The 132,825-nt window shown below is 35.5% G+C and overlaps 14 protein-coding genes, 1 long non-coding RNA gene, 2 other non-coding genes and 1 pseudogene across 25 annotated transcripts; 9 read left to right on the top strand and 9 right to left on the bottom strand.

Moving 5' to 3' along the window:
* Positions 1-12,293: 12,293 nt before the first annotated feature.
* Positions 12,294-13,658, bottom strand: LOC110666694 (cyclin-dependent protein kinase inhibitor SMR9). The gene has a single exon (XM_021827278.2). The coding sequence runs from the start codon at positions 13,053-13,055 to the stop codon at positions 12,666-12,668; it is 390 nt and encodes a 129-aa protein (XP_021682970.2). The 5' UTR covers positions 13,056-13,658; the 3' UTR covers positions 12,294-12,665.
* Positions 13,659-14,785: 1,127 nt separating this feature from the next.
* Positions 14,786-18,614, bottom strand: LOC110666695 (uncharacterized). 3 transcript variants are annotated; one of them, XM_021827280.2, is made up of 2 exons: positions 18,243-18,614; positions 14,786-15,766 (listed from the first exon to the last, which is right to left on the bottom strand). In XM_021827280.2, the coding sequence occupies exons 1-2, from the start codon at positions 18,254-18,256 to the stop codon at positions 15,007-15,009; spliced, it is 774 nt and encodes a 257-aa protein (XP_021682972.1). In that variant the 5' UTR covers positions 18,257-18,614; the 3' UTR covers positions 14,786-15,006. The 3 variants fall into 3 exon arrangements, with proteins under 3 accessions (XP_021682972.1, XP_021682971.1, XP_021682973.1); XM_021827279.2 differs by having other exon boundaries at positions 14,786-15,769; positions 18,243-18,613; XM_021827281.2 differs by lacking the exon at positions 18,243-18,614 and having other exon boundaries at positions 14,786-15,516; positions 15,600-15,692.
* Positions 18,615-18,924: 310 nt separating this feature from the next.
* On the top strand, positions 18,925-20,919 carry LOC110666696 (chaperonin-like RbcX protein 2, chloroplastic). The gene is made up of 5 exons (XM_058139322.1): positions 18,925-19,623; positions 19,931-20,022; positions 20,297-20,354; positions 20,531-20,596; positions 20,686-20,919. Exons 1-5 carry the CDS (start codon positions 19,282-19,284, stop codon positions 20,806-20,808), a joined length of 681 nt encoding a protein of 226 aa, XP_057995305.1. The 5' UTR covers positions 18,925-19,281; the 3' UTR covers positions 20,809-20,919.
* A 2,489-nt stretch (positions 20,920-23,408) lies between these two features.
* LOC110666699 (50S ribosomal protein HLP, mitochondrial-like) lies at positions 23,409-25,874 on the bottom strand (annotated as a pseudogene).
* A 1,239-nt stretch (positions 25,875-27,113) lies between these two features.
* On the bottom strand, positions 27,114-32,522 carry LOC110666697 (uncharacterized). 3 transcript variants are annotated; one of them, XM_021827286.2, is made up of 9 exons: positions 32,020-32,520; positions 30,871-31,590; positions 30,108-30,203; positions 29,941-30,024; positions 29,368-29,602; positions 29,117-29,277; positions 28,041-28,319; positions 27,760-27,947; positions 27,114-27,313 (listed from the first exon to the last, which is right to left on the bottom strand). In XM_021827286.2, the coding sequence occupies exons 1-8, from the start codon at positions 32,377-32,379 to the stop codon at positions 27,891-27,893; spliced, it is 1,992 nt and encodes a 663-aa protein (XP_021682978.2). In that variant the 5' UTR covers positions 32,380-32,520; the 3' UTR covers positions 27,114-27,313; positions 27,760-27,890. The 3 variants fall into 3 exon arrangements, with proteins under 3 accessions (XP_021682978.2, XP_021682977.2, XP_057995300.1); XM_021827285.2 differs by lacking the exon at positions 27,760-27,947; XM_058139317.1 differs by lacking the exons at positions 27,760-27,947; positions 29,117-29,277; positions 29,368-29,602 and having other exon boundaries at positions 32,020-32,522.
* A 220-nt stretch (positions 32,523-32,742) lies between these two features.
* LOC110666700 (zinc finger CCCH domain-containing protein 56-like) lies at positions 32,743-36,090 on the top strand. Its single transcript, XM_021827289.2, has one exon. It carries the CDS (start codon positions 33,810-33,812, stop codon positions 35,817-35,819), a length of 2,010 nt encoding a protein of 669 aa, XP_021682981.2. The 5' UTR covers positions 32,743-33,809; the 3' UTR covers positions 35,820-36,090.
* A 1,205-nt stretch (positions 36,091-37,295) lies between these two features.
* Positions 37,296-42,739, bottom strand: LOC110666701 (protein DETOXIFICATION 42). 2 transcript variants are annotated; one of them, XM_058139573.1, is made up of 14 exons: positions 41,891-42,739; positions 41,628-41,760; positions 41,373-41,494; positions 40,686-40,955; positions 40,348-40,541; positions 40,107-40,242; positions 39,872-39,968; positions 39,636-39,736; positions 38,921-39,084; positions 38,569-38,640; positions 38,368-38,484; positions 38,192-38,287; positions 37,690-37,811; positions 37,296-37,572 (listed from the first exon to the last, which is right to left on the bottom strand). In XM_058139573.1, the coding sequence occupies exons 2-14, from the start codon at positions 41,699-41,701 to the stop codon at positions 37,527-37,529; spliced, it is 1,611 nt and encodes a 536-aa protein (XP_057995556.1). In that variant the 5' UTR covers positions 41,702-41,760; positions 41,891-42,739; the 3' UTR covers positions 37,296-37,526. The 2 variants fall into 2 exon arrangements, with proteins under 2 accessions (XP_057995556.1, XP_057995555.1); XM_058139572.1 differs by having other exon boundaries at positions 40,746-40,955; positions 41,891-42,734.
* Positions 42,740-44,045: 1,306 nt separating this feature from the next.
* LOC110666702 (dicarboxylate transporter 1, chloroplastic) lies at positions 44,046-47,604 on the bottom strand. The gene is made up of 3 exons (XM_021827291.2): positions 46,410-47,604; positions 44,922-45,143; positions 44,046-44,708 (listed from the first exon to the last, which is right to left on the bottom strand). Exons 1-3 carry the CDS (start codon positions 47,532-47,534, stop codon positions 44,346-44,348), a joined length of 1,710 nt encoding a protein of 569 aa, XP_021682983.2. The 5' UTR covers positions 47,535-47,604; the 3' UTR covers positions 44,046-44,345.
* Positions 47,605-48,574: 970 nt separating this feature from the next.
* Positions 48,575-48,656, top strand: TRNAS-GCU (transfer RNA serine (anticodon GCU)). The gene has a single exon. It is a non-coding gene; the product is annotated as a tRNA-Ser (tRNA).
* Positions 48,657-49,494: 838 nt separating this feature from the next.
* LOC110666710 (transcription factor MYB46-like) lies at positions 49,495-51,047 on the bottom strand. Its single transcript, XM_021827298.2, has 2 exons — positions 50,602-51,047; positions 49,495-50,420 (listed from the first exon to the last, which is right to left on the bottom strand). Exons 1-2 carry the CDS (start codon positions 50,877-50,879, stop codon positions 49,769-49,771), a joined length of 930 nt encoding a protein of 309 aa, XP_021682990.2. The 5' UTR covers positions 50,880-51,047; the 3' UTR covers positions 49,495-49,768.
* Positions 51,048-55,844: 4,797 nt separating this feature from the next.
* On the bottom strand, positions 55,845-59,325 carry LOC110638991 (nucleolar GTP-binding protein 1). Its single transcript, XM_058139269.1, has 3 exons — positions 59,171-59,325; positions 56,413-58,470; positions 55,845-56,030 (listed from the first exon to the last, which is right to left on the bottom strand). The coding sequence occupies exon 2, from the start codon at positions 58,453-58,455 to the stop codon at positions 56,422-56,424; it is 2,034 nt and encodes a 677-aa protein (XP_057995252.1). The 5' UTR covers positions 58,456-58,470; positions 59,171-59,325; the 3' UTR covers positions 55,845-56,030; positions 56,413-56,421.
* A 442-nt stretch (positions 59,326-59,767) lies between these two features.
* LOC110638999 (uncharacterized) lies at positions 59,768-61,426 on the top strand. The gene is made up of 3 exons (XR_002491825.2): positions 59,768-60,214; positions 60,405-60,458; positions 61,382-61,426. It is a non-coding gene; the product is annotated as an uncharacterized LOC110638999 (long non-coding RNA).
* A 15,710-nt stretch (positions 61,427-77,136) lies between these two features.
* On the top strand, positions 77,137-80,134 carry LOC110639005 (aldehyde dehydrogenase family 3 member F1). Of its 2 annotated transcripts, none has more exons than XM_021789751.2 (10): positions 77,137-77,420; positions 77,604-77,672; positions 77,788-77,884; positions 77,979-78,185; positions 78,294-78,418; positions 78,597-78,701; positions 78,801-78,973; positions 79,193-79,283; positions 79,384-79,533; positions 79,649-80,134. In XM_021789751.2, the coding sequence occupies exons 1-10, from the start codon at positions 77,241-77,243 to the stop codon at positions 79,907-79,909; spliced, it is 1,458 nt and encodes a 485-aa protein (XP_021645443.2). In that variant the 5' UTR covers positions 77,137-77,240; the 3' UTR covers positions 79,910-80,134. The 2 variants fall into 2 exon arrangements, with proteins under 2 accessions (XP_021645443.2, XP_021645452.2); XM_021789760.2 differs by having other exon boundaries at positions 77,154-77,420; positions 78,018-78,185.
* A 783-nt stretch (positions 80,135-80,917) lies between these two features.
* Positions 80,918-91,053, top strand: LOC110639014 (origin of replication complex subunit 1A). Its single transcript, XM_021789773.2, has 16 exons — positions 80,918-81,965; positions 82,055-82,190; positions 82,682-82,834; positions 82,931-83,071; positions 83,166-83,317; positions 83,391-83,490; positions 83,621-83,743; positions 83,830-83,991; positions 84,108-84,165; positions 84,293-84,471; positions 84,639-84,753; positions 85,104-85,174; positions 85,573-85,668; positions 86,102-86,178; positions 90,071-90,154; positions 90,721-91,053. Exons 1-16 carry the CDS (start codon positions 81,100-81,102, stop codon positions 90,782-90,784), a joined length of 2,577 nt encoding a protein of 858 aa, XP_021645465.2. The 5' UTR covers positions 80,918-81,099; the 3' UTR covers positions 90,785-91,053.
* Positions 82,742-82,819, top strand: LOC131175751 (small nucleolar RNA snoR28). Its single transcript, XR_009145941.1, has one exon. It is a non-coding gene; the product is annotated as a small nucleolar RNA snoR28 (small nucleolar RNA).
* A 578-nt stretch (positions 91,054-91,631) lies between the features above and the next one.
* LOC110639036 (polyadenylate-binding protein RBP47B') lies at positions 91,632-96,946 on the bottom strand. The gene is made up of 8 exons (XM_021789810.2): positions 96,742-96,946; positions 95,158-95,641; positions 94,002-94,075; positions 93,795-93,925; positions 93,331-93,415; positions 92,927-93,079; positions 92,170-92,261; positions 91,632-92,080 (listed from the first exon to the last, which is right to left on the bottom strand). Exons 1-8 carry the CDS (start codon positions 96,880-96,882, stop codon positions 91,990-91,992), a joined length of 1,251 nt encoding a protein of 416 aa, XP_021645502.1. The 5' UTR covers positions 96,883-96,946; the 3' UTR covers positions 91,632-91,989.
* Positions 96,947-100,176: 3,230 nt separating this feature from the next.
* LOC110639025 (xanthine dehydrogenase 1) lies at positions 100,177-119,015 on the top strand. 3 transcript variants are annotated; one of them, XM_021789790.2, is made up of 14 exons: positions 100,177-100,565; positions 101,627-101,726; positions 101,832-101,940; positions 103,498-105,003; positions 106,269-106,511; positions 106,955-107,269; positions 107,716-107,955; positions 108,761-109,045; positions 109,155-109,376; positions 115,811-115,972; positions 116,786-116,920; positions 117,340-117,576; positions 117,755-117,928; positions 118,616-119,015. In XM_021789790.2, exons 1-14 carry the CDS (start codon positions 100,424-100,426, stop codon positions 118,856-118,858), a joined length of 4,113 nt encoding a protein of 1,370 aa, XP_021645482.2. In that variant the 5' UTR covers positions 100,177-100,423; the 3' UTR covers positions 118,859-119,015. The 3 variants fall into 3 exon arrangements, with proteins under 3 accessions (XP_021645482.2, XP_057995448.1, XP_021645492.2); XM_058139465.1 differs by having other exon boundaries at positions 100,185-100,565; positions 104,284-105,003; XM_021789800.2 differs by lacking the exon at positions 100,177-100,565 and having other exon boundaries at positions 101,637-101,722.
* Positions 119,016-120,937: 1,922 nt separating this feature from the next.
* Positions 120,938-122,606, top strand: LOC110639044 (extensin-2-like). The gene is made up of 2 exons (XM_021789823.2): positions 120,938-122,166; positions 122,370-122,606. Exon 1 carries the CDS (start codon positions 121,026-121,028, stop codon positions 122,136-122,138), a length of 1,113 nt encoding a protein of 370 aa, XP_021645515.2. The 5' UTR covers positions 120,938-121,025; the 3' UTR covers positions 122,139-122,166; positions 122,370-122,606.
* The last annotated feature ends 10,219 nt before the right edge of the window (positions 122,607-132,825 follow it).

Raw genomic sequence — 132,825 nt, forward strand, 5'->3', positions numbered from 1 at the left:
ACATCGACTTCCTCGGAATGAAGTTCAAGGATGGAAAATACCAACCAGGACCTCACATTGCGTAAGAATTCATCAAGTTTCTCGATAAGGACTTGTGATAAGAAACAAATACAACAGTTCCTTGGTATTATCAATTACATCAGGAAGTTTATCCCGCATGTGGCTGCCCACACCTGTCAGCTGTCAAAGATGCTTAAAAAAGATGCCCCACCATGGAGGGAAGAACAGACGTGTGCAGTCAAAAAATTAAAAGAAGTGGCTTTAAACCCGCCACCACTAAAGATTCCCAGCATTAGACACCGCATCCTTCAGACTGATGCTAGTGACACCCACTGGGGAGCAGTCCTCATCGAAGAGATTCAAGGAGAAAAGCATATCTGCGGACATGCTAGTGGAGAGTTCCCAGAGCCTCAGAAACATTATCATTCAGTCTACAAAGAGATATTAGCTGTCAAAAATGGAATAAAGAAATTCGAATTTCATTTGATTGGCCACCATTTCACTGTGCTCATGGACAGCTCATCCTTCCCAAAGGTTCTAGATTTCAAAAACAAGTCTCTTCCTGAACCACAATTACTGAGGCTTAAGGACTGGTTTGCTAAGTATAAATTCACAGTCCAGCATATCAAAGGGAAGCACAACTTGGTTCCTGACCTCCTATCCAGGCCAAAAACCCTCCACCTGATCCAATCTTCCTCTACACTCCCCTTGATCCTCATGGCATCATCCTCATCCTCTCCACATACTCCTTCTCCAATGCACAATTTCCTGGTTCCTACTCCAGATAGCTTTCCTCTCGGATGCTCACCAAACCAACCTATCACAAAAATGGCTAAGTTCGCGAGGGATCATCTGTTTCACTACCTGAGTGCAAGAAACACCCTAAGGGGATTACTCCCCTCGTCGACTGTCTTTATCCCTGACAACCCTTTCCTCACCTGTTTCAGTATCCACCCTGGCAGAGAACTCATCCTGGAAGAATTATGGCTCCTCTGGTGCATGGTTACTCTCTATTCTACAGGGATAGAATTCCCACTCATGGCCTTGTATCAATATGTTATGAACAACACCAACAGAACTCTCCTGTCTAGATTTCTGGAATGGTTCAAGCCCATTTCAGCATGGCGCTACAGTCTGAAGCGCATCATAGACACCCATGGAATAAAAGACAGGCCCATCGCTACTCAGCCCAACATCAGAACCATGTTCATTTTCACAGGCCTTTCTTTAGAAGGCCCGATGGACTTCTCTGGACCCAGAATACTGAATACGAGTGGAGGACTTACGTGGGATCAATTATTGACAAAGAGGCCATGGGACCCTTGAGAAAACAACTAGCTGAGTATCTCTGTGAAATCAACAGCTATTATTGTCTGGTACCTCCCCATGTGAATTGTACATCACTTGGACCCATCCAGTCTCTCACTGATGAGCCTATTGACTGGACCCATCCCATGTGGCAAGATTCCCAGGATCCGATGGACACAGAGTCACGAGATGCCATTCAAAGCGCTAACCCACCATCTCCTGAACACAGACAGTGGCCAAAGGACTTTTTTGGAATCGACTCTGATGACTCCGACTTTGACACCTTCAATCTGTCCACCACTCCATGATAAAAGTTAAAGTTTGTCAGTCAATAATGCAATGATGTATCTGTCTTTATTTTGCTTTTTAAGAGTTTCGTAGCCAGTTTCTAACCGGTTGCCTGTAATGCTAAGAGCCTCCTCGCCTATATAAGGAGATGCTCTCTTCAGTTGTAATCAGACTTAGTTCCCTTTCAATAATATTCTCTGAAGTTCTCTTCTATGGCTTTCTAAACTCTTCTCCTTCTCTTCGAAAATCTTTGAACGTGTATCATACTCTTATAATCAGAGATACGTATGCTCTACACTTGCCTCTTCAAGAGGATCCTGTGTATCAGAAATATCTTTGTTTTAACATTAAGGTGGGACGGTCCCGTTATCACATGTATAATAAACAAAAGGGCACAGCCAGAGAGTACCTATGGAGAAGGAAGAGGCATAGCATGAGTTCATTATATGTGTGGTAAGGGCTCCTGACTTATCTTGGTATCAGAGCAAGCAGTTATATAGTTATTCTTTGGTTGGCCCCAGACATGATGAAGGAAATTAAAGAAATGAGTGGACTGACCTTGAGTATTTTAGAAAAATCTCATAAATTGCAGAAGGAAATTATGACTGAGCAAAATGCAAAGATGGATATGTTGGTCTACATAACTCATAATGACCTGAAATTTTACCCTGCGTTCTATAAGACATAGATCTACAAGTTTACATAATATATTTATGTGTAATTGTCACGACCCAAAATTCTGAACCGTGACCGGCGCATAATTTAAGTATTCTTAAATCATGCAAGCCTTAGCAGAATATCTTGAATAAATATATTAAATTATTGTTAGCTAATTAAAATAAAATAATAATAAATAATAATTGTATATGGGTTTTCACATACTTCCCCCCTTAAAAAAAATTTGGTCCCCGAATTTGAATAAACAAAATTCTAACCTGAAGAATCAAATAAGTGAGGATATTTGGCTTGCATTTCAGATTCTGCCTCCCATGTGGCCTCACTACTTGAGTGATTATGCCACAAGACTTTGACCAAAGCCACTTCCTTAGACCGGAGTTTCCTAATTTGTCGATCTAAAATCTTTACTGGTTGTTCCTCATATGACATATCATCCCTAAATTGCATGGTTTGAGGTTGTAAAACATGAGATGGATCTGGTACATACTTCCTAAGCATAGAAATATGGAAAACTGGATGTACATGTGCAAAACCAGGTGGAAGGGCTAAACGGTAAGCAACTGCTCCAATTCTGTCCAAAATTTCAAATGGACCAACAAAACGAGGGCTAAGCTTCCCTTTCTTCCCAAACCTCATGATTCTTTTCATAGGGGAAACTCTCAAAAATACATGATCACCAATCATAAATTCTACATCTTTACGCTTAGGATCAGCATAACTTCTCTGTCGACTTTGAGCAGTCAAAAGTCGATCACGAATTAGTCGAACCTTCTCTGAAGTTAATTGTATCAACTCTGGTCCAGTAAGCCTTCTTTCTCCAACTTCATCCCAACAAACCGGTGATCTACACTTTCGACCATATAATGCCTCATATGGAGCCATCTCTATACTTGCCTGATAACTGTTATTATAAGCAAACTCCACTAAAGGCAAATGATGATCCCAACAGCCACCAAACTCCATAACGCATGCACGAAGCATGTCCTCTAATGTCTGTATGGTCCTTTCTGACTGTCCATCCGTCTGAGGGTGAAAAGCAGTACTAAAGTCTACTCGTGTTCCTAAAGCTTCTTGGAATTTCTTCCAAAATCGAGAAGTAAACTGAGTACCACGATCAGAGACAATGGAAACTGGAACTCCATGAAGACTAACAATCTTGTTTATATACAACTGTGCAAGTTTAGCAAAGTTATATGTAGTCTTCACAGGAAGGAAATGAGCAGATTTTGTCAATCTGTCTACTATCACCCATATTGCATTGTAACCACCTCGTGTACTAGGTAAACCCACAACAAAGTCCATGGCAATATGCTTCCATTTCCACTCGGGAATAGGCAATGGCTGAAGTAACCCAGATGGTCTCTGATGTTTTGCCTTAACCTGCTGACAAGTTAAACATTTAGCAACAAAGTCTGCAATATCCCTCTTCATGCCACCCCACCAATAATGCTCCCTTAAATCACGGTAAATCTTAGTTGAACCTGGGTGTACTGTGTAAGCAGAATGGTGTGCCTCCTCCATGATTTCTCTTCTCAACTCATCAACATTGGGGACACAAAGTCTAGTGCCATAACGAAGAACTCCATCATCATTCAACATGAATCCTTGAGCTTGGTCTTGATGAATACTATCTATAATCTCACACATCTGAGAGTCCCTCTTTTGAGCAGCCTTAATTCTATCAATCAAGATAGGCCTAACTTGAAAATGTGCTAAGAATGATCTAGCTATGATTTCAAACTCTATTCCCTAATCTAGCAACTCATGTAATTCACTAATCAGAGGCCTCATCTTGGTAGATATATGGGCTAAACTACCAGAAGACTTCCTGCTTAGAGCATCAGCCACTACATTAGCTTTTCCAGGATGATACTGTATGGTGCAATCATAATCCTTCAGCAATTCTACCCATCTCCTTTGCCTAAGATTAAGATCACGTTGGTCAAATATGTATTTGAGACTTTTGTGGTCAGTGAAGATTTCACAAGTCTCACCATACAGATAGTGCCTCCAGATTTTCAAAGCAAAAATTACTGCAGCCATTTCCAAATCATGAGTTGGATAATTCTGCTCGTGTCTTTTCAACTGACGAGAAGCATATGCAATAACCCGTCCATGCTGCATCAAAACACATCCTAAACCAATCCTAGAAGCATCACAATATACTACATAACCCCCTGATCCAGATGGAAGGGCTAACACTGGTGCTGTAGTTAAACGAGTCTTAAGCTCCTGAAAACTTTTTTTTACAAGCCTCAGACCACTGAAATTTCACATCTTACGTGTCAACTTAGTTAAAGGTGCTGCAATACGAGAGAAGTCTTGAACAAACCGTCTATAATACCCTACTAAACCCAAGAAACTACGAATCTCTGACACAGTTATGGGTCTAGGCCAATGAAGCACTACCTCAACTTTCTTCTTATCAATGCACACCCCATCCTTCGATACTGTATGGCCTAGGAAAGCCACACTATCTAACCAGAACTCACATTTTGAGAACTTGGCATATAGCTTATGTTCTCGTAAGGTATGAAGGACAATTCTCAAATGCTGCTCATGCTCCTCTTTACTCTTTGAGTACACTAGAATATCATCGATGAACACTATAACAAATTGATCTAAGAAAGGCTTGAAAACTCTATTCATGAGATCCATAAAAGCAGCCGGAGCATTGGTAAGACCAAATGACATTACAAGAAATTCATAGTGTCCATACCTAGTCCTAAAGGCCGTCTTGAGTATGTCTTCTTTCTTGACCCTCAATTGATGATACCCAGATCGAAGATCAATCTTGCAAAAATACTTTGCACATTAAAGTTGGTCAAACAGGTCATCTATGCGTGGAATAGGATACTTATTATGCACAATTACCTTATTCAATTGCCTATAATCAATGCACATTCCCAAAGACTCATCCTTTTTCCGTATAAATAACACAGGAGCACCCCATGGAGAAACACTAGGGCGAATAAACCCCTTATCTAGTAGGTCCTGTAGTTGCTCCTTTAACTCTTTAAGTTCTGCGGGTGCCATACGATAAGGTGGCATAGATATGGGCTCAATTTCAGGAACTAAGTCTATACTAAACTCTACCTCTCGCTCCGGGGGTAAACCTGATAAATCTTCTGGAAACACATCAGGAAACTCCTTAACCACTGCAACAATCTCCAAACCTGCACCTTCTACCTGAACATCTCTAACATAAGCTAGATACCCCTTATACCTCTTTCGCAATAATCGTCTAGCACTCACTACGGAGATAAGATTACTAGAGGCTATACTGCGATCTCCCTGAAATTGAAATTCTGCCTCCCCATGAATTTTAAAGAGTACAATTTTATTATGACAATCCAATGAAACGTGATAAGTGGCTAACCAATCCATGCCTAAAATCACATCAAACTCAAACAAATCCAAAGAAACAAGAACTGCAGCTAATTCCCTATCTCCAATGTGAACTATACATCCCCTATACACCATATCAGTGTCTATTGCATTCCCCATAGGTGTTGATACAGATAGAAGATACTCTAACAAAGTAGGTGGTGTACTAAATCTAATGGAAAAGTATGGAGAAATAAAGGAATGGTTGTACCCCAGTCTTAGCCATAGGCGTCTGTTTAGATGTCTGATTAATAGTTTGAAGTGGTACCTCCCTTGTTGGATCAAGGTTTGCACCATTAAGACCCTTGGCCCTAGCTCTCCTCTTACGTTTAACAGACTCAGGCACCTATTCATTTTAATAAACAAGTATTAAATATGAAAATGTGAGCCAAATTAAGACAGGTGAAAAAGTACGAAAGACGCAGATATCTGAAGCAATGATAAACTGAAAAGACGTTAAGGATCCTATGCTCCGCAAGTTTACAGACCTCAACCGAGCTCTGATACCAACTTTGTCACGACCCAAAATTCTGAACCGTGACCGGCGCATAATTTAAGTATTCTTAAATCATGCAAGCCTTAGCAGAATATCTTGAATAAATATATTAAATTATTGTTAGCTAATTAAAATAAAATAATAATAAATAATAATTGTATATGGGTTTTCACAGTAATATAAATGGTTCATTGATATTTTGTTATAAATTATATTCTTAAGTTGTTAAGAATATGTGTGACAATATTTTTAGTACAAAGTATTACAAATTGATTCACAATCAATGATACTTCACAAATGACATGACTTATCCAGAAATATCGTAATCATGTTTGTTCCCAAGGTATTTATATGCGATATAAATAAGATAGAGTGGTAAGTCTCATGCCACATAATAAGCATGATATGTACTTATACATGATAAGTAGGATGAATCAGTGACGCTTATGACAAGCACATGGAGTTTACTCTTGTCAATATATTGTCATATATCATATCAGTGCATATAATTTTTAGACCTGAGATAACACAATTATCTTGTATATAGGTGGTTTGAGTTTGATATTGCTTTCATACTTGTACTGTGTATGGGTATATGGGCATGTGTTGGCTCATACTAGTTATATATGGAGATAGGTGTTGATCAAAATGGAATTCGTTACCCTAAGTAAATAGGGATAAAATCCTATATTCATTTAATTGTTCTCGATGTTTTAAGTTCATGGCCAGGACAGACAGATTTAGTCAGAAAATAGTTCCTGACAAGAAAATCTAATTAATCAATAACTGAAATTAAAAGAGAACATAATGTTCACAGCAAATGGCGTTTGACATTAACCATGACTCCAGCTCGAATTTGGATTTTGTAATTGAGAGATTATAGTGCATGGTAACATATGATTAATGGTTCATTTAAGGTATTCCTTATTACTGATTGGGTGGCCATAGCATCTATGCTAGGTGTCAACTATGGTCTATGAGATGCTTGAAATGATTTAGAGAAATCATTTATGGTAAGAAAGAGTTCTAATGATATTAAGAGTTAATATAATTCCTCATTGCCAATAAGCAATGAGCCCAGTAAGTCACACATCTACATAAGCTAATCACCATTTAAAATGTGATTTAATTGATTAATTAAAGAGTTTAATTAATTAATTAAAGATGTTTGGTTTGCAATAAGATTGCAAAGTTCCTAGTATGACTTGAAACGAAATATAGGTTATTGGATGTATAGTATAAATTAAATTTATATTTAATTTGATTAAATATAAATTTAATTATGAAAAATTAATTAATGGAGATTAATTAATTAATTTATATTTGATATAAATTAATTTGAAGAGAATAAACTATAATTTTGGATTGAGAACTCAAATTAAAGAGCAAGGGCAAATTGATCATTTCACATGATGACATGTGGCACCATGAGATGGTGACACATGGCACCAAATGAGCTTGTCATTTGTCTTCTAATCATGCAAGATGATAAAAGTCAAGATTCAATCTACCTTTGACACTTGGCTTGATAAGATTAAGTAAAAAAAAAAAAAGATTAAATATAGTAGTGACATGTGATAAGAGAGTTAATGAGATTTTAACCTAAGTATAAAAGAAAAAGAAATAAGAAACAAAATCAATTCTTCTTCCTCTCTTCAAAGTGGACGGCGTTTTAGTGAGTCCCTCTCCTCTCTTCTTTTCTCACTTGATTCAAAGAAAAATCCATTGTTTTCTTTGAATTAAAATTGTTAGAAAATGTTTATAGTATCCTGAATGCGCATTAACCTTCACTAAAGCATTAAACCCCATATTCAAGTGGTTGGCAAAGCTTGAGAGGTAAAATTTGGGACTACCATAGTTGCTTTTTAGTGTGCTTGTGATGGACAAGCTAGATGGATAACATTTGGGATCCTAAGAACATCATAAGATTACATCAATTGTGCATCAAAAGGTTAGTACCTAAAAATTTTTCTTTTAATTAGGGTTTAATTGAATTAAATGTTAATTCATAGTCTTTAATGGCAAATGAAATTTTAATGTATGCTAAAATATATTTTTGTATGCAATTAGACATTAAAAATTGATTAGGTTCATAAGACACTTTAAAATTTAATGTTCTAATGTCTAATAATCATGCTTTCACTCATTCACTAACATAAGATAACTCAGCAAGTAATAGTATTATTTTACGTGGTATTATTTTATTATTTTTATTTTTTTAAATATATTATTTTCTTAATTGATATTAAAAATATTTGAATAAATATTAGTGCACTTAATTGTGTGATGAACAACAAAATTATTGATGGGGTTTTAAAAATGGAATAATTTTCATTTATTAGTGCTGCGTAGAGACACCGGTAATTGTAGGTTCTCCGGTTGCAAAGTGCAGTGCAGTGACATGTTAACGGATTTGTAATTGTATGGTTACGGGGGATTTTAATTTTATTAAATAAAATAAAAAAGCGCAGGATATAAAATAAAAATAATATTAAAAATATAATTCCCAGCCCACGTGACCCCCACCTGACTGGCAAAATAAGGGGAACGCGTGGCTCAACAGTGGGCCATAAGGATAACGACAGGAGGATCAAAACACGGGCATCCACAGTAATGCTTAACCATTACTCAATTAGTTATTTTATCTAATTTAAAAAAATTAAATTATTTTTTTAATAAAAATATTATTAAAAAATAATTTAAAAATTATTTTATTATTTTAATAATTAAAATTTATAAAATATAATTTTAAATTATTTTTTAATACCTTTTAATTTATATATTTAATAAAAACTAAATTTTTTAATAATAAATTTAATAATAATTTCAGACAAGTTCTTAATTATTAATATTTAATAATATAAATATTATCTTAAAAATTATTATCAAATAAGATCAATTCAAACGTTAAATTCACCTATAATTCTAATTAAATTTAAAGTCTAACTAAAATTATCCTATCAAATTTAGGATTAAAATTCATCAAAAATTTTATGATAAGAATCCAGTCAAAATTGGGATTTGATGAGATATAGTTGAATTGAAACTAACTATTGAATCAGGGAATTTGTTCAATATATCTATTTTTTTTTTATAAATTAACTCTTAAATATATAAAAATTGAATTAAATTAAAATGATCTTAAAATTAATTTAAAATTAAAACCATCAGTTTTACACCTTTGCAATCCAATTCAGAAGTAGGTGTTGCATTTTATGATAGTAGTAACTACAAAAATATTAAAATAATAAATAGTAATTTTTTTAAATAATATTTAAAATAATAATTTTCTTTTAATTTTGAAAATCAGTGTTCATACGGCCTTTGTGGTCGCCTTAGGCCTGCGGATTCTGGATTGTGTGGCCCATGATCTTTTAAAGTCACCAAACTTAGGAGGCAATTAAGCAGCGGCCAGTACCTAGCTTATATTTTTAAATTTTGGAAAATTTACGATTTGACCCTTAAGTTTTGTCCTAAAATATATTTTAATCTCTAAATTTTAAAAAATAATTATTTAATTCATAAATTTTATACTATATTATACTTTAATCTCTAAATTTTAAGAAATAAATTATTTTATCATTCTAATTTTAATATATAAAATAATTTAATCCCTATAATTTTAATGTTTATAAGAGGTTAAATAATTTAAATTGTTCAATATATTAAAATTAAAAAGCTTAAAGTATAATATAATGTAAATTTTAAAGGTTAAATAATTAATTCTTAAAAATTTAAAGATTAAAGTGTAATACAGTGTAAAATCTATTAATATAACTATATTTGTAATCCTCAAATCAACACAAGGGAGTAATTGAATCTTTTAAATACAAACCCTTTTATATATATATATATATATATATAAAGCATAGGATTCCACTTAAATTACTTTAAACAATTAAACAACACTTTCATTTAAATTAATACACTAAAACCCATTTGGGATTAAAAATAACAATTATGCACATAAAATATATCAAATATTCGGTGACCCATATGAGAATTATAGCTAAAGGAGAATAGCAAAATGGTGTAGATGCAAGCACTTTGACCTAAAAGATAAAGAAGATCTTCTCTCCTTTGTGAAGAGGAGAGGCAACCTCGGATTCTAGAAAAGAAAATAGTAGCATTAATCAAGGTAATATTAAAGTGTGTCATTGGAAATTATAAAAAAGAGAAGTCCATGTCCAACTTTAATTGGGAGAGACATGTCACCTTAGTTAAAAATTATTAACTCATTGCCAATCTCTCTAATTCACACGCACGTATAGCATTAATATAATAAAGTCTTGAGGGCATTGATGATTTAAGATGAGTGAGGCAAAATCTAATTGCTAATAAGAAATATTAGCTGTTTTAATGCCTATTAGTTATTTTATTATTAATTAAATATAAAAATAATGATATTATTTTGTTAATTTTAATTAAAATGTTATTTCAACATCTAAAATTATGATGAGTAAATTTTTATGAAACATTCTTAGAATCTCTAAAAATTAATATAAATACTATATCATCGATTAGTATAAATAAAAAAAATAATATTTTAATTAGTATTAAAACAGTAAATGCCATGTTAAAAATTGTGATTAAATAGGGCCTAAAACAAGATAAATTTTAAAGTATATGATTCCTTTAGGATTGAGTTTTAATGAAATTAGATATGAAAACATCTTAATATGAATTTTTAACACTAAAACGATGTGGAAGAGTACATCTTTAAAATAGTAGAGAAATGAATGAAAAAATCAAGGTGGAGTAGAGATGGTGGAAAAATAATGGAGATGAAAGGGAAACGCGTAGACCATCATATGCCCAACAAAGAAGGGACCAGTGGTACTGTGAAAAAGGCTTCTCGATCTCTGAGAGAAAGGGGACCTTATCATTTAAAGAAAGGACTACTTGTAATCAATGCAAACCCGTCCTTCACATATTCCCTTCTGCAATTATTTATCCCCAAAAACTCCAACATGAATGAGATATTCAAAGCCAAAGCTTTAGCCACTGCCTTCTCTTTTATGTCCTTTAGCTTACTCTCATCATGTGTATCGACCCATTTGATACCTTCCCCTCCCTCCCTAATTCATATCCCTTGTATGGAAAACTAATATAATATAGTATGAACATGTATATGAATGAGTAGATTATACAGAGTAGCAGATGTAAGAAATGATTTCAGTTTGATTATGTGAATGAATGTGTTAGAGAAATTAAAAAGAAGGGTTTTGATGGTATGGTAAAATATCAGCACAGAGAATAAAAATGATGATAGGGAGAAATAATTGAAGCTTCAATTCATACATGCATGAATCAGAAGCACAATAAATGCAGATGCCCAATTCAATATTACTATAACTTATCATGAACAGGATAAAGTTAGAAAGGAAAAGGGAAAATAATCAGAAATTTCTTGAGATTCTACACTGTTACAATGATCATAAAACCCGCACAAGTCTCTTTTCATTGGATTCTCTTAGGGATGCTGGGCTCACCTGAGACACACATAATACGACAATATGAATCCCACCCTAAAAAACATTATAATATATTAAAAAACAACACTATCCTTCAATCACTTTTATGTTCCCATCAAGATATCTAATTTCAGCTATATGTTTTTACTGCTTCCACGCCAAAATTTATTTGCCTATAGTCACAATCCCAAAGAAAATTCTATACCTGCAGCAGGTGGTTAGAACCATGACCCTTGAATTGATCAAAATGTTATTCTTATACTCTGGATTCAAAAAGTAGAATATGTGAAGACCTTTTCTCTAAGTCTCTTTTAGACCCCATGATCTAAGCAGATATATATATACACAAGCTATGGTGGACCCTTAAATTTGCAACTGTAGCCATTAATCGGTGAATAATTTAATTTCTTATATAATAAGTGTTCACATTATGATTATTGGGGGTGCGAGGGGAACCCACGGCAAATAAATTAATAAATATACGAAACAGAAAAAGCAAAGAAATTAACACTTATGTGATATATTTTTAAAATTGAAATTTGTACAAGCACTTGCTTCCAATGGTAAGAAAAGGAGAAGAAGGGTTTGCATTTTGTGCATAAACAGTTAAGTCATGATTTTACTTACTTTTTGAAGTTGACTGAACAAAGAGAGACTGAAAATTGCACGCTAAAATCACACTCACAATTAAACCTTAAATCAAGCCATTACATCTCACTCTTCAAACTCCCAAAGTCAACAATACACACCTAAAAATGAAATAAATATTGAAGGAACAGTAGACATAATTAAGCCTAAATTTAGTTGGACAACCCCAGCTAAACTTAGTGATTAGTATACCCATCAAATTGGAAAACCAGCTAGCTTAATTAGTAAACCAAAAAGAGCAAAGCTAACAAAAGCTCAAACTAGCTCTTATAATATATCTTAATGATCAGATTGAGAAAAACACAAACTATGTAACTCAAGAGAGATTTTATAAGGATCACCTCTTACACTATATTGAAATGATCTTCATATCATATGAACAAACTCTAGACTGAGATATCGCGAAGAGCAAAGAAGAAGAATAGCTCTAAGTCTGGAGGGGCAAAGAAAGCTATCGGTCTCCTTTGCAATGAGCAATTTGAAATCACTCTTTGCTTCTTCGGCGCAGGTGGGCAAGTAACGATCTTTGGTATCCGAAATCTCTGAGCTTTTGGTGTAGAGCATGAACTTGTAGAGATATCAACACCCTCGAAATCTAAGCCATCAATCTTGGAACAAGTATTGAAGCTTGAGGTAGTGGCGGTGGAGGAAGAGATATCCTCCAACATTGATGTTTCTTGGATGTTCTTGGACTTGACCAGCCGCTTCTTGTAATGGGTTCTTCTTGGTCTCCTCGTTGCTTTTGCTTTCGTTGTTTTTGTAGCAGATGGAGCCATTTTGAGAGAGGGAGATGTATAGGAATGTGGCAGAGTGTATCGTTGGAGAATGGATAGTATAGTTAAAGTACAAAAAGAGATAGTACTAAAACTGGCAAGAACAACTCAAAACTTTACTCAGTATAGGTGAGAAACTGCTAAGACAGAAGCCATTAGTACTAGAAAACCCATGGTAGGGGTGCTTTAAAGCAACCTAAATTTGACTGAAAAGTGGTAAAAAAAAAAGGTGAGTGGATGACCAACTCTTTAGAAACAAACCTTTTCAAGATCACAATCACAGCAAACAACCTTTAAAAATAAAACTTGCTAGAAATGGGGATCAAACGACGGATTCGATGGAGACCCAAATGAAAAATTAGAAGAGATTGCCATGTAGCAATACCTTTGACAGTTAAAAGCTATAAATAATTTTATAAAATTTCAGGTTGGGATTTCTGAGCTTCAGGCAAAGCTTACTAGCCCCAAGAAAGAAAGATACTGAGATGAAGACTAACCTCATGACGAAGGATCGGCATGAGAATGCAACCAAAGAGGGATTAGGTAAAAAAAATTGTAGGCTTCAAACCCTAGGGACTAAAGGAGACAACAGAGATTCGCTGGGTGTTATATGCATTGAGTGGTGAAATGTAATTTAGCATATTATTTTTGGTCAGCTGCCCCGCTGCCCACGGTTTTAGTGGAACGCTTTCAAAAGGGCAACATGCTCTGAGATTGGCAGAGTTGGGTCCCATTTTGAATATATATTAGAATTGTTTAATTTTAATTTTTATTAAATAACAGTTGAATTATTTTTAAGAAGAAAAATATTGATTCCATTTCAAATTTGAATTGAAGTGTGATAATGTCTAGCCTACTAACAATCTCAATAACAATTAATATTATTAAAAATATTTGATTTTTATTAGTTAATATGAAAATTAATTTTCTTAAAATATATAATTTTATAATATATTAAAATAATGTATACAGTGATAAATAAAAAATTATTAAATTATATAAACAATATAACTAGTTTTTTTTTAATAATTAATAATATTTCACGTGATTAGTAGTATTAAGAATTAAGCAACTCGTAAGAAAGGATGGAAAGAGAGAATCTGGAGATGAAGGAATCCTAAGATCAAAAAGATTAGAAGGTGGGAATAGCATGGCATGAACAATTGGCAGTTTTAAGAAGAAGGAGAAGAGGACAAAATAAAAGAGAAGGGGTTGGCTTCACCTGGTCAGAAGTATTATTATATTCATTCATGGCTACCGATTCTTATCGTTTCTCTCTTTCCTAACGGATCCAAGCTTGGCACGAAGTGAGCAATACATGTCGCTTTTGCCTGCGAAGGTTATAATTTGGTTTGCATCAAGAAAGCTACTCTCTTGGCTTCATCTTCTCAAGAACAATAATTATTCCCCTGCACTGGTCAGCAACAGCTTGGACTGCACATATGCTTTTGCCTCTTCAGTTTTAGCTTCCCTAATGGTTCAAGAAGTAACTGGCTTCCAGGGCTCAAGCCTTCATTTTAGTCTTTCTATAATGATTCAACACTTGCATATAAATAAAAAAAAAAATTCTGATTTTTCCAAGGCTTTGACGTTTAAACAGAATTTCAGAAACAAGGCTATTAAACCTTAATCTCAGTATAAATATTGTATGCGTATTGCTCCTAGAAAATACAGAAATTTTAAACAAATTTCTCCACCCTCATTCACCGTAACAAAACTAAATCTGTCAAGCATTTGCCAAGTCGCTCATAACATTCAAGGCAATGTCATAAAGAAACAAAGATAAATTTTGACAAGTGATGGCACCATTTTGTCAAAGATATGACTAACTCATAGAACATTGGGATGAAAAACAACAGAAAACCATACTAACTAAGAAAATGTAATGAAGCAAAACTTTAGACATTGAGGCAAGGTTAAACATCACCAGTAGTACAAATGACAGAAGCAAACATCATCGCCCTCTTGTAACGGCTTCTTCCATCTCCTCAACTGATGAAGGAAACAATTCTATATAACGACTCCCAAGGGTCATCCTATCCTTGGCCATTGCTGCCTTTGAATCTTCCGAACTTCCAAATTCCACAAATGCTTCCCCAGTTGGCCTTCCGTCTGAGTTCATTGTAATATGAATTGAATCCTCTGACAGCACAAAATCTTTAAAGAACTCCATTATGTCATCCTTGCCAGCAGAAAATGGCAGTCCTCTCAAACGTAACACCCCTGAATGTTCAGCCAAGTCCTTTCCCTCATCATAAGATTTCGCCCTAGGAGCATTCCGGTGCGGTGAACCACCATGAGCATCTGAAATTTCATTTGCAATTGCCTTGTAATAATCATGCCTCTTACTCCTGAAAACCTCAACATATCGCCTGCCCATGTTCTGCCTATTCTTTTGAAGAGCAAAGTCAACTTGAAGAGGATACCCAAAAACACAAAAAGCTTCACCAGTGAACTTGCCACCCTTGTGGACGAAAAGAACATCAACTATGTCCAGACCATGGAAGAACTCAGCCACATCATTTTCTGTGCAATCAAAGGGAAGACCACGAAGTCGGACAACAGGGAAGGGAGGAGGTTGGGCAACATATCCATAAGATGGTGGATTATACATAAAACTCGAACCAGGGGAAGTTCCATAGAATGAAGGACCCTGATCAACTAACCGCTGACGTTTGGCACCCATTTCACGACCATTACCACCATCAGGATATCTACTTTAGTTCCCAAAACCATTAAAACAACAGAGAAGATAAGTAATTCATCAATGCTTCGCACACATAATTATGCAAAAATAAAGAGCTACTGTATTCAACTACATTAAGAAATGTAGATATTTTGGTTCTTTTTTAATCTTTTATTATTTACAGAAAAAAAAAAACATCATATTACAGGAATTAAAAATGACATCCAAGAGCCTTACATTAACACAAGGACTGATGATTTTGCAGCAAAGATCCAGTATGACCTGGTCTGAGTATACCAAACTAATGAAATAACCTTTTAGAGTGACAACTTGGATTTTCTTTTTCTTTTTAAAAATTAATTTTCTGATGCCATCACAGTGTCATTTCATTAGATCCATTCCAATCCAACATTGTATATAGACTTCTTTTTATACGTGTGTGTCTAATCTATGGTTAATTCATTTGCTTTGTATGCCTTAGGTCCATCCATTTCATTATATTGGAGTCAAAATGTCCTTCAGAAATTTGAAATCTTGTTTTATGCATCTCATAAGAGGTCCCCGCCAGGTGTTTTCTTTCTTATATCAACTTTTATTTGAAAAATAATAAAGAAAAAACTTCTGTGCTCTAATAATCCAATTTTCAAATAAAACATCTTTGCTTGGAAAGAATTTAGCCCTATATGCAGCATGCAGCCATGTAGACACCTACCATATGGAAAGATGTCTAATAGCTGCCCGCCTGGCCAAAAAGTATAGTGTAGCAAACTGCAAAAATAGTTTGCTTACTTTGACTTGACATTATGATGGCAACATGTTCTTTGTGTTGCTTCTTAAAGAGACATAATTCATATCCTGAGTGTCTGTTCTAAAGCCAATGATATGTGATTGCATTCATTATGAACAGTTACCAACAGATTTTTTCCTTTCTTTTATCTATGTTCTACAGTCTCTTTAGCTCTGAAGCAGCAAAGCCATCTTTGAGCCTAATGTCTCTCCTCCTCCAAATCAGATACACCATTTTTCCTTATGAGGCCTGAAACTGCTTTCTCATCTGCCTCTAAGGATCCACAGGATTTCCCACAATTTTGCTCCCAAGAAATCTATTGATTATTAGCCCTAATAGTCCCTTTTATTGATTGTATGGAGCTCCTTCTGACTTTAAATAAAAGCCAGATCCAAACCTCAACCATTTAGCCTTCATTTATGCCTAAAGCTCAAAGCCTCAAAACAAGTTCTCAAATAAGCTAACTGGAGCTTTATTCTTTTCCTATAAAGGATTCAAACAACATTGATCGGTAAAGGTTAGGTCCTTCTTAACCATCAATGCTGACAACTGGTGAGCAAAATTGACAGTGACACACATCTAGGTGTCAACACAGCCAACAGTTGACAATGCTCACCTCACTTTCCTTATTGTGCACAATCATATGAAAGGATGAACATGTACATTAGACTATCTTTTTGCACGGAATTCAATCTGAAAACAAGCATGTGTTGCAAACCAACAGACAAATGAATATTATCTCTCTCTCATCTGTGGATGGTCAAAAACAACCAAAAGCAGGAGTTGCTGACCAGATTGTTACAACCCTTGCCCAGGGTTTGGGATAATTGCAACCTATCCATCCACGAGCCTATCGTTAGGGGTGTTGATAGCATAGGTGGTCTGCTGGTATTCCATCAAGGACTTAATTCAACAGTAGCTTGAACCCAGCTTACAATTTAACAAAGGTGAGGTGATGGAAAGAAAATTTATTTACCACCAACTGGCTTGGGAGTCTTGGGATTTTTAAAAAGAACAAGAAGTTACAAGGTGTGAAGATTTAAAGACCTAATATTACACTCTTCAACCCTCAATTTGGGTTAAAATTATCCAAGAAAAAAAAATCCTTTAAAACTAACACTTCAGAGTGTAAGGAGGTAAGGTAAGGTAAAATAATGAAAATTAAGGTAAAATATTTTAATACTAAGGTAAGGATTGGCAATAACTAATATTTAATTTATACAAAGCTTCCAACACCCAATTTAGTGGGTTGAGCACTGAAAGTTCTGGAGGTTTTAAAATCCTTCAAAAACCTTACCTTCCCTATAAAATCTCCCACCAAAACAAGTCCATATGTCTTAATTACATTAAAAAAAACTTACTCTACCTCCAAAAACTTGCTCCCAAACGAAGTGTAACTCTTCAATGCAAAAATAAGCATTTCTAGGAAATACAGATCAATCTAGCCAAGTAAAAAATAGACCCAGAAAAGATTCAAAAGAAAAGAAACCATTGGATTATTGATGTATCACAGGTCAATAACATTTTTAAGCAAAGAATTAATAGCAGGTAGCTTCATGAGGAAAAACTAAGAATCAAGGGCAGAAAGAAATAAATTGACGAAAACCCAACTGCAAAGCTTAATTTAACAAAGGAGAAAGAATAATATGAGATAGGATCGAAGAGGAGGAAAGCAAGAAAGAAATCAGAGAAATTGTTAAGCAAGAAAGTCTCTTACCCTCTGTAGAACATTCTCTCAACAATTTGTTTTCTTTTCTAACACTTGTTCCTTCTTCCTTGATTTCTCGATTTCTTCCTTCCTTCCTTCCTTTGCCCTTAACTCGCTTCTCAACTCGAAGCTCTTTCTGCGTGTAGTGTAGGGCCTACCGGGCGGACGTAGACGATGAAAATGTGTTAGACAACGACGTCGTTCGCTCCTTCACTCAAAGGATTGGATTTTGAGGGATGGGGTGAACATGGCCCAAGGTACCATCTTTGGGCTAAAATTAAAAAGCCCACATCGGTTCCAGTCCAATTGCCGGCCGGCTGAGGACGGCGGGGTTTGGTGGCTGTGGATGGTAGGCCAAATGTGACTGTTGCAGTCGTGAATGGGTGAATTTGGAGACTTTATTTCCCGCAAGTAGAGTCTACTTAATGCCTGGTCGCCTGCAAGACAGGGATGAATCATTCACGCGTTTGGAAGAGCGTTTGTGTCAAATTCCAATTGCGATTGACTGGGTGGAGCGCGTGGGCATAGAATCAATTGCCATTGCACTGGAAGTAGCGTTTAACCTCTACAGAGCGTAGACAAATTTACTTTTGTTGCAATCTAAACACGATCATCGCACGACCGAAGATCACAAGATTCTACCACGTGGTTGAATAGCCACCAAATTGGAGAAGCTGTCCAGGTACTTTGGTTACACACACACACACACACCAGAAATCAATAAAACGGCAAGCTGACGCTATAAAAATTTTGATTTTGAGTCGCCCTTTTCGCTTGGAGAAATTTCAACCTCATATATTTGTCTGGTTAAGAGTCGTCACACCATAAAAAACCCTTTGTTCTAAAACGCCTCCAGCTATTGAGCTCCCAATTCTCTGTTCATGTGCTGTAGCACAACTTCCATTTTCTTGGACACCTATTTGAACTTTTTCGATATTCTTTGTTGGGTATCTTTCAGTTTCTTGAATTGCACCCTGCGCCAGACATAGACATAATCCTGATCCGGGTATAGGTTGTTTTGTGGGGCTCTTTTAAGCTTGGAAAGAAAATGGTGGGAGCTTTATCCATGGTAGGCTCATCTATGGTGGACTCACACACTAGTCCTTGTTTGTGTTTGGATGCACTGCCTATGAGTAATATGAATCTCAAAAATAGTGGAGAGTTGGTTTGGCAAAGGAATTCAGTGAAGAGAAAGAAACTGTGGAGGCCAGGGTCATTGGAGCTGGGGAGTTCTTTTGTGGAATCATGGCATGATTGGAGGCTCTCATCGAAAGCGATTTCAGGTATTGTTAGTGATAAGAGTTCAAGGAAGCAGAGAAAGGATCGGAGACTTGTGGTTGTCTACGAATTGGGAGGGCAATATGAAGATAGTTTTGAGGATGTGAAAACGGTAAAGATGAGCTGCTAGTATTTTTACTTTTTCCTAAAATTAATTAGTTTCATATATCTCAGGTTTTCCAACAGATAGATGCAACTAAAGTATTTACAACAATACATCAAATTCAATCTATTTCAATTTGCTTGTCAAATGTCTCAGGGTGTTATTACAAATTTGATAAAGGACTATGGCAGTCCAAGCTCTATATTTTGATGAAGATGCTGATAAATATTGTTATGGGGATAACTTGTGAATTCATATCTATCTCTGTTCAAAGATTGTAATTTTTTTATGTTGCTATAATTGTTCCTGCCTGCAGCAAATACTCAACTATTTCACATACAAGGCAACAAGAACTGTTCTTAACCAGCTCTATGAGATGAATCCAACGCAATATAGATGGTTTTATGAGTAAGTCTTCCTCATCTTGGCCAAGATGATTAATTTGCTGCTCATCTTGTCCGTATATTTTGTGCAACTGTCCAATTGTAATTAATGCTTTTGGAAATATATCTTTTGAGTGGGTTGCTTGATAGGATTTAGACACTGTAAAGGTCTATAATTAAGAATTTTGCATCAAATAGCCAGCTTTGGATGCCAAAAATTTAGAAGGGCTCTTAGGTCTAGGTGCATTCCTATTTCTAATGAACTCTGCTTTTTTCTTTTTTCTTTTTTTTTTTAACAGTTTTGTTGCAACAAATAAGCCTGGAGAAGGCAAGCGTTTCATCCGCACCCTTGTGAAGGTAGTTTTAGAAACAATGCCATTTGGAAAATTCTTGCCTCTACCTTGGGATTACACTTATTTATTGGTTTGGTTTGGCACTCACGGTTATAAATGGAATGATACCATATTATAGTGAAATACGTCTTAAAAAAAATGAAAAGAAAATGAGAATGGGTTCATCTTTCCCATTGACAGGAGAAGCAGGACCTTGCTGAAAGAGTGATGGTAACGAGGCTCCACTTGTATGGAAAATGGGTTAAGGTAATGAAATGCTTCATTTTGCTGTAACAGGTGAAGCACAAAAAAGATTGTTATAAAAATAATCCTTCGTTCTTGTTTCTGTGATTTAGAAATGTAATCATGCTGAAATATATCAAGAGATCTCTGATGAGAACTTGGAGTTAATGCGTGAAAGGCTCAAAGAGACTGTGATATGGCCATCAGATGACTCAAACACGGAGAAGATAGGTTGAAGGGGAGCAACTGTGCTTTAAGTTCTCTTTCATTTTCTTTCTACTGTTGTTTCTGGAGTAGATATATACACATTGTATCTTTGGTTTAATGCCAACCGGTTTGGTTCCAAAGACATATTCCTATTATTTTTCACCAGCTAAAAAGAAATGTTGAAAATATAGATATAAATATAACCTACCATACTGAATAGTTGCTGCAGAAAGAGAGAAAATAAGCAAATGTACAGTAATGATGTGCAGATTTCAACGTGTTTGCGGCAAACTCATAACCCATGCAATTTGTTAAAAAAATGAATGCACCAATTATCTATGCTCTACTCCATTTGATATTGAATCACATTGAGTGTGATAACTCGTTTATATATATATATATATTTAAAAAAAAACTGAAGTTAAAATTTTAAATATTTTTTAATCTTATAATATCTCTAAAATATTTCTCTTTATCTCTTTCGCCTTTTAGAGTTTTTATATCGTTAAAACACAATAAATTTGATTTAGTAAAAAAAAAAAAAAATCCTTTTTCATTATCTCTCTATCTTTCAATGACTTCGAAATTATATCATTATGCAGTAAACTGGGTAAGTTTTTCTATTCTTTTATTCATTCCTTTTGTCATCTTTTCCTTTTATTTCATCGACCCTTCTATTCTTAATAGGTGAAAATCTCATACTGATAATCATTAATCAAATCATTGTTGTTTTTCTTCATCATTAACTTTCTTTGTCTCCTGACGTAGGTAAATCATTTTTCCATAGATTTAAGTATTTTACTATGATAGTATTGTCCAGCAAATAATTTTAATGATACAATATATATATATATATATATATATATATATATATATTTATTTATTTGCGTTTTACCTCACTTTTTGTCTACTGCAGAACTTGAAAAATTGAAACAACAGATCTTTTCCACTTTTTCAAATAATCTTCTATCAATTAAAAATATTATATTAAATTTTTATTAATATTTTATTAATTATTTTATGAAAATTTCAATTAATTTACTGTACATCATTATCCCTTAACTTGTTTGGGGCTCGAAATTTGACCACTTTTTTTATTGTCCATCATCTCTCACATATTAAAAAGGATAAAAAACTTCATTGCAACATCTTTTTAGATGGGACGTGGGACTGCCAATCTCCATTATGATTACCGTTGATATATATATATATATATATATATATATATATTAGAAATCTGGTATTCCTGTAGTTCACCTCTTCAAAGAGTTTTAATTTTATTTATTTATTATTTTTTTTTCAAATATATTTTCTTTTTAACAGTATTTTTTTTTTCTTTTAACAGTATATACGTATAATTATATATGCAGTAATATATTAAATTTTTATTATGTAACACTATTATTTATTTTTTATTTTAATTATTTTGAGAATTCATTAAGACAATTGTATTTTATATCATTGTGTAGGAACTGTTAATACTTTTATAGTTTGAGTCAAATCAATTTTTGTACTTGGACGTAGCCTTGCTTTGAAACATTTTAGGTGAGTGATAACTATTATATATATTATTATTTTAATTTCTTTTAAAATTTTTTAATAATTAAATTATTATTAAATAAAATTTTAAATTAATATTTTAATAATTATTTTACATATAATTTTTTAGAGTTTTATTTTATTATTAAATTTTAATTTAATTTTAATTAAATAATTTATTTTGTTAATTATCTATATATTAGAGTAATTAGAATTGTGAGAACAAGTCTTTAATATTTTTTATATTTATTAATATCTAATTGTGAAATTTATAAATGTGTTACGCGAAATTGATTTGAGATTAATTTGATTTTATTGACTCTCTGAAATTTTTAAAATAAATTAGTAGAATTGCACTGTCAATTATTGTTCATTATCTGAAATTTTTTGTTAATTTTGATTGATTTATGGAAATTGATTTTCTGTTTTAAATTTGTACCTGTGCTCAATATCTGTATCTACTATCTGGCCCTATCGTGTGAACTATCATGGTATTAGGTTATATTGTTGAGTTTGCATCATTGCAATTTATGATTTACATTAGTATCATATGCATTGATATCTGTGAAGGAAAATGAATGTATTTGATATTTTATAGCGTACTTACAATCTGACCTTTGGTAATATAAGGTATAATCACTTTGGTGTACTGTACTATAAAATTTATTTAAATAATTTTTATATATTTTATATAATTATTTTAATAATAATTTTATTAGATAAAAAATTTATTACAAAATTAATTAACCATCTACCTATTTCTGTTTTATTTTGTATTACAATATCATTTATTAAGTATTAACTCAAACTATAATTTCTCTGTCTTTTAGTTATTGAATTTTCACTCTTAAAATTATTTTCATAGTATGCCTAAATTCTTGCTTCCTCGGGCTAACATTCAATTCAACTTATTAAATAGTTTCAGTTTTATATGAATTTCATAGACTCCTAATTTATCTAAAAAATTTTATTATTTATTTAGTATTTAATTATTTAAAATTTATATGCACTTTCACTATTATTTTTTTAGATTAATAAATAATTTTTTTTATTATTTTAATTTATAATACTCTGACAAGAGTAACACGTATTACAAAAAATCTTATAATTCACGCACCGGTTAAGACTTGAGTGTTTGAATCCTGGCATTGAGTCAGACATCAAATCTTTTTAATGAAGATCAAAAAGACCGACAAAGTAATACAGTAATCTAAAATAAATTACTCTCAAATTCCATTTTAATGGTCCGGAAAAGACCAGACGCCAATACTTAGCATTAAGCCACCTGCAGCATCTGTAACTAAACGAAATGTCTTTAGCTCTCCAACCAAAGCCTACTTACTGCCTTTTGTTTCTTTCCTTCAGAGTTCTCCCTGAACAAAAAATAGGATATCCCTAGCACAGCAAAGATCACAAATTTCAAAATTTTTCACAGTATAGTCTGCCAGATAAGGATCTTGACGCGCTTTTTCTTTCTTATCTCAAGTAGAACTGGCCAAAACACTCTAGCCCAATTAGCTGACCTTGCTTATCAACCAGTGCAGCAGGGTTATCATCAAACTTCACCTCATTACCATCACAGTGGCTCCACTGCATGGCAGCACGCACAACTGCACCTATACAACCTGTCCTTTCTTCACCTTTTCATTTAGCATAGCTTCCTTTGCCGAAGCTATTACTGTGCCCCCCAATCTTGACCTTTTCCCCCTTTAGAGCTTAAATGCACATAACGTTCTTTGTATCTGAATTGTCCACAACTTTGAGAACTGTCCTCATTTGGATGAAAGTCCTTTCTTGCTGCAAAAGTTAAAACAAATATTAAGGCCATGATTAGAAAAGGATACATAAGAGGCTGTAAGCAGATTTAATGGAACAGCAAAAAAGAAAAGTTTAAGTGGGAGATGTAGCAGACCTAAGATAATCTGAAATGGCTTCAAATCAAAGAAATCGGTGTCTTGTATTTTCATCACTTCAAGAAAAATATGCATAACAAAGCACATCTTCCATCTAGGATAGAAACATTATTTTTCTAGAAAATTTTTTTTCCAATCATTTACAACACAAAATAGCTGATGACACTCCAACTAATTAAATGGTTCTCAGTCAACAGCTTATAAACTACTCCAATGCACAGTCTTAATATTAAAAGAAATCAATCTCAAGTTTCTAGACTTTATATGAGATTGATGGCTTCAAGAAATCAAAGCACGTTGCAAGCAAACCACATTAAACTTTCACATGTTCCAACAATAAGCTTCACAATTAAGATCTACTAACCTGAGCCATGAAATTACTGCATGTCATCTCACGTGATAAGTCCAAGAAGCTAGAAAAGTTGTTGCCAAGACCCCGCAACAATGAAGACCCCAGTCATGTTTTCCAATAAATCAAATGACACTCAGTGAGTCAACTATAAAAAATTAACAGTTAAACACAATAACCTATACTTAATGTCATGACCGATAATTTTCCAACGAGAACTTAAAACCCGAATATTAGATTTATGGGTCCCATCACCAATATATTGTCTTAATTTGCGCCATAATGTCTATCTTTAACATATCTATTTCACCATAAGGAAAAGCTTTCATTTTCCTTCCTAAGTTCCTTAGCTTTATGATTAGAAACATGATGCAAAACAACTAGTTGAGAATGACCAAACAAGAAAATTAATTATGCTGAGTACTGAATAGCATCCACAATATCTTGGCCGTCGTTTGTGTAATATTGAACATAACCTTTCTAATTTTTCGTTTGCTAATACCAAATTATGAGGGCTACGACTATATTGTAGCATTTCAAGTGCTTTGATAAGTAGTTTAACCCTCCTCTTGAATATCTCAAACAAAAGGGGAAATTGAAATATTCCAATTGTTGCTTGTAACATTTTGAAAAGTCCAACACTTTTTTTTTTCTCTCTTCTTTCCAAAAACTAGATTGAAAAATAATTAGTTATGGACTTTCAAGTGTACCTGTAAAGTAAAATAGAGAAGTCCTTAAATCCCCATTTGAATCTCCAATACATGAGAAGGACCATCAAACTCCCAAACTTTATTATGCCAGAATACCCTAGAAAACTAAGAACAGAACAGAGACATCTCTTCAGAGTATTTAGTGGTTAGTAATTAAGCAAATAAGATCGATCACCAATTTCATTAGCACACAACTGAATCTAGAATGCAGCCCGATAACATGGGATTATCTTTATACGTTATAAAATGGAAAAGAAAACCATAAATTTAGGATGAGAAGAGGATAACTCAAACCTCTATGAGGAAGATGGAAGAAATCACAGCCGTTGATCGGATTCCGCGACTCGATTGCTGAAGTAGTCCGGTTGGGTCTCCACTAAGGCTGCCTGGAACAGAGGGAAAAGAGCCTCCTCAGTCCTCACTGCAACTCTCATCTTCTTCTCCTTGTTCTACTTTTTCCCTCTGCAGATGTTTTCATTATCCAAACTATTCTCTCTCTGGCACGGCGAGTCGCGCCTTGAAATATACGCGGTCGTTTTAATGAGCTCGGAGAAAAGGCTTAAAAACGATGTCGTAGAACCATTCGTGTTGGGTTCGCCTTTAGCCGAAGGATAAAGGGAGAGTAAGGACGGGAAAGGGTGAAGAGGGTTATAATAAAAAAAAAATTTTATGTTTGTACATAAGTGAATTAATGAAAAAGTAAGGAAATGTATTATATATTTTTCATGTTTGGAAAGAAGTGAAAAAAGGATAAATAATTATTAGAAGTACAAAAATACTCTTTTTTATTAGATAATTTATTAAATGATAAACTCATTATAATAAATCTTAAATTTACAAATTATAATGATGCACTATAAATAAATCATAAAATTAATATATCAAAATAATAATGCGCAAATCTAACAAAGATTGAATAAAAAATAAATTATTTGAAAAAAAATGATAATTGAAGCAAACAATTGAAAGAACAAATAAAAAAATAATAATTGAAGTATAATAATTGTAGTAAACTATTTAAAAACAAATGATTGAAAACGGAAAAACTATATATGACCACTTGAGAGAGAAGACATTTATTTATAGTGGTACATTGTTTATTTTTAATGGGTATAATTAAATTTTTAATAAAAAATTAAAGATACAATAGAAAAATAAAAAATAAAATAATTTTCAGCCCTCACCTCCCCTGTTTACACTCCAATTTGAAGTGTAAGAAAAATTGAAATTTGAGAGGTAAGGAAAAATAAGTCTTACCCTTACTTACTCTTATTTTTTACTAACTCACATATTTTCAAACAAATTATAATAGTTACTTACCCCTCCTTACCCTTATTTACCCTTTCTTCACCGCCCTTGCCTCACCCCACCCAAACAGAGCGTTACGATTCATGGAGAGCGAGCAATTAACTAATTTAGTTAGGACGGAAATATAACCAATAAAACCTCCAAAATTAATTACTTTTTAGTAAATTTTTTGAAATAATAATTATTATTAATACATAAAAAATGAGAGTACTACTATTATTATTTGAAAATTAATTATATAATACATAATTAAAAAATATATAGAAGCTCTATTGAACCATTTTGCATGTTACGCTTTGGCTAAAGAAGATGGTGATGTCTTCATCATCCCGCAGGACCTGTGCCCGTCCTCTTAAAGGACATCAAGTAACTAAACTCGCTCCCAAATCAACCTTTGGACCTGTGTGGCACTGTGCCTTGCTATAGTATCAACATTCTGATGAGCTTCTTGCTAGCCTCTCAAGCAAGATATAAAATTAAAGCAGATGCTGATGAAACATCGACTAATTCTACAATTTAGATAGATTGTACAATTTTACACAGGCACTGTGCAAGTCACGTGGTTGAATATATATGCATGTATTGTGTATTACAACAAGGATTCACTGGGTACATACAAAAATCAACACCTATAATGTATGTATCATGCAATGAGATTTTGAGGGTAACCTTTCCAAACTGCCCTAACAGGAAAAACTGAAGCAACGCGTTGTACCTGCAGAAGAAAAAAGAGGTTAATCTGCAATATTTGTCTCCAAAAGTGCTCAATGGGGAGAAAAAGATAGGTAAGTATATGAACCAGTCTTTTGGTGTTAACATATCCTAGGAAAGGAAAAGGCGAACGGTTTGGCATGTGAATACAAATGCTGCAGTTAAAATTTAACTTGATCTATTTGATGTGGTTCCAAACGGAAGTTGATGATGGCTATAAACAATCCTTTGGTAAGAACGAAAAAAATATAATCATTGGTACTCTTCAAGTGAAAAGTTTTTCTTTTTCCAACCACAATTTGATGGAGTAACTCTCAACTCAACCAAGTCTTAATCCCAAACTCATTTGGACAAATTTGATGAGGTAAAAAATGATTTTTTTTTTCAAAACTTGTTTTCACTGCTACAAAAGTATTGTCAGAACAGTTCTCTAAATAAATGATTACTAACCTTGGTTAAAGTTTCAAATGCTTCAAGCTTCTGGAGAAAACCTGAACACATCTTACAAAATGCTCAAGACCAAAAACTACACTGCATTATCTCACATCTTAGAGCTAGACTCAACAAATGAATCAAAATGATCATGTAAGGCCATCACCAAAAATCACAGCCTGACCAAGCACTGTTCTAACACGAAGCTGCAAGAAATGAAGCATAGAATGTGGTTCAAAATTAAACATTTAGGATAAGTAAAAGGGAAATCCACAGTCCACATTAGATAAATGTAGGACCTTCACATCCAAGCAGGGATCATTGACCATATTCCTTATTTCAGGTACTATGCCCAGACTCCGTAGTTTAATAAGCCGACGAAATGCACCAGGACTTGATGGAAATGTGAGGTTTACAATGGCCCAGACAGCAGCTGTACGCAGTCGGCTGTCATTACTCTGTAGGAACTTGATTATAAAAGATTGATTTTCATTGTCCACTTGTGGAAGAAGTTGTTGCATAACTGCTTCCTTATGAAACTCATTTCCACTGGCCACATTGCCAAGCACATACATTCCCTACATGAGAACAATTTGGGTAATTTGCAATAAGCTATAAATGGTAAACTTCCAAAACCTGACTAAATCCCAATCTCTGATACAGTTTTACCAATCATAATAAAACAAAGGCAACAGTTGTGCACCATGCTACCTGTACAATTCAAATCCTTACACAGGCATAAAATTGGAAACAATCAAAACAAATGATTGCCAGTTGGCATAAAAAAATGTCTAGCTACTATCAGAAAGGAGATCAACCATTGTATCACCAATTTATTTAGGTTTACTTGCTTAATAAACAATTTCTCTACTTGCCTATCAACATCCAACTACTTAAAGAATGCATAATTCATTTGTTTCCCTATATGATTGATAATTGAAAATGATTCAACTAATTGCTTGGATTTCACAATTATTAATTATAAATGCACATCTAATTATAAATTTCCAATGTACAAGTTGCATGCGATAGATTGTCTGCCTCTCCTTGGATGCAAAATCCCCAAGTGCCTCAAAATATAAGACAACTATGACAATTATGCTTGAAGCATGGTTTATATCATTCAGTTTTTTTCTTTTATACACTCAGGATTAACTTCATTTCACTAACAACAGGCACTACCCTTGCAGTAATGTGAAGCAATAAGTGAAGCAATTTCCATGTAAGATATATAATAAAAATATTACCACACTATGACAATATTTCTCTATCAGAAATTAACATCAATATGGCACCGATATCCATATATAGCTGTTACTAATTGTGATTTATGATTTCAGTTTTCCAAACACTCTAAGCTAATACAACTTCTAACCTGTATGCCAATTTCAGCTTTTGAAGTGCTCTCTAATTGCTTTCTAACAGCATCTAATATAATACCATTCTCAGTGAAGACATACTCAACCGAGCTTATACACCCATCAATAAGATTCCGAACAAGGGCCAGAGCTTGCTCTTGAACAAAAGGATTGTGGTCTGCAAAGGAATTAACACAGGGTTTATCTCCAAAAATAAAGTATCACCATACTTGAGAGAACTAACAGTTGCAGACACTATAAGCATTACCACAGATAAGGCTTGCTAACAAAGAAGCAGTAAGCTCCATAAAAATTCCTTCTTTACATCTATCATCCGCCAGAAACACCATGTTTTTCAAAGCCCATAATGCATTTAACCTGACAGTTGACTCCATTGATTTTGATAACTGAATGAGCTGTTTTAAAGCTCCACATTGCACAAAAGTGGATTTTCCTGTCGTAAAATCAACTAGTATGTTGCTAATAGCACCAAGAGCTGCAACCTGGAAAACAGCAGATTGCATGCGATTTTCCATATAATTTTATATTTATCAACTTAATTAGAATTTTATAGGCAGATACTAATTGAAACATGGTGAATAACAATAACCGTGCAAAAATGAAATAAAATTGAATGCATTGTTTTGATGACTAATATTTGATTGGAAGCTCAATGCAGGTATATGATAATAGGCTGTTAAATGGGCCCCAATTGAACAACAAAAATTTTTTTAAGCATTTCAGAATGACTTCTGCTCCTTGTAAAATGATTTTAAAATTTTGGGAGAACATAGTGCGCATCAATTCAGGATTTCAGATTGACAAGTTAGCAAACACAAACCTGTACAGACACCAAAGAGTCATTTAGAAGCTGGACCAAAGGAATAACAAGCACTTCATTCATAAAATATCCTGCACATAAGTTCTGAATGACATTTTATTAATGAGAAATAGGTCTACTAAATTCTAATTTTAAAAATCATAAACTCAAGTGTTCATAGTGCAAACCTTGATTGACCGTGTGACACTTCTTATGCAAATACAAGCTGCAGTGCGTACACCAGCACTATCATGAGTTAGGGCATTGGTCACCATGTTCCAAACCTATACATTTATAAGAGAATACACCAGAAGTTGTGAGTTGGTAGACATTAAAATTTTTAACTGCAATGCTCAAGTAATCTCTGGTTTTGATAATTTACTCCATTAGTCATGCCATATTTACATCCAAGCTTTCACAAAACAGAATTAGATGTGCTTCATGGCTTTGATGAGAAGAATATCAGACCATAGAATGCAAACATTATCAATTATCATCATATTTGCATACAAGATTTATTGTTTTTCTCCCCTTTTAGCATAACAAATTTATTGTCCTGCAAAGCCTCTAAATCCATACAAAAATGCAAACAAACCAAAAAAAAAAAAAAGATAAATTCTCTAATATTGGCCAAAATAGGATGCTAAGTTGCTGAAAGGTGAAGTTGTGACTCAACAAAGATTTATGATAGTCCATCAACGAACCATATCAATTCAACTTAATTAATAATTCCCTGCCTAGTTTATGTTGCTCATTCCCATCTGTTACGTTTCCTCCAAATTAGCCTGTTCTTCTGTGTCAATTTCATTGTGAAGGAAAATAACTTCCAATTTTTAAAGAAATGATCCATTTCATCATAACCAATGGGAAATGGCACAAACCAAATACAAAGAATAGGCAGGCTAAAAACAATGAATTGTACAAATCAATAAATTCTATGGAATGCCAAACCTCCAGTGACAGGAATCTATATCTGCAGCTCTCCAACTTTGAGCATATATCAGCCAATGCCAGCAATATACCTTGGAGCCGCTTAGGATGTAATCGACTGTTTTGTAAGTGATTTGAAAATTTCTCAAGGGCATTTGCCTCAAAAGCTAATTTCTGTAGATCCTCCTTTTCCATAATCAAACTGGAAAAAACAAAGGGAGCTTCATCCCCAACTTCACCAGGATCATCAAGAAGCTCAAGTGAGAGATATAACAATTTGGTTTTGATTCCTACATCTTGCAGATAGAAAGGAGAAGAATTCCTTATGACAATCAGGCACATGCAGGCAAGTAATCTTGTCCGGGGATACCTATCCTTTGTCAATCCAATTATCGAACTCAAAGCGCTACCACTTTCCTGTCCCACAAACTTTGAGACGACTTCTGGATTGTTCCTGAACAATGCAGCCAGAGACTCCAAGCTAGCATCTCTCTGACTAAAAGAACCTTCAAGGAGGCCAAGAAGCTTCTTTAGAACCCCAGCATCACTTAATGATTTTTGCTCCAGACTTGTCTCACAAGAATGTGTGATGATACTTGCACCAAGACCAGTTACATTTTCACTTTCACTATTCAATAATGAAAGAAGGAATTCCATCTTTTTATCTTGAAGGATTTCATATTTTGGTGTTAGTTTCGATTGATAGATCATTCTAAGGGAACGAGCACCAGCATCCACCACCTGAATACCAAACAAGAAGATTCCGAAATTCACAATCAAGTAAAACTTTTCTGTAATTAGTCCATGTAATAAATGCATGAAAAGACCCATTGCACACTATTTTTCTACTTATAATGCATTAAACTTAGGCAACAACGTACAGAGTAGATACAGGACTTCTATCCAGACGGAAATTCAGAATACGAATATAGCAGTTTCATCGACATAATAATTTCCTGTCCCTCGTTTTACTCTGAGACCAAACAAGAAACTTTTAAGCACGAACTTTCAATCCAAACATCAAAATAACAGAGTTCAGCTTCCACGAAAATCCAGAAGAAATTTAAGAACTCCTCAACAACTTAGTTTCAATTTTGGGGCCACTTTTTTTGTTTTCAGAAATTGTGGAACAAAAACAATTGAAACTTTTGGCAAAAAGAGCACAATTACCTTCTCATCGGGATTGGAAAGGAGTTGAATAAGGTAAGGGAGAGCACCGGCATCTAGAACAGCTCGGACACCGTCATCAAAACCGCAAGCAAAGCTCCCGAGAACCGCCGCTGACTGGATAAAAGTGTTATTATTGTAATAGTTACTATTTTTATCGGCGATGGTGACCTCACCGTTCTTCAATTGAGAGTCGGCTTCGGCAATGGCAGCGGCGAGGAGGGAAGCGACGGCGGGAATAGCGCCTAGCTTGAGGAAGGCTAGCTTCTTGGTGCGATTACCGATGATCTGGTTCTTGACTTCTCTGAGTGCCTTGAGCTTAATATCAGGATCGAGAGAGGCAAGACGGTTGAGAAGGTCCATAGGGCGGTGAGCCAGGGCAGCGGAGGGGGTTCGCACGGCGGCAGAGTGGCATTAAACCGAGCTCCAGGAGGCAGCCGGAGGCTATCTCCGGAGCGGAAATGAAGCGAGTGAAAAAAAAGTTATTAAATTTGGTATTTTTAAAAGGGAAATTTGAATTTATAATTGTTTTTCATAATATAATTGAAAATACATAAATAGCTCCCTCCCAATTATATTAATTTAAAAATTATTAAATTTATTTTAAAATAAAAAATAATGTTAGACATAAATTATAAATATTATAATTTAAATTTATATAAAAATTACATTTTATTTTATTTTTAATAGAATTCAGTGCTTTTCCGTACATCCGCCGTACTGGGTATCTAATGGTTTCTTGAAAAGTTCTCATTATCAAGTAACGCAATCTTGAAAACAGGAATCAAATTTCTTTGTCCGTGTAGTTTTAGTTTTAATACAGTTTCGAAGCTTCCTCCTGGATTACTGAGTGCCCTTTACTTTTTCTTCTTCTTGAGTTACTGTGCTCGTGATTTTCCTTCTTTGTTTCATTTTGTAAATTTTTTTTCCCTGGTCTTGTTATTTTTGCCTTTTGGTTGCTGAGAAAATGTGGGAAAGGAAAGGAAAAGGAAAAGGAAAATTGAAGTAGAGCAAATTTGAAGCCCAAGTTTTAACTTCCAAACTTGAGAAAGAAGGCTTTTTTTTTTTTTTTTTTTTTTAAATTGAGAAATTTCCGATTTCAAAAATTATTGGTATTTTGCGATCAAAATAAAATGGCCTTATGCTATTTGCTTGCTTACAGAGACAGATATCATAGAAAACCAGAAATGATCATGTTCAATGTCTTGTTCTTAAGTCACAAATTTTTTTCTATGTCGCCAAATGGCCAGAATCTGTAGTTGTTCGATCCTTCCATATCAGCATATCATATCTCCGCAGAGATTTTCTTTCCCTTTATGTAAAAATGATAGCCTTCTTTTTCCTATAAATGCATCTTTCTAAATCCCTTGAATCCCAATCCTAAATGACTTTGTCTTTTCATTTCTCTCTTGAAAATTGTTTCTCTGATGATTTTTCTCAAACTCTCTTACATGGCTACCTTCTATTTGTTTTAAATGTTTTTTTGTAAAATTTTCTCTTTTTTTCCCCCCTTTTTCTTTTGTTAAACTTGCAATATTCGAACTGTTGGGTTCTTTTTGTTTAATTCTAATTTTATATTGGTGGAGGCTTAGTGCATAGAGCATCATTACTGTTCAGATTTGTATTCGATTCTTATAGTCCTTGTATGCGTTTGTTTCCTGTAGATTTGTATTTGATTCTCTTCAAACTGGTTCTAGTTGAATGAAGTATGTGTAAGGGCTTATATCTGAAGAAGTCCAAGACTCCAGCTCCATCCTCTATACTGAAGGCAGTTCTTTTATTGTAGAATAGATATGGATAATTCAATTGGTACAGTTGAAGCAGAACATTCATTTTCTGTGTTGCTTGAGTATGCAGCAGATAATGATGTTGAGGGTTTCAAGCGAACGGTGTGTGATGAATCTGAGATTATGGAGGTTGGACTCTGGTATGGTCATCAGAGGGTGTTGAAAAGGGGAGTTCTTGAGCATCGAACCCCTCTAATGGTTGCTGCTAAATACGGCAGTGTTGAAGTGTTGAAGCTCATTCTTTCTCTACCAGAGGTGGATGTAAATTTCTCTTGTGGTCCAGATCAAAGCACTGCCCTTCATTGTGCTGCCTCTGGTGGATCTGTTAATGTTATTGATGCCATCAAATTGCTTTTACTTGCTGGTGCTGATCCTAATAGCACTGATGCCAATGGGCATCGCCCTATTGATGTTCTTGTTGCTTCTCCAAATTTTCCCTATTTGAAAATTGCCCTTGAAAAGCTCTTAAAGAATGATGGTTCTGCAAGTCAATCGGATCTGCAGGTTTCAACTAATTGTTTGAGATCTAGTTTGCCATCCATTTCATTGTTATCAGAAGAAGGTTCCTCATTTTCTATCTCAGGTTCAATAATGTCACCAATTACAAGCAAGATTAATGATGTGCATATTTCATCTGCTAAGAAAGAATACCATGTTGATCCGTCTGTTCCAGATATTACGAACAGCATTTATGCTACGGATGAGTTCCGGATGTTCTCGTTTAAGATCCAGCCTTGTTCCCGTGCATATTCCCATGACTGGACTGAGTGTCCTTTTGTTCATCCAGGTGAGAATGCACGCAGAAGAGACCCAAGGAGGTTCCATTACAGCTGTGTGCCATGTCCAGATCACAGGAAAGGGGCATGTAGGCGTGGAGATTTGTGTGAATTCTCTCATGGGATTTTTGAGTGCTGGCTTCACCCAGCCCAATACAGAACTCGGCTTTGCAAGGATGGCACTAGTTGCATACGTCGGGTATGCTTTTTTGCTCACACATCTGATGAATTGAGGCCGCTGTACGCGTCTACTGGCGCTGCTGTGCCATCTCCTCAAGCAGCTGCCGTGGATTTCACTGCAGCGTTGAACCTTTTGTCTGGCTCCCCCTCAGCAGTTTCTGCCGTGTCACCCCTTTCATTCACTCCACCTATGTCTGCGTCTAGAAATGACCTACGCTTGTCCATGGCTTGGCCTCAGCAAAATATCTTGAATTTGAAAATCCTAAGCAACAACCTTCAAGCTAACCGCCTGAGAACTTCTCTTAATGCAAGAGACATTCCATCTGAGGAGTTTAATAGGATCCAAGATTTTGAATTGCAGCAATTACGACTCCTGAACGAGCTGTCCTGCATTTCTCAGCCATATCACAACTCTTCCTCAGCAAATTTGAAACAGTTGAATGCTTCAGTTCTTGACAGGCTTTTGTCTTATGAGGTTTCATCTCCGCAGAACATTTATCAACTGGGCGCTGCACCTGTTTTCTTCCCTTCATACAAACCTGCTGTTCTTAATGAATTCCAGCAGCAAAGCATGCTTTCTCCAATTAAGACAGGTGTCTTTTCTCCAAAGAATGTTGATTATTCTCCTTTTCAGGCTTCTTTTGATTGTTCCTCACCAATGAAGATGTTACCTCAGCTCAATGAGCCTAAATCCCCACTGAGCTCCCAGCTGCCTACTCTTGCTCGCAGCGAAAAGCTGCAATTACAGTTAGGCAGCTTAAGCTCACAGGAAATTGGTTCTAACCTCACATATAATGGTGTGAATGTAGATTGGTCCATTAGAGAAGATGAAGTGGGTCTGTTACAGAAATTATATTCAAATGGGAATTGTGGTGAGGAGCCTGATGTGTCCTGGGTTCAATCAGTGTTGAAGGACTCACCATCTGAGACAGAAGAAAAAGCTATTTCAGTCTCGGGTTCTCTTGACGATTCTAGTTCAAATCCCCAGAGTGAATCCAGTGATCATGTAGCTTTCCAAGCATGGCTCGAGGGATTAAAGCTTGATCAAATCGTTGCGTAGTGAAAATAAATATATTTCGACCAAGCTTCAGGTAGTTGAAATTGAGTGTTAACAATGTAGTGGGAACAATGCAAGGTCAAAGGCGGACAAAATTCTGAGAAATTATTTTCCCCATTTTTTTTAAAAATTAGTTACAGAACCTATAAAAAGGGGTTAAAAGCCTCTTGTGGGGATATTGCAAAGATCAAGCCCCATTTAGGTATTATTCACCATAATTTTTCATTATTTATTGTAAATAATAGTTGATCAATCTTATTATTATCTTTATTCATCTTTGGTTCTTTCACCCATCATAGTTTTCTGCTCCTGTTTTTTGTTTCTATAGTTGTGTGTTATGGGAATCAAAGATGAGGTGGATCCCAACAAGTTGAGATGGTGGGTATTGGAGGTGGAAAGTGTTCTTTTTTATGGATTCTTTCAACTTTCATTAGAAGATCAGGTGTGGAGATAAAGAATTTATCCCCAAAAAATGAGATGTAATGTGGAACCTACTTTTCATATTGTGGGGCTTTAAAGTATCATGTGCCAATATACATCATTCCACTCCACTAATTTTTCTAGTTGTTAGGTCTTTATTGCTGTGGGGAATTCTTAATCTTTGATGTTACCCGTGGGGCATTGTCAATTTCCAGGAATTGATCTTGATGGTTGGCCTAAAGTTTCTGATTTTTGTAGGGTATTGAAGAAAATGCATTTTAGATAAACATTACTATATAACGAAAGGTAGCGATTGATTTTTTTTTTTTTTATAAATATGAATAATATTAAATAAATAAACTGAAAGACTCAAACTCAAAGCCTATTCTTTTTCCGTATCTTAAAAGTAAAGGAAATTTAATCAAAATACTCTGATTGGCTAAATTTATTGTATTTGGTGTGCATTGATGGAAGGCTTGTGATGATGGTCAAGTTTAGAGTAGAAGTTTAGTATGATCAAGTTTCACCCATTTGCTGACGTTTGGGAAACCCACTCTTGCACTTACCATCCAACAAATTTTATTTCATTTCTTCCTAAAAGTAGGAAATGTAATTCTTAAGGAAATCTATTGCCTAGCCTATTAAGACAAAAATTTTTTTTCAATTCATAGTTAATTGTTGCATTATTTATTTTACTTCAAATTAAAATTTTTCAGACTTTATTTTTTCAGAAGAAAAATTAAAAAATTTTTTAATTGTATGATATTTCTAAAAATCAGATCTAATAATTATTAAAATAAATTTGCTTTAAAAAGAATATTTATCTATTTTTTCATTATTATTTACTGTCAAGAGGTTGCTGGTTTTGAGAACAAAAGGGAAACAATGCTTACAACATACAACGTTTTGTCAGTGCTAAAAGTAAAACAAAAGCAATCGAAAACATTTTAAAAGAACTTAATTGACTAACGAGTATACTCATTCTCAAGAAATTCAAGATTAGAAGACTGTCACTTGTAATGCTTAAGCAAAATGTGTCATATTTTAAACAGCAGAAAATGGTCAAGAAATCGTTGAGATCTGTCCATCAATTTCTAAGAATAAGAACATGGGTTTTATCTCTTTTTCTATATTTCAATTTCTTTACAGAGGTGATAGAAAGGCAAAATATTTCATGACATTTAAGTTAAAAGGATACAACAGAAGAAAGAAAGAAGGGAAAATGCTTATACAGCCAGAGGGTATGCTATCTATGAGAAGAAAATAATGGCTGAAACAATAAACAACCAGCTAAAAGCTCCTGAGAAACTTCCAGGGTCCTGTTCTGGTCCCTATCCTGCAAAAGATGTAGCGCAAGGTCAAAATGGTTTCTTAATTGATGATCTTTATACCTTCAGCACGAAAGAGTTTATACATCTAAGGAAAGTTTTGGTAATAGAGATCAAAGAATCACCTCCAAAAGCCCGCAGACGCACGGAGACTCATATATATGGTCAGAGCAATCCAGATACCAATGAACTTATAGCTGGAGGAGAGAAAAATTAAACATAGGATGCTAATAATGGCCACCAGAACCTGGAGAAGAAGAATGTTAAACCAATTTTCTGAGAATTTAACAAACATGGAATGCTGAAGTATACAGCCAGAAGTTACATGATGTGTTTTTGTTTGTCAGGCAAAGAGGAAAAGAAGGAAAGCTGATTCTTGAACACACAATTTCAATGCCAAATCAAAAAACCATTTTCAGAATTTTTATGAGTGATTACTCATTTGGTTGCAAAATCTCTCATTTTTACTTCTCCATGAAGAAGCCAACCTTTAGCAGGATACATTTCCACTCTCTTTAATCAAAAGCAATTGTTCTGGAAATTGTATCGTATTCAGAGAGTGATTTCAAGAAGGCAAAAAACCGTCATAACTCCATGTTAATTTTACAGAGAAGTCCAAACACTTGCCATGGAGTACGCAGAGTATGCAAAATCAGAAGCTCCAAAGTTGACACCATCAAATACAAATGCTAAGGCGTTGATGGGTTGAGTACCCGCAACAAACTGATATGAAAGGAAAAGAAATGTAAGTTCCTGTATTATCTGGGATATTAAGCGGATAAAAAGGAGTACTTGTTAGATACCGGGATGCCAATACTAATCATGTGGAGAACATTGACATCACTTGTGAATAATCTTGCCCCAAAACTCAATCCTAGTCCGAGTACAACAGCCAGCATCAATCCCAGAAGCAATCCCAACTGCAGTTCACATTAATCACCAACTTTTAGGGAAGTCATATACTTCAGAATTCATTTTCATTTTTCAGGCATTTTTATGTGCACCTGCAATACTCGAGATCCAGTGGCTGTCGCCTTGTCATAGTCCTTTTTGGCAAAGGCACTTGCAAGTATTGCCTAAAATACAAATAGAGTTAGCACAGAAAGAGTAAATTCAGCATAACATTTGGAGAAATTGAAACACCAAAGATAAAATCTGTCCCAGAGTAGTCACATCCACACCACCCAGAAACTGATGACTGTTCTTCACATCTTTCTTTTCTTTTCTTTTCTTTTCTTTTTTTTTTTTGGGCCCCCCTTGTTAATCAAGAGTCAACTACATTCCTAGTTGAGAAGATGAGGATGCAAATACTCATTGCAGTAGTTGCTGCTACTGCTTAATTGGAAACCAACTAACCTGACCGGCAACAGCCAATCCATCTGCGAGAAGAGATGTGGTCAGCCAAACCTGCAAGCAGACCTGAAATGCAGCCATGGATGTTGATCCTTGTCGTGCAGCTAATGACGCAGAAAGAGTAACACAGAATGTTACAGCTATCACCCTCATTAATAGTAGAAAACCTGGAGGTCAAGCGCCAAAAAAAAGAGTTAACTTCTCTCTATCATAAAATCTGATTTTTTTTTAATGCCCAAAACTGTCTTCTCAGGAAAAAAGAACTAGACGTATTTCAAATATTCTGACTTTGGAAATTGAGATGAAGCATTACAACAACTCTCTAGAATTGAAAACATTTTCCCATATAATTATTCTACATGTTTCCAGTTATTGGTTCAACATCAAATCTCTTGTGGAGCTTCTTGATTACCATATGCAGGTAATATTAATTTTAAGCTGTGTACTTCACGGATGATTGTTAGTCATTAGAAGCCAAAAAAGTAACAATATGAAGAGATTGCACATGCAGGGATGAGTTCTCTTCCATTCTTTTTCCATTGGAAGTGTAAATTAGCTTTAATTCTCATTATCAATTTGATGATAATATGCATTGTGACACAGCATGCTGATTTGAGGTACCTCATACCAGATATGAAAAATTAGGAGTACAAATGAACCAAATGAATTGCAGTTTACAAAAGCAGGAGAAGAGGAGGGTGGCAAGTGGGGACCTTACCATTTTTAACAAATTTACCAAATTGCAGATGCCTGACGCTTGGAGGTAAGAGATCAACTTGTTCCATTAATCTCCACAAGAGTATAATTGAAATCAGATATCTGAAATCACCACATATTGAAAGAATAAGAGAGATGAACTAATAAAATATTTCAATTTTTTTGTTCTCTGGACCATGATAAAAGAAAGAAAATGTGCCATTCGACTCTAAAAGGAAATAGACGAATATAACTTACTGGGATATAACATGGGCAATGGCCGCACCACTAACTCCCAGACGGAAAACAAACATGAATATGGGATCTAAAATTATGTTTGTTACATCTCCAGCCACTATAGATTAGAACAGATGTGCACGAGCATTAGAATGATGTGAAATAATCAAATGGATGAAAGAGCCAAAACATTTCATTTTCTAGAATTTTGAAAAATGTCACACTAGTAGAGCCGTCAAAATCCCGTAAGGAATACCAGTGGCATAAAAAGGAGTCTTCGTATCTTTAAATCCACGGAAGACTCCTTGCATGGCCAAGGAAAGGAGAACTGCAGGGGCACCAAGTGACCTTAATGTCAAATATTGCTGTGCAGGGGTTAGCATAGGCGAATTCTGTGGAAACAAAATATCTCATGGTTATCTTCTTAAAGCAATCATTCCTGATAAAAAAATATAACAAGTTAAAACCTCGTCTTGTTTTCAAACAAGAGCACTCACAGAACTGACTCCCATGAAGTTCAACAATGGTTTTGCACCAGATATGAGGAATATAGTTTGGACGAAGCCAAGGATGGCACCAAAAACTAATGCAGATGAGGCTGAGGGGATGTGCCTTCGTTCGTTCCCAGTCTTATTAGAAATTTCAAAGCTGTTAATAAATGATTTTGACTTGAATGCACTTTCACCGGAGTCTGATAGAATATGATGAAACATAAAGAAGATATTAACTTAACAGATTACATATAGATTTTATCAAACTGGGAAAAGAGAGAGAGAGAGAGAGAGAGAGAAGACATTCCAAAGATTTAATAGAAATTTACAGTACTTTGCAAGACCCACTAGACGAGGTCTATCATAAACAGAAAGTGAAAAGGGCGGGACATGGTATTCAGTACCATTTTGCGGTATCAACTCTTTACTTTCACTGTTTACAAGTGAACCTGTTTCCAAGGATTCACTCTCTTGTACTTCAGGGCTCACTTTTCCAATTGCATCTTCTTCAGCGACAAAAGAGGTGGTGACACTGACAAGTGGGAATATTGCAATTCTTGATACTTGATTGAAGAGGGCAATAGAAACTCCAACAGCAGCTAGTTCTACTGGGCCTGAATGAATCATATAAACTAGAGGTAAGTGCCTTTACCATTTCAAATAAATAAGCATTAAAAAAGGGAAGTAACATATAAACCTTCTCCGGGACAATGAAATAGCAATGTATGCTACAACTCAGTAAAGGCAAGAAAAAGAACATGAGGGCATTCTACCATGCAGTTGGTTCGAAATCAGTGATATGTTGAGCTAGTAAGTAAGCAGAGGCAAACAAAAGGGTCAACAGCCATTAAGACTAAATAATATCTGATGAAACATGAGACTGTAATTCTGAGTCACTACAAAACAGTTCATTAGGATTATAACTCCAAGTGACTAGAGCACACTTCATTGAGAAAGAGGGAAAAGAAAAATAAGTTACAAACAGATGCAGGTTCAGAATGAACATAACAGAGAAAAAACAAGGAAAATACCTATTCGGCCTATAAATGCTGTGTCCACCATAGAGGCAATAGGGTCAGCTGTTAAAGCCAGCGCTGCAGGCAATGCTATACGTGCAATTTCTAACCCAAGTTCATCTGGTTTAAGAACATGTCTGCTCATACCGTAAAAGAATCAAATATAAACTCCTAAATGCTTCTTGACATGATAAAGTTGGTTGGATTGACAACATTTAAAATGTAATAAATTCTTTACATAGAATGCAATTCATTGAAACTAATATATACCTGAAATCCTTAAAGAAAATGCATAAAGATGTTCTCTTCTCCATTGATGGATATGGATCATCCTCCTGAGCCATCGATCATTCAAGTGGTGGACAAAGTGGAAGCATCAAATATTAAACTCCAGAACCTGCAACTGATATATATGGATACATGCAAAATAAGAAGTCAGGACCACAAATTGATAATTCAAAATTTGAAATTTCTGTACCCATTGAAACTGGAAAATTAAAGTCAAAGTTGAGAGAAAAAGCAGTGAGACTCACCTTCAATGGAAGACACCGAGAAGTTTCTCTTTGAAGATTATGAACGCAAGATTGGACTTTAACCAGCCCCGAAACCTCAATATTTGAATTTCATTGGCAAAAGCAAAAGAAAATATAGTTCCTTCCAAAAACGCTATTGAAATGCGCTCATTTGTTTAGACCCGAGACATATTCAGCTTTTGAAACCTCAACAAGACTAAATAACACATGAATCCACCTAACTCAAATCCTAGAAAAGAAAATGATGCATTTCTCATTTTCATAAAAAAGTTCAAAGAAAAGGCACTATACATTTCAGGGATTAGTAAAAGACCCACCAAACAGTTAATTAAAAATGCTAAAGTAAAACAAATCTGGTATAGAAAAAAATGTGATCTTGAAAGAATTTCAGCATGGAAACCTGAAGCATATACCCAACAAACCAAAACAAAACAAGGTACCCACCTGACCAAAAAACCAAAATAACAGATATTGAAGAGGGAATCCCTCGTTCTCATCGAAAGCTGAAGTTGTGTGTGTTAATATGCAGTGAACTTAGTTGCATGCTTCTGAAAGAGAGAGAGAGAGAGAGAGGGAGAGAGAGAAATTTGTCTTTGTCCAAATTGGAAGCTTTTAATGGCCACAAGTTGGCATCCAAAGTGTGATTAATATTTAATGGAGTAGCATAATGGAAGGTTCCCTTAATGGTAAGAAGGATTATTCCAATTGAAATTTCAACAATCAATAAAAGCAAAGAATAGAAGGTAATATATCAGTATCAATTCATGAAAACCATTCCTTTCCTTTTCCATTAAAATCTTCAACAGTGCCTTTGCGATGCAATCGTGCACAAAGCCCGCCAAGTATCTCTCGCTGGCTCGCTATCTTAGTTTAACAATTTCAAGAAAAATTTCCAACCAACCACACCCTGAACTTTCAAGGGAGGTGCCAAGTTCCAATGTTTGAAAATTTGAAAGGTTACGAGATTTTTAAAAATTAATATGGCTGTTAAATTCACTAGATATCTTTTAAATTGTGCAAGAAATTTAGTTGATTCAAGAGATTATTAATTATCATCGAGTTAAAAGACGAAAATGTGAATTCTCTAAACTCTGTCACTGTCTGCTTGCATTAATCTCAAGAACTTATCAATGTTTTTAATCAATTAAATTTTCTTTTAAAGCCGTCTAATCTTTGTCGAATCATACAATTTGATGATTAACGATAAGTAAAATGTCCCATTTACAGGGAATATCGAAAATTTTATTCTTTGTTACTTTGTCCAATCAAGAATCACTACGAAAGTGACATATTAAGAATAGAATCAATCATAAATCGATCTAATTAAAACCCTGTTAAATCTTTCCACATCACATTAAAAATTTAAAAAAATAATTAAAAATGATAAAATTATTTAGAATTATTTTGAAATATGAACATATCAAATTAACGGGGAAGAATATGATTTTTTTTAATTGATTTTGATTAATATCTAAATTTGAGACTAAAAAAGAATATTATTTTAAAATGCTTTTTAAAAATAATATGATTTACCTCAACAGACCCTAAAATATTCCTGCTAGTAAGTTAAAAAAATTACATTGATAATATCTATCATACACACACCATTACCATTATATACGTTTACGTTTGGAAATCGCTATAAAAAATACATAAAATAGTATAAAATTATGAATTTGAAAATTTAATCAGATTAATTAGACTATATTAAAAGTTTATTGCATATTATTAAATTTCTATTGTGTGATTTTAATATTTAAAATTTTAAATATATAATATATATTTAATAAAATATTTAATTAAACTAATTTTTTAGATTTAAAATATATATATTGATAAATTTAATTAATGAAATATTTGACTAATTGATTTATAAATATTACAGTCTATTTAAAAATATAAATAATTATCAAATTTTAAATTATTTTCATTCACTGTAAATATCACATAATTATTAAACTGGCGTAGTATATTTACTGCGCAAAATATTATCAAAATATTTTGTATAACGTAATTTAAATATTTTTACCAACATAATTATCTTTATATAAAAAAAATAAGTTAAATTATTAATGTAAATGGTGGAAAGCTCAAGCATGCCACCAGTTCTTAATAATAATTTAAATAGTATTGTAAAACACAATACAACAGAAAAGGGAGGGTATTCAGCCATCTGACTGTGAATCATGTACTATAGGCAGTTGCAAACTTACAACGCCATGTCAAAATTTCAGGTACAAATTCTAATTTCTGCTCTAAACAGACTCTGTGTATATAATCTTTCCATCCAAGTACACTATCAGAAGATTATTTCTTTGACAAAGAATCAGCAACAAAAACTAACAATCTCCCATTTAGACAGAAAAACACAAAGTAAAAAATCCATCCAAGCGCTAACAAAACCAGAGTAATAATAAATTTTGGGTCTGTAAATTTTCCTGGCAACCCCCTTTCCTTACCATAAGCCAATGGCCTTCCACCAAACCCCTCCAACTCCAAGCCAGATAATTATGTTGACAACAGATATGAGAAACCCATAACCCCACCATTTGGCAAGAGGTACGTAGTTGGCACCATAGAAAACAGGTGCAGATCCAATGCCATAGTGTGTAAGGCCACCCATGAGGTTGGAAAGGAATGACAGTACCATGGCTCCAAGATATGGTGGAGTTCCTAGAGCACTGGCAACAGACAAGAAGGCTGTAAACATGGCACCAATATGAGCTGCTCCACTGGCAAAAAAGTAGTGGGAGTAGAAGTAGAGAAGAACCAAAATGCCAAAAGATAGCTGCCATGAAAGACCCAGGCCACCAACAAACTGTGAAAAATAGAAATAGTTTGTCAGTGAAACTGTACCTAATTTCAACGTTACATGGTACATTCATGTTGCATCACGCATGTTACTTTAAAATTCATAATTTGCTTCTGCAGATGCCTAAGATTAAGACATATGATGAATATAACCATTCATGACATAAAGTTTAGAAAATGAAATGCACAATGAGAAACTACTAGTAGAGGAAACACTAACCTTAACTACAGTTTGGCTGAACCAAGAGATTAGACCGTACTTATTGAGATACCCAGCCATGGCAATGAGGGCAGCAAACCATGTGAGGGTATCCCAAGCTACTGCTTCAGCTAAGCACTCCTTCCATGTCACCACACCAGTGATAAGGAGCACAGATAATCCAAGAATAGCAGCAGTAACAGCATCAATGTTCAGCTTTGATCCAAAAATCCAGAGGCCCACCTATTAATCAAGGACCAATGGGAAAAAAATTACCAAATGAAGCATAATGTAAGTTCATAAAAACATTATAGGAACCAAAAAAAAAAAAATTCATGTGCGCATAAACACATAAAATACATCCCACAAATGTTAATAAGTTAGCTCTACAGTATAGCTTCTACAAAAGTGATTGGCATAGAGATAGATAATAATAATTCTAAGTTACAAGCGATTGTGCTTCCCCAGTCACAAACGTTTTCTTGAGAAAGTCCATTTCGAGAAATGAGATTTAGGCACATGGCATATTTTGAAAGTAGTTTATTCCATGAGCATCATTTATTACTGTGTAACAACCACAAGAATATGCATCAACCAAAATGATTTTGGTTCCTACCAATTCATATGCAATCATATTATAATTGACCTAACTCTGAATAAGATAAACAAATTGATTTTGATGAGCATGTCCAGAAAACATCAATTCAAATAACCCCTTAAAACTGAGTGTAGTTTTGGAAATCTTTAAAACTCTATCTATATTCAGAGCTTAGAACATACTAAGATACAAAAACTGCAGAAATCCAAGGGCCTACTGTCAAGCACAGCCTGACTAATCTAACCACAACCGTGTCTTAGCGATCTAAGATTGCCAGTTCTATTTCCAAATAGTTGAAGATAGCTTAAAAATATTGTAAATCACAAAGTAGCCTTTAAGGAATGCACATTAGCAGGAATAGTTCAATGTTACATATATTCCATTCCATCATCAATATCCCTCTTTAAGTATTTAAGAAAACACCATTCTCTGAGCGTTCTAGCAAGGAACATAGATCCAAAATATTCAGTTCTGCAAAACATTCTTCTGACAAACACGCATTTAAGATCCACATTACATTGAATCCTTCTGCACAGAATTTAAACAGTAGTAAACCATGGCTCAGACACTTCATCATTTCAGAAGTTGAAAACAGAATTTTATTTAACATATGATTTTTTTTAATAGCAAAATGTTTATAAGCGAAAATAGCCCAGCAGTAAACAAAAGAAATCCGCAAAAAACACCAAATAGAGTTCAAAAAATCTATAAATAAAGAAAGGGTGAAAAGATAACATTGAGTGAAAATGGAAAACATAAGCTGATGACGGCCTATTGCCTAGAACAGATATTCTACCAGTTACATCACTTTATTTAAACCAATAACAAAAAGTAAAATTCAAATGACAGAAAAGAAAAGGTTAATTTGAAGATAAATTTAAAACAGACACTAAAAAGGCAGTAAAGTATACCGTAAGAAGCAGACTGCCAGCCATAATAATCTCATTCTTGGTCATTGGGCCCATCTTCTCCAACCTCTCCCTAGCCAACTTAGGCGCATCTGGGCTGCTCTTCACCGTGGGCGGATAAATTATATACAAAAGCAAAGGCACAACAATTAAAGATATCAATCCAGGCACAATCGCCGCCTTAGCCCAGTCAGTCCACCCAATCGTCTGCTTAATCGTATTGAATGTCAAATTGGCACTCAAAGGATTGGCAGCCATGGCAGTCAAGAACATGGAAGAAGAAATCGCTGATGTTTGGAAACAAGTTAACATTAACCAGGAGCCAAGCTTATTCTCAGTACCATCACCAACATTGCTACCACAAGCAACGCACAAAGATTTCACCAATGGTAAAAAGATTCCCCCCGCTCTAGCAGAAACCGAAGGAATTGCAGGCGCCAATAGAGCTTCACTAAACACGAGACTGTAACCTAAACCTAACGAAGAAGATCCAAAAAACGATACGAATTGATAAGCTATTCGGTTTCCAAGTCCAGTCTTAATAAATCCTCGAGCGAAAAAGAAAGCAAGAGCGATTAACCACGGAATCGGATCGCCGAAAGCTGAAAATGCGGCGGAAAAAGTCAGGGTTTTGGTGAGTACTGAAGCACCTAGGCCCATCAAGGCGACGGCGCCGAGAGGCAAAGGTTGCGTGATGATGCCCACAATAGTGGCGAGAAAAATAGCGAGTAGCTGCCAAGCAGGTCGCGAGACTCCAGATGGAACAGGAACGAACCAGAGAATGACACCTGTAGCTATTGACGCAAGTAATGGCTTGATAGCCGCGCCATGCCATGGCTGCGCAGAAGAAGTAGAAGAGGCAGGTGATGCTGCTGCGGCGGAAGCCTTGACCGTTAAGTTAAAGTTTTTCCGTTTCTGAAAGATCGCGGTGGCAGTGGCCGCATTGGATTTGGAGAATTTCGGAAGGAAAGAGGTGGGAGGAAATCTGGTATTAGCAGTGAGTTTAGGGAGGGAAGGAACGCGAGTTGGAGTGGATGTGCGGTGGAAGAAAGAGCGGGACTTGAGAGAAGGAAGAGAATTGAAGGCGAGAGAGTAGGAAGAAGACGATGTGAGAGCTAGTGACGCCATTTGGTGGTGTGCTCTCTGTTTCAGTGTTCCTGCTGTGAAGGCATCAGAAGATAGGAAGGAAAGAAAAGGAGAGAAAGGTAAGGGAAAAAAAAACGAAAAGGATGGTGAGTCATTATATGAGAAATGGAGAGGGGCTGATTTGGGCCGCTAGATTTGGATCGGAGGGTAAAACTGGAGTTGGAAATATACGGCCACCCTTGCTTCGTTAAAGTCGCCCTTGAGGTGGAAACGTCCGTCCAAAGATCCTCTGGTCACGGGCCCACTTGGACCCATCCATTGCTTGAGCCGGGACAAACAGATGGATTAGTCCACGTGGCAAGTGGTCAAGTGAGGAACATACCCAAGCGCACCCTAGCTTTTTGGTGACGTGGAACTGACTGTGAAGTTAACGTGGCACCTTTTCATTGGAGATATATCAGAAAAAATTTGGCTGTAGGGTGGCGACCACAACTGGCCAAAAAAAGTTTGAAGACTTAATGGCCAGTGTGTTCACAGAAGTGAAATGACGAGAGTGACCCTGGGACAACAGGCGCCAGATAAATGCGCATGGAGGAACGCTGGAGCGCTGATCTGCAGCTGCGGGTGACAAGTATAGCTTCAGTATTGAAGATTTTAGAAAGTGAGGTGGGGAGTGAGCGTGCTAAGATCACGTCACGTGAGCAATCTAGTGAGCTGCGTTCCAAGCGCCACCGGTATCCGAAAGTCTGACCTTCTAAAATGAGAAATAGAAAACCATTATAAGGCCGCCCAGAGCATACCGTCGACTGGCTTTTCCATCAAATCACGGGTGCAACAGCAAGCAAATAAAAAATTCCATGTGCTTGAAAAAATTTACCTTCTGATTTATTTATTTTATTTTATTATGGCTGGATAATTTTCACTTCAATGGGTGGAGCTGGCCATGGACCGAATTAAAATTAATTAAATCAAAATCAAATCGGTTTAAATAGAACTGAAATCAGCTAATCTGTAATTAATTTAAATTGTAACAGAATTAGACTGAAAATAGGTAGGTTGATTTCTTCAGTGTAACATCAAACGTCGCTTTGGCCGAGTGGTTAAGGCGTGTGCCTGCTAAGTACATGGGGTTTCCCCGCGAGAGTTCGAATCTCTCAGGCGACGTTAGTGTCTTCCATTTTCTAAAATTTAAACCATTTTAAAACGAAATGACAATAACACCCTCTAAAGTAACACAAATGCCATACCAATTTATTTGTGCCAGCCCATTACTTTTGGCCCAGTTGGTTCTGTCTGCATCTGCCCAGGTCCATTAATGGTTGTGTCGGCCTAAATTTCTCTTCATCCCATTTTATGAGTTCTTCTTGCTTGCTTCTCACTACCGTCTAGTTTTTAAGCATCGAAATTAAGTCTTTTTGCAGATTAATTAATCTTGCTTTATATTCACTTCTCATATATATTTTATTTCAGTCACCTTGGTTATACTTCTCTCTTCATTATTTGACTTTAAATGATAACCATGCATTTCTATCGAAGGTAGAGTTATAATTACACCACTTTACGAGTAACAATTTTTTTTTTTTTTTTAAATTTCCTTTTGAAGAAGGTTCAAAGCTGATTGCACTAGGTTAAGCATTGACAATCGTTGCAACTGACAACAAAATCTGGCCAATTGAGAGACAGGAAAGAAAACAACAATAAAAGAATATTATAATGTCATTTCCAGCTTAGCTTTTAGTTGAAGCTCTCGATAAAAATTGGATGATATCAAATTAAAATTGAATAATTTTTGTGATATAAATTTAAGTTGATAGATGACAATAAGTGAAATTAGATAATTTTTTATAATAACTAAAATTATATATGCCGATCAATCAATCTTCACGGCAGTTCTTTTTTTTTTTTTTTTTTTTTTTTGTCATGGCTATCGATTCATACTCATCGATCTTTCACTATATTGGGCATTTGAATGCTCGAAATTGACACATAGCAAGGCACATCGAACAACAATAATTTCTTGGATCATCAATATAAATATAATGACCTTTTATTCTTTGAACATTCCAGGGCCCAGTTTCTTCTTCTACATATGTATATACCGCACCTAAATTATACACAAAACATGATATGTGAGGGTTTGAGGGACCAACGTAACTAGGATATTTTTAGTATAGTTTTTCAGAAAGGCTACACAAGGTCGTTTATGTATAGTAGGAAAAGAAGGGAATGAATTGGAAAATTGAAGGAAGAAAATTTATGAGGAAAACCCCATTTATTCAACTCGAAAAATCAAGAAAAGGAAAGGAGGAAACTTCTTTCATCAACTCTTCCAAGTCCCACTCCCCCACTTTTAGATCTTCTTCTTGCCATAAGTTCCCAATCCCAGCAGCCATATTCGCTTCCTGATTATTGTTATTGCAGCTGCTGTTAATTCTATTCACATTGCTATACATGTACTTATTGGTGTTGTTACCATATATTGCTTTATCTTCAGTTTTAGCATTTTCCTTGGTGCTTCCTCGATTCCCACATAAATCATCATCACTAGTATTTACTATCTGAGTCATGCATGGGGATGCATCATTATTGAAGTATACACTTGCACCGTACATACTTAGGCCATGATCGAAGGTAGGTAACGAGTCCATCATTTGATTCAGAAACATAGCTTGCATGGATGTGTTTGATGATGATGAAGATGATAATGACGGGTCTATGTACCCCATGCCTTGTTCTTGCATGGAGATGAACCCTCCTCCTATTGCTGCTGCTGCTGCTACTTCTTTGCTTGGCTCTGAGGAAGAATCACTAGTGTTTGGTGAGGCTATGGAGGACATATTCTTCAGTCTTTTCTTTATCGTTGAATTCCAAAAATTCTTGATTTCATTGTCTGTGCGTCCAGGCAAGCGAGCCGCTATTTGTGACCATCTTTGATATACAAACGCAAGAAAATTAATTAAGTTTAATGAAATCATTGCATGTACATTATTTTCATAAAAATAAAAATTCAGATATACATGAACGGAGAAAGTCTACGGGCCAAAGTAATTAATGCTCAGAAATTTACTAAAAAAAAAGGCAATTAAATTAGGCAAGGCATGGAAGGTACCTGTTGCCAAGAATGGAATGCAAATAAATGATGAGCTCTTCTTCCTGGGGTGAAAATGCACCTCTCTTGAGGTCAGGCCTTAAGTAATTGATCCAGCGAAGACGACAACTCTTGCCACACCTCTGCAAGCCAGCATTTCTTGCCACATCACTCCAACAACCCTGTCCATTGTTTAGCATGTAGTTCATAAGCTTGTCATCTTCCACTGGTGACCATAATCCCTTTCTAAGCTTGTTATTATTGTTGTTGTAGTTCCCACAGGCATCTGGCTTCCTCATTTTGAGAGCCTTTGGATCCTACCCTCTGAAAGGTATCTATCTCTCTCCAACTGGTTTGATGTAGATTAGTTAAGACTTTATAGAATGGCGGAGCTTGAAAGAGAGAAAGAGAGATGGGACGCTTCATAGAGTGGGAATGATGATCATGATGGCTGTGGGGTTTGCTTAGAATATAGGGAAGAGAGAGAGAGAGAGAGAGAGAGAGAGAGAGAGAGAGAGAGGTTGGTTGATGGGTCTGAGTAGAAAACGGAATGGAGAGGGACCTGAGGGAAATGAGAGAGAGAGGTGGTCGTCTTGTCTTTGACTCCATGATCTTGTCTTTTTTCTATTATATATTTCTTCACTCACAAGGTAATCATCAATACATATTTTCTGTATCGATCATTCATAAAGAAACTGAATACACAAACTAATTAATTACACACACAAAAGGAAAGTAGAAAGAAAATGAGAAGGGATTGTTTCATTACCAAGCTAGGATATTTGCTTCCACTTCACATAATCCCACACGTGCATTTGAAGATATATATTGATGAATAAGATAATGAAGAATACTCCTTGTAAAAAAAAAAAAAAAAAGCATGGAAATTGTTTATTGGTCTTCTTTATCAAGGATCTTCATTGGTGATTTGGCTTTAGACGCAGAGCTAGAGAGCACAAAAGAGTAGAAATGACTCCACATGTGGAAAATATATAAACCTTATTAATAAGAAAGGCTAAAAATCAGAAATTGAAGAACTCATCCGTCACCATCCAAATGAAAGTTAAATGCCATTACTGCATTATGTATCCTCTGGGAAGCCCTAAAAAATCATTGTTTTGTTTTCAATTACAGAATATCAACTAAGTCGATCATCAGAACATGCCCTTCTTTTAGCTTGAATTCCTGTTATGAAATATTTTTATCAAGAACAAGCAAAATGGATCTTTTGCAAAGAGAAGGAAATGGTAATGAACCACTGGGTTTAATTAATTTACACATGTTTCACAAACCATGCATTGTTCATTTACTACAGTAGAATGAATTGTAATTCAAGCAAATGAGATTCATTTGGCTTGAATTTTCACCTTTCCAATTGACATATTTTGTCTAGACATAGCAAAAGATGAAAAGAAATTAAGAAAAGGTGAAACAGACGATTGACTTTTTTACCATTTCAAATTAAAAATGCATATACTTTGCTTCTAGTTAGAAAACTACTCTAGTATGCAGGGTTATGCTTGGCGTCCTTGGCAGGCAGTGAAGCAGAAAATTTTGGCATGGTTTCTACTGTATTTGGAAAATCATCTTCTAGAATGCCGGAAAGCAAAATTCTTAGAATTTTTCTCATCTGCCGAACAGTACCCCCTCACATATTAGTTCTTTGATGATGGGACAATAGAGCGTTTCTTCATCTAATGAAAATCTGACAAGTTCTCAATCCAAAAAGGAGAATACAGTTCTGATTTTCTAGAATGTACCAACTTAATCAATTACAGCAAATCATTTCTCTTCTGCAGATAACATAACCTATAGCAGTGTAAGTGGTAATGAGGAAATCCAAAGTGTACACCTCTCAACTCTGTATTGGCTAGATGCAAAAGCCACATCATATTGTGCATTATTGGTGTCCACCACATGGGATGGTCTAAATTCAGACATGTTCACATCAACTATCCCTAACCAGCAAATAGAAAAAGCTGTTTCTGCTATTATCCTGTTACGATCTAGGTAACTTGTGTCTCACAGTATGAAATTTTAAAATTTTAATATGGGGTATATATGAACTTGGATTATCCAAACTCAACAGTTAGATTTTGGAGTGTAGTTCTCCTAGATTCATATCAACGGTATTAGAGCCGTCCACTATGTCTCTTAGTTGCAATTGTGCACCAGAATAATAATATTTGGGCTAAATTAAGCTAGTATAAAGCCTAGCTACATGAGCGCTGAGACTGTAGAGTAACTTGTATAAGTAGCTTATATCTCACATTGATATTTTTTTAATGGTTCACATATGGATTTAGATTCTCCAGCCTCAATAACCAGCCTTTTTTTGGAATGCGGCTGTAACAAGGTGATATCAGATACTGTACTATATATGTTCATGCAAAATATTTTGTGCGTCATTGTTCATTTTTTATTATTTCACAGCTCCTCTCTCTAGATGCCAAAAAGTTTAAAGAAGGGTCAAAAAGCTTTTAAGGCAGTATTCAAAAGGAAAAGGAGCTGGCAATATGATATATTGGAAATCCCCATTGGGCCCAAAAATCTTGTACTCCATCAAGCGAGGAAGAAGATGAAAGAGATTCTATCACCAAATTAAGTAGTTATTGAATATACGAGTGTTGGCTATTTTGGATTTGTATTTTGGATGTAGGTTGGAGATCCCAAATATATTACAGTCCTATCAGAATTTTCAATTATATAGTTAGAGAAAATCATAGCAAATTGACTTCAAATGATCTCATCATTAAAGTAATTTTAGTAATAAGCAAGTGCAAAATTGCTTTTTAAGAGAAATTAAGGGCTGTTAACAGTTTGATCATATATTCCAAAATTAAACAGACCATTTCATTGCAGTAGGCATTAGGAAATTTTCTACCATGAATTTTAGTAAAACAAATTATTTTTGTACTGACTCAAGTAAAGCCAAAGCCCAAATGAGGGGAAATGGTGTAGGGAAATATTAGAGAGTACTCCAGAGTTTCTACTTTTTAATGCTTTCTCCATACTGTTCCTCTTGAGTCTTGCCAAACCTTTGTCTCTACCTCTTAAGGTTACTCCAGTAATAAGTAAACATACCGTAGGTTGACAAAACTGGGCCAGTAGGGAAGGCTCTCAAATGCAGAGCCAAAGGGGAGAGACACCCATCAGTATATATGCATCATATATGTCATTAGAATTTAACTCAAGAAAAAAGCCATTGAAAGGCCAGAGACATTGGTAGGGTACATAAAATGAATGTGGAATCTCTGCCCTAAGAGGAAATCCACTTTCAATCTGAATAATGACGATGGAACATCAAGACAAATATGTATCTTTCACAGCATCAACAAGTCGCTGAGAAGCGAATTAAAAGAAAGTCTTACAGCTCCTTTTAGTGGTTTCCACATTATAACTTCCATCAACATGTGGCCAAAGTTTATAGGCATCCCGTCAAAAAATACAGGATCAATCTGCAATAAAGTCAAGATTTAAAGTTATAATTGCTAAGATTATCAGAAAAGAATATATACCATTTCCTGTATGCAATACTAGTAGCAGGTGTTAGAAAAATATGAATTATGTATCATAATATAATAAACGGGAAAGTGATAAAATAAAAAGAAAAATAATTCTTGTTGATGATGCCAAATGACAACTGAGCTCTTTTGAGTCTGAATCAAAATTCAGCTGTAGTTAAAGGGGAGTACTGGAAAAAGAAGGATGGGAAAAAAGGGCATATTGGTAACAGGGAGCCTAATTTTAGTCCAGTTTAACATGGAAGCCTGCCTGTTTGATAATCCACACTTCTAGGCCCGAAATTTTTAACAGTTTTAACCTATATATGGAGGTAGAGGACATGTTTTTTTAAAAAAAATCATTATCAAATTGCAGAGATAAATCTCTATGAACGGACAGTAATGCTGTCAAAGATCCTAATTGCCAAAATATAATAATAACCAATAATCTTGATAATGATGAGTCCAGCTTTTCATTTGCCGGCAGGTCCACTGGGGTAAATTGATGAACAAAAGAGCGATGAAGCAACTTCTGATGGGTATAATGTTTCATTGCTTGAAAAATCCCATTTTTAGAAGGGAAGCTAAGGGAGCTGCCACCAACAACTAGAGATGAGCTGGGTGCTACTTGAAAGTCCAAACAGGAAAACAAGCTCAAATTGAAATAATTAGCAGGTATTGAAAAAAAAAAAATCTTTACAGGTAAAATTCAACAGCCAGAGGAAGGGCAAGGAAAAATCTACTTGCAGCATTTGCAGCTACCCTTAATCAATTTGACCCCTAGTAGCTTATCTTATGAATCCACATGGTTTTTCTTTCTTTTTGTACAATCTGCATATCAGATGGTGAAATCATGATTCACCCCAAAAGCCATGATTTGCAGCCATCACTAGTGCTTGGAAGTTAGAGTTAGCAATTCTTGACTAATGAAACGCACTGCTTTGATACAAACTCAAATTCTCAAGAAACATGTATTCCAGTACCTTCAGAAACATTATCAAAACGATAGCAGCATATGTTCTGCTTCTCTATCAAATTCTCAAGAAACATATATTCCAGTACCTTCAGTATGCATCTCATTTTTGAATGGCAAGTGTAGACATCACGTTAGTGAAGTCTTCAGTTGAAAAAGGAATTTTAACGAATGAACAATATCAGGTTTAAGGGCTCTAAACCCTACAGCCTGCCAAGGTTGCTTACAGATAAGACTTTTGAGGAATACGAATGAATATGGCGTTATTTTGGAGAATATAATCGATGTTAGATCAGGTGTACGTATAAGGGTGGCCATATATTGACACGCCCAAGTGAAGATAAATTTATTAATATAATAATATTTTCATATGAAAGAAAATTATAATTTTACATTACCAAATCATGAGTGATGAGTTAATTAGTTACTTTGTTAAGAACAAAAGTGCATTAAATTATCTAGTGGATCAAGCATCTCAGGGTAAGTTAAAGACGTTTATTAGAGTTCTTCCAAAAAAACAAAAAAGTTTATTAAAGAAATTCCTGATTGCCCGCAGTGGTTGATGGGCTATCATGGGGTGTTTTGCTTCATGTTTACAGGATTCATTGGCAAAAAAATTATTTGAGAAAATTAGACAGGCCTTGTAAAGAGCAGTTGATCGAGCACATAATATAGAGGGAGATGATGCTTAGAAAATTTGTGTTCAAAGATGGCTGGTCATTGATGTATCGAGCTTAGAAAATTATATTTCCAAATTTAAAAGCGATATAAATTATTGTACAGAAGCATAACTTAACGGCAAAATATATAAAATTTAAAATCTCTCATTCAAAATTGCCTTAGCAGACAAAGAAAATAAACAAATAATTCACTGCCACAAACACGGCAGCAAAGTGAATAAATGGTATGGCATCTAAGCAGCAAATACAATCCATGGTTCAATACAACTCCGCAAAATATAATCAGGCCTTCCCCTGCAAGATGGATAAAAAAAAAAGGGGATTAGCAACTTTTTCACTTGGATTTCACTGCAGTTGCTCTCCTCATTTGACATTTAAATAAAGAAGCTAATTGATTTAAATAAAATCAAATAAACCATAAATTTGTATACATTTTGGTATAAAAAATTGTTAAAGACACTGGACACATGAGGAGAAAAGAACCATGGAGCATGTAACTGACTGGAAAATTATCTGGACACACGAAAACGCATCTCAATTCATAAATTTTTAAATCAATACACCCATAACCCAGAGAAAACATCGCCACGGAAAGAGAAACCGCAAGCATAAAAAAAAAATGAACACAATACAAGCAGGGGGGAAAAATCAAGTGCTAAATATGTGGCGAACCAACCTTGAATGATCAGCGTCTTTGGGTTTTTCCAATGGAACGTTTCCCGGAAAACAAGTGCTTAGGTTTGAGAGTAGGAATAACTCTATCTGCCTCTCCACGACGAGCATCCTTATTCCTCTTTTTAACAGATTTCTTAGCAAGCTTGAGGGCTTTCACCTTCTGAGCAGAATCCTTGAAGCCCTCTCCAGGGGCAACCTCACTTGGAGGCCGTGACTTCGATCTTGACCGAGATCTGGATCTCATTCGCAGCTTCTTATTTTGTTGGTCAACATCCATATCCATAGCATCACCAGCATCATTATCTCCTCTGTCAAGTGACCTCTCTCTTTTGCGGCCCCTCCTAGAGAGTGACCTGCTGCGGGCACGATTAATTGCCAGAGAAGGATCCAGCCCCAAAGCTGAAAGCTGTCTGCCCATTCTCTCTGTTGTGAACTTCCTGTCCTTATCAAATTTTCTAGGTACGATAGATCGACTCTCTGCAGTGCTCTTCTTCATCCTATGCTCTTGAATGAGTAAGCTTTTCTTTTTCCTGATCTCAGCCAAAGCTGCTTGCTCTTTTGGTGTCAATTCCTCACCATCCATCTCAAAATCCTCATTTTCCTCGTCCTCTAGCCGAGCACCTTCTTCCCGTTCTAACTCCTCAAGTTTCTGTAAGATATCAGGATCAATAAAATCATAAATATTGTGACCATCCAGAATTTCTGGCAATACATCTTCTTTCCATTCCTCATTCGCTAAGATGTAATGCTTCCTCAAACTTGCAGAGTATACACCTGCGCCACCATTTTCATCTTCCAAATCCTTTTCAGTTTTTCTCTTCTCCTTCTCTGCTGCCTGCTTTGCTTTAGCTTCCAAAACAGCCTGAGGTATACAAGGTGGCCTTTCTTTCTGGTCACGTGGCTTTGGTATTGCAACATGGAACCGATTCAAGCAGTCATTTATCTTTTTAGATTTCATCTTCAGTTCCACTCGCTGATCCAGTAACCTCTCACAAGCTGCATTCTTCACAGCAATCACCCCCTCCTCAGTCAAAGTGCTCATTGTCAAAAGCACACCCTCATCGTTTGTAGGTTCACCACCTTGACCAATCACAGTTTTCACAGCTTCTGCTTTCATCTCCATGATCAATTTCATGTCTTCCTCCGATATCCCTTCGAGTGGCTGCAAATCAGTCTTGTTGCAGACAATGATCAAAGGTTTATTCATAAAGAGAGACTTGATACTATGGAATAGAGCAGCTTGTTGAGCAATGCTATAGCCACATGACCCTGAGATGTCCAAGAAGAACAGCACAGCAGCTCGTAGATGTGCCAGAGCTGTGATACTACACATCTCAATGATATTACGATCTTCAAAAGGTCGGTCCAGAATCCCTGGTGTATCAATGACTTGGTACCTCAAGTACTTATAGTCTGTATGACCCACAAAGAGTGACTTAGTGGTGAAAGCATAAGGCTGGACATCCACATCAGCCCTAGTGATCTTGTTAATGAAAGAGCTCTTGCCTACATTAGGATACCCACAAATCAAGATAGTTCGAGTATTGGGATCAATTGAAGGTAGCCTTGCCATATGTTGTCTTATTTGCTCCAGATAAGCTAAACTAGGGCCAATCCTCTTAATCACAGTACACATGCGACCGAGTGCAGCAACTTTCAGAGATTTGCACCGATATAGTGAGTCACCATACTTCAGCAATTTCACATAATCCTTGGATATCTTGCTAATGAGATTCCTGGCAGTGTTTACCTGACCAAGGGCAAGCTTGTAATGGTCCTTGTTGTAAAGGACATGAAGAAGGTCACCGTAGAAAGGGTGGATGTCATCCAGCCGAGGAAACTCCTCAATAATTGTAGATAACTTCTCATGAAAATTTTGCTGAGTGTACTTGACTTTGCGCATGTAAAACTGACGCAGACGAGAAATGGCATATCCCTTGTGGACAACTGTTGGTGTTTGCCTTTGTGTTCGAGAGAGGATAATGTCAATGAAGTCCTTCCCACTTGGGACTACAGTGATCTTCTTAAAATTATATTGAACCATCTTATTTAGTTTATTCTACAATGCAAATATAGATTGGGTTAACATGGTATTTACAGATATATTTGGCAAAAAATTATCCAGTGAACCCAGACTCAGCATAGCACCGCATAAAATGCACAACAAAACATGATTACTTCATACTGGGAAAAAAAAGGAGCAAAAGTTCAATTCTTGACTACAATCCTAGAGAAACTGTTCACAACTGCACAACACATATAGATTATTATTTCGTCCAAGCAGTGTTCAGAAAACATCGACTAACAGATGGCAAATTGATTTGAAAGATATCCATTGCTTAAATTGCAACAAACAATGAATGCAATGGCCTATAATATAAATCCATAGATTTCTCAATATTATTCTTTTCCTTGACCGAGCTATTTAGAGAGAAAGAACATGTCATAAAAAACTTAACCGATATCCCTGAATGAAAATCATGCAAAATTATTTTAATAAGAAAGCAAATCCAAATCAGGTATAGTTAAAGCGAAAACCTATTAACACAAACAACGTCTAAAGATGAATATACCGACAACCAGTGAGCTGAGCAAACTAAATTTTTAATAGAAATTAAAGCCACTAGCAAAAGTGCAAAGCTTTAACTCTAGACTGTATTAGTAAGGGAACATCAAGAAACAAACTTGCAATTGAAATCAACATACACGAAACACAACTGAAGAAATTAAACCTCTGGGACATTGAAAAGAAAGCTTACCTTTCTTCTGAGGTAGTGTGGCGTCGGGCTTGGCAACGGCCCTGTCTAGGGTTTAAGGAAAAGAAAGAAGACAGACATAGGCGGTTTATGTAGGGGTTGTCAATTGTTTCCGTGGCTAAAGACTAAAATGCCCTTAAATTTTTTTTATCTCAGTTCGTGGGTTGCATACCGTACGCTTATCCAGGGTCGCTTCAGGGGGAAAAGCCATGCTGAGACTTTGAAGGCTATTTCGTTTAATTTATATGTTGATAATTTTACTTATAAATTAAAAATTATAAGTATATTAGTATTTAATTTAATTTATAAATTAAAAAATTATTTAAAATAAATTAAAATTTACTAATAAAATATTTTTTATTTGTAATTTATTTATTTTAAAATTATATTTTAATTAAATAAAAAATTATGTTATTTTAATAATTTTTTAAAATATTTAATATATTATTTTTTATAATTTTATTAATTAAATTATTTTAAATATCTTTTAATTAAATATTAAAATTAATTATTCAAAAATTATTTTAAATAATTTTATTAAATAATTAATTAATTATTTTTAAATTAATTTATAAATTAAAAAAATGAAAAGTTAAAAAATTATGTGGCCAAGTCCGGTAGTGGTCTCTCTGAAACCCCTTCTCCCCTCCTCCTTCCCTCCAAAATCCCTCCTTCACTCACCAATCCCCAAACGTGTCTCTCTCGTCTTCCTCCACATCGCCGGCACGATCTTCTACCTTACGGGCTTCTAATCTGCTCAACAATGCCGGTATTGAGGCCTATTATTCCTTTTGCTGCATGCCCGATAGGCGTCTTTGGGTAGCTGTTCTTCTCATCGGTGGCGTTGATAGTAGTGTCGCCCTCCGCCTCTGGCATGCCGCTGGCCACCAGTGCACTGCCTTCTACCTCAAAATCTGGTTCCAAGTACTGTCTCTCTCCCTGTATTTTTGCTATCTTTGAAATTCCGGCTCTTTGCCTAAGAAAATAAAGCCCAGCCATGGCCCAGGGGAACAAGATTTGAAGTATGCCAGTGCTGTTTGTGATCAGGTTATTTTCTTTTCTTGTTGGCCATTTTTTTTTGTTCCATTTGCTTATTTATCTTATTCAATTAGCATGATTGGCTTCCACCTAGATGTAAATGGATTTTCACTTATTTTAAAAGGGAATTGTTTTGTGGTTTTTAGGCTATGCAGAATAGAGATCTTCTAACTGAAATTAAATGTAATTTGGTTTTCAGGCTGATGTACTATTGGAAGTTGTTCATTTGACTGATGAATATTGGGAAAATGAGGTATGTTCTTTGCGTTTCTCCTTGTTCTATCATATTTCCTTAATCATATCTCTATATATAGCCAACCAAGAGTGTACTTATATCATCCATAGATCCCCCAATTCTTTGTTCTGGGTTGGGGGTGACCATTTAGCTGTACCCCGTGCAATTTGAAATCTCTTATATTCCATTATTTGTTTGAGTTCATGTAGTTATAATTTTGTTCATCACCTGCCTTCTTGTTGGGTAAATTGGATGAGTTCATGCAGACGTTTTACAGTCAGTGAAGACACAAAAACCAGTGGTAAGCATTTCAGGTCACTTACATTATTGAGGAGCATAGATGAGGATGTACTTGGGGGAACTAGAAATTTGTCTTTGGAGGAGGGCCAAAAATAAATATTAAGAAGAGCTAAATGAAATCTTGATAAAATATAGAGATTAAAAAAATATTAAATATTAAAAGATTAAAACTAAATAATATAAAAAATATAAATAAAATTTACATGAAAGTGCAGAGGTAAAAAAAAATATTGGAGGAGCAAACAGAAATTCTTTAAAAAATACAGTAAAATTTATTGATAAAATTTTAATTTTAAAAGTTTTGGAGGGGCAAACAGTAATTTTATTAAAAAATATATTAAAATTTTTAAGTGAAATTTTAATTATAAAAATTTTAGGGGGGGCCTTCAACCCTTTAGTAGTTCCACCCCTGGCCGTACTCCCAATCCAGATGTACTTTGCAATACAAGGACTAAGTTTGGTATGTATCAATTGAACTTGAAGGTGGAAATTATCCATTGATGAGTTGACTCCATGTTTTACTCCCTCTTTCAAATTATGTATTTTTTTTGGTTGCATGTGCATTAATGGATCCATCCGCAGTATGGAATTTGATTATGTTGCTTCTGGGCATTATGCCAACGTTATCTACCCATTTGCAGCCTTTTGCCAGGGAAGAACCTGCATTGGCTCTGGTGTGATCTGTAGTCTTTGAATGATCAAGGATTTCATGTATGTGAAAGGGCTCTTGGATTAGCGAGAATGGAAGACAAATTAATGATTGGAAAACCAGTTAAAATAAAAGTTAAACCAGAGATTCCTGCGGGTGGGAAAGATGGTATAGAACTTAATAGACAATTGGCTGATTCCCAGGTTGCTGTCATCAGTTAAAAAAGTTGGACGTGAACATATCAATGAGAAGACATGTCCAGATCCCAGTGAATTGATTGTATCTTTTAATGAAACCCTAGAGCACTAACAAAGACTTTGGTAAGAATTGTTTGCAAGTGAGCTAGATTTAGCACTCTGTTCTTCCAATGAATCTCTTTCAATGAGCTTGTTGATTGCATGGCCTTCAAGAGGTGGGGTCATCCCAGGGTGATCAGGAGCATATTATTGATGTAATTCATAGTAATAATGTATATTTGTTACAACAATCATTTGAAGTGTGCAAATGTTAGATTTCAAATTCATGCTGTGACGTGAACTTCTGTTTATAAACTCTTGAAACAGGGTTGCTCGTGCAAAGCTTTAATCTTCCTTGGGTTTCTGTGATCTGGGTCATGGGCCTTGGAGTCTTGGGCTCATTGTATGGGCTGGGTTTTCTCTTGAGCTTCTTGTTTCTGTTTTTGGAGGTCTGGGCTTTGTAATCCGAACTTTCTCTTGATGGAATATCCTTATCTTAAAACAAAAAAAGAAAGGCTTGTATTTGGTAGGATACAGTAACCAGGATAAACAGGGAACAAAGCCTGCTTTATCATCAGGGATTTTGACTTCTGACTTGTCTCAGATTGTTTTCAGTGAGATGGGACTGCTGCTTTGCTTAAGAGGCATAGATAGGTTAATTTTTATAGGCTATCCTTGAATTTTGTCCCACATTTTACTTTTATCATTTAACTTAAATTTTTTTATTAAAAAATTTTTAAACTTTATTTTTATTTAATAAAAATCCCTTTAAGGCTATATTAGATTTTTAGGTTAAAAAAATAATAAAAATATTTTTTTTAATCTTCATTTTCTCCTACTCTAAAAAAAAAAAAGCCACTTTAATTCACATTTATATTTATTACAAAAATATTAATGCCAGTATAACTATCACGACCCAACCTATGGGCCGGACTGGCACAGGACCTAGGCCAGCCTAAAACTCTCGAGGCTCGTAGTAAGCCTAATTATTCCTCAACTCAACTCTAAGGTCCATTTGGGCCCAATTTTAAGAATTCAACCGGACAGAGTCCGACCATAAAATGGACTTTTCAACGGGGAATTTTTGACTCACCTGACCTGTAAACATAATATATGATCAATTGGGGAGCTCAGCTCACCCTCCACATACTCATATGTCATAAAAATAAATGGGAGCTCAACTCCCTCATCCAGTCCAACATACACACATATAATAATAAGTTTACAGGTCCAACATGTTAATTATATTACAGACCCATATCAAATTAATATTTCTAACACATGTGAAAACAGAATTACACAAACATTAATAAACAACCTGCGAAGGAGAAAAGCAGGTTAACCACAACAATAATCCTCCTGTAGCCTGAAAAATAATGAACATGAATGAGCGTTCGACTCAGAGAGTAAAATATCAATTTTAACCATAATCTCTATAACTATCTAAAGTTAATACACCATGTATAGTGAAATGCAACATCAGCAATATTTTTACATCATAACAGCAAAAAGGTAATTTAGAGCACTCACACATCTGATAATGTCAAACAATACATATATGGGAGCTGATCCCCTATACAGCTCTCTTAATCCAAACTGTGCCATCGAAGAACTCAAGCTCAGACTTCCACTTAATAAATCAAATCGGGGTCCCAGAGAAGAACTTAAGTCGTGTCTACCCCGAAAGACCGGGTCCCAGCCAAGATCTCAAGCCGTGTCTACCCATCCTGTCCATAGCCAACACTATACCACATGAACGCCAACGCACGCACACTGCTCCAAATTACCATAACAACATCCATGGCACTTTAACAATTATGAATGCAACATAAAAACGTGCCTAGTGTTTAACTACATAAATACATATTTATAAGCGATGCATGGGCATGCTTGATCATATAATAATACCGAAATTACAATTAAAATTAATATTTTACTCACAGACTCAATCGAAGTCACTGTGGCGGCTGAGCGGAGGAGGAAGGCTGTCCGGCTCACCTAACAATTTTTATTACAATTATTTAGTACATTTGACTCAATACAAACTAAGAAAAAGACTAAATACGTCCTAAGTAGTGCCGAAAATCGAGCAGAGTCTCCCATATACCTAGGACCTACCCAACCTGCAAAAAGGCTTAAAACACACTTCTATATCCACAAACCACATATCCACAACTCAATCACATCATAAAACCCCTCTTGGGCCCATCCAAACAGTCATCAATCACAACATGTAAAATTACAGTTTAGTCCTTATAATTGACTCTTTTTGCAAAATTACCCAAATAAGCTCTAAAAATTCTAAAACTTTGCCCCGCAGTCCTTAGCAATATTACTAAGTTAATGCAAAAAGAATCATAATTTTCTGAGCTACCACGAATATTTTATGAATTTTTAATCCAATTCAAGCACTAGGAAATTACGAAAAAGCGAGGTTCGGGTTTACCTATGCCGATTCCGATCTCGGAAACGCGCTCGGAACGTCTGACAACGATGGGGTAGCTAAAATCTTGATCCAATTCCAAGACTTTTTCGGTAGCCGATCTATTTGGCCAGAAATTCACAGACCCGGGCAACCGTCGAATTTCTGGGAATTAAAGGTACCTATACGAAGCCCACAATACGGGGGTTAGTACAAAATTTTTACGAAATTTTCTAAGCTCATTTAATGCTCGGAAAAATACTACGAAGTTTTGTGGGACCCACCAAAAAATGGTGTCAAAAAATTTCAAAATTTATATTGCCGCGAAGCTCTCGACGAGTGGAGCGCTCTGGTACTCTCAGTTTTCTCGTGGGGTTCACGGTTTGCGAGAAATCTAGCCCAAAAGTCAAAATAGGCTAAAATTTTCCGGACAAAAATTGGACAAACCGCTGGATGGATTTTGGTGTTCTTGGTGTCTATGGAAAGCTCTCGAGGTGTAGATGGTGTTTGACACAAGACCCGGCCCAATCGGTGGCCGGATCAATCGGATTTCAGCTGGGAAGGTGAGGCGTCGCACGCACAGGTGGGTCTTCTCGCGCGTTTTCCGACCTCCTGGAGCTTCGGCTGGCCGTAGGGAGGTTTTGGAGCGGTGCGCCGGCGAGGTGGGGAAGGTTGGGTGGTGACGGCGCAGCCTATGGAGGAGGAAGGAGAGAGAAAATGGGAGAGAGAGGAAGGAGGGTCGGGACGCACGAGGAAGAGAAGAAGAAGAAAAGAAAGGCCGGTCCGATTTTATCGGTCCGATCTGGTTCGGTTCAATTCGGCCGGTCCAATTCAGGATATAAAATTTTGAATTTTTACTCTACCTTGGGACCAAAAACGAGGTCCAAAAATTTCGAAAAAATTCTAGAAAACTCAGAAAAATTCGTAGACTCTAAATATATTTTTAGTTTTGCCATGTGGTCTTTAAATTAATTTTTAAAAATTATAAAAGTTTTATATTTTCGGGAAGTCAAACCTGATTTCTAAAATCAAAAAAATTTCAAATAATTTCCTAAAATTTAAATAAAATTAAAATATTAATATTACTCACAAAATAATAAATTTAAAATTTTTGGGGTGTTACATTCTTCCCCCCTTACAGAAAATTCGTCCTCGAATTTTACACAAGGCAGAATAAAGTACAGAATTATACATTGAATAGATAAGGGTACTTGCTACGCATGTCCCGCTCTGACTCCCAGGTGCACTCTTCCACTGACTGGCTCCTCCACAAAACCTTAACCATAGGGATCTGTTTTGATCTTAGCTGCCTCACTTGGTAGTCCACTATGGCTACAGGTTGCTCCTCAAACGTCAGGTTTTCTTTCAGCTCTACTACATCCGGCTGTAGCACATGAGAAGGATCAAGAATGTATTTCCTGAGCATGGAGATGTGGAACACAGGATGAACGTGAGAAAGGTTGGGTGGTAGCTCCAACCGATAGGCAACTGCCCCAACTCTATCAGTAACCTCAAAAAGTCCAATATATCGAGGTGCTAACTTGCCCTTCTTTCCAAATCTCATGACTCCCTTCATCGGAGAAACTTTCAGGAATACGTAGTCGCCTACTGCAAACTCCACATCCCTCCGTCTGCAGTGCATAACTCTTACACTGTGAAAAGTCGTTTTCAATCGTTCCCTAATTAAAGGAATTATCTCTGAAGTGTACTGCACTAGGTCTACATCATGTACCTTTGCTTCTCCCATCTCCGTCCAACACAGAGGAGACCTACACTTTCTGCCATATAATGCCTCATAGGGTGCCATCCCTATGCTGGAATGATAACTGTTGTTGAAGGCAAACTTCACCAAAGGTAGCTGATCATCCCATTGACCTCCAAAATCCAAAACACTCATGCGAGGCATGTCTTCCAGTGTTTGGATTGTCCTTTTGGACTGTCCGTCTGTCTAAGGGTGGAAAGCAGTACTAAAGTTCAACTATGTGCCAAGTGCCTCCTGCAACTTCCTCCAAAATCAAGAAGTGAACTGGGGCCCTCTATCAGATATTATGGAAGCAAGAACCCCATGCAATCTGACTATTTCTCGAATGTAGAGCCGGGCATACTGTGCCACAGAATATGTAGTCTTCACAGGCAAGAAGTGAGCTGATTTGGTTAGACGGTCTACAATTACCCATATCGAATCATATCCTCGCGTGGTATGAGGCAACCCAGTCACAAAATCCATAGTGATCATTTCCCACTTCCATTCTGGGATAGGGAGCTCTTGCAGCTTCCCTGACGGTCTCTGGTGTTCAAACTTCACCTTTTGACAAGTCAAGTACTTGGACACGAAGTCTGCTATGTCTCTCTTCATGCCATTCCACCAATAGCTATCCTTCACATCATGGTACATCTTGGTGGAGCCTGGGTGGACATTGTACAGTGTATAGTGTGCCTCTTGCATGATTTCATTTCTGAGATTGTCCACATCGGGCACACATATCCTAGAACCTTGCATAAGGGCGCCATCATTTTAAAACCAAAACTCACCACCTTCACCTTGCTGTACTCTTTCTATGATCTTCATCAATTGTTGGTCTCTGTGCTGGGAAACTTTAACTCTGTCCCGCAAGTCTGGCCTCACTGAAAAATGAGCCAACAATACCCCCTCATCTGAAAGATCTAGGATTAAACCTTGATCCATTAACTCATGTACTTCCCGAATCAACGGTCTTTACTCTGCTGAAATGTGCGCTACATTGGCCTTCCCAGGGTGGTACTGGATAGTGCAATCATAGTCTTTCAGAAGCTCCATCCATCTCCTCTGTCTCAAGTTTAAATCCCTCTGTTGAAAGATGTACTTCAAACTCTTGTGGTTGGTGTATATCTCGCACACTTCACCATATAGGTAGTGTCTCCAGATTTTTAGTGCAAAGACTACAGCCGCCATTTCCAAATCATGGGTGGGGTAGTTCTGCTCATGCCTCTTCAGCTGTCTTGAAGCATAAGCCACTACCTTTCCATTCTGCATCAAAACACACCCTAGGCTAACTCTGGAGGCGTCACAGTACACGATGTATCCTTCACCACTCATAGGTAGTGTCAACACAGGGGCGGTGGTTAGACACTACTTAAGCTTCTGGAAGCTCTTCTTACAGTCATCTGTCCAAATGAATGGAACATTCTTCTGAGTTAACTTAGTTAGGGGAGCCGCTATCCTGGAAAAATCTTGCACAAAACGCCTATAGTAGCCAGCTAGACCCAGAAAACTTCGCACCTCAGTGACTGTTGTAGGCCTAAGTCAATCGATTCTGACTTCAATTTTCTTGGGATCCACTTGAATGCCATCACTAGAAACCACGTGTCCCAAGAATGAGATGCTTTCTAGCCAAAATTCACATTTTGAAAATTTGGCATATAGTTGGTGCTCCCTCAAAGTCTGCAACACCATTCTCAAGTGCCACACGTGTTCTTCCTCGGTCCGAGAGTATACCAAAATGTCATCTATGAATACGATGACAAAACGGTCCAAAAATAGCTTGAACACCCTGTTCATCAAGTCCATGAAGGCTGCTGGTGCATTAGTGAGTCCAAAAGACATCACCAAGAACTCATAATGACCATATCTTGTCCTGAATGCCATTTTGGACACGTCCTCATTCCTGATTCTCAACTGATGGTAGCCTGATCGTAGGTCTATCTTGAAAAAGAATCTAGCCCCTTGGAGCTGATCAAATAGGTCATCGATCCGAGGAAGTGGACACTTGTTCTTCACAGTTACCTTGTTTAGCTGTCTATAGTCAATACACAACCTCAATGACCCATCTTTCTTTCTTACAAATAGCACAGGAGCACCCTAGGGTGAAGTGCTCGGACGTATGAAACCCTTGTCCAAAAGCTCCTGTAGTTGCTCCTTTAACTCTTTCAATTCTGTTGGTGCCATCCTGTAAGGTGGCATTGATATGGGGTTTGTACCCGGCACAACATCAATGCAAAACTCTATTTCCCTTCCTGGTGGTAACCCTGGAAGCTCCTCAGGGAAGACATCCATGAATTCTCTGACAACAGGAACAATTTCCATGTTAATACCTTCTACAGATGTATCTCTCACCAATGCCAAATATCCTTGACATCCACACCTCAACATTTTTCTAGCACTAATTGCTGACACCAAATTATATGGAGCCACGCTCCTGTCACCATCAAAGCTAAACTCTTCCACACCAGGTATGTGGAAATGCACATTTTTGTTCCTGCAGTCTAAAGTGGCATAATGAGTTGCCAACCAGTCCATCCCCAAAATTACATCAAAATCTATCACTGGTAGAGGAACCAAGTCTGCTGGGAGGATCTTTCCATCCACCACTACTGGGCTACCCGGAAAAACCATATCTACATCTATGTTGTCACTAAGTGGGGTAGCTACCGACAAAGGGCATTCTAAAGTTGTAGGGTTTCTACCCAACCTCATGGCAAACACAGGGGAGACAAATGAGTGCGTAGCACCCGGATCTATTAAAACACGAGCCTCATAGGAACAGACCAGAAGAATACCTGCCACAACTGCATTTGAAGCCTGAGCATCCTGATGGGTCAGGGTGAAAACCCGAGCTTGACCCCTACCCTGAGTGGCAGAACCCTGATACTGACTTCTACCTCCTGATCTGCCTCCAAATCCACGTCCCCCTTGTCCTCGGCCCTGTTGGCCCATCGACCACTGCCATGCTGGAAGCACCCGGATACAACTGACGAGGAACATTTGCAACAGAACCCTGTGACCCCATCTGTGGCTCGCTGAACATGGGGCATTCCCTAGCAAAGTGACCTGGTTGGCCACACCTGAAGCATACTCCTGAACCCATCATACAAGGTCCTGAATGTCCTCTTCCACACTGTGCACAAGGTGCCAAGGAGGATCCTGAACCAGACCCAGAACTGCTGTACCCTGAACTGTGACCACTGCTGGATCTGTACCCTGGTCTGAACCCTCGAGGTTTGTGTCTAAAACCACTCTTCTTGTTCCTACTTCTTCCTCTGAAATTACTCTGGCCACCACTATCTGGAGTACCCATGTGGGGAACACCTGAAGAACCCTCTGCTCTGTTTTTCTTTGCCCTTCCGCTGTCATCCACAGCATAGCTAATCTCTATCTGTCTGGCTCGATCAACTACCACATCAAAAGACTGATCAGACATAATGGCCAGGTTTGCATACCTCCTGTCTAGCCCCTTTAGGAATCTCTTCACCTTCATAGTTTCTGTAGATACTGCTGTAGGGGCATACCTGCTCAATTCTAGAAATTCTGTAGCATACTCATCTACAGACCTGCCATTCTATCTTAAGGCCTCAAAGGCCCACTGCTTTTGATCCCTGAAGCTTTCTGGCACAAACCGATTGATGAACAGTTCCACAAATTGAGTCCATGACAAACCCTCCATCCAAGGTAATATGTAGTCATTTATCCATTGTCTAAGCATAGGCCCCATGACATGCTGCATACACTCTATAAGTCTTCTATCACCAATCGCACTTGCATTTACGCACATGCGAGAATCCAAAAACCGATATGCATCATCTGACACATCATAAGTACCAGGCACCAACTTCTTGAAATTGATGATCTGTTTGTAAGGTTACCCTCTTGGTGGGGTGGACTGCTGCTGCTGTGGAGGGTGGACCATATACTGCGCCATCATATCGATGGTTTTCTGCAACCCAGCTAGAGTAGTTGCCATGGGGTCCATGGGACCCTGTGCCATAAAAGACTGATCCTGAACTGGTGGCAGCTGCTCTTCTACTTGAGCAGCTCTAGGCCTCCTGCCCCGCTTCCTCGGGGCAGGCGCCTCATCCTGTGCTGACACCTCGTCAGGCACATCTGGTTCTGGTGCAGTGGCAGCTCTCCTGCTTCTACGCATTTTCCTGAAATTCAGCAGCATTAGCCCACAAAATTCAAAACTGCACATTACATAGCTCTATAGACTCACGTTTACACACAATATATAAAGCAGAAACTAGAAGCAAAGATGACAATGCAAGACGAATGTGGACCCTATTTTCCGCATGTGACTCCTAATAGACTCTTCCCAACACTTTAGACAATCAATCCCTAAGAATCTGGAGCCTAAGCTCTGATACCACATTTGTCATGACCCAACCTATGGGCCGGACCGGCACTAGGACTTGGGCCAGCCTAAAGCCCCTGAGGCCCGTAGTAAGCCTAACTATTCATTAACCCAACTTTAAGGCCCATTTGGGCTTAATTTCAAGAATTCAACCGGACAGAGCCCAGCCACAAAATGGACCTTTCAACGGGGAGTTTTTGACTCACCCAACCTGTAAACAAAATAAATACTCAATTGGGGAGCTCAGCTCACCCTCCACATACTCATATCAACATAAAAATAAATGGGAGCTCAACTCTCTCATCCAGTCCATCAAACATGCATGTGATAATAATTTTACAGGTCTAAAATAACAATTTATATTATAGATCCAAATCAATTAAATATTTCTAACACATGCGGAAATTCTAGAAATTTATAGAATTACACAAACATGAATAAATAACCTGCGAGGGAGAAAGCAGGTTAATCTCAAAAATATCCTCCTGTGGCCTGGAAAAAAAATATTGAACAAGAGTGAGCATTCGACTCAGAGAGTAAAATATCAATTTTAACCATAATCTCTATAACTATCTGAAACTAATGCACCCTATAGAGTGAAATGCAACATCAGCAATAAATTCACATCATAACAGTAAAAAGGTAATTTGGAGCACTCACACACCCAGTAATATCAATCATAATATATGGGAGCTGATCCCCTATACAGCTCTCTTAAATCCAACCTAGTGCCAGCGAAGAACTCAAGCCGGACTTTCGCTTAATAAACCAAATCGGGGTCCCAGCGAAGAACTCAAACCGCGATTACCCCCAAAGGATCGGGTCCCAGCGAAGATCTCAAGCCGTGACTACCCGTCCTATCCATAGTACACACCACATCACACGCACGCCAACGCACACACACTGCTCCAAATTACCACAACAACATCCATGGCACTTTAACAGTTATGAATGCAACATAAAACGTGCCTAGAGTTTAACTACATAGATACATACATATAAGTGATGCATGGGCATCCTTAAACATATAATAATATCGAAATTACAATTAAAATTAATATTTTACTCATAGACTTGACAGCGGTCACTGTGGCAGCTGGGCGGAGGAAGAAGGCTGTCCCGGCTTACCTGACAATTACATTACAATTATTTAACACAATTGACTCAATACAAATCATGAAAAGACCAAATACGTCCTAAGTCGTGCCGAAAATCCGGCAGAGTCTCCCCTATACCTATGACCTACCCAACCTGCAAAAGAGCTCAAAACACACTTCTATATTCGCAACTCATATATCCACAATTCAATCACATCACACAGCCCCTCTTGGGCCCATCAAATCAGTCATCCATCACAATATATAAAATTTCAATTTAGTCCTTATAATTGATCATTTTTGCAAAAACTACCCAAACAAGCTCTAAAAATTCTAAAACTTTGCCCCGCGGTCCTTAGCAATATTACTAGGCTATTGCAAAAAGAATCATAATTTTCTGAGCTACCAAGAATATTTTATGGATTTTTAATCCTATTTAAGCATTAGAAAATTATGAAAAAGCAAGGTTCGGGTTTACCTTTGCTGATTCCGACTTCGGGAACGCGCTCGGGATGTCTGACAATGATGGGGTAGCCAAAACCTCAATCCAGTTCGGAGACTTTTCCGGTAGCGGCTCTGTTTGGCCGGAAATTCACAGACCCAGACAACTGTCGAATTTCCGTGAATTGAGGATACCTACACGAAGCCCACAACATAGGGGTTAGTACATAAATTTTACGGAATTTTCTAAGCTCATTTAATGCTCGGAAAAATACTGCGAAGTTTCGTGGGACCCACCGAAAAACAGTGTTGGAAAAATTTGAAATTTATATCGTCGCAAAGCTCTCGACGAGTGGAGCGCTCTGGTACTCTCGGTTTTCTCGTGGGGTTCACGGTTTGCGAGAAATCTAGCCCAAAAGTCAAAATGGGCTAAAACTTCCGGGGCAAAAATTGGACAAACCGCTTAATGGATTTCGGTGTTCTTGGTGTCTATGGAAAGCTCTTGACGAGTAGATGGATTTAGACACAAGACCCGGTCCGATTGGTGGCCGAATCGGCTGGGAAGATGAAGCGGCGCGCTTGTGCATCGCCGCGCCGCTCGCTGCCCAGCGCGGCGTGTGGCACGGACGGCCGGTGGGATGGGCACCGCGAGTGGGTGGCAGGGAGGCGCGACAAAGGGGAGGAGGGAGGAGAGAGAAAACTGGAGAGAAGGGGAGGGAGGTCGGGACGCGCGCAGGGGGAGGAAGAAAAAGAAGAAGACCGGTCCGATTCGACCGGTCCGATCCGGTCCTGTTCGATTCGGCCGGTTCAATTTAGGATACAAAATTTTGAATTTTTACTCTGTCTTGGGACCGAAAACGAGGTCCAAAAATTTCGAAAAAATTCTAGAAAACTCAGAAAAATTTGTAGACTCCAAATATATTTTTAGTTTTGCCACGTGGTCTTTAAATAAATTTTTAAAAATCATCAAAGTTTATATTTTCGGAAAATTGAACCCGATTTTTAAAATCCGAAAAAATCTCAAATAATTTCTTAATAAAATTAAAATATCAATAATACTCATAAAATAATAAAATTTAAAATTTTGGGGTGTTACAGCCCATTTGGGCTCAATTTCAAGAATTCAACCGAACAGAGTCCGGCCATAAAATTGACCTTTTAATGGGGAGTTTTTGACTCACCCGACCTGTAAACATAATATATGATCAATTGGGGAGCTCAGCTCACCCTCCACATACTCATATGTCATAAAAATAAATGGGAGCTTAGCTCCCTCATCCAGTCCAACATACACACATATAATAATAAGTTTACAGGTCCAACATGGTAATTATATTATAGACCCATATCAAATGAATATTTCTAACACATGCGGAATTCTAGAAGTTAACAGAATTACACAAACATTAATAAACAACCTGCGAAGGAGAAAAGCAGGTTAACCACAACAATAATCCTCCTGTAGCCTGAAAAATAATGAACAGGAGTAAGCGTTCGACTCAGAGAGTAAAATATCAATTTTAACCATAATCTCTATAACTATCTAAAGCTAATGCACCATGTAGAGTGAAATGCAACATTGGCAATATTTTCACATCATAACAGCAAAAAGGTAATTTGGAGCACTCACACACCCGATAATGTCAAATAATACATATATGGGAGCTAATCCCCTATACAGTTCTCTTAATCCAAACTGTGCCAGCGAATAACTCAAGCTCGGACTTCCACTTAATAAACCAAATCAGGGTCCCAGCGAAGAACTCAAGCCGTGTCTACCCCGAAGGACTGGGTCCTAACCAAGATCTCAAGCCGTGTCTACCCGTCCTATCCATAACCAACACTATACCACACGCACGCCAACTGCTCCAAGTTACCACAACAGTATCCATGGCACTTTAACAATTATGAATGCAACATAAAAATGTGCTTAGTATTTAACTACATAAATACATATTTATAAGTGATGCATGGGCATGTTTGAACATATAATAATACCGAAATTACGATTAAAATTAATATTTTACTCACAGAATCAACCGAAGTCACTATGGCGGCTGGGGAGGAAGAAGGCTGTCTCAGCTCACCTGACAATTTTTATTATAATTATTTAGTACATTTGACTTAATACAAACTAAGAAAAAGATCAAAAACGTCCTATGTCATACCGAAAATCCGGCAGTCTCTTCTATACCTAGGACCTACCCAACCTGCAAAAAGGCTTAAAACACACTTTTATATCCACAAACCATATATCCACAACTCAATCACATCACACAGCCCCTGCTGGGCCCATCCAAACAGTCATCAATCACAACATGTAAAATTACAGTTTAGTCCTTATAGTTGATCCTTTTTGCAAAAACTACCCAAATAAGCTCTAAAAATTTTAAAACTTTGCCTCGCAGTCATTAGCAATATTACTAAGCTAATGCAAAAAGAATCATAATTTTCTGAGCTATCACAAATATTTTATGAATTTTTAATCCAATTCAAGCATTAAGAAATTACGAAAAAGTGAGGTTCAGGTTTACCTATGCTGATTCTGATCTCGGAAACGCGCTTAGAATATCTGACAATGATGGGGTAGCCAAAATCTCGATCCAATTCTAAGACTTTTTCAGTAGTCGGTCTATTTGGCCGAAAATTCCCAGATCCGGGCAACCTTCGAATTTTCGCGAATTGAAGGTACCTACATGAAGCCCACAACACAGGGGTTAGTACAAAATTTTTACAGAATTTTCTAAGCTCATTTAATGCTCAGAAAAATACTACAAAGTTTCTTGGACCCACCGAAAAACGGTGTCAAAAAATTTCAAAATTTATATTGCCGCGAAACTCTCGACGAGTCGAGTTCTCTGGTACTCTCGGTTTTCTCGTGGGGTTCATGGTTTGCGAGAAATCTAGCCCAAAAGTCGAAATAGGCTAAAATTTTCTGGACAAAAATTGGACAAACCGCTAGATAGATTTTGGTGTTCTTAATGTCTATGGAAAGCTCTCGAGGTGTAGATAGTGTTTGACACAAGACCCGACCCAATCGGTGACCGGATTAGCCAGATTTCGACTGGGAAGGTGAGGCATCGCACGCGTAGGTGGGTCTTCGCGCGCGTTTTCCGACCGCCTGGAGCGTCGATCGACCGTGGGGAGGCGCTGGGGCGGTGCGCCGGCGAGGTGGGGAAGGCTGGGTGGTAGCGGCGCGGCTTGGGGAGGAGGGAGGAGAGAGAAAATGGGAGAGAGAGGAAGGAGGGTCGGGACGTGTAGGGAAGAGAAGAGGAAGAAAATAAAGGCCGGTCCGATTCAACCGGTCCAATCCAATCCGGTTCGATTCGGCCGGTTCAATTCAGGATACAAAATTTTAAATTTTTACTCTGCCTTGTGACAAAAAATGAGGCCCAAAAATTTCGAAAAAATTTTGAAAAACTTAGAAAAATTCGTAGACTTCAAATATATTTTTAGTTTTACCACATGGTTTTTAAATTAATTTTTAAAAATCATCAAAGTTTTATATTTTTAGGAAATCAAACCCGATTTCTAAAATCTGAAAAATTTCAAATAATTTTCTAAAATTTAAATAAAATTAAAATATTAATATTACTCATAAAATAATAAATTTAAAAATTTTGGAGTGTTACAACAATAATTTGCTTTTTGAAAAAAAAGAAGATTTATACTTCACCAAAAAGTATTAAAATTATATTTAAAAATGTCACACCGTAATTTTAATGATTTTTTTAAATGGAAACATGCTATTATAAGTTAGAGGAATTTTTTTAAATTAAAATTAAAGTTTAGAGTTGTTTTAAGTAATAAACAATAATTAAAAGATAAAAGTGAAATATAAAATAAAGTAAAAAATGGACTATAAAAATTATTTGATATATAGAAAAATTAGTAACATAGGATGTTGAGCTATTAGCTTAACATCATTTATTACTTTAAAAACCCTTCCCTTACCTCTAAAAATATTCTCTCAAAATAAAGCTTTTGAGTCAAATAGATTCCTTTGCATTGTTGTCCTTACAAAGAGTATTGGTTCTATTTTCTTGTTAACAGAATCCCCATTGTTATCCATTTTTAATGTTTCTTTGTATCTAATGTATATTTGCTCCCAGTAATCAAATACTCCACACGTAGAAGCTGAAATCAAAGTTGGAGCTGGCTCACCACCTGTTAATTTAAGCATTACCAGAAGATGGTTGGGGTGGTTGAAAATTTATTGGAAATGAAACCTGTGATGGTCCAGCAAACCAAATAACATCGAATCATTATTAATGTCATTTAGTATGATTAATCTCTCTCTTCCCCGGACTACACACCATTGCCTTCCCTAACCTTTTATGAGCTGTTATGGGCCTATTTAATATTATTATTAAAATATTGTTAAAAAAATATAACTCTTTTTTTTGGCAAAGTCTTAATATCAACCTCAGTTAGGTATTCTGTATTAGTCGCATTTAATTAGTTGGGCTATGTCTATTTCGTGGTTTATAACATCAGCATGGAAGTTCAAGTCCTTGACGGTTCTACAGGAAAGTTGGTTTTCATTTTTAGTGCCAATGTATTAAATGGGTTACTGTATCCCAATTCCTAAGCCAACCCGCAGCCTGCATTTCCACTCTTGTGATGTAAAGGCAACTTGAATAAATCGTTTAATGCACTGATAAACAACAGTACAGGGATTTTGAAAATTATCATAAACAACAGTGCAGGGATTTTGAAAATTATCACTACAATAAACAATAAATAGTATTGTAATGAGTTGTAAAATTTTTATAATTAATTACACAATTTTATATGTAATTCATTCACTTTAGCCTCTCGGCTCTTTCATGCACCACAAAAATTATTGAATTATCGACTCTAAAGTGCGCTCATGAGTTTGACAAAACATCTAAGAAAATCGATTTATAGATTCTTCTCAATTATATATCTCTCACTATCCCATTTTTTTTCAAATGTAAAAATTTCACATTTACATATTCTCAGTATGTGATAACAGTATTATTTAAGTAAATATATCATCACCAAATATATTATTACGGGAGTTCCATATATCATAAAATTCTTCCATTTCAATTTTAATTTAAGTTAATTCCATTTTTTCTTTTTTAAGAAAAATGCAAGTTCAGATAGACTTAATTCAAATAAATAAATGAATGAGTAAAACGTTCCAGATTTCATATCAACCCCAAGAGATGACTAAAAGAGCTTCGTCAATTTATGATAGACAACTGATAACGTATAGAAAGCCCCCAGCCCCATATAATTAATTATGGCAAGTAATCTCTACTTAAAGTTATAGATGAAAACCAATCGAAGTCGTTTATAGGGTTATAAGTCTCAAGTTTTAGTCTTAGTCAAAGCCATTGGTAAAAGAAAAAAAAAGTCAGAGATGGATGATGTGAAACAGCTTTTATGAAGAAGACTTACTTATTTAGGCGTAATTACAGTTTGGGCAGTTGGACTAGATTCAAGAATAGCATAAATACTATGGAGAGCACAATTTCAAGGGGTGCAAGTTAGCTATTTTCGATTGAAAAAGTAAGAGGTAATGGAGAGTGAGTTAGAGAGTATGAGACAATATTTTAAGAGTGGAAACACTAAAGATGCTTCTTGGAGGCTGTCTCAGCTTAAAGGGTTGCTCTTGTTTATCAAGGAAAATGAAGCAGAAATTTTTAAGGCTCTAAAGGAAGATTTAGGGAAGCCTCCTGTTGAGGCTTTTAGAGATGAGGTATCTGTTTATGTTAATTAGCTAGTTTTTCTTCTTGTTAATTAATTTCTCTCTTAAGTCATAGGTGCAAGTGCAACTATGAGGCCCAGCTAAGCTCTTTTCTAAAAGAACATGAGATATATGGAATTGCTGCTGATTTTGCAATTTGAATCTTCAAATAATGTTTGGAGTCCTTTTTTGCAGGTGGGGACTTTAATAAAATCCATAAATTTTGCTTTGAAGGGTTTGAAAAATTGGATGTCAAGCCAAAAGGTTTTTTTTTCCCCTTTAGCAGCTTAACAAACTAATTACAGTCATTGATTAAAATTCTTTTAATTAATAATAATACTAACAGTAGAAACTTACCATGTTTGATGTTGGTTGATAGATCAAGCTCCCAAAAATTGCAGTATCCTCATATGCAGAGTTGGTTCCTCAGCCTCTTGGGCTTGTGCTCATCATATCTACCTGGAATTTTCCTTTTGGTATGTGGATTGTTAATTTATATATTTTTTTCCAAAACTCCCTCCTTTTTTTATTTTACAAAATTACTAGCTAGTATTTTGTTACAAAATACAGGACTGTCATTGGAACCACTTATAGGAGCAATAGCTGCAGGGAACACAATGGTTTTAAAACCTTCAGAACTGGCTCCTGCTTGTTCTTCTCTTCTAGCAAATGTTATGCCCACTTACCTAGACACTCAAGCTATTAAGGTCATCCAAGGAGGACCGTCTGTTGGTGAACAACTTCTGCAGCAGAAATGGGACAAAATTTTCTTCACAGGTACCAACACTAACCTCCCAAGTAATGAACACACACACCAATCCATGAATCATTTATACATAATCCAGGGAGGTTTTTTGTTATTGATTCTCCTTCTCCTGCTTTAAGGTAGTGCCCGTGTGGGCCGGATAGTTATGTCTGCTGCTGTTAAGCATCTAACACCAGTTGTTCTGGAGTTGGGTGGGAAATGCCCTGCTGTTGTTGATTCCCTTTCATCTTCTTGGGACCAACAGGTAACAATTCATCTTCCTAATTCTTTCATTGATTTATTTCCTATGTTATGTTGTGCCAAAACCATGAACTCATTAATTGTCAGCCGTTCATCATCTAAAGCAGACGGAAATTTGCATTGCTGCAACCTGGTCTTTTAATATTTTTATTCTTTTTTTTTCCCTGTTGTTTAATGTCAAGGTGGCTGCAAATCGAATTGTTGTCTCGAAATTTGGGAACTGTACTGGTCAAGCATGCATAGCAATTGACTATATTCTGGTGGAAAAGAAATTTGCTTCCACTTTGGTATGGATGTGAAAAAAATATACTAATTGATCTATATCTATATTAATTCCTATTCTCTACAAGTGAAATATTTTGAAATGGTGTCTGCTCTGTGTTCAGGTGGAACTAATGAAGGATTCCATCAAAAATATGTTTGGGGATAACCCTAGAGATTCAAATACCATGGGAAGGATTGTTAACAAACATCATTTCTTGAGATTGAAGAACCTTCTAAGCGATTTGGCAGTAAAAAAATCTGTTGTCCATGGTGGTTCAATGGATGAAAACAATCTGTAAATGACCACACTGCTCTCTCTTAAACTAAATGTTATGGATTGTTCTTTCTTTCTCTTTTTCCTTTTTTTGGGTTCATTTGGTCTTAAGCGAAACTCGAACTCGGCACTTCACGACTTCAGTACCACTAGCTAAACTCATTTTTCTTTCCCCTATATAATTTTCCAATTAATACATCTTTGGTTTGCTTAATTAAGGGATAATTAACATTCTTTCAGGTTTATCGAGCCAACAATCTTGCTAGATCCTCCCCTCCAGGCAGAAATAATGACAGACGAGATCTTTGGTCCACTGCTTCCTATAATTACAGTAAGATGCAACTAATCACAAAGAGTTCCATCTTTATATTTATGTTCTTTAAAGAATGCAAGTTCCAGGTTACAATGATATCATCTTTGCGTTTTAACAGTTAGAGAAGGTTGAAGACAGCATAGACTTTATAAATTCAAAGCCTAAAGCTCTTGCCATTTATGCCTTCACCAAAAATGAACCATTCAGGAGAAGAATGGTGGCAGAAACATCATCTGGAAGCTTGGTATTCAACGATGCAGTGATTCAAGTATTTCATCGAAAACTTATTAACTGTTCCTTTTGTTTTGCGAACTCATTTACTGATTTACTCCCATCATCCAACTGATATGCATGATTGAAACTTAACCACATTTGCTTTGCAGTATTTAGTTGATGCCTTGCCATTTGGAGGGATTGGTGAAAGTGGGATTGGCAAGTACCATGGGAAATTCTCATTCGATACGTTTACACACCACAAGGCAGTTGCAAGAAGAAGCTTCCTGGTTGATTTCTGGTTCAGATTTCCTCCATGGAATGTTCATAAGTTGATGCTTTTTGAAACAGCTTACAATCTTGATTATTTTGGACTTCTACTAGTCATTCTTGGCTTGAAGAAGCGTCAAAGGAACACGCAAGGCATCTAGCTATTTTCTTGTGTCTCTATTTAGTAATCCCTCACTCTTAGACACCTGCTGCTTGTGTAATAACAAATGGAAAGGATAGCTCCATGGCCAGATCTTTAATTTCAGCTGCTACATATAATTTCTGAACTATATATAAATAAATTCTTCAATAGATAAACCATGTATAATTTCTCAACTTATCGTATAGTATCCTGAATAAAGAAGGGACAAGGTGCAATTACAGCAGCTTTTGTTAGATATAAGTTTAATCAGCTTTTGTTAGATGTTGATAATAATAAATGGCATTTAAAGCGATCGTCATCATCTTATCCACCAAGTACATGAAATAATTTTCCTTCATTATGTGAAAAATTGAACTCACACCTCAATATTAAATCATATAATGATTGATAATACACTTGAATTTGAAATTTCCTCAATATATGAAGCTCATTATTCTTAATTTAAAAAATAATTAAATTTTAATTTTCATGAAAAGTATTATTTTTTAATATTTTGAATATTTTAAAATTTTTAATGTGCATGTCATATTATTATATAAAAGGAAATATATTGTATATCATTTTATCCTCAGAAGAGAGAGAATATGTATCTTTGCAAATTATAATTAGGGATGATAATTGATCAAATTTTTTTAGATATTTGATTTGATTAAATTTTAATAGGATGAATTTAAATAATATATAATTAAGTTGAAATTTATAAAATAAGTTTTGATCGAATTTAAATTTTATAAATTAATTTATTTTATATAAATATTTAATTAAATATAAAAGTATATACTTTTATAATAATATTATAAATTTTATATTTTTATTTTAAATAAAATAAAATATAAATATTTTATAAAATTTTTAAATTTTTAAAATATAAATTATTAAAGAAAACTAAATTTTTATATAAATTATTATTTAAAATATATAAAATTAAAAGGGATCGTTGATTAAATGAATTTATATAATAATAAATTTTAATTAGATTCCGGTAGGTTGATTTTAAGGGTTACCCACCGTTGCTGCCCTTATCATAATCCGTCAACGGTTCAAAGGAAGGGAACATTTCCCGCCATTTCTTCCTCTCAGCCTCCGACCCATCTCTAAACCCAACACTCTTTCCCTTTCTGCACTCTATTTCTCTCTCCTCCCTGCAAAACCCTAGCAAAGCCCCTGTCTCGACTGGCCCTACCCACAATGGCAGATACTCCGAGGAAACCCCTCCGATCCCCATCAAAGAAACCCAAGCAAACTTCTTCTTCCTCAATCTCTCTCACCCCTCAAACCCCACAAGCTGTTGACCCTCCTCGCCGATCGTCTCGTCGATTATCTCTTAAACTTGATCAGATAACCACTCCGCAAAAGCCCATTTCACAACTGGAAAAACCCAACAAGGATTCGTTGGTTGAAGAATTAGAAACCCCTCATAAATTGGTTAAGGATTCTTCAAGAACCCGAAGAAATTCGAGGAAAAATGAATCCACGAAGAACCCAGAAAGCAAGACAGATTATGAATCCGCCAACACGCCAAAATCGAGGACTAAAGTGGTCGAGGTTGAGGTTTCATTCTCTCCCGCTTCACCAGATCAACTGGAGACCAAGAAGAGGAAACGGCGTGAAGACAAAGACAGAAAGGTGATAACAAGAGCAATGGCATCTAAGAATGCAAAGAGTGAACAGAAGAGCAATAAGAAGAGGGTTTATTATAAGAAAGTGGTGTATGATGGTGGTGAATTTGAAGTAGGAGATGATGTGTATGTGAAGAGGAGAGAGGATGCCAGCTCCGATGATGATCTCCCCGAAGTAGAGGAGTGTAGAGTGTGCTTCAAAGCTGGGAAAGCGGTAATGGTTGAATGCGATGATTGTTTAGGTGGTTTTCATTTGAAGTGCTTGAAGCCTCCTCTGAAGGAAGTCCCAGAAGGGGATTGGATTTGCGGGTTCTGCAAGGCCAGAAAATTGGGTATGGAAGTTGAGTTGCCAACGCCGGCTAAGGGGAAAAGGCGTGCTCGAACTTTGAGGGAGAAGCTTCTTTCTAGTGACTTATGGGCTGCTCATATTGAAAGGTTTGATCTGGCTATATGTGCCTGAATTTATATTTTTTTTATTGGCTTAAGTTCATACATGTAAATCTTTCCCCCTTCTTTATACGCAGTACATGGAAGGAGATGGATGGTAGTTATTGGTTTAAGGGGCGATGGTATATGATTCCAGAAGAGACTACTGCTGGAAGACAGCCTCATAATTTGAGGAGGGAGCTTTATAGAACAAATGATTTTGCTGACATTGAGGTGATGGTCATTATCGTGTTTGATCATTGATTATTGAATTCTACAAGTACTACTATAAGTTGCATTCTAGATATATCCTATGATATTCTGACATGCTGTTTTTTAATCATTTGTTTAATTGCTCTCGATAGACACAAAAATGCTAAGTTTTGTAGTAGAAGAGATTGCCAGAAGAGATTGCCTACTGACGTGCTTGTTTTTCTAGTTGCATTACTGCCAAAGTGGCACACATTCACTCTTTTGTGGATGTGCTTTATTATTATTTTTATTTTTCATATCACACTTTGTTTGCCTTATGGCAAATTCTTGAATTGCCTGGATACATTTCAGGTCTTGGGGAATCAGGCATGTGCTTCATGGTGCCTTTGCTCGAACCATTTATCTCTTTGGCCTTGTTAAGATTCTATTTAGTTCCACCAGTTAACATGCCCAGGAGTGGCAGAAATTTTCATACTAAAAGTTCATAACCATGTCAATGCTTGATGCTGCAGATGGAATCTATCATTCGGCATTGCTTTGTTTTGAATCCCAAGGAATATGCAAAGGCAAGTAATGCAGGGGATGATGTTTTCTTGTGTGAATATGAATATGACATTCATTGGCACACTTTCAAACGACTAGCTGAGATTGATAATGAAGAAGAGGTGAGAAAATAAAAGCAATGTTTTTACTCATCATATCAAAAGGTAACTAACTCTATATTGAAATATAATTATTAAAAAAAAATGTTCATTTGGTAGGATGGTGAAGATGCTGACAGTGATGAAGATTGGATTTCTTCCAAAGATGCAGAATCTGGTACAGATGAAGACATCGAGTATGAAAACGAAAATGTGAAGAACTTGTGTGCCAGAACATCCTCAGCTCATGGACTGGCTGCTGTATGGGCATTCTTTTTTTTTTTTGTGCATATTTTGAGCCTTGATCTTAGCGGCTGCCCAATACTCAAAGTAATCAATTATTTTATGATGTCAGAACTCTCGGAAGGGCCAGTTCTTTGGACTTCAGAAGATAGGGACAAAGAGAATCCCAGAACATGTGCGATGCCATAAGAAAACTGAACTGGAGAAAGCAAAAGCAACACTTCTGTTGGCCATACTGCCCAAGTCTCTACCTTGTAGGAATAAGTATGTGAACTTGATGTTTTGCTTTTCTTGTTCATTTATTATAATTGCTAATTGGCCGACACATTTGATGTAGAGAAATGGAAGAGATAACTGCATTTATAAAAGGTGCCATCTGTGATGATCAATGTCTGGGTCGCTGCCTTTATGTTCATGGTGTTCCTGGAACTGGCAAGGTAAAATCTGTCAACTTTAGTCAATGAAATATTGTTGCATTCTTCCAAAAAGGTAGTCATCGAAGTTTCAGGACAGGACTGCTCATACAGGAAAAACTCTTGAAATCTTTTTGTGGCAATGAAATTGCAGACAATGAGTGTACTTGCAGTAATGAGGAACCTAAGGTATGAAGTTGATGCAGGAAGTATACAACCATACTGTTTTGTGGAGGTTAATGGTCTAAAGTTAGCATCACCAGAGAATATTTACAGGGTACGATATTTATGAAAGTTATCCACTGATAGTATATGACTGATTCTCTGGTTGATGTGCATTATTCATATTCTGCATTCATTCAGGTTATATATGAAGCATTAAGTGGAAATAGGGTCAGCTGGAAAAAGGCTCTCCATTTGTTGAATGAGCGATTTTCGAATGGAAAGAAAGTGGCCAGAGGAGATGACCGACCTTGTATTCTGCTTATTGATGAACTTGACCTGCTTGTAACCCGAAATCAGTCGGTAAGCATTTCTTTCGTGATACGAAAATTTCTCACAGTTTATTTTGTAGTGACATAATTTTAATGTTAACAAGGATTGGAAAGTGTTATATGCATGACCGTTTCTCTTTATCCCAGGTTCTATACAATATTCTTGACTGGCCTACTAAGCCACATTCGAAATTGATTGTCATAGGTCTCTCTCTCTCTCTCTCTCTCTCTCTCTCTCTCTCCTCATACAGCACTTTAGATGATACTGTTTATGACAGATGATAATGATAGTGGTCTTGTTTCTCTGTTACAATTTATAATTTGATATTCAGGAATTGCAAATACTATGGATCTTCCAGAAAAGTTACTTCCTCGTATTTCGAGCCGTATGGGTATTCAAAGGCTTTGCTTTGGACCCTATAATTATCAACAGCTTCAGGAAATCATTTCAAGTCGCCTCAAAGGAATTGATGCATTTGAAAAGCAAGCTATAGAATTCGCTTCAAGGAAGGTCTGTCCTCGTGCTATTTGTTTTACCATAAGCATTTCATTTTACTCTGTATTTCATTTGCTAATCTTTATGAGCTGAGGGCACCTGTATCTCCTGATTTAAATTTTTAACCCAAGCATCAACTTGTAAATATGCTAAGCCAGCAGCTTTTTCTTTTTGGTTCGCAGGTAGCAGCTATTTCAGGAGATGCACGTCGTGCTCTGGAGATATGCAGGCGTGCAGCAGAAATTGCTGACTATTGTCTTAAGAAATCAAGTTCAAATCTCGATTCAACTCCTGCAGGTACATATACTTTTGATGCACTAGGTTTTTATTTTTCCAAACAAAGAAACAAGAACAAAATACAGCTAGATTACAGTTAAGGAAATAACAGATTTGTTACATTCAATGGTTTTTACCATTTTAATATTTTTTAAAATATATTATTATCCTTGGGTATCATATTGCTCTTGCTCCTACTTATTCCACAATTTTGTATGGTTTCAAATTCTATTCTGTCAAATTGCTACGTGTCTTATTCGGTCATTAGCAGACTTCAAATCTTACATTCATTCCATTTTAAATTATTACTTCTCATTCATAGTGCTCCACTGTTTCTGCACTAAATACATCAACATTTCACCGCATTCCAGGAAAAGGCCTTGTTGGTATGTCAGAGGTTGAGGCAGCTATTCAGGAAATGTTTCAAGCACCACATATTCAAGTGAGTTGCTTTTTAACTATAAATCACGGAAATTGAGTAGTTGTCTTTTTACACTTTTGCTTCACTGCCTCATAAAAAATAACAAATAAATAAATCTTGGTACTTGTATCAATGGTGTCAAAAGATGCATTTCTCTCTTTCACTATGAGTTTATGACTGAACCTTTGAGATTCATAAAAGAGGTTGCTGACCAAAGTTTTTCCTTGAAAATAATGTCCCATGAGATGAGGAAGCTTTTTATTTTATATTTTGTTTAGAAAAGAATGTATATCATTTTTGGGGAGAACAGGTTTTAGCTGCAACTGTGATTTGACTGATTGTATATATCCTAGTGAATAACTGAGCTTTCTCGTTTTCTTTTTACCCCTCTTTCCTTCTCTTGTTTCTTCCTTTTACAGGTGATGAAAAATTGTTCTAAACTCAGCAAAATTTTCTTGACAGCTATGGTGTATGAGCTCTATAAAACGGGGATGAGTGACACAACCTTTGAAAAGGTCAAACACTGGAGGACTAACTTAAACTTCAAAGATTATTCCTTCTGTACTGGCAACATTGTGAATTCTACGCCTTAATGTTTTTTAATAAGAAACTGAAGATGTCAAAAGTTGAAGTAGGGAACTACATGCTTTTATCACCATTCATTTAACATGATGTTAGTTTCTTCCTCTTGTATAAAATGATAATATGCAAACTCTGATAAGAATCCAGATAGTTGTTGTCTCCCAAAAGACAGTTTGCATGCAAACAACTTGGCTGGTATAGTTGTAATGATTGGAACATTATGTAGATAATACTAAGCCTTTTTCAATATGAAGTGATTCAGCTAGGCTTTGCATTTACTTGTATCCTCTGGTGCAAATCCATTTCTATTTTGTAAACATAAAATAAAAAATTTTCTGATTTCTGAAAATTACTTTTGCATTACAGTTGGCAATTACTGTTTCATGTCTCTGTACAAGCAATGGGGAAGCATTTCCTGGTTGGGATACTCTCTTAAAAGTTGGGTAAGTCATATTCCTTTTATTTGCTTACTTTTTTAAAGGAAACATAAAAGCTTGTTCACTTGTAGAAAATTGTAGTTTTTTGGCTAACTTTTCTAAGAAAATTGAAAAACACGAGATTTGTGTTCAATGTGTCAGATTCCAAATGGAGAATTGAAAATTTAGTTTTTTAGTTTTCCAAAATTTAACTAAAATTTGGAAAATAGCTTTAAATTGTTTTTCACTGTTTTCCTTTGTAACAAAAGTCTTGTTATTCAACTATTTTTCAAATGGAAAGTAATTTTTTATAACCAAAGTTATACTATTACTTTTCATACCTAAAATTGAATAATTATTTCAAAAAATATTTATTGACAATAATAAAAAATTAATCATGTTATTATGAAATAAATGGACTAAATGAGTAGGAGAGAAAAGTAAGGAAGTGGGTAATTCATGATACAAACTTTGATTTACCAGAAAGGAGAGGAATAAGAACGGAGTGGGCATAATCATAGACAAGATATTAAAAGATGCTTTAATAGCAGTGAAAAGAGTAGGAGATAGAATTATACTAGTAAAGCTAGTACTAGAAGGAGAAACAATAAATGTAGTTAGTGCTTATGCCCTACAAAAAGGACTAGATAGTGAGAGTAAACAAAGGTTTTGGGAAGATATGGATGATCTAATGCAAAGCATACCGAATGAAGATAATGTTTTCATCGGTGGAGATTTGAATGGACATGTAGGAAGTGATAGGCAAGGTTATGAGAATTTTCATAGAGGTTTTGGTTTTGGTAGCCGAAATGAGGAGGGGAAAAGTATCTTGGATTTTGCTATGGCATACGACCTAATACTAGCAAATACCTACTTTATAAAAAGGGAGTCACATTTAGTGACATTCAAAAGTGGGCAACATAGAAACCAAATTGACTTCTTCTTAATCAGAAAGACAAATAGAGCTCTATGCAAGGATTGCAAGGTTATTCCAGGAGAGGCTTTAACAAGTCAACATCGGTTAGTGGTCTTGGATGTCAAGTTTAGGAACAATTCAAGTAAGGCTAGAAGAAATATTGTAGCTCGAACAAAGTAGTAGGAGTTCAAAGGAATAAAACAAGTGAAGTTCAAAAATGAGCTTCTCGAGTCCGAAGCATGAAAGCTTGATGTGGAAGCCAATGGTATGTGGATACAGATGGCATCAAAGATTAGAGAAGTAGCTAGAAAAGTACTTAGAGAGTCTAGAGGACATGGACCACCCTCAAAAGAGAGATGGTGGTGGAATGAGGAAGTGCAAAAAGCAGTGAAGAGAAAGAGGGAATGATATAAGAAATTACCTAAGTATGATAATAATGAGGCATATGAACAGTGCAAGATAGTAAAGAAAGAGGCAAAAAAGGCAGTTAGTCAAGCAAGAGTGCAGGCCTTTGAAAAGTTATATGAGAAACTTGAAACTAAAGAAGGGGAGAAAGATATTTATAGATTAACAAGGAGAAGAGAAAAGAAATGTCAAGATCTCAATCAAGTTAGGTACATTAAGGATAAAGAAGGAAAAGTGTTGGTGAAAGATGAGGACATTAAAGAAAGATGGAGAAATTATTTTGATAATCTCTTTAATAATAGTCAAAGCGGTAATAGCATGAATATAGACTATAGAGCAATAGAAAAGAATGTGAATTATACTAAAAAGATTAGATCTTCAAAAGTATAGGAAGCACTTAAGAGAATAAAAGTGGATAAAGCCTGTGGACCCGATGGAATATCAATTGAAGTGTGAAAGTGTTTGGGAAATATGGAAGTGGCATAGCTAACTAAATTGTTTAATAAGATTCTAAACTCAAAGAAAATGCCTAATGAATGAAAGAGAAGTATTTTAGTATCTATTTTTAACAATAAGGGAGACATACAAAGTTGCTCAAACTATAGGGAAATTAAATTCATGAGCCATACTATGAAGTTGTGAGAGAGAGTTGTAGAACATCGACTACGTTATGACACTTCTATCTCTCCTAATCAATTTGGCTTCATGCCCGGTCGTTCAACTATGGAAGCGATCTTTCTCATTAGAAGCTTGATGGAGAAATATAGAGATGTGAAGAAAGATCTACATATGGTTTTTATTGATTCGGAGAAGGCTTATGATAGTGTTCCAAAAGATTTCTTATGGAGAGTGTTAGAATAAAAGAGAATATCTATTAGGTACATACAAGTGTTGAAAGATATGTATGAAGGAGTAACTACTATTGTGCGCACAGTGAAAGCGAACACAAGAGATTTTCCTATCTCAGTTGGATTACACCAAGATTCAGCTGTAAGCCCTTACCTTTTTACATTAGTTCTAAATGAATTGACGAAACATATACAAGAGAGTATCCCTTGATGCATGATGTTTGCGAATGATATAGTTCTGATAAATGAGACGCGAGAAGGAGTCAATAGAAAGTTAGAACTTTGGAGAAGTACTCTAGAGTCAAAGGGCTTTAAGTTAAGTAGAACGAAAACAGAATACATGCATTGCAAGTTCAGTGAAGGCCGAACTGGTGATAGGAAAGGAGTTAGTTTGGATGGAATGGTATTACCCCAAAGTAATCACTTTAAATATCTTGTCTCAATCCTTCAAGTAGATGGGGGATGTGAGGAGTATGTTAGTCATAGGATTAAAGTCGGATGGTTGAAGTGGAGACGTGCCACAGGAGTTTTATGTGATCGCAAGATTCCTAATAAGTTGAAAGGAAAATTTTACCGTACAGCCATACGACCGGCCATGTTATATGGTAGTGAGTGTTGGGCAATAAAGGAGTCATATCTGTCTAAGATAAGAGTTGCAGAAATGAGAATGTTAAGGTAGATAAGTGGCCATAGTAGACTAGATAAAGTCCGTAATGAGAGTATTAGAAAAAAGGTAGGAGTGGTGCCAATTGAGGATAAGTTGAGAGAAGGGAGATTGAGGTGGTTTGGTCATGTGAAGCGTAAACATACGGAGGCTCCAGTTAGACAAGTAGAGTCCATTGGGTTAGATGATAGAAAGAAAAGAAGGGGTAGACCTAAACTGACTTGGAGAAGAGTAGTACAATATGATCTAAAAGCATTACACATTTTCGAGGATTTAATCCAAAATCGTTTAGAGTGGAGAAAGAGAATCCATATAGCCGATCCCAATAAATTTTTGGGATAAAGGCTTAGTTGAGTTGAGTATTATGAAATAAATGAATTACATATATTAAAAAAATTATAAGTAAAATAAGTTTCTAAATATATTTTTAATGATTTATTTTTTTAGTTATAAATGATATGAATTTTTTTTCAATTAGATAAATGTTTTCTATTATTGCCAAATGAATGTGTTTTCTATGTTTTCTATAGTTTTCCATGGAAAATAAAAATTGGAGTTTTCTTAGAAAATGGAAAATGGAAAACAGAGAAATTTTTTTATATGAGTAAACAGGCCCTAATATTTTCCTAGTTAATTTTACTTTTGACAAATGTTCTGGAAGACTTCTATTGAAGATCAGTTGGAGTCATGAGACCATAGGTTTGGTTGTTCTAAGTTGGGGCTTGGATAGAAAATACTAATATGTAGTACACTGTCAAGAAAAACTGAACTGATTTTGAGAAGTCAAATACTGTTGTTGGTTCTTTCCATATATACGTTAGATTAATATTTGACGATTAGAGTTTATTTAGTTTTTAGGAGATGATCCGCTGATTCTGGTGATAGCTTCTTGACCCATTTGCTAAAATGTAACTCAAAACAAGCATGTTTCTAAGCTGCATGCCCCATTTGTTTATGATATAATTCTGTGAGCAGATACCACTCACAGATCCTTGAGCTTATGTTGTTCACTAAGTATGGATCATTTCCTTCTCATGGTGTTTGCACAATAATTACTTTTCCAATCCAATGGTTTGCTTTTGCCAGATGCATGCTAGGTGAAAGCAGAATAATTCTGTGTGAACCTGGAGCTAGGCACAGGTTGCAGAAGTTGCAGCTCAATTTTCCAAGGTTAGTTCCCCATAGATTCTTGTGTGTTTCTGCCATGGCTAAAAGCCCCATTGATGTTGGCAGTCCTGTGATTACATTTTCTTCATATAGAGTATGATCTTTGATTAGTGAATGGGAATGCCTCGTATAGGAATCTGTAAAGCCAAAATAAAAGCATCATATCTGGTGCGTTGTATAATGGTACACTAGTCATGTTTGTAAGGAACGGTCACCCTGAGATAATCAGTTTTTCCTCCCTTCTTTGGTAGTGGGATATGGAAAGAGGGGCAGATTAGGATCAATGTTTTATGGTGTAAAAGAGAATTTTATCATATCCAGCTGAGGGGTTAAAAAGCTCTACACCCACATCCACAAGTCTAGAAATTTGTTAGAAATCTTTGATAAACTATAAATTTGTCAAACATGCATAAACTAGAGAATGATGACCATGATAATTTACCTGTGATTATGGGCTTAACAGTTTTTTTAACCTGAACTACATATTACATTTTAGTTAATCTTCTTGCTTTTAGTCCTATTAGTATAGCAAAAGTGCTCCAGCTGACCAAGTCCTTTACTGTGTGCAGCGATGATGTGGCCTTTGCACTGAAAGGCAACAAGGATCTACCTTGGTTGGCCAAGTATTTATGATTTGAGAACAAAGAAAGCTGCAATCCCTTCTTCATTTATATGAACATTTTTTACCTTCAATTTCTCATATTCTCAAATTTTCATTCCTTTCAATACATGTTTACTGCAACTCCGGCAACATAGAACTGTATTTCCTTTTGGTTTTCATCCCCGGCGACAAACTGTATTTTATTCTGAGACATTGCAAAAGAAAATGTCACAGAAATCGAGGAGCGTCAGTATACTCTATTGCTATGAATATGTCATTGTCGTTGTATTTTTGCACTTTATAGTTGTGTTGTAAGGCAGAGTAGACCCCGGCACCCAGGGTCCAAAATTGAATGAATTGAATTGATTTAATATGAAATTAAAATTGAATTAAAATCAGATTTACTAAAATTTTGAATCAGACCAAAATTGATTGGTATGGTTCAATCCAGTTTTAGATCAAAATCAGAATTTTTTTTAAAATATATATATATATATATATGAAATAACTTTTTAAAAAAATTTCAATTGTTAGATTTGATTAAAATTAAAATCTGAATTGAGGAGAATTTTATGATTTGTTTTTAGTCCTCTTAAGCCTTGAAACTATCGATTCTCTATTAATTTTGACCCAAAACTGGCCAGACAGCCACCCCAAGTCAGAGGAGCAACAAAGTTCTTTCACATTTATGGTTTAAGAATAAAGAATGAACAGTATGAGAAAAAACACCTACCAGACATTTACATTATTGCTTGAGAATTCTCGCTTAAAATTATTAGGTTTTCTAAATTTTGCACTTTCTACTATCACACACTGTGACCTTAACCATAAGCCTGAAAACAAATTGGTTTTATATTAGCTAAAAATTTTTAAACTCTGTTTAGAAACTAAAATTTTATAACTAAAATTGCTATTCCTGAGAGAGAACAGAGACTTCCCAACCATCACAAAGTGCCAAGGATCTAGTTTTCCTTTACAAACAGAGCCACAATCCAACAATAAATGCTCAAGTAAAAAAGGGTTTATCAAATTTAAATGTTCTCTCTCCAGAATCTTACTCTGCCTGCATAGTGAGCACTGAGCAAAATAGACATATCTCGAGCATGTTTTTATAGTTCTCCCTCTAGGCACCAGATTTCCCTCATCTAAGGATACTTCTCAACACAGCTGTCTACTGCAATCTTTAGAACAATATCAACAAATACCATAAGTTTGAATTGAGAAAGGGCCATGATGCCTAAGCTTGTTGGGAAAGTGATGATGTTTTCATCCATAAGGGCCGGCCTAATATGGCATTTCCATGAATAGAAAGGTAAGCAGCATTTAACCTGACAACCAAATTCAAACAACCAAAATAATTAGCCAATAAACAGATATATAGGACTTAGACAAACTACAAAGCTGAGATAGACTTCACTTGTCAACATCAGGAGCAGCCAAGGGATCATAAAGTTCCTCCCTTTGTTCTACAATTGGAACAGTACCGCTCATATCCTGGACACCATCAACCTAAAATTGTGTGACCCAATTATAGTCAGATTAAAAAAAAAATGATCAATTCAATTCACTGAGCATTTCTCTTCCTCAACAGCATTAAAAAAAAATGGTTAAAAATCATGTTATGACAATGTGAAAATTCATGTAGCTGAGTCCATATTGCTACTCCCCAAGGGTGACTAGGTGCCATAACAGTGTTCTATCCATTCACAAGAACATCAAAAAGTAAAAGAAAATAATCAACAAAAAGGTCAGGCATTTTCAACAAATTGCTCACCCCTTCCTAGTTCCTACCACGAGTTCTCATTTTCATCATGTTTGGAAAAACATGTACTGGGGGCTCTCTGCCTTAAGCTCAGAACTAATTTACCAGCTAGATAGATTTAAATTTCACTAGAGTTCAGAGGCTGACAATACAAAACTTCTTATCTTTGTATACTACGAGTAGTTAGGGCATTGTCCACTACTTTAAAAGGAAGGAAAAACTGAAGATCCAAGAATAGCATATTATGATATGTTTGGCTGCATACAATGCACTTTTCAGGAATGAAAATTATTTTTGAACAGCCATTAAGGGCTAAAAGACCAAAATTACTCTTCAAAGTTGCCACAATTTTCATACCTGTAAAAACATCGAGTCAAATGGTAATTTATGTAACAAGTGTTAAGATACTCACTGGTTGAGGATATTGTGGATAACCAGCATATGCACCATATGCATATAATGATGGATCTTGTGTTGCCCCATAACCATAGACATCATAACCTTGTCCATAACCATAATAGGCACTCCATTGATCTACTTGCTGACCCCAAATTCCCGTTGCATCCTGCAGTAAGTACCATATATTAGTGAGGCTACTATAAAACAAAGTAACAACATAGAATAGAAAATTATTCCACAATATTCCATATATTTTCCATACAGAATCCATCATGAACTGTATCCTTCACTTTCTTGAAGGCATTTATGTAAACTGAAAATTTAAATTGTTGTTTCTGGCTTTGAAATGAAGCATCACATTATGAGGTTTGCTTATAGAAGAAAATATTCTCATGAGATAGATCAAAATGGATATACCTGTTTCCTGCCCCAAGAAATGCGCACCGGCTGTTGACCAATCACATGCCCCTGCATCCTTTGTATGGCTTCTTCAGCAGATGTCCTGTATAAACAAAACCGTTGAGGACAGAAACATTTTATGACACAACAGAAACAAAGTACATGAAAACCATGACTATAACTTTTCTATAAAATAGGGGCTAGCCCTTATTTGACCATCTCCAAAAGGGTATTGTCTGTCTCTGTCCATTGTTGGTACTTATGGTGCTTCTTTTCTCTAACAGATAAGAGAGATATAGTAAGCAATCCCATATGACAATGTGGAAGAGAAATAAATAAAGATGAACCAAACTTCTAACTGAATTACAAAATGCTTAATCATAAATACATAAATAGACAAACACTATAATTGCCTGCATAAAACATTATAAAAGAACAAGAATGAAAAGAAGAAAATTGCTATTTATTGAAAATAAGCAAACCTAGTTCCAAATTGTACAAAACCACATCCTCTTCCTACAGGAATTTTGACATAGACGATCTCCCCAAACTGCAAAAATGTTTGTCTCAGTTCCTCTTCTGTGGCATTAGGATCCAGGTTACCAACAAAGATCTGCAATGAGAAAAGATAGTAAGAGAATTGGACTAAGAAAGCAAATTCCTCAAGGGCCTATATATGGCTAACTTACGGTGGTATTAGTGATGTCACTATCAGGTGTAACCACCTGGACTGGTGTAGTGTATGCTGGAACTGGATATATGGCTGCAGAAAAAAAAATTGATAGATAAGCAAATTCTAGTTAGAGAACCAATTGAAGCATAACAGTTATGCACTCGAATGACAAGAGTGGTGATAGGGAAGGAGTTAGTTTGGATGGAGTGGTACTACCCCAAAGTAATCACTTTAAATATCTCGGCTCAGTCCTTCAAGTAGATGGGGGATGTGAGGAGGATGTTAGTCATAGGATTAAAGCCGGATGGTTGAAGTGGAGACGTGCCATGGGAGTTTATGTGATCGCAAGATTCCCAATAAGTTGAAAGAAAAATTTTATCGTACAGCCATACGACCTGCTATGTTATATGGTAATGTGTTGGGCACTGAAGTAGTCGTATGCGTCTAAGATAAGAGGATAAGAGTTGCAGAAATGTGAATGTTAATGTTGATGAGTGGCCATACTAGACTAGATAAAGTCCATAATGAGAGTATTAGAGAAAATGTAGGAGTGGTGCCAATTGAGAATAAGTTGAGAGAAGGGAGATTGAGGTGGTTTGGTGACGTGAAGCGTAAACATATGGAGGCTCCGGTTAGACAAGTAGAGTACATTAGGTTAGAGGATAGAAAGAAAAAAAGGGGTAGACCTAAATTGACTTGGAGAACAGTAGTACAACATAACCTAGAAACATTACACATTTCTGAGGATTTAACCCAAAATCGTTTAGAGTGGAGAAAGCGAATCCATATAGCCGACCCCAAATTTTTGGGATAAAGGTTTAGTTGAGTTGAGTTAATCATTGCTCGTTGGCAATTAAAGGTTCTATTATATAATACCATCTTGCTTTAGACTTTTGTTGCATAAGTTCTTAAGCTACTACATTTCTGTTACATCTAATGGCTGTATTTAGTTACTCAGCACCTCCCCCCAATACTCACAAAAACTAAGACTAGCTTGTACACAATAAGAGGTCAACCAGAAACACATCTTTCCAAAAACTCTCCAAATTCTAAAACAAAGAGAAGTCAGACAACTAAGAAAAATTGTAATATGAACTCAGGAAGCAAGGCAGGTCACACTTGCTCATTACCAAAAGCTAATCTTCTAATATAATTAAAAAGCTAAATATGACCTTTTGCTACAGTATATTGCTGTTGATAACCAGTGGTCTTCTTTGGTGTTGCTGCACTAATACGCATCGGCCTGGTTGAGCAATAAACACCATTCATTTCAGTCATAGCACGATTTCGTTCATTCTCATCACCAAATTTAACAAATCCATATCCCTTAGAACGTCCAGTACTTGGATCAGTCACAACCTTGGCACCTCTAACTGATGGATAATTAGCTCGAAATGTCTCTTGCAAGAGATAATCTGTAACATCAGGTGCTAAGTCCCCAACAAAAATAGAATGCTCAGGTCCAGCATCAGGGCGTCTCTCCCCAATGCCAAAAGAAGCCCAATTCAGCCTGAAAGTTTGTTCAGTTCCAGGCATTTGTGTCCCATTATATGTCTGTAAAATCCTTTCTGCCGCTGCATGAGAAACAAACTCCACAAACCCATAACCTTCAGGCTGGCCAGTGATCTTGTTGCGTATTATTTTAATTGAAACTACCTGTATTTAGCAGAATGGATTTTAGAATATCAATGCATGGAGCACAAGAACTACAAGCTTGCATGAAAAACTAACTACACCCTCAAAGTTGAACACCCATTAACATCTAGGATCAATTGAAATCTTAATTCAAAGAAGGCTGGGGGTATTTAAGTAGTGAAATATTCATATTTGTTATGCATTTTCCACTCCATCTCCACCAAAATCATTGTTATAGAACAGCATGCAATGCACCCGAAACCAATTAACAATTAGAAATTATTAAGTCTCAAAAATAGAATTGCAAGAAGAAAAGCCCATGGCAGTTTAAACAAGTCTATTACATTGGTTCTAGTTCAGTGCCCTTTAACAAAGTGATTCACTTCACAATTTAGAAACAACAAAAATTAAAGTTTTGTTCTAGTGGAAATTAATTGAGGAAACTTGCTAATTGGTTCCTATTTTTTGCAATTCCCAATGGACTTCATACATGTGTTGCAAGAGTGAAATTCTTACAGCTGATGCCTTTTTGTTTGATAGCTTCTGAAAATTCGTCTTGTGCATTAGTTTCCAGTTGCCCTAGTCTAGATGTAGGGAGTTTTACTCCATCGTTAAGTAATTCTTCCGTAAATGGGTCGGCGCCCCTTTGTAATTCAGTTTCTTTCAGTAATTTTCTTTTAAAAAAAAAGGCCCAAAAACTAATTTTCAACCGTAAGCCAGTGAAATCTGTAGTAAGCAAAAGATGTCATCTTTAGCACTGTCTTTTACCTAATAAATACCAGAACTTCTTTATAATTCACGAAATTGAAACTGAATTGCGGTCTCTTAAAGCTACGTTGAAGAAATCAAGCGCTATTCTCTACAAAGATAGCATTCAAAATTCAAGTAAATTATAACGGTTCCCCTTGAAAATGTATATTAATCAACAACCCAGTAAAGTTCGATTGCATACGACAAATAATCTCAAGAAAATCAAACATCAAGACAGCCGAAACAGAAATCCTCTAAACCAGTAAATAGTAATACACGCACAAGCATCCACACATACATGTAAATCAATACATAAGCGCATATATACTCAAATAAAGGTGGAAGGGAGAGACTGAAGGAAAGAGAAGAACCTCGCCAGTGTGAGCGAAGCAGGAACTGAGGTAGTTGTCATCAACCCAATACTGTAAATCACCAATCCAAAGGGTTCTGACTTCTTCTAGAGTGGTGGGTTGATGATACCCTCCATGGATCGTTGCCGTTGGCGCTGCCATTAACCCCCAAGCTCTCCCGGTTGAACGTTGATGCTTTGCGATGAGCTCTGGCCTCTTGAGGTTTTATGCGCGTGCGGGCTGCGGCAGGATTTCTATGAGTATTGTTGAAACGGCGTCGTAGGAGGTTTTAGTTTATTGTTCCAGCCAGTGGGTTAATTGCTGATTACATTTAATACTGCTGTAAGTATTTTAATTAGGCCACTTTATAGCGTATTTTATATTTGAGATGAAAGTAAAGTAAAATAAGATTAATAAAGGTTTAATATTATTATTTTATTTGAAAGAAAAACATTGAAAAATAAGGTTAAATATAATATTATAAATATATTTTTTTTATAAAATAATTAAAAACATAAAAATAAGAAAGGGTAATTTTATATTTTTAAAAAATTAAAATAGAATAATATATTAATATAAAAAACTTAACCCTCTCAACTCATCAAATTAGTGGGTTAATAAATAAAATGAACCCAAAATAATTATCAAAAAATTCATCCTTCCTACATATTCTCATCCCAAACAACTTAAAAATCTCATATTGCTTTCCATTCTCCGATTAATCAACATCAACAATGCACGTAGGGAAATAAAGTCAGCCCAAGCTAGCACTAGACTCCTTCAAATGCTGCCCACACCTAGCAATGGCACTTGCCTAAACTGCTAAGTCCTAAATGCCAAACTTCTAATTTTGGTTTAATGTAAAAATCCTCTCAAAAGTTAAAGAACGTGGATGAAATTACATAAGCAGTTATGGCCTATTGTATATTATTATATTAAGTACGATGAGAATCTCTTTTATCTCAATTAAAAAAAAAAAAATTCAAACCTCAACAAGCCTATGTTAATTAATTATTCATTAAAACAAATTTGGTATTTAATATTTTGCTGCTAAAAATTATAAATTCGTCGCCAAAACAGATCATATATCAAAAAACTTCGTCGCATAAATGTTTTTATGCAACGAATTTAAAATATCTCTACAAAGCAAAAGGTTAAAGCCCAAAGATTTTTTCGCCGCCCATATATTTTTATTTATGGTGACAAATTTCAATTCGTCCCAAAAAAAAAAAAGTTTATTTATTAAAAAAAATCTTAAAATACCAATAATTTAATTTATTCTCATATAATAATTTATTACATCCCTCACCATAATGGAACTAAAACACATATCTAAAAATTCTTGCTATTTTTTTGTTCAAAGCTGATAAGCCCTGTTCATATTGATTCTAACTAAAGTATTTGGGGTTTGCACAATGCTCGAGTTGCTCCATCCATGACATAAATCTATTAATAACCATTGAAAATGTATAACCTCAACAAAATTTATATTCTCTCTTGTTTTTAGGGAGAAATTTTCTCTAAAAAATTTTCAGGCCTTTCGAGATAGGAGAAAAGTTCACTGTTTGTTATTCGAATGGGTGAGGAAGTTAGCTCTCCCTCCTTCCTGAGATTGACATATATATATGGTTGGTTGGTCATTTTTCGTAGGTGATGAGAAAGGAGAGAGCAACTATTAGGGGTCTACTTTTGATATGGCTGAAAGGGGGTGCTGCTGTCATGAGCAGAGGGGGTTCATAGAGGAGTCCGCCAACAAGAGATATAAAATGGTCAACCCAAAGGCTATAAAGGCTGAAATGCCCTAGTCTGATGCGATTTAAATCTCTATCTTCTTAGCATATGCTGCGATTTGGCCATATTTAATAATCGTATCAAGCAGTGGTTGAGGTTTCTCCGATGTTATGGTATGTGCTAATTGCTTGTCTTTGTTGTGTTTAAGATTTTTTGCTGCTGCTTTGCTTCAACTAGGGTCTATTTGCTTAAGAGTGACTAGCATTGTGTTATGCTGGTAGGAAAAGTCCTAGTGAGAGATACAACAAAGATCATGTGATTGTTGTTGGGTTTTGGTTGATTATGTGTTTCCATCTTTTGGTGAAACTTCTTGAATCCTGTGGGCATATGGGTTTCGGTGATTTTATTGTTATGGATTGAATCTCTCTCCGAATTAGGATTACAATTGGAATTGAATTTAAACCTTATTTTATTGTAACTATCTCATGTGATCTGCCCATTTTGGGCATTATTTAATGCATTTCCATACTTGCATGTTCAAAAGAAAATGTATAACCTCAATTTCTATATTATTATCATATTATAGGCTTAGGCTCTTTTTTTTTTTATAAAATATTTTTCATATTTTGTAACATTTAGATCACTAAGAAGATGGATCAACATCAAAAGAAAATTGAATTATTTGCAAGGAAAATGATTTATTTTTTTCAAGACTTCCCATTTTCAAAATAATAAGTCATTTTCATTTTTTAGAATTATTTAATTACAATTTGCTATACATATAATCATATATAAATTATGTGCAATAAATTTAAAATCAATTATTTTTTAATGTGTAAACCATTTTATCTATAATAATAGAATTGATTTGTATTTTTAACTACAAGAATATATATTAAGAAAAAAAATAAATTGTTTTATAGTACAAGTTACTATATATTGTTATAACTAACTATATAAAAATATATTCACTTGATTCTATAGCTAATTAAAAACTATATTATAAAATGGATAATTCTATTTTTTTTTCACTTAATTTCTTAAATTAACAATAAATAACCTATAATATTTTAATTTGATTCTTATCAATTCACGACTAATTTGTAATATTTTTAATTTTTAAAGGTTACTCATATGATAAATGGCAATTAAAAGAGAGAAATTAAATAAAACAAATAAAGAGAAAAAAAATAAAATATTATGAAACTAAAAAAAATTAAAATTTTGATAAATTAAATAAAATTTTAAAATGATTAACAATATTAAAGATTTGAATTAAAATATAAATTTATACAAATGTTTGAATTTTTTATATACACGTGCAAAAACACGCGCTAGAACTATTAATTCTTAAATAAAGTTACCCTATTATCCTTATAAGTTTTCCTCTTAATGAGCCGATTCACGTGCAGTTATTTTTTTTTTTTGCATTTAAACTATATTTAAATAAAGAAAAAAAATAAATTTAGAGGTAAAATAATTTTAATTTTTATTATTTTGTATTTAAATATCACTTATACTTTTTTTAAAAATAAAAAAATGAAAAAAATATAAATATATTTTCATATTATATAAATTTTTATTTTTTAATTTAAAAATAAAATTATAATTTTGTTATTTACAAAATAATTTAAAAATAAAATTATAATTATGTTATTTAAACATAAAAAAAATATCCTCATTGTTTTCCTCCCTCCAATCCAAAACACAATGTTAGAGTAAAAGCAGCCTGCTGAAAGTACAATAGAAATGGCTTCCGTATTTGGAAAATTTTAACTGTGGAAAGCGGAAAATTTAAAGTGTGGAAAATTTTGCTGGAAGGTGCGTCCGCGTTGAATGTTCCAAAGGTCAATAAATAGATCAAACAAAGAACCTTATCAAACGCATCAGAATCCTGAGGATCAAGATACGAGGTTCTTAACGTGAGATATTATTTGACGGTGGAGGTAGTGGGTTCAGAAAGGAAACTTTAATGGGGTCCTTGAAGAACGAAGTACGAGTAGTGGAGCAGATTGGAGATGAATCAGGGAAGGAGCCAATCTTGTACGTCAATGGAGTTCGAAGAGTGTTGCCTGATGGGTTGGCCCACTTGACCCTCCTTGAGTATCTCAGAGGTAACTAGGTTCAAGTTTGATTTGTTGGGTTGCCCGTAAATTGCTAGTGTGAGAAAAAGGGAAAAGGCACCTAGTAGGATGGAGTTCTTGGGTGTTAACTCATCTGAATAAGCGTGAAATATTATCTGGGTGAAGCATAGTTTTACAAATTGAATACACTTCACGAAGTGCTTGCTTGAGGACAAGAACATTAATTTATTAGATCATAGGGAAAGAGAGACTTGGAATCTGAACTAACCAAACTGAATCAAATATTTATTTTATTTTAGGTGTAATCAGCAAATCATTTATTCTAATTGTGTTAGTGAAAATTGTTCGATTTTCAAGAATCTCTGGCGAACATCACTTAGGCGGGCTTAAGCTTGGTCAATCAGTCAAAAAATTATCCGTTTCGTAAATTGAATCAAAGTCGCCTTAACCTGCTTGTACATATGTAAGATTGCTTAGTTTCTGGGTTCTTAGACTCTTCGTTATTCAAGAAATAATTAATAGTATAGTTTTGTGCTTGAGCATTGTTTAATTTATGATTAAGCTGATGCTGTGTTCGGTTGTTAAGAGACTTCAATGGAAGTAATGGTATCAAACATTTGGACCTATGATTCTAGAAGTTTTGGTTAAATGCATCTTCTTTTCATAGTTGTGCTACAGTCATTCCATATTCAGCATATGTATCTTATATTTTGTTTGAAATTAAAATTTTGTATTGTGGTTATATGTTGAATTCCATATTTTACATATTAGTTTGTCTTGTTTTGCTTAAATTCCTATTTTCATAAAGTTGTTGAACATAATTATTATTTAATTTTTCTGGGTGGGTGTTGGTTTGGAACTGGCGTTGATATAGACATTGGCTTGGTGGGGACAGTCATTCCATATTCAGCATATGTATCTTATATTTTGTTTGAAATTAAAATTTTGTATTGTGGTTATATGTTGAATTCCATATTTTACATATTAGTTTGTCTTGTATTGCTCAAATTCCTATTTTCATAAAGTTGTTGAGCATAACTATTATTTATTTTTTCTGGGTGGGTGTTGGTTTGGAACTGGCGTTGATATAGACATTGGTTTGGTGGGGACAAAACTTGGCTGTGGTGAAGGTGGTTGTGGGGCTTGCACTGTTATGGTTTCTCATTATAACAAGAGCATGAAGAAATGTGTGTGAGTCTCTCCCTTGCTCTCTCTTGCTTGAATTACGTAATTTTCCAGTATTCTAGTGTGTCTTAGTATTAATGTGGTGATATTGCCTTGAAAATCTTTTGATAGGCATTATGCTGTTAATGCATGCTTGGCTCCTCTCTATTCTGTAGAAGGCATGCATGTAATTACAGTGGAGGGAGTTGGGAGCTGCAAAAATGGCTTGCATCCAATTCAAGTAATAATGTTTTCTATATATTTTATCTTGGTGTTTATTACTACGACCATGAATCTTTTGAATAATTAGGATTATTGTTTATTGTTATTTCTGGTACCAGTTAGTGCAGACATATATTTTGCTGGGTTGAATTTCTTGCCTATAATGCATCTCCAAGAGAGTTTTTCCTGCATGATTTTTCATCAGTGGCTAAAAATTTATAATTGTGAATGTTTAAGAGCTGTAATGGAATTAAAATATTGGTACTTAATTAGCAAGTGTTAAAATTTAATAATTGAAAATAAATTGTTTTCAATTTGTGTATCATCTAAATATAAAAACTGAAATTGAAAAAAAAAATTATAAAATGGTTAAGACAGTGAGTGATGGTGCTTATTGTCATTTGTTGTGGCAGTGGTGTTGATAGTGGTAGATGAGCGACAATGGTGATGGTATAAAGGTTGTGGCTGTGTTGGTTCCACCGACAATGGTGGTGATGTTAATGATATTGATAATGGTAGTGGTGACGATATGTAACAACCATGGTGAAAATGATGGTGATGCCGTGATGGTTGATAAAGAATCATTATTAATTTAAAACATAAAATTTAGCTTTTTTTACTTAGCATATTGAGTGATGTTTGAGGGAAGTTTAGTGAAGGCCAAACTAGTGATATGGAAGGAGTTAGTTTGGATGGAGTGGTACTGTCTCAAAGTAATCACTTAAAATATCTCGGCTCAGTCTTTCAAGTAGATGGGAGATGTGAGGAGGATGTTAGTTATAGGATTAAAGCCGGATGGTTGAAGTGGAGACGTGCCACGGGAGTTTTATGTGATCGCAAGATTCCCAATAAGTTGAAAGGAAAATTTTACCGTACAGCCATACGACCGACTATGTTATATGGTAGTGAGTGTTGGGCATTGAAGGAGTCGTATGCGTCTAAGATAAGAGTTGCAGAGATGAGAATGTTAAGGTGGATGAGTGGCCATACTAGATTAGATAAAATCCATAATGAGAGTATTAGAGAAAAGGTAGGAGTGGTACCAATCGAGGATAAGTTGAGAGAAGGGAGATTGAGGTGATTTGGTCATGTGAAGTGTAGACATACGGAGGCTCCAGTTAGACAAGTAGAGCACATTATGTTAGAGGATAGAAAGAAAAAAAGGGGTAAACCTAAATTGACTTGGAGGAGAGTAGTATAACATGACCTAGAAGCATTACAAATTTCTGAGGATTTAACCCAAAATCGTTTAGAGTGGAGAAAGCGAATCCATATAGCCAACCCCAAATTTTTGGGATAAAGGCTTAGTTGAGTTGAGTTAAGTTGTATTGAGTGATGTTTGAAATTTAAGTGCTTAAAACAAAAATATTATCCAACTCATTGAAAAAGTTAAGTTCTTAAAATTAATGTTATCAAACACATTTAAAAAAATTGGTGACAGGTTTAATTTTAAGTGATTAGTCAAGTTATGAAACCGTTCCTAGATCTATCTTTCTTGCTTTTGCTATCTTCTAAGGCTTGAAAATTGCATTAATGAGAATGTCAAGTACATCTGTGTTTCCTTAATGTTCTGCAGGAATCATTGGCACGTTCTCATGGCTCCCAGTGTGGATTTTGTACTCCTGGGTTTATCATGTCAATGTATGCACTATTAAGGTCAAGCAAAACACCACCCACAGAAGAGCAAATTGAAGAATGCCTTGCTGGAAATTTGTGCCGTTGCACTGGTTATAGGCCGATTGTTGATGCATTTCAAGTTTTTGCAAAAAGTAATGATGCATTATACACTGATAAGTCTACACTAAACCTTAAAGGAGATGAATTTGTGTGCCCCTTAACTGGTAAACCATGTTCATGTAAATCACAAACTGTAGTTGGTCCTGGCAACCACAAACATAATACAGGTTGCGGTGATGGTTTTGAACCCATCTCTTATAGTGAGGTAAATGGGAGTACATATACAGACAAAGAGCTTATTTTTCCTCCTGAGTTGTTATTGATGAAATTAGACCCCCTAAGTTTGAGCGGATTTGGAGGGCTTAAGTGGTATCGACCCTTGAGCCTTCAACATTTGCTTGAGTTAAAAGCTAAACACCCTGAAGCAAAACTATTGATAGGTAATACTGAGGTTGGAATAGAGATGAGGTTGAAGAGAATCCAGTATCATGTTTTGATCTCTGTTGCACATGTACCTGAGCTCAATGTCTTGAATGTCAAGGATGACGGCTTAGAGATTGGTGCTGCAGTAAGACTGACTGAACTCCTGCAAATGCTCAGAAAGGTTGTAAATGAACGGGCTGCTCATGAAGTGTCTTCATGTAAGGCCTTTATTGAACAATTAAAATGGTTTGCTGGGACACAGATAAAAAATGTTGCTTCTGTTGGGGGGAATATATGTACAGCAAGTCCAATATCAGACTTAAACCCTCTCTGGATGGCTGCAAGAGCAAGGTTTCATATCATTGATTGCAGAGGCAACATCAGAACAACCCTCGCAGAAAATTTCTTCCTAGGTTATCGAAAGGTAGATCTTGCAAGTGATGAAGTTTTACTCTCAATATTCTTACCATGGACTAGGCCTTTTGAGTATGTGAAAGAATATAAGCAGGCTCATAGGAGAGATGATGATATTGCAATTGTGAATGCTGGAATGCGTGTCTTTCTTGAGGAAAAAGGTGAACAGTGGTTGGTTTCTGATGCATCAATTGTTTATGGTGGTGTAGCTCCTATCTCTTTGTCTGCAATAAAAGCCAAAGAATTTCTCATTGGGAAGAATTGGAATCAGGAACTTTTGGAGGGTGCTTTGAAAGTGCTAGAAACTGATATCTTGCTTAAGGAAGATGCTCCTGGTGGGATGGTGGAGTTTCGGAAATCTTTAACCCTTAGTTTCTTCTTCAAATTTTTCTTGTGGGTTTCACATCAGATGGATGGGAAGAAATCTATCGAAAGTATACTAATATCTCATTTGTCTGCTGTACAACCATTCCATCGGCCATCAGTTGTGGGAAGTCAGGACTATGAAATTAGAAAACACGGGACAGCTGTGGGTTCTCCTGAGGTTCATCTCTCATCAAGACTTCAGGTACGCCACTCAGAACAAAAACACATACATCAACTAAATATTTATAGTTTGCTGATATTGCATTCTTTTTCTGGGTATATGCTCATATGTAGCATTAAGTAGAAAACATTACCTTACCTATTCTAAACCATGCTACTGAAGGAAAGGTTAGCATGGTTCTCTTATGGATTCATGTCTGAGATTCTTGCAAAGTTGCACCACATGCTGTTATGTTCAGGAGGTTTCTGGGATTTATGGAGTCATGCCTATGTTTACTTTGAGAGAGTTTGATATGTAATTTCCACTTACTAAAAAGTGGGGTAGGCGAAGAGAAGGGGACAAAATTCATAATTGTTGAAGCATGTGTGAAGTATTCTTTATATTCTGTAGTTGGAGTGCAGCAGCTGATTTTTGCTGACTATTAGTCTCCTGCTGTTGAATTATTTCTAGTTTCATAATTTAATCTATTGTTACCATGAGGCTTTGAAAATTTAAGGTCTCTTGTTGTTCTGTCATCTGGACTTGTTGTGACATCAGTACTTAATGCATTGCTTTGCAAGAACAGAGTTCATAGCCATAAGAGTGAAAGTTAAACCGCTAGATTTTGAGGTCAAGCATACCAAAATCTGCTAGTCCAAAATCTTCTTGGTAAGGATACCAAATAGTTTTCTGAGATTAAGCCCTAAACTGGATTGAATGGAGAAATGGATTCATATAGTCAACCCAACTAGCTGGACTAAGGGTTTTTGGGTTGAGTATGGCTATGATGTTTCCTTCCTATAGTATTGGACTGTTAAAGTAGCATTTTTCTGCATTTTTTATTGGCATGATTTTTTGATGTTGGGCACACCTATAGTCACTTCAGCACTAAGCATTGTTGGATATGTGACAATATAATCTTTTTTTATCATAGGCTCACATGCAACTTCATAATTTGATGTTAAGTTGATCATTGGTGTTGACTTATTACTTTTTTTTTTTTAAGGTTTAAATCACTTGAAATATGCTTAAAATGCATATGTTTCTTGTTGTGGATTAGATTCATGAATGGGAATTAGATTCAAGATGTGGTTGGAAACTTCTTTAAGGATTAATTTTAAATATCAATCAAGAAGGTCTAATTTGAAAGCATTCTATAACATTTGGTTGAGCTGTGCTTTTCGTCTTCTCCTTTACAGGTCTAAATCTCCTTTTATTTCAAATTTCCTACTTCTAATGAAACCTTAGTTTCTTTATGCCTTGAGATAAGTATCTTCATAACCTTCTACACATATAATATTCTCTAGGTTACAGGGGAGGCAGAGTATACCGATGATATGCCAATGCCTTCCAATGGTCTGCATGCTGCTTTAGTGTTGAGCAAAAAACCTCATGCTCGAATCGTTAAGATAGATGATTCGGAAGCCAAGTCTTCACCTGGGTTTGCAGGCATATTTTTAGCCAAAGATATTCCAGGTGATAATCGCATTGGCCCAGTGATTGATGACGAGGAGCTGTTTGCTTCAGAGTTTGTCACTTGTGTAGGTCAGGTAAGAAACTTACTCTTTGATGTTACTTGTCCTCTTTTTTATTTTTCTCAATAACCATGTCATTGGTGTATCTAGATATGCCAGAATAGGAAAGCATTTAATGCATTGAATAGAACAATTGAAACCGAATGTCAGTTTTTATGAGTGGACTTGTGACAGCAATTTGGTTTCAGAATCATAATTGATGGTAAAATTTGAAAATTCCCTGGCCATAACCTACTCATGGTCCAGGTTTTGGGGAGGAAACTTTGGAGACAAGCCGTTTAACATTTCTGCATGAAGTGGCTATTCTCAGTATTTGAACTTCTTGACTGCAAGCTTAAGAGTTTTACTATTGAACTAGACTCTTTTACATTAAAAGTTTGAAAATCCTGGAAATTCCATAGAATGACTTCATTTTCTTTTCTTTCTAGTCCAAACAATCAGATGTGTGGTTTCTGCAGGTTATCGGAGTGGTTGTTGCAGATACACATGAAAATGCAAAAATAGCAGCAAGGAAAGTTTATGTGGAGTATGAAGAGCTTCCAGCAATATTATCTATACAGGAAGCTATCAATGCTGACAGTTACCATCCTAACTCAGAGAAGTATTTGAAAAAAGGTGATGTTGAACTCTGTTTTCAATCAGGTCAATGTGACAAAATCATAGATGGGGAAGTTCAAGTGGGTGGTCAGGAACACTTTTACTTGGAGCCACAGGGCAGCTTGGTTTGGACAACAGATAGTGGTAATGAAGTTCATATGATATCATCTACCCAAGTAAGTAATTTCATTTCAAATTTATCAATTTGTTGGTTTTAATTTCATATTATTTTTTATTCATGGCCTCAACAAGAAGTCTAGGGTAAAATGACTTAGAAATTGGGCTGGTTTTGGATTCTGGTTTGGCAAGTGATTGATCTGGACTCAAGTGATTGATAATTACATACTTATGGCTGACAGTCAAATATGGATAAGTGGGCAATTATTTGCATTTTAGTCTCAGTTTCAGCAGTTAATGGATGTTTAAATTTGTTTAAATTAGTAATTTTAGCCTAATGTAGATCAAAATTATAAATTATTATATCTTTTATCTTGCTACTCTTTGAGTCCCGTTGGCTGCATCACTACTTCAATGTTCATGTGAACTTTGTTATCAAATAGCTTCTTTTTTTCTTTATTTTTTTTTTTCACTGAATTGACACAATGTCATTCTCCGTGTGCAGGCTCCTCAGAAACACCAGAAGTATGTGGCTCATGTTCTTGGCCTTCCAATGTCAAAAGTGGTTTGTAAAACCAAAAGAATTGGTGGTGGATTTGGTGGAAAGGAGACAAGATCAGCTTTCCTTGCTGCTGCAGCTTCTGTCCCATCATATATGTTGAATCGGCCAGTGAAAATCATTTTAGACAGAGATATAGACATGATGATTACTGGGCAGCGCCACGGCTTTCTTGGAAAGTACAAGGTATCATTTATGGTGCTTAAAACTGGATTCTGATGTGTATGTGTCCGTTGCAATTTTGTTTTTTATGTTATGCTGTACAAGACTGCTTCATAATCTACAAGGTGGTTTATGCAATATGATATTGTACAATATAGGAGAGGAAATTACATCTAACCCTTAATGACGTTTTCTGGATTTGCTGGCAATGTGTTTTCTGAAGTGTTGATTTGCCCTTCAGCGGATCTCTATTGAGAAAATCCATCAAACTGACAGAGCAATGCATATGTGCACTGGGCATGAGCTTTAAAAGCCATTTTATTTTGTCTTCTTCCCCCTCAAATAGAGGTTGCTTTGAAATTTCATGGCAACAATATGAGTCCAGTATGCATGATTTTTCCAAAATTTGAAAATTTTTTCAGTTTTTAAGTATCTGTGTTGTATATGCAGACTGGCTAGAAAGGAGAGTGTTATTTAATGTTTCTGTATCTAGTGAACCAGATGATATTTTATAATCTAGTTTATTTATTGTTGGGGAATCATAATCTTGTTTCAAAAAGAATATAATGCTTGTTTCAAAAAGAATATAATGTAAGATAGATGGTGGGAAGAGGAGATGAATGTAGAACGGGGTTACTTCTTTGTTTGAAGGAAGAAACAGAAAAGAAGAGGAAGGAGAAACTTTACTTCCTGTGTATCTTGAACTGAATTAACCAATGCTCTTTTTTTTTTTTTTTTCTTAATTCAGTGAATTTTTTATTCTTTCTGCTTCTTTGGATTTAAAAATGATGGAACTGAATTCATGATTGTTGAAAATTACATCATTTAGGTTGGGTTTACAAAGGAGGGAAAAGTCCTTGCTTTGGATCTTAAAATCTACAATAATGCTGGGAATTCTCTAGATCTGTCTCTTGCTGTTCTTGAACGTGCCATGTTTCATTCTGACAATGTCTATGAGATACCAAATATCAGAATACTGGGACGAGTTTGCTTTACCAATTTTCCCAGTCACACTGCCTTCCGAGGATTTGGGGGCCCTCAAGGAATGCTTATAACGGAGAATTGGATTCAAAGAATTGCTGTAGAACTTAACAAAAACCCAGAAGAGATAAGGGTAAGTGATATGAGCTGGTTAATTAGTTCATTTTACCTGTGATTGATAATTTCTGTCTTTATTGTCTTTTTTTTTTTCATATATTTTTATGTAATCAAAATATTACCAGGAAATCAATTTCCAAGGTGATGGATCCATGCTGCATTACGGCCAACAGCTTCAATACTGTACGCTAACCCAGCTCTGGAATGAACTGAAGTTATCTTGCAATCTTTTGAAGGCTCGTGAAGACATTAACCATTTTAATCTTCATAATCGCTGGAAGAAGCGTGGTGTTGCTATGGTTCCAACAAAATTTGGCATATCCTTTACAACAAAGCTGATGAACCAGGTAATCCATGAAACAGTATTGTATTGAGGAAGTAGGTTCTACAATGGGCCTGGTGTGTCTTTGGTCTAATAGTCTAGGATTGTAACTTTTTAGCTAGTATCTTCTTCAGATCGTGGGCTATGAATTACGAGTCCAAAATAGAGTTCCAAATATTATAAATTTTTTAATGTAACTAGGGACAGCATGGCAAAATGTAATCTTATTTGATATTGAAGTGTACTTGCAAGTGAAAAACTTCATATGTGTTATAGGAAGTCAATCCTATAATTATGTAAATAATATTCTTTCTTAATTAGTTAGCTAATTAGTTAGCATAGTTAGTGGGATATAACCCAATTAGAATACTTAATTATAGGATACTTTGTATATAAATACCTTGTATCTCATTCAACAAAATATACAAAAAATATTCACTTCATGGTATCAGAGCCTTGTTGGAAAAGAATTTTTCTGAGAAAACTATCAAAAGCGTCATTGTGGAGTTAGGTCACCATCTCAAGGTGACATTTAAGTCTCACCACCCACCTAGGAATAAATCTCCCTTGCCGGCGACCTGACTCAGAAAATCCGGTCACTAGAAGACCGGCGAGTGAGGCTCACGCGTTGGTATAAGCTCCTGCTGCCGCTCCACTCGCCGGAGCGTGGAGGCGCTTCCGACGTCTTCTGCCACTCCGATCGCTCTCGCTGGCATTGCCTTGGGTGTATACTGCATTTCTGTTAGTTGTTTTGTCAAAGGGTGCCTTTGTGGAGGTGATTTGCCTTGGTCCACCTACTGTTGGGTATGTTTTCTGGCTTCGTTTACACTAAACTGCTTTAAAATTGTGTCTTGAGGTGTGTGTTTATTGGTTTGGGAAAGGAGATTTCTGTGATTTGCTACTGTGAAATTTTTTTTAATGGCGGAAAGTAAAAGTGTGATAGTTGATGTGATTCTTATGATGACTAAAATCACGGAACACAAATTTAATGGTTCTAATTATCTGGATTGGAGTAAAATGGTTCGAGTTTATTTGCGGAGTATCGATAAAGATGATAATCTCACCCAAGATCCACTTACTGATGATACAAAGTAAACTTGGATGAGAGAGGATGCTCGTTTGTTTCTGAAAATTTGAAATTCCATTAATAGTGAGGTAATTAGCTTAATTAATCATTGTAAGTTTGTTAAAGAATTGATGGATTATTTAGAATTCTTATATTCAGGTAAAGGAAATATTTTTCGTATTTAAGAGGTATGTAAGACATTCTATAGTGCAGAGAAACAAGATAGGTCTCTCACAGTCTATTTAATAGATTTTAAAAGGATCTATGAGGAACTTAATGTCTTAATGCCATTTAATCTTAATGTGAAAGTTTAGCAAGCTCAACGAGAACAAATGATTGTCATGAGTTTTTTGGCAGGTCTTCCCCCAGAGTTTGAGACTTCTAATTTCAAATTCTTTCTGGTTCTGAAATTTCATCTCTGCATGATACTTTCTCAAGAGTACTTCATACTGAAGCTCCTCAATTCTCCCAATATGTTAATAGTGCTCTTGTTAGTCATACTGACAGTGACAGGCAAAGTTATAAAGGAGTCAATAAAGGAGGATATAGTGGCAATAGTGGTAACCAGCGTAGTGGGGAGGTTGCCCCTAATCGTGACTCAGAAGGAATTGAATGTTACTATTTCCATGAGTCAGGTCATACAAAAAGGTATTGTCCGAAACTTTAGAATAAAAACCCACGATCTCGGATGGCTAATGTGGTAGTTGATGACTCTTCAATAGCTCCTTCTGAGAAAGCAGTTTTAGTATCCGCTAAAGAATATGCACAGTTCTCACAGTATCAAGCCTCTCTAAAGTCCTCTAGTTCCCTAGTCACTGCAATAGTTGAGTTAGGTAAATCTACTACATGTCTTGTCTCCTTCAAATGGATCATTGATTCTGGTGCTACAGACCACATGTCAGATAATTCTAACCTTTCGTCTACATTCAACCCCATCATCCTTCATCCTCTGTTGTTTTGGCCGATGGGTCCAAGTCTTGTGTAATTGGTTATGGCATTGCAAATCTCACACCATCCATTTTTGTATCATCTGTTATGTGTTTACCCAAACTCGCCTTTAATTTACTCTCTGTTAGTAAACTTACTCGAGTGTTAAATTATAGTGTCTCATTTTTTTTTTTATCATTGTTTGTTTTAAGATCTTACAGCGAAACGGATTATTTGTAGAGGATATGAGTTTGGAGGCCTCTACATCCTTGACAAACAGGTGCCAAGATATCTTGTGTATTCCAGTATTTTAACTCCTATTGAAGTCCATTGTCGGTTAGGACATCCGTCTTTATCTGTCTTGAAGAAATTATGTCCGCAGTTTCAGTCTTTGTCAATTTTAGATTTTTAGTCCTGTCAGTTTGCTAAACATTATCGTTTGCCTAAAGTGTCTCGAGTTAATAAACGAGCTTCTTCCCCTTTTGAGTTAGTTTATTCTGATGTATGGAGTCCATGTCCTGTTATTTCAAACTCTGGATTCAAGTATTTTGTTACATTTGTTGATGATTATTCCCGTGTTACTTGGTTATTTTTAACGAAGAATCGTTCGGAATTTTTTTCTATTTTTTGTGCCTTTTGTGCTGAGATTCAAAATCAATTTAATACGTCTATGCGTATATTGAGAAGTGATAATGCTAAGGAATATATTTCTGGAAATTTTCAAACTTACATGTCACAAAAAGGCATTCTTCATCAGACATCTTATATTTCAACTCCATCCCAGAATGGAGTTGCTGAAAGGAAAAATAGACATCTCCTTGAGGTAGCACGGGCACTCCTTTTTCAAATGAAGGTTCCTAAACAGTTTTAGGCTGATACAGTTTCTACTGCTTGTTTCCTTATTAATCGTATGCCATCATCTGTCCTTAACGGTGACATTCCTTATACCATTTTGTTTTCTTTTAAATCTTTGTTTCTTATTGAACCTCGTGTCTTTAGTAGTACTTGTTTTGTGCGAGATGTTCGTCCACAGGTTACTAAACTGGATCCCAAGTCTCTTAGGTGTCTCTTCCTTGGATATTCTCACCTTCAAAAAGGGTACATATGTTTTTCTCCAACCCTTAATCGTTATATTGTGTTTGCTGATGTTATCTTTTTCCAATCTACTGCATTCTTTCCTCCCTCACCTATTTATGAGAGTTCGGGGGAGGAAGATAGTCTCTTAGTCTATTCTGTCCATCCAGTGTCAAGTCCTCAGCCAGGTCCTCAAAATTCTCTTGCACCAGCATCGGCTCAACCCCCTCTCCCACCTGTTGTTCATGTTTATTCTAGGAGGTTGGAGACTCTTGACTCAGATCCTCCACTAGCTTCTTCGTCAGAAGATCTAGTTCCATTCACTGCTCTTCAATCTGACTTATATCTTCCCATTGCTCTTTGCAAAGGTAAATGTCAATGTACTTATCCTATCTCTTTCTTTGTATGTTATAATCACTTGTCTCCTTCATCTCGTTGTTTTATTAGTTATCTAGATACTATTTCTATTCCTAAAACTGTTGCTGAGGCATTTTCCCATCCTGGTTGGCGTGTTGCAATGAAAGAGGAAATGGTGACTTTAGATACTAATGGTACTTGGGAATTGGTGCATCTGCCTCGGGATAAGAAAGCTACTGGATGTAAATGGACTTTTACAGTCAAGTGAATCCTGATGGTACTGTGGCTCGTCTCAAGGCTCATATTGTTGTTAAAAGATATACTCAGACTTATGGCACTAATTACTCTGACACTTTCTTTCCTGTTGCTAAACTAGCTTCTGTTCGCTTGTTTGTTTTTTTGACAGCTAGATATGATTGGCCTTTACATCAGTTAGATATCAAAAATGCTTTCCTTCATGGTAATCTTCAGGAGAAAGTTTATATGGAGCAATCATCGGGTTTTGTTGCTCAGGGAGAGTTAGTCAAAGTTTGTAGGCTTCAAAAATCCCTTTATGGCTTGAAACAAAGACCTCGAGCTTGGTTTGGCTGATTCAGTGAGGTAGTTCAGTAGTTTGGTATGAAGAAGAGCAAGTCCGATCATTCGGTGTTTTATAGACATTCTAAAGCTGGACTAATCTTACTTATAGTATATGTTGATGACATTGTTATTACTGAAAATGACTCTGCAGGTATTTCATCACTTAAGTCATTCCTTCAGACTCAGTTTCAAGCAAAAGATTTGGGTTTATTGAAAAATTTTTTAGGCATTGAAGTTTTAAGGTGTAAGAAAAGCATCTTCTTATCTCAGAGGAAGTATGTCCTTGATTTATTGGCGGAAACAGGAAAAATATGTGCCAAACTATGCAGTGCACCAATGACTCCAAATCTTCAGCTCACAACAGGAGATAGTGAACTATTTGAGGACCCTGAGATGTATAGGAGATTGGTTGGTAAGCTTAATTATCTCACAGTGACTCGTCTGGGTATTGCATATTCAGTTAGTATTGTAAGTCAATTTATGTCCTCTCCTACTATTAACCATTGGGAAGCTTTGGAGCAAATTTTATGTTATTTGAAGGGTGCTCCAGGTCGTGATCTCTTATATAGCAATCATGGGCACTTAAATATTGAGTGTTTTCCAGATGCAGATTGGGCAGGTTCAAAGATTGATAGGAGATCTATTACAGGATATTGTATCTTTGTTGGAGGAAACTTAATATCTTTGAGAAGTAAGAAACAAACAGTAGTTTCTTATTCGAATGCTGAATCAGAATATTGAGCTATGGCTTAAGCTGTGTGTGAAGTAATGTGGACACGTCAGTTATTGGAAGAAGTAGGTCTTGAGACCTCATCTCCTGCCATACTATGGTGTGACAATCAAGTCGCTCTCCATATCGCCTCAAATCCAGTGTTTCATGAGCATACTATGCATCTTGAAATTGATTGTCACTTCCTTCGAAAAAAGATTCAATAGAAGATCATCTCAACAGGGCATGTCAAACCTGGAGAGCAGTTAGGAGATATCTTCACAAAGGCTTTGAATAGGGCCCGGGTTGACTACATTTGTAACGAGTTGGACATGATTAATATCTATGCTCCAACTTGAGGGGGAGTGTTATAGGAAGTCAATCCTATAATTAGGGGTGGCCACGGTTCAGGAACCGCCGGTTTAGGTTCAATGAAATCATGAACCTGAATCAAACCGCCAGGGGACGGTTTGGAAGACGGTTCCTGAACCGTCGGTTCCGGTTTGAGCCCCGGTTTAAAACGGTTTGAAGGGCAGTTCGAAAAAGAACGGTTCAAGACAGTTTGGAAGACGGTTTGAAAGTGGTTTAGGGATGGTTTAAGGGTAGTTTAGACAAAAAAAATTAGAGAAAAATTTTATTGATTCAAAATTTAAGTTATATTTGTAAAAATATTTTAATTTTTCTTAGAAATCTTTTAATCAAAATAAAATAAGAAAAAAAAAGAAAAAATAATTTATCTTTAAGAAAAATTTAATAAATAAAGACTTGAACCTGATTAAAAAACTAGAGATGAAATTAATTTTTTATAAAGAAATTAGCAAAAAGTGTATGAACTTAATTTTGCCTAAATATACCTTTAGGATTTAGAGGAATAAAAATTTCTAGTTCTATTACTTGCCTTTTTAAAAAAATTATATAATAATTGATAATTAAAAAGTATAAAAGAGAAAAAAAATTAAAATAGAGGGTATTGAAAATTTTATTGAGGATTTAAAGTAATAACAAAGTAATTGAGATAGTATTGAAAATTTCAGTAAGTATATAAAATAATAAAGTAGGAAAATTGAGAGAGTATTGGAAATTAAAATGAGTATAGAAAATAATTATTTAGAGAATTTGAGAAAAATTAAAAAAATATTAAGAATTGAAGAAAATGCAGAGAATAATTGTGTAGAGAATTAATGATATATATAAATGAATTAGGAGTGAGGTAACATATTTATTGAATTTTTTTATATTTAAATCGCCGGTTTAATCCGGTTTGAAATCGTCGGTTCAATCCGGTTCGGAACCGCCGGTTCACGGTTCTTAAAAAATATGAACCTGAACCAAACCGCAGAAGGACATTTCGGTCCGGTTTGAAGCCGGTTCCGGTTTTGACTGGTTTTGGTCCGGTTTTGATCGAACCGGTTTCGGTTTGGTTCCAGTTCAAAACCGGACCGTGGCCACCCCTACCTATAATTATGTAAATAATATTTTTTCTTAATTAGTTAGCATAATTAGTGGGATATAACCCAATTAGAATACTTAATTATAGGATTCTTTATATATAAATACCTTGTATTTCATTCAACAAAATATACAAAAAATATTCACTTCAATATGGAAAAGGCCACCATCAATAAAAGAAATAAGCATTACACTTACAAGCATCGAATCATGTCTCCTCAAACGCTATCCTTTTACATTGGTCTTCCATGGAAGAAACATAATCCTGAATGTGTATATCTCTTCTTAATGATTATAGGCAGGTGCTCTGGTTCATGTTTACACAGATGGAACCGTTTTAGTTACACATGGAGGAGTTGAGATGGGACAAGGTTTGCATACAAAGGTAGCTCAAGTTGCTGCTTCTGCCTTTAATATTCCTCTCAGTTCCGTGTTCATATCAGAGACGAGCACCGACAAGGTATTAAGGCTATTTTCAACCTGGCACTTGATATTGTTCCATTTTATGGGAAATTATTTTCTATAGTGAATCTACCATATGAATACAACATTTTGCAGGTGTGGATTTTGCATTTATATAACTGTTATGTAGATTTTAGAGGAGTTTAATATATCCTGTTGCATTCGATGCTGGGTTTGGGTTTTGTGAAGGACTCAACCTCATAGTGTTGCAAGGGGACATGGACTTGAGAGCTGAAATGAGAATTATGTACCTGGAAGGTTGTCATGGCTAGATCTAGATCAATAACGTCTTAAGTGCATTTTATAAGTATTGGTATTTGGTAGTGTACTTGCATCTTTTGACTGGCGGAAAGACAAAATCATTAATAAATATATAGTTTAAGATAGCAAAAAATTTGTCTTTTTTCCTGTGTTTTGAAATATTTGTAAAATCTTTTTGTGGGGCTTTCATCAATAGATATTCTTTAGCTTTTCTTCTCCCTTCTCTCTATGCTTGTCAATCCTGGCAAAGCCTGGATAATATATTTTAAAATTAAGAAAAGATTGCTCGTCTGTTGAACTTTAGCCTGAGGTTCTGCAGCAAAATTCTAAACCATGACGTATTAATATGTTTTTGTTTATCTTGAGTTTTCTTATTGCATTCTCATGTGCTGATGTATTCATCTGTGTATGTGGTTAAATAGTCAAATTGCTGATACCTATTCTCCGTATTTATATTTTGTTTCCTGTCAAATCAGTTAATATTCTAAATGAATAACCCATAACTTGCCCTTGAACTTTCATTTCTAAATTAATATTCTAATCCTTGCAGGTACCTAATGCATCACCAACAGCAGCTTCCGCAAGCTCTGATATGTATGGAGCAGCAGTATTGGATGCCTGTGAGCAGATAAAAGCACGAATGGAGCCCATTGCGTCAAAACATAATTTCAGCTCATTTGCGGAGGTGGGTTTATTCTCATGATTTCTGCATAAAATTTTCTGGGTTTATCCTTTCAATGAAAAAGTTTAGTTTCACACCCTTTTATGTGTGCAAGATTATCTCCTTAGTGTCTGATTAGAAATCAACTATCAAAAGACTTAAGTATGTTTATACATCATATCCTGATGCTTAAATGTAAATGCAACTGTTTCCAGATGGCAAGATGACCATTAAGTGTTCTCTAATTTTTTGGGATTTTATGATCATACGGAACAAGAAGTTGTCTTGCTGGGAAAATTTGGAAGCAATTAGATCATTTTATAGCCATTTGATAGATTATCTATTGTATGGCTGTTCTTGAAATCTTACTTCTGGCCTTTATTCCCAGTAAGGTCCTTCGTTATCACAAGTTATATATGGTGGTTAATTTAAATTGTTCACAGCTGGCAAGTGCATGCTACGTTCAGCGAATAGACCTTTCTGCTCATGGATTTTATGTTACACCCGAGATTGGCTTTGATTGGAGAACTGGTAAAGGAAACCCATTTAGGTACTTCACCTATGGGGCTGCCTTTGCTGAGGTTGAAATTGATACATTGACTGGCGATTTCCACACAAGGGCAGCAAATATTATCTTGGATCTTGGATATTCCCTCAATCCAGCCATTGATGTTGGACAGGTGTGTGCCATTTCTTTCCGTGACTTTTTTTGGGCTGTACATCATTTTAAAGTTCATTGAACTTACAAATGATATTGTCTACCTTCTTCATGTCTTAATCTAAAACATTGCAAAATTTATGCACTTTTACATAAAATATCATGTATGACATTTTGCCGTATGCTTCAATGTGATTCAGATTGAAGGAGCATTTATACAAGGTTTGGGGTGGGTAGCCTTGGAAGAACTTAAGTGGGGAGACTTAGCTCACAAGTGGATACCACCTGGCTGCTTGTATACGTGTGGGCCTGGAAGCTACAAGATTCCTTCCATAAATGATGCTCCCTTCAAATTCAATGTGTCACTTCTAAAGGTATGCTCTATCAATTGCCTTTGAAATGCATGGGAAACTTTCATGTTTTAGGAAGTTTGAGTTATCTCTTTAACCTCCTCCCAGCATTGATTCTTTAGATATGGAGTCATCACTTTATTCTCTAAAATACAAAATTTGAAGTGAGGCTTTCTATTTAATTGAAACTTGATATACTTGGGCATTGATATAAAGCAAATTGCTTAGTCTATCTAAAAAACCTGACCTGTATTTCAATTACCATCCAACTCTTGCAATGATTTATTTCCGTAAGAAGCCAAATCACCCATTAGAGATAAAATAAGTACTTCCGAGCTTCCTAGCCCTAGGACATGTTCATAATCACTGGCTGCTGAGATGTACAAGGCAGTAGAAGATGCGGGGGCGATGGATGTATGTTTTATGATAACCCAACTGGTGACATTTTCTTTAGAGGACCTCAACGTTTACTCAGTGCTGTGAGCAGATATGGGAAGCGAGGGGAACATTAATTTTCATTCTTTATAAAGTTTTAGCTTTTGTATTAAAACGATAACGCGGTTACAATCTAATAAATTAAATATAGCTGATTGCGTGTCAGTTCTTGTCCTATTGGATGAGCTCCAATGATTTGATTTGCATCATTTCTGCTCTATTATGGCTTTAAAGCTGGGATGTAATTTTTCTGCTTTGTTTCTTTATAATTGACAGGGCCATCCAAATGTAAAGGCCATCCATTCATCTAAAGCTGTTGGCGAGCCTCCATTTTTTCTGGCTTCAGCCGTCTTTTTCGCCATCAAAGATGCCATTATAGCTGCAAGAGCAGAAGTAGGGCATTGCGAGTGGTTTCCACTTGATAATCCAGCAACACCTGAACGGATTCGGATGGCTTGTTTAGATGAATTCACAGCGCCATTTGTAAACTCTGATTACCGCCCCAAGCTTAGTGTTTAATTCATTATTATTGGCATGCATGCTATGATTACCTTAATTATTCTGAAACTCTTAAATCACATTTCCAGCGACCTTATATGAAATGCCTAATCCATTTCCTAAATGACAAATTGAATAATCAGGCATCATTAAGCTTAATATATTTATATTTGAAATATTTATTCTTTGATTAGTTTGACATGTGCTATTCCCACTAATGAGAACGTAATGCGATGCGTATGTGTATAATGTAGAGTCAACTCTAATGCCATATTAGAAACTTAAATTCAATATTAAAATTCAGGGGGCCTAATATGATATTAAGCTTTTATGATATTCAGTTTCTAGCACCATCTCTTAATTGGATGTGGAATAACATGATCCAATTGCCAACTTTTCAGAAAAATTTGAAGCACTAAAGGAAAATCTTGGCAAGAAAAGACCACTGATTGAAGGATTCTTCTTAATAATTCCCTATTTAGAATCTAAAATTTTGCAAAAATTTAATTTAATTGATTTTTTTTAGTTAATTTTAATTGATAGAATTTAATTCTTTTTAATTTAAAAAAAAATAAAAATTATGAGAATTCAATTTAATTCTTTTCTTGCAAATGAATTATTCTAAACTAAGCTTAACCTCTTTAGGTAGAAGATTTCCAATTTGCACAGGCCATTTGAAGCATTCATTCTTATATATAATATGGAGAAACCTTGCAATTCTAATTAATTTCCAGGAAGACCTACTCAGAACCTGCCCCAACTAATCCATATGGAAGAGATTTTTCCATCGTCTTCTTTTTTCTACCATCATTATGACTTCTTGATACATAATATATGTAAATCTTTCAACAACTCCCTAAAATTGTTTTTTTTTTTTTTTTTTAAAGTAGGGGATAGAGAAAGAAAGGGATTTAAGTTTGATTCTATTAAGAGAATAATATGCATTTCGCCACCAAATCAAGACAGCTAAGGCATTTGCCAAATTATAATTTATGCATGTTTGAATCCTGTCATGTTTACTTGCAAATCTATATCAAAACCTAATCTATTAGGGATTTAATTTTTTTTTTTCCCTAAAACAAATGAAAGATAGATAATACCCATTTACTTTGTCAAATTAGTTATTTTCCCTCCTCTCTTATAAGGACAGACAGATTACCAACTAATTGATTGTGAACTTCAAATAAAACAATAATGCAACGCGGAAATGTGCTGGAGACAGAAACATAAGTCTACTCTATGATGAGGAATGTTTAATTAATTTATTATTTCTTTGACAAATTCACACCTAATTTCTTGTTATTTTTAATTACAAGTTCCTTTACGGAAGTCTTTGCATTTATATTATTTTTTTTTTCTCTTTTTTTCCAGGCATAATAAGCCAAAAAGTTAAAAGATTTTCCAAATTATGGAATCCAACTAATTAATCCTGATTATGCTTATTGCTCTAATTTCATGAACACAAAAAAGATAAAAATTAATCCATGTCGATGATTATCCCATTAATTTCTTTTGATTCGAATCCCACTATGATAAACTTTTATGCCATATTGATCTATAGCTAGCTAGCTAACCTCCATGCATTGTTTGCTTTTCATGCAAGTATAATGGCGATAACTAATTTTAATATAATTGACTGAGACAAACTTATATTAGTTGCTAATTAAATATATTGTAATTTGATAATATTTACTTGAGATATCTTAGTGGCTGATCAAATAAGACAATGATGTGCCAACAAATTGGCAATTACTTCAAATATTTGTTTATTTATTTGTTGGTTTTAATTTCTAATTTTTATTAATTAAGCTCCAATATTGTAAGTTTCGACTCAAGCATACCAAAACGGACGAAGCCTCCCTTCTCCACATCAGTATTAAAACGAACTCGTGAGATGTGGCATCATCATTCTGACTGTTTCAAGATGTGTGAACATTTAACATGAGAGGCATATAGAGGCCAGTGGAATCTCAACACCCACTCTTAACAATAAAGCGCAAGAAAATGGAATAATTTATTGCAAGTTGGATGCATTAATATGAATTAATAATCATGAGTTCCTCAATGGATCAAGGAGATTAGTGCTATATAAACTGAAAGAGCTTAGTTTTAATTCCAACACCCATCGATTTATCTTTGATCCCAAAGGCATAGCAATTCCAAGATTGTGGAACTTTGAGGTCAAACAATGTTAAGGAATATGGCCAATGTTTGGCCATGCCTAGTGTATGCCTTGGCATTAAGCTTGATGGCTAATGTGGTAACTGCAGATTACGAGCCCTATTATCCATCACCGCCACCCCCACCCTACATGTACAAGTCACCGCCACCTCCACCTCCTTACATTTACCAGTCACCACCACCTCCACCATATGTTTACAAGTCTCCTCCACCTCCATCACCATCACCTCCTCCTCCTTATGTCTATAAATCCCCACCTCCACCATCTCCATCACCACCACCGCCTTATTATTATAAGTCACCACCGCCACCATCACCATCCCCTCCACCTCCATACTACTACAAGTCCCCACCTCCACCATCACCATCACCACCACCGCCTTATTATTACAAGTCACCACCGCCACCATCACCATCCCCTCCACCTCCATACTACTACACGTCTCCACCTCCACCTTCACCATCACCACCACCACCTTACTACTACAAATCACCACCTCCCCCATCTTCATCCCCTCCACCTCCATATTATTACACATCTCCACCTCCACCTTCACCATCACCACCACCACCTTACTACTATAAGTCACCACCACCACCACCACCATCCCCACCACCTCCATACAATTACACATCCCCGCCTCCACCTTCACCATCACCACCACCACCTTACTACTACAAATCACCACCTACCTCATCTCCATCCCCTCCACCTACATACTACTACCAGTCCCCACCTCCACCATCTCCTTCACCGCCACCTCCTTATTACTACAAGTCACCACCACCACCATCACCATCTCCCCCACCTCCATACTACTATAAGTCCCCACCTCCACCATCTCCTTCTCCTCCACCTCCTTATTACTATAAGTCACCGCCACCACCATCGCCGTCCCCTCTGCCTCCGTATTATTACAAATCACCACCACCACCATCACCATCCCCTCCGCCTCCGTACTACTATAAGTCTCCACCTCCATACTACTACCAGTCCCCACCTCCACCATCTCCTTCCTCTCCACCTCCTTATTACTACAAGTCACCGCCACCACCTTCTTCATCCCCACCTCCCCCTGCATATTATTACTACTCTCCTCCACCTCCTCCTGTTTACTAAGAAAAAGACAGCTCAATTTTAAGTTCATGTAAGTACAATTTTCTACATGCTTCATCTTGCACTTTCAATTAGTTTTCTCTTATATAGAATTCTTATATATAATTAATATAAACATGGAGCAACCCTAAGTGATGAACACTTTTGCACTACACACACACACATATATATATATCCAGTCGGTGTACATCGTCTGATCATATATATGAAGGTTACTGTTTTGCATTACTGTAGGTTACAAATTAATGAAGAGAATAATAGCTCCGAGACTTAGTGTGATGATTCTTGGGGTTCGCTGTCTTTCACACAAATACAATACAAAGAAGCAGCATGGAGGGATGCTCTGCTGTGTCGTCCATACATATATATATTTTTTTCATCTCACGGCCATATGATGCATTGTTTTCGCTTTTCGTTAGATTGTATTATTTCACTGTGAAACATTAAAAATAAAAAGGATATTTTATGGCCTCTCGTGGTTTTTTTTTTTTTTTTTTAATTTCCATTTTTATTTTTTTTAAATAATTCAATTTTCAGTTTCTATAAGAAATAAGAAAAAAATATAAAAATGCGTCCACCTGTTAATTTATTCATATTTTCTTTCATAATTAAAATAAAATTCATTATTAATACGTATAAATATTTAAAAATTATTTTATTTTTAAATTTTTTAATATGTTTCGTTCAATTATTTTATAATAATGTATGTAATTTATTACTATTGTAAATAAATATTTTGTAAATAATCATTTAAATTTAATTATGGAAAGTTATTATCTTATATATATAAAAAAAACTTTTATTATAAAATAAAATAATGGATCGTGACTTAAAGTTGCTTTTTAATTTCAATAAAATTATGAAAAAATAAATTTTTTAATTTTTCATTCTGAAAAATGGACATATAAACACAAAATTTATCCTTTTTTTTTTCTAAAAAAATTCTAAAAAATTACTCTAATGGATCTAATATCATATTAATTATATTTTACTAATTTAATATCTATATGATTCCCGAACCTTTTGTTTTGGTAAGTGAGAAGCATGATGTCGACAATCACAACAATTTCTTTTGATTTTTTTTTATTTATTTTAGAGATGAAAATCAACTATGATATAATCTTACCTTATTATAATAATATTTGAGAAATGGAATTAAAATCGAGACACCTTCTTCTTTATTTTTTTAGAAAATACTTTAATAATAAAAAAAAACCTAACCCCATTTAATTAATTAGTTCCCAATTAAATTAAATTTAATTAGATGAGGTATGACACAACAATGAAGAGATGAGATCAACATTGAAAATTTCATTAGAAGGAGCACAAAAGGGGAGACCCCTTCACACTATCTATTATTTATTTACTTTACTAATCATGTCTTGGAACACTTCTCTTATTTATTTAATATTTGTTTTTTTTATTATTTTTATTAAATAGAGAGATTAAAAAATCGAATCTAACTCAATTAGATCGAGTGTTATACCTTTAGCAACAAAACTAACTCAGGTTCGTCATTGAAAGTAATTGATGTGGAAATTAAAGATAATATGAATTGGATCCATTTTGAGGGATGGCGGATCGATTCTCCTTCTTATCAGACGTGCTTGCAAAATCTTCCCATTTTGTTAAAAGCTGGTATTCATCCAAAAATTAGGTTGAATGAATTTATATTAATTCCAAATATATTTGGATTCGGATTATTTTATTTATTTATTTATTTAAGGATGTTAGCAGGTTGATTCAGATTGTCCACCAAATCATTATTTAAAAGGACTGAGTTAAATTCAATTTAACTTGAGGGTTATTAGCCGTTTTGAATTAAAATATTAAAATTTTTTAGAAAAATTAATTTTATTTATCTAATTTTTATATAAAATTCAAATTGATTATGTCAATCATATATATACACTAAAAAAAAATTTCGCCGACGAATTGATGGATTTACTAAGGGATTAGTGATGTATATATTGCTAAATTCTGATAGTGACAAGGCTTTTACCAGAAAACAAAATTCACAATAAATCTATAATTAATTAAAAATTGAGTTTTGGCGTCAAATTTTAGTTCGTCGACCTATTAACTATACATCAGTGACGAATTTGTAATGTATTTGTGATGAATTCATCACTAATCAATCTAATTAGCGGTAGAATTTTGATCCCTGGATGATAATTTTTTTAATAACCTAACATAATTATATGGTTAATTAGGTAACCTATTCAATTAAACCAACAAAATTATATGATTAATTAGGTATATAACCTATTCAATTAAACCCTCAATTTTATGATTCGTTCAAATTTAGATAAAGAATAACTAAATGAATATATAAAAATTTACCGAAATGATAAAAGAAATCCTTTTTATTTTTATAAAAAATTCAAGTAATAAGAAAAATAGGAGAATGATGTGGGATCCATTTAATTTATTTTAATGAGCAATAATCTGACTTTAACACAACTGCATTAGCGATTAGGCTAGATGTTTTATACCAAATTAAAGAGCTATAATCTGACCTTTGTACAATTGAATTGATAACGATAGGAGGGAAGCTGATTTTAAACCCAAACAAAGGTACATTGCAGCTAATATTTTTGGCAGCAGATTGATTTTTATTTGCATCATTAATACCCATGTCTTCTCTTTCTTTTTTTTTTTATAAAAAAAATAAAATATAAAGAAATATTTTTAATAACAAAAATAAGAGCCAAATAAAAAAAAAATAGAATTTTTTTTTTTGAAAGAAGAAGAAGAAAAATCTAGCAACATCATAAAATCTAAGGTCTCTCTATAACTCAAGGCCCATATCTATAATGTGCTACATAACATTTATTACCATAATGCAAGCGTTTTCTTAGTGTCCGTGAAACTATTTAAACCCTCCTTTCGTTTCATTTAACTCGATCATAACACAATCCTCCAATTTTTTTTAAACATGGCTTTACCACTTTGGCATCACCTCGCATTTGTCTTGCTATTCACTTCTATTGCCAACAATGTAGTCCCCAAATCAACTCCACCATCACCAACACAACGATCTTGGCCACCCCCACCACCCCGATCATTGCCACCCTTACCTTCACTTCAATCACCATCACCATGGCCGATTCAATCGTCATGTCCTCCTTCACCTCCATATGATAAAACACCTTTGCCACCTTCCCCTTCTAATGGGAAAAGATTGCTATCGCCACCATCGTCACCACGATCACAACCTCCCCCACCACCTTAATTACCATTTTCACCAACTCCATTACCAATTCCTATGACTTATTCTCCATCTCCACATTCATCATCCATAACTCCATCACCCACCCCTTCCTCACCTAAATTGTCTCCTCCACAACAGTTCCCATCTTTGCCTCCATCTACTTTTATCCCACGTCCTGTTTTATCCCCTTATACTCTTCCATCCCGTTCTCCTCAATCTCCATTTTCACCAACTATATTACCAACTTCTATGGCTCATTCTCCATCCCTACATTCTTCATCTATAGCTCCATCACGTACTCCATTATCACCAAAATTGTCTCCTCCACTACAGTCTCCATCTTTTTCTCCATCTACTCCTATAGCACGTCCTATTTTTTCCCCTTCTCTACAATCCCCATCTTTGCCTCCATCTACTCTTGCCCCACATCTTATGTTATCCCCTTATACTCCATCTTTTTCACCTCAATCTCTATTTCCACCAACTCCATCACAAAATCATATAGCTCACTCTCCATCTCCACATTTTTCATCTATGGCTCTATCACGCACTCTGTTATCACCTAAATTGTCTCCTCCACTACAATCTCCATCTTTGCCTCCATCTATTCATACTCCATGTCCTATTTTATCCCCTTATACTACTCCAATTTTTTCACCTTGCCTACAGCTTCATCACCCACTCATTTGTCACCTAAATTGCCTCCTCCACTACAATCCCCATCTTTGGCTCCATTTATTCTTACCCCACGTCCTATTTTATCCCTTTCTATTGCTCCATCCTTTTCACCTCAATCTTCATTTCCACAAACTCTATCACACTTCTTCTTTTTATCTATTTCTTCTTCTTCTTATCATCCATCACTCACTCACCTATGTCACTAAATTGTCTCCACCCACCACCCACTTTTTCACCTTCACCCACTCTCTCTTACATCCTATTTTGTTTTTCCCCTTTTCTCCTTTTCCTTCCTTCCTCCTCATCCCCACATCTCCAATCATCATCCATCCATCCATCATTTTTGTAAAACCTATTTTGTCTTTCCTCATCTGTTACACCTTAACCCTCTGTAAGGCATAACATGATCCCGTAGAATACCTAATGAACTACCGAACTTCGCCTACCGATAACTCATTAAGTACCCTACAAGGGATTTTAAAACAATTTTCTTATTTTTGATAAGTGGTGAGCATTTCTAATAAGTATTTAAAACATGTAATTAAGTGGAAAGCTAGTTAATATTTTTGGCCCATTTTATTTTTCCACAAATTTTATAAAAATTTTGTGAGTTCTGTCTATATTTTGAGAAACCTTCTTCAAATACCTGTAAAAGCACTTCTAAAAATTTTTCTCAACCACTACTTCAAATTTCATACTCAATCTCAATCAATTTCTCAACACATTTATCAATTTCAAATCGGTTCAAATCCATTCCAATGATCATCAAAATACTAGCAATCCATTTCATTCAAATTAAATAAAATAGTTCCATTCATATTTCATTAGAAACAAAACAATTTAGATACATCATTACAAAATTTACATTAAAAGAATTTCAAATTACAATATATATTACAACTTTATACAATTTTTATACAAACTGCTCAAGACCCATTTTTACATGTCCATACATTTATGTGTAATATATACATCAAAAGAAATATTTACAGTTAGAGTATAAATTATACCGAAAGACTTTAAGCTGATAGCTCCTCACACTCACCTCTTAGTTTCTGCTTCCTCTCTAGTCTCTGTATCTCTGACAGCAATAGAAGCTATCGCTGAGTACTAGGACTCAGTGGTGCACAACATATTAAAATAATTTTTATGCAAAACTTAAATCACATTTATTCAAAAATTTGGCTGAACATGAGAATTAAGTACAAATTATGCATTGTGAGATTTTAAATGCAAACCAAGTTCATTTCAAAGTATCAAAACACATTTCATAAAACCCACAGTTAGATCATGCCATTCGAAACAAATAGAATCTCAATAGCCAGAGGCTAAAGAGAAATCACATCACAAGGCTAGCTAGCTCAAATATATGGATATCCATTCACATCCTCTTCTACTGGCACACCTCAACACTTCTCCAGAGAAGGAATCAAAATTCGAAACTAATTACCTTCACTAGTCGTGCTAGTGAGGTGTTCAAATATATGGTCATGACACTGTGGTTTCAAAACTTATCTTAACAATTTGCTAAACATTGTCGTTTCAAATATACACAATAATTTTCACAATTTAAATCAAAACATCATAAATAAGGTCACAATACTTTCAACAATTCAAAGCAAAAGTAAAATGCATATTTCATTCACTTAATCAATGAATTTTAAAGCATAGTGATGTTGTGCACAAACCTCAAGCGAGTCGCCTCTTGACCTTGACTCGGTTCCTCGGGTTTTTTCCCGGTATTCTTTTCAACTGAAACACACAATTTTATAATGTTTCAGTACTAGAACTTAACATAAATCCCAAAATAAATTTAGCTTCACATTTACCTAGCTCTAACGTGCTAAATTCGACGTTCTTGAAATTTTGTGTTTCGGGTTACTGTTCACTATACTATTCAAGTCAAATTATTGACTTTCTAAGGCTTAATAGGTATGGGAATTCCAACTTTACCCACATACCACATTTTGGTCACCAAACTTGTTGGTTTTGGTCATTTTCTCAAAACTTAGGTCTTTGAGGCAAAATTGCCAAATTTTCAGTTTTGGTGTCCCTAATTGTACTGTTTCATTGGTCAGTTTACTGTTAGAATTTGGCAAAACTTTCTTCATAGAAAATGTTCCTTATTGTTTTAAGTTTATTCTCCTTTTTGAATCACCCCAATTGGAGTTTTGTAGCTCAAGTTATAAGCAAATTACATTTACTGTTCATGCTACAGAATTTGTTGATCCAACTTCATTCAGTAATTTGATCAAGTTAGGTCAATAATTTGGTCTAACTTTCTTCATATGAAATGTTCTACTATGCCTTAGGTTTCCATCGGTTCAAGAATCGCCTAAATCGAAGTTTTCTAGTGAGAGTTATAGCCATTGAAACTTTACTGTTCAAATGGCAAATCTACAGTCTGCAGATTCAGGTCACAAACTTTGCTCAGTAATTTGATTAGGTTAATGGCATAATTTGGGTTGGTGTTCTTCATAAAAGTTTTAGGTCTATATTTCATCTAACCACTGGTAAAATTTCAGGTCATTTTGACCTGCCTAGCTTGAGTTATGACCAAATGAACAAATACTGTTCATTTGGTCAGTTTGTGCAGTGGCAGCCTACAATTTCTCAACTTCGGTCACTTTGTTCACTAGGTTTTAGTCACTTTTTGGGCAGACTTCCTAAATGAAAATTGTGTCATTTAGTGCCTATTTTCATCCTCAATTGGTCCCATATCCATTGGACTTGTAAAATTTTATTTTTGATCCCTCAAAGGAGGTTTTGTCTTGCTGCAGCAACATGACCTTATCCAATCCGAATTGGCTTTTAATTCCAATACTTCTAACACACTTAATTAGGTCACAAATGATCATTTCTCACTTCACATTAGGTCAAAGACACCATTTACAAGTTTCTCACATTTTTGGTCTCTAAACCCTAATGTTCAAAACCCTAACTCACTAATTTTGTTGCATTTAACCAATTCAAATCATACTAACATCACTCCATCACTCAATTAAGCTTCCACACATATTGAATTCAATCAAATTCATGCATACACACATCAAACCCTAGCTGGACTAAATTCAGCTTTGGTCCCTCACAATTATTTTTGTTTCATTTTAAGTTACTTTCTAAGTTAATTAAACTAAGAACATAGAAATTTAACAAAAGAATTCAAATTTACATACTAACCTTTGTTTGATTTTCCAATCACTAATTTTCTTCCCTTTTTTCTTCTTTCTTGCTTCTTTAATCTCCTCTTCCAGTAGCCCAAACAAAGCTTAATCATAATTTAGTGGAATTTTTGGGGAATTTATGGGGTTGATTCAAGCTTTGAAAGCTTGAATTTCATGGCTATGGAGGAAACTAAGGAGAAAAAAGAGAGAGAGGAGAGATGCACGTTTTTTTATTTGAAGAAGAAGAATGATTTTTTTTTTCTTTTCTTTTATTTTGTCTTTTATCTCTTTAGGAAGACCGAAAATCCAAATAAGTAAATAAATTGATTTTATTCTTTATGGCATCATGCATGAGGTCATGCATGATGTCATCACCTTTTGACTTTTCCATTTTCTCCTTTTTTTTTTTAATTTTTCTATTAGTTCTTTAATTTAATTCTCGATTCCGAAATTTTCTTTTCTCTGATTTTATTTAACAGTTAGGTCAGAAGTCAGCTCTCGGGGTCAATTGACCAAATTGCCCCTCGCCGATTCATCCCGGTTTGCAATTAATTCCATATTTCTTTCGGCTCTCTGACCTAATTATTTGACTGGCTTAACAGTTCTTTTTCATGATCTTCTCTTTTCCACTGTGTTCATAAGGGTCCTAAGGACCGCAGCGTCACATTTTACGGTTCGAAATTTGAGTTTAAAATGACTTCGCAGTTGTTCCCGAGAAGGTCACCCATCGCTGTGACTCTCGGCTCGTTTAACTTCTTCTGTTCTGTTTTTCTTATTTATACTTAACTACTTGAACATTAATAATTATTTGTGTTTATGGTTTATCTAATTGTCTTAAGTATGGTTTTAATCCCCTTAATTGTCCGGACCGACACCAGTCACCGGAACAGTGAAATATACTAAGCTATACAAATAGGGGTGTTACACCATCTATTCTTACCCCACGTCCTATTTTATCCCTTTCTATTGCTCCATCCTTTTCACCTTAATATTCATTCCCACAAACTCTATCACCAGTTCCTATAGCTTATTCTCCACATTCTTCATCTGAAGCTCCATCACCCATTCTTATGTCACCTAAATTGTCTCCACCACTACAGTCCCTGTTTTCACCTCCATCAACTCTCACCCCACATCCTATTTTGTCCCCTTCTCCTTTTCCATCCTTTTCTCCTCAATCTCCATTTCCACCAACTCCATCATCAGCTCTATCATCTGCTCTTTTGTCACCTAAATTGTCTCCTACATTACAGTCCCCATCATTACCTCCATCTCTTTTTACCCCACGTCCTAATTTATCTCCTCCTTCACATTCTCCACCCGATTCTTCTTCTTGTCCACCCCCTGCTTCACCTCGGCTACCTCCCTTTCCATATAAGAGCCCATATCTTCCACTCCCCAATTCGCCTCAGCTTCCTCCCTTTTCCCATAAACCCCCACATCTTCCACCATGGAAAATTCCACCATTTCTTCCTCATCCAAGTCCCCCAGTTCTTCCACCCTGGAAATTTCCTCCATTTCCTAACCATGCATAGTTCACCTCTACCAAAACTCTAATAGGAACATTTAAATATCTTTCTCAAAATGGCACTGGTAAGATTTTTTTTTTCTTCATAACCGGATTACTTAACTTTCTCCTTTCTGCTTTTTTTTTTTTTTAAATCTTTCTTGCACCAACGATGATTCAACATTGAACTTATTTTTCTTGCAGATTATGGCGAGTACAATCATGAATTAAATTTCCTCTAAGCAGTATGATTAATGAATAAAGAGGAAGATTGCTGTCAAATTTAAGAAAATGTAGAATTCCAAATTGAGTTGTATTCGCAGCAATAAAATCAATGTCATATCGATAATCTTTTCTTTGTCTTTGCATAATATATATACATGGAGAAATGCTGCTTAATGGCTTTCTTTCTGAATGGCTAAGTAATTAAGATACTGAATAAACATATATATTAAAAAAAAAAAGAATGATATATATTATAATATCAATTTTTCTTTTTCTTTGTTTGACGAACGTGCAAAAATCACAAATAAACTTTACTTATTAGAAATCAATATGCCATGTTTAGATTGAGTCCTGTATAAGCGCATCTTTTAATTCAGACAAGGTTTCAAATTTAAATTTCTTTCTTTTTTTTTTTTAAATATTAAGTTGCAGGAAACTATTAGAATTCATAAAGCCCACAATATTGAGATTTAAACATATATAATTTATAGGGAGCTTTTACACTAAAATTTTGTATACAAAGGCTAATTATTGAATGAAAATACTCGTATAGGTAGGCAAAGATAAATTAAGCTTACTCATACTGGGAGAATGATGAAATGCAATACCAACGTCCAAAAAATCCCAAAAGAGGCTGCCACTATGTGAAAAGGGTTACATTTCAATTACATCTAAAAGCCTTGGAATTTTTTGGGAACAGAGCAACTACAAAAAAATGCCAGAGCTGCCACGCTAAAACATCGAGTTAATAACTCAACAATCCACAGGAAAAAGGAAAAAAGGGGAAAAAAAAAAAAAGAGCAATTTTCCATATAAGATCAAATTAATAGAATTTTGGATTACATTGCCAATAAAGTTTTTTTTTTTTTTTTTTGCAGTCATTTGGCTCTAATTAATATGAATCAGTACTAATAATTAATTTTAAGAGAGCTTATTTTACTGAAAATAACCTACATATATGTGAAAAAATTATATATATTTTAAAGTTAACTTATAAATTCAATTTTTAGTTGTGATAAAGAAACTTGGTTATAATGGTACTATAAAATATTTGAATATTAGTAATTAAGAATAATCTGATTAGTTTTTCTCTACATTTAAAATATAGAGAGTGAAAAGGTGTTGGATTCAAGTTCTCTAATCTACTAATTCTAAGATTATTTACTTTTATAGTGAGAAGGGAAAAGAGCTACTTCTATTGTATAGCCTATTAATTATTATTTAGTCCATTATACCTCAATTTTATAATATATATATATATATTGTTTTAATTACATTAAAAATAATTAGTTCTTTATTTATATTTTTCAATAAAATTAAGAAGAAATTTTATATATCAAAATTTTAAAATGTTGATAATTCAATTGACACATTTCTGCATCTTTTTGGATTGGTCTCTCTCCCACACTCATAAGCACGTGACTTCGTTTAACCAGTGGTACTGGTTTTCACTGACATACCTAATCGCCATGCCCAATATCTTATTAATTCTGTGGAAGAGTAGGTTAATTAGTATTGTATTTGGTACAAGCAAGAATTGTGAATATGCACCTTCTTCTTCGCTGTAAATGTTAATTCTGATACACATAAGATTCGAATGATTCAACAGGGGAGCAATATATGCTTAGTGGGGCAGACGAATAGTACATAATGTAAAGAAGGTAGAGGTGGAGACCCTAGGGTGGAGAAGGTGGCAAATTAAATAAAATTTATATCCAATTCCATATATAATTGAACCCCTAAAAACTTTCTGTGATCGGTGGTGGCTACGAACAAAGTCAAGATGAAGAGTAGGTATACGGCTGGATGAGATGATATCTTCTTCTTCTTCTTCAACTATGTGAAAGGAATTTGAATTATTTTTTGGGGACATAATAATAATAATAATAATAATAATAATAA

This window comes from Hevea brasiliensis, chromosome 17 (assembly GCF_030052815.1).
Source record: "Hevea brasiliensis isolate MT/VB/25A 57/8 chromosome 17, ASM3005281v1, whole genome shotgun sequence".
NCBI lineage: Eukaryota > Viridiplantae > Streptophyta > Magnoliopsida > Malpighiales > Euphorbiaceae > Hevea > Hevea brasiliensis.

Bases quoted from the DNA above. Each gene is read 5' to 3' on its own strand.
- LOC110666694 (XM_021827278.2), bottom strand. From the start codon at position 13,055: ATGGCTCCATCTGCTACAAAAACAACGAAAGCAAAAGCAACGAGGAGA.
- LOC110666696 (XM_058139322.1), top strand. From the start codon at position 19,282: ATGGTGGGAGCTTTATCCATGGTAGGCTCATCTATGGTGGACTCACAC. The intron at 20,355-20,530 runs GTAGTTTTAGAA...TCCCATTGACAG, and splicing joins TCATCCGCACCCTTGTGAAG to GAGAAGCAGGACCTTGCTGA. The intron at 20,597-20,685 runs GTAATGAAATGC...TCTGTGATTTAG, and splicing joins TGTATGGAAAATGGGTTAAG to AAATGTAATCATGCTGAAAT.
- LOC110666697 (XM_021827285.2), bottom strand. From the start codon at position 32,379: ATGGACCTTCTCAACCGTCTTGCCTCTCTCGATCCTGATATTAAGCTC. The intron at 31,591-32,019 runs GTAATTGTGCTC...TTTGGTATTCAG, and splicing joins TTTCCAATCCCGATGAGAAG to GTGGTGGATGCTGGTGCTCG. The intron at 30,204-30,870 runs GTTTGGCATTCC...ATAAATGTATAG, and splicing joins ATAGATTCCTGTCACTGGAG to GTTTGGAACATGGTGACCAA.
- LOC110666700 (XM_021827289.2), top strand. From the start codon at position 33,810: ATGGATAATTCAATTGGTACAGTTGAAGCAGAACATTCATTTTCTGTG.
- LOC110666701 (XM_058139573.1), bottom strand. From the start codon at position 41,701: ATGGCTCAGGAGGATGATCCATATCCATCAATGGAGAAGAGAACATCT. The intron at 39,085-39,635 runs GTAAGGTCCCCA...CTTGACCTCCAG, and splicing joins TGGTAAATTTGTTAAAAATG to GTTTTCTACTATTAATGAGG. The intron at 37,573-37,689 runs GTGATTCTTTGA...CATCTTTTGCAG, and splicing joins GCGTCTGCGGGCTTTTGGAG to GATAGGGACCAGAACAGGAC.
- LOC110666702 (XM_021827291.2), bottom strand. From the start codon at position 47,534: ATGGCGTCACTAGCTCTCACATCGTCTTCTTCCTACTCTCTCGCCTTC. The intron at 45,144-46,409 runs GTATACTTTACT...CTTGATTAATAG, and splicing joins CTGGCAGTCTGCTTCTTACG to GTGGGCCTCTGGATTTTTGG. The intron at 44,709-44,921 runs GTTAGTGTTTCC...TATTTTTCACAG, and splicing joins TCAGCCAAACTGTAGTTAAG to TTTGTTGGTGGCCTGGGTCT.
- LOC110666710 (XM_021827298.2), bottom strand. From the start codon at position 50,879: ATGAGGAAGCCAGATGCCTGTGGGAACTACAACAACAATAATAACAAG. The intron at 50,421-50,601 runs GTACCTTCCATG...TGTATATCAAAG, and splicing joins CATTCCATTCTTGGCAACAG to ATGGTCACAAATAGCGGCTC.
- LOC110638991 (XM_058139269.1), bottom strand. From the start codon at position 58,455: ATGGTTCAATATAATTTTAAGAAGATCACTGTAGTCCCAAGTGGGAAG.
- LOC110639005 (XM_021789751.2), top strand. From the start codon at position 77,241: ATGGAGAGTGAGTTAGAGAGTATGAGACAATATTTTAAGAGTGGAAAC. The intron at 78,974-79,192 runs GTAAATGACCAC...ACATTCTTTCAG, and splicing joins TCAATGGATGAAAACAATCT to GTTTATCGAGCCAACAATCT. The intron at 79,284-79,383 runs GTAAGATGCAAC...GCGTTTTAACAG, and splicing joins CACTGCTTCCTATAATTACA to TTAGAGAAGGTTGAAGACAG.
- LOC110639014 (XM_021789773.2), top strand. From the start codon at position 81,100: ATGGCAGATACTCCGAGGAAACCCCTCCGATCCCCATCAAAGAAACCC. The intron at 83,992-84,107 runs GTAAGCATTTCT...TCTTTATCCCAG, and splicing joins TTGTAACCCGAAATCAGTCG to GTTCTATACAATATTCTTGA. The intron at 90,155-90,720 runs GTTAGTTCCCCA...TACTGTGTGCAG, and splicing joins TTGCAGCTCAATTTTCCAAG to CGATGATGTGGCCTTTGCAC.
- LOC110639036 (XM_021789810.2), bottom strand. From the start codon at position 96,882: ATGGCAGCGCCAACGGCAACGATCCATGGAGGGTATCATCAACCCACC. The intron at 93,926-94,001 runs GTAAGTTAGCCA...TTCTCATTGCAG, and splicing joins GTGACATCACTAATACCACC to ATCTTTGTTGGTAACCTGGA. The intron at 93,416-93,794 runs GTTTGCTTATTT...TTGTTTATACAG, and splicing joins TTTGTACAATTTGGAACTAG to GACATCTGCTGAAGAAGCCA.
- LOC110639025 (XM_021789790.2), top strand. From the start codon at position 100,424: ATGGGGTCCTTGAAGAACGAAGTACGAGTAGTGGAGCAGATTGGAGAT. The intron at 100,566-101,626 runs GTAACTAGGTTC...GCGTTGATATAG, and splicing joins CCTCCTTGAGTATCTCAGAG to ACATTGGTTTGGTGGGGACA. The intron at 107,956-108,760 runs GTATCATTTATG...TACATCATTTAG, and splicing joins GCTTTCTTGGAAAGTACAAG to GTTGGGTTTACAAAGGAGGG.
- LOC110639044 (XM_021789823.2), top strand. From the start codon at position 121,026: ATGTTAAGGAATATGGCCAATGTTTGGCCATGCCTAGTGTATGCCTTG.